General features: G+C 44.3%; 1 protein-coding gene across 2 annotated transcripts; it reads right to left on the bottom strand.

Annotated features, from left to right (window-relative positions):
* Window positions 1-52,511: 52,511 nt before the first annotated feature.
* On the bottom strand, window positions 52,512-124,225 carry JAG2 (jagged canonical Notch ligand 2; the record flags this gene model as incomplete). Of its 2 annotated transcripts, XM_082000726.1 has the most annotated exons (26): window positions 52,512-52,984; window positions 55,935-56,091; window positions 57,094-57,225; window positions 57,659-57,904; window positions 59,615-59,730; window positions 59,914-60,027; window positions 62,277-62,362; window positions 63,398-63,425; window positions 64,449-64,565; window positions 65,502-65,615; window positions 67,284-67,397; window positions 68,735-68,848; window positions 69,442-69,606; window positions 69,902-70,052; window positions 72,343-72,516; window positions 72,771-72,817; window positions 73,315-73,428; window positions 73,996-74,109; window positions 74,939-75,052; window positions 77,388-77,507; window positions 77,892-78,022; window positions 88,889-88,949; window positions 90,012-90,266; window positions 97,566-97,620; window positions 123,313-123,636; window positions 123,896-124,225. In XM_082000726.1, 26 exons carry the CDS (start codon window positions 124,223-124,225, stop codon window positions 52,512-52,514), a joined length of 3,966 nt encoding a protein of 1,321 aa, XP_081856852.1. The 2 variants fall into 2 exon arrangements, with proteins under 2 accessions (XP_081856852.1, XP_081856853.1); XM_082000727.1 differs by lacking the exon at window positions 73,315-73,428 and having other exon boundaries at window positions 123,896-124,080.
* Between the last annotated feature and the right edge of the window lie 19,954 nt (window positions 124,226-144,179).

The raw sequence follows: 144,179 nt of genomic DNA, 5'->3' as shown, positions 1-144,179 counted from the left end.
TACCCTTGTATAGCAACTGCTGGGTAGTGACAGATTTTAAGGGAATTGGTGGTTATCTGATACATAGTTGAGCAGCCATGTTCAAGGCTATAATTGATCCTTGCTCTCTTTTCTTTGCCACAAGCCCACCTGCTAACTGCAGCTCTTTCCATCAGGTTGTCCTCTAAAAAAAAAAGAAAGGATTAATCTTGCAGTGCAGTTCAAATTACACAGCAGTTATTTGACAGAGTAATATCTGTGCACTGAGCTAAAGAACCAACCTGGGAGCAAAAAATCAAACAGGGCTGTTCTCTTAATGTTTAAAGCCTGGAGAATAGGCTCAACTGGTGACACGCTGCCACAGATGACACAGAGGGCAGATTTGCATTTTTTATTTTCATTTTCAAGGGGCTCTGTTGTGCTGTGACATGTGCTCCAGGCTAATGCTGCTTTACGTTAAACTGCTCCCTTTGGGTGAATTTAATAGCTAACAACTTGCATGTTATTCCAGCTGTGGGCAAAACGTGTGGCAGTGTGCTTCTTATTTGAAAAATAAAGTCACATTGGTGCAAGTAAATGAGACTGGAATCACTGATGTTGCAGATTATTTGCAGCTTGGGAAGTACGTAAGGTTGAAAAAATACCTCATTTATGAGCAGGTCGATATGGAGGTTAAGACCTGGAGTAGAGTCATTGGCCATGTCCTATAGCTATGTTTGGTAATGTTTCTTAAATTACTCTTTTGACAGAGATAAAATCACTGTTTTCTTTTCTCCCTTTCTGGTTTTATGATCACAGAATACATTAACATATATTCATTTTTTTGCACTTTTGTAGTTGCCTTCGCATGTTTATGAACGCCAATGAATTTAGCACATCGGCACTTGGAGAAAAAGACATCGATTTAACAGCTTAGAGGTGAGGAAAAAGACCTGAGGGTAGATAGCAGGGAGGGGGAAAGTGGCAGGAGGCAGCTGAGAATACCAAGGAAGTCGTGGAGGATCCAACATGCTTCACCAAACTGCTGCCTGGATCTGCTGGTCACCAGCACGCGATCCTGAACTCCGGCGTCATCGCCAAAGGAAATCCTTTGCAGGAGAAAGGACCACGAAGGCATGGCCTGGGAGTCATAATTACTGTCTGACTGCCAATTCTGGCAAATCCCAACGTCAGGGCAACACAACCAGAGGAAAAATCCCCGTTGGCTCTGGCTTGGGCCACCCCGCAACTCCGTGCCTCTCTTTCCCCATTCGCAGAATTCCGCATTTTAACAGGCTCTGTCTGAGCGGCTCAGCTGGCGCTCACAAGGGGCAGCAAGCCTGCCCGAGTGGTGACCCGGTCCCTCACAAGGATAGTGCTTTCAGAAGAAGAAGAAAGAGCTTCCCTTTGACAGCCTTGCCAACAAATTTACTGACAAAAGACCTGTTTGTTGGACAGGAGCTCGCAAACATTAAAGCCTGACCTCAGCCGTGATTATACAGGACACCAGTGCAGCTGATACTGCCGCAGCTCACAGCAATCAGGAAGGAAATTGAACCTCTGTTTGCAGAAGGGGCTGTGCATTCCTATGCCCCTATAAGCCAGGGACGTACCGATTTTCCAGCCGGGGTGATTTCCAATTGAATGAATTCCTACAAAAAGGAGAAGAGAGAAGGTTGCTCCCGTTCAGCGCAATTGCACGCCAGCGCTGGGGCTCAGCTGGCAAGCCAGCACCTGCGAGGTGGTGTTACACGGAGCACCGCGCCAGGGCACGCTTCTCCGGATTTGGAGGATTATTGCGGGTCAGATCTGATCAGGACAAAGCCGAAGGGTGCGTGGCCTGAAACCCTGGCTTGAACACCCTTATCCAACCACCCACAGCCCACATCTCACGGCCAGGGCAGCGCCTGCAGCAGGATGCGCTGAGCGCAACCAGGTTTTCACCTCCCCGCAAAGGCGTACGCAAGCATCCGTGCAAAGCGGTGATGGAGTCAGGCCCTTGGGAGGGGCAAAGTGACTGGACCGGTGTTAGGTAGCAGAGCATCCCCATGGCATCAAAATGCACGTGGCGTTAGTAGCATTTATTCGTTAGCCAACATTTGTGAATTATTGGGTTTTTTTCTAACATTCCCTTGTTTGTTTGTTTTTTTCCCCAACATTGTTAAGTAATTTATGCATATGTGAAGAGATGGATATTTAATAGGATGTTGGAAAAAGGGAATTAAAAATTTCATGAAGGAAAATCATCTGGAAAATTACATTTGATCTTTTAATTGAGACAAATAAGGACAAATGAAGACATGTCAAGTGATGCTGTGGGGCTGACAGGGAAGTGAAAATAGAGGCACTTAGATATCACATGAAGTTATAGAGATTTTATTTTCTTCGAAAAAAGAAGATATTGGCATTTTCTTCAAGTTTTAGATAACTTTCTGAGAAATTTAATACCTGGTTTGGCTTTATTGTTTTTTATAGCCAATGCACCAAGCTTCCAGATAAAATGTGTTTCTGATTCATGTGTCGGTCTGTCCTCCTGTCTCTCCAGCAGCGCAGCCTGTGACGGTGTATCTGTCACATTACAGAACACATCTGCTCTGTGGTCTACAACAAATTCACTCGTGACTGCTTAGAGGTTGTCCTTGCTTAAAACATTCTCTTACCTTTCATAAAGTATGCAACTACATCCTGGAGAATTTTAGAGAAATAAAGTCTATAATTTTACTAAATCAAATTTGTACTTTTTGCTTAAAATTCCCTTTCTGCCCTAAATTCGGAATTTATGTTAAAAGTTTTACATTTTCTTAAATATAACATTTCTCAGAAAAAAGCTCCTTTTCTGACAAGTGGAGAATTTTTGGGTTTACTTTTATTTTCTTTCGAATTCTAGCTTGTCTTTGTTTTACTCTTCCTTTTGTCCTTTTAAGTCCAGTACTATGCAGTTATTGGAAAGTCACAGATGACAGGACTTGTCACCCTCTTTCTTCGCTGTCTTAGAGTTAGATGTCTAGTGAAAGCTAAGCTAAGCCTTTTGCCCCTTCCTAGAGAGCATGGGATAAACTGCCAGCTGGGTCTCTCTCTGTCCACTGTAAAATGAGCCCAGAAGACCAGCTCAAGTAAGTAGCTAACTCTCAGATGGCTAAAATTGCGTCAGATGATTTGCACCCAGACAAGAAGAGAAATGAGACACGGGCAAACAGTTGATTGTAAGAAAGTTGAAAAGAAAACGCTGCCTCAGATATCATAAAATCTATGTGACATTGAGTGACAAGTCAGGAACAAAGAGAATTGAAATGAAGAGTAAAAGGGGAAAAGTAAGGAAGAAAATTGTAATTTCAGGCATTTTAATAGATCAATATCATTATTTTAAATGATTTTTTTTTTAATACAAAACTCAGTATTTCCCATAGGTCTATCTTTGTAATTTTGGGGCTCATTACTATTTTTTTCCAATCTCTGACACTTATTGCTAAATAAATGAAATCCCTGTACCTAGTAGAATAGATTCTGGCAGCACAGACAGGTTCCTTTTTTCTTTCTCTGCTTCTATTTTCCAGCTTCAGCTGTTATCATCTACCTTGACACACGCTATGTGCTGCTTGTCCTAGTTTCAGATGGCCAGAGAGGAGACAGTCAGCTAACACAGTGCAGGTGCTACATCAGTCTGTAGAAGAGACAATCCATTTTTCCTTTTCTGGAATCATCCTGTTAGATGTTTCCTGACTGTGCAGGAGACAATGGCATGGTGTAGTTGGTACCAGCCCTTATACAAGGGATTATATGGATAAACCTGTCCAACTGTTTATTCCTGCCATCCCCTATGCCCTCCATATGGAGCCTGGCCCCATCAGCTTCCATCTTCCCACGACTTCTTGCCGGGCCATGCAATGCATAACCTCCATTTCAAGCATTCTGACTGGTGACAGCGTGACCCCAGTGCTACTGCAGAAAGTTTGAGTTGAAAAAATAGGTAAAAATATATTAGTGTTGGAGGGTCATCACATGGGGCCCAAAGGAGATCCAGTCCCGAATGCTATGGAGCATGGACACAGTCAATTTGTGTCACTTGGCGTCCCAGAAAGGTTCTCTATTTTGTTTTAAGTATCGGTGCATTTGGGCCAGGCCCAAGCTTCCCCTCAGGAAGGAGCACCTTGTCGCAGTCTCTGCTCATGCATCTATAGCCCAATATACTATTTTTTAAGTCTCCTGAGTGATGGGAGACTCAAGGGAGAAGCGCTAATCCTTGCATGACCTTCCATAACGGGCAGGTATGGACAGTGGTTGTAGCTGGAGGAAGGGCAGCAAAGGCTTTACGTGAAAACTCCTTCTGATCCAAGAAATGAGGGACTATGATAAATGGGGATGGAGCAGCCCTAGTAAGGGTTGCTCTGCAACACGCCACACAAGCAATAGCACTACAGAGAAGTGCCTGTACCACTGGTACTCCATGGTCCATCTGGGCCGCAGTTGCTTACCTAAATCTCCTTTTTTTGAGTAGTCCCTTAGGAGTCCAGGATTTCTCTGTCATGTGAGTAAGCACTTCTATAGAGCCCATCAAGTGAACAAATAGCCTTTCAAGACCAACCTCCATTTTCCAAGGTAACCTTTATGGGGTTTCCATTGTTTCATTGGTTCCCATTGCTTGGTTTTCCTAAGGTTGCAGTAGATGTTTGGGAAGTTGCACCCTTTGAAAGGGTCACTGGACCAAAGGTTCAACTTGTAGAACTATATTCAAGTCTGGAAGACTAAGTAGAAAGCATATGCCTAGGCCCATAGGGAAAATGTTAGCAAGATGGACATGATTTCTTGTTGTGCCATCAAAAAGGAAAATCTCCCATCAGTGTTACAACTTGCCATCCTTCATAGTACAATGAATTTGGAAGCTGAAAGAAAAATAGGGAGCTTTGGAAGCCAGTAATAGCTATTACTGGAAGTGGTATAGCTGTAGTCAAAAAAATGTGTCCCACTTCCAATGTTCTAATGTATTTTGTCATTTTTCTAGAAGAGGCAAGACAAAGTAATGTAGATTAGGTTTTATTTTCCATTGTTCATTTCTAGCAGTTCTAGTAATATCTGCAGAAAACCTTCTAATTCCAGCTACATACCCACACAGAGAGTCACATTGGCAGTATATTTTAAAATATTTCAAGCCAACCCACAGGCTATATTAGCATTATGATACCTCCTACAGATACTAAGATTGGGCGTATTGGGGTAGCCCTTGAACAAGCATATGTCAGAAAGCAGTGGTTGTGCCACACAAGTGGCAGCGCCAGTGCCCAAGAGAGTCTAAAGGTGGGCAAGGATTAAGAAGCAGTGTCCGAACTGGAGTCAGACACTATAAAGAGATAAAAATAAAATCCAGGTCTAAATGCACTTTTCCGCTGGCATACTGGACCAAGCTGCCTACTCTCTTACATTCATAAGTACTGTATGCCAGTCTACCATAAAGTGCTTTATCCACATCTTTCCTTTGAAATGGATTTAAACCCAAATATCAATAGACTCCTGCAAAGGATCTTGAGCCATTTTTGCTGGCTTGGTAACTCCTTCTGATCTACCAATGAGAGCAGCTCATGACTGATTTGATTTGGTGCTGGCACGCAGTGTTGCCATGACTCTTCGTTTTGCAAACTCTTTTCTTCTTTTCCCAAAGTCAAATATGGAAAAGCTGTGACAGCAGCATGAGCAAAAGGATATTGGAAATAATCCTCTTCATTCAGCCTGCATGCAAGATTTAGTGGTGCAGCAGCATTGCAAGGATGATTTCCACGCATCTGATAACACTGTGACACCCTATAATAAAACATATACCTTCTGTTTCATTTTATCCATTTAAGCCCTTTGAGCAACCAGCAGTTGTTGAGTTCCCCAATCCTACTATTAATAGTCGGGGCAGACCATGTCTGCCTACTTAGATTTATTACATTTTAACTAATCTTGATTGAAGTCTTCGTATGTATAGGCTCCAGAGCAGTCAGTCACCAGGGTTACACACAACATACACACACACATACACACACAGTTTTTCCTGAAATTAGCTCAGTAGATCTCACATAAAAATGATTTAATGTGAAAAAACAGGTTTTGATTCTCCTTTTTCCTTATAAAACCTGGACAACTAGACACAAGAATCACTTCTTTCACAATCATGGATGAATTCTGGACTTTTACCCATGTGAAAATCCCACTGAAGTCTATGGGGAGATTTCCCTGAGTAGGGAAACTTGTGCAACCCCACAAGTTTTGCCTTTACCAAGTAGCCATGATTCAGAAGAGATCACAGGCAGAAAGACAGAGAAATTCCTCCCTGATATTCTATATTTTTGCTGAATATTTTTGATAATAGACTTTATGTTGAGGGATTTGTCAGTGACATGTGAAAATCCGCTCAGGGGAAAATTTGTAATGCCGTTTCTCAGCTGCAAGATGAGCTCTAACAGGCCCTGTGCTCCTGTAGCACGGGGATGATGCAAAGGGCAATGCTCTCCCCATGGCTGGGAGAAAGGGGCTTGGAGGCTGCCATGTCCCTCCTTCCTCCCCCAGGACTGCACGAGTGAGCTGGGTGCCTGCCTGAGAAAGGAATTCTGAAGGCACTCTGAACACTCTGCTTTAAATGCAACATTGCAATCCCTGTAAGCCAAAATACTTTATTTAATTTTCATGTTTCAGTTTCTATTACTCCAATAAAAAGTCAGTCACGGTCACTTCCTAAATGACATGCCAACTTCAAACGTTTCACTGAGAAATGTTCAAAACCTAAGAATAAAATAAAATAAAATAAAATAAAATAATAAAATACTTCCCATTCTGGGAAGAAGCAGTGCCATTCTTAAATTCAACCCACCGTGAGTGTTTCCAGGAACTGAATTTGCCGGTGAACAAGCCATACACCAGCGATAGACCCTAACTGCAGGCAACCCTCTCTCGTGAGCTAGGCAACCCTCCTGGAGCTCCTGCTCCAGGAGAAAAGGCTGTCACCTTTTAATAATCCTCAAGATACAGTTTCTTTTGCTTGAAGCTGATTTTCCCTGGATGCCTCCTGCAACCGGTGCTGGGGGCAGGCATAGGTGCAGTGGCTGCCGTGGCGCGGTGTTGGGTGGGAGCAGGGAGGCAATGCCCAGGCCCAGGGAGGCACCCCAGAGCCATCTCCTATTCCCCAGATGTGGGAAAACTCAGCTGGGCAGGACTTCTTGCTGCAGGGATCCAAGGCAAAATTCCCAGCTAGGAGCCTCATGAAGTGCCCAAGCTCAGATGGGTCTCAGCCACCAGCGTGGGCTCCATGGAGAGCCAGGCAAAGCCCCGGTCTCCGAAGTCCCCAGTGGATAGTCAGCAGCTGCACTGGCCTTTCACTCCTCGTGTCCTCAAAGGACAAGGCTGATAACGTTAACAGGCAGGAGCGTTGCTGTGCTTTCCACACAGCGAAGGCATTGGCTCCTGCTGGGCTAGCAAATGCTCCTATTGCAAGGATAGGGTAAATCTCTTGGGTTTTGACAGATTAGCTTCAAAGGTCCCGCAGCTGTGTCTACCGGTGGTCTGCAGCCCAGGCAGGGCGGTGGGTTTCCCCTAGGTGCGAACATGCGGGAGTCTGGGCGAGACACGGTGGGTACGGGCAGAGAAACTGCGCAACGCGGGGCGGGCACAGCCCCGGTGCCGGCTGCGTCGGGCTCGGGCAGCAAGCACCGCACGAGAGATCTGGTGTCTTCAGCACACATGGAGCTTTGTGACCATACACAAATCTCCTCCACCGTTTGTGCACGGCAGGTCCAAGGTGTCCAGGGCGCACGCCACATATTCACCACGTGCTACATATACAGCTTGAAGGTGACCAAGGCCAGCCTGTGGGATCTGGGGGTGCTGTCAGCACGCCGCGGGCCCCTGCGTGAGAGCGCTCGTGGACTGCAAAGCCCTTCTCACCTATTTCTGGAAACCCTGGGAAGAAACCTGGCTATCGCCAAAACCCTGCATTCGGGGAGGGACAGCAGGAGACTGATAAGAAACTGTTTTCTTGCAAGTTCAACAAAAATCCCAGGGTGAATGATAACTAGGGAGGGGCTTGGGCAGTCTGAGGTTTGGCAATGGGATATGTCTCAGCAGGAACATTTCCACCTATTAAAGCCCTCCCATTGTGTGGGCTCAGGACAGAGGTGACAGATTCTTTCCTCTTGCTTCCTTCCTCTGGGACATTGGGGTTTCTGGCCACCCATTTGGAATGCGTTTTGGGTGTTGAGGACAGCCCTGATCCTGCACCGCACGGCTGGGGCATAGAGAGGCAGCGCTGGAAAGCTGAGTGGTGCTCACATGGTTGTGGGGGATGGCTCCACATTGGGATGGCCCCAATGTCTTCCCATCCTGTGTTGGGTCGTGTCTTCTACTTTGAACCACTGCAAGCTGAGGGATGGACATTCGTGCTGCTCTGTTGTGGCAGGTAGAAAATTCACCCTTTTACTGATCTTTCTGTCCCTGATTGTGCAATGTGCTTCTGCCTGCCTGGCCAGACAAGGAACGTTTCATGGACAGCTGGTGGCTGGAGGCATTTGTCCTCAAGAACAAAGTAAAAGGGAGAGATGGGAGTCAGTGTTAAGTGTGGAAAGGTGATGTTCACACTGCTCCAACACTTGCATGGATGCTTTAAAGAGAGCAACTGGGTGGTTCAGCGATTTCTGCCGGGAGTAGAGCAGTGTGTTTGGTTTGTGACAGTGGGGTACACCATATGTAGCTAAAGGGACCTCTGCAAACCTCCTTGAATCATAAAAACATCAGCTGCAGGGGATCTGCATCTAATGTCTGTCTTGGCACAAACAGCACCTCCCCACCCCCAGCAACCAAATCAGCCGTCCCCTCTCTCCTTTTGCCGTGTCTGTAATGCAGATCAACAAGTCATCACCATCAGGGCAAACTAAATACTTCCATAAGCGATTTCATACAAAGATGCTTCTCTGAGCCCACATACAGCAGAAGCTGAAACACGAGACAAAACACAGTGATGAATCCATCCATCACCAGCAACGTGTTTGGGAAATTTCATGTCTTTTTCTGTTTCACATACCTATTGCAAAACTCTGTATCTTATCAGTTGTTCTAAATGGTGTCCAGATTTCCTCTGTAAATATTTTTTCATTCACAGCCATCACTTTAAAACTGTTAATGACATTATTTACAAGACATTTCTACAGCTACAAGCAGCTTGATATATATTACAGTGAAAAAAAAATTGAGCAGCAGACCAAAGCATGGAGATTAAAATGTCATTTTTAGACTACTGAGGCACAGTGGGGAAGGAAGAAAGTCTTGGTGGGAGAAAGAGAGAAACCTCAGCAGATGCTTTGGAGCAAAGGCTCGAGGCCATGGCTGTGGTCCCTGCTGGGGATGCTGGGCAGGGGAACGGGCTTTGGTGTTTTCAGCCAGCTGGGAAACCTTCTCCTTTTCCCTGGGCGTGGATTTTCCTGAAACAAACCTTCATGACTACAATCCATTCTCCCAGGGGGTTGCATCGAAGGCACGAGCCTGTGGAGCGGTGCCGGTGCGGCAGCCCCCGCCGCGGCAGCCCTTCCCTAGCTAATGGGCTGCCCCGGGCTGGGACCCAGCGCTCACCCCTCGCCCCAGCCTGCCGGGACGCGGCCGCAGCGCCGAGCCCCTGGGCCCGCCAGACCTTGCTCGGGGCTGAGCGCCGCGCAAGCCCTCCCTGAGGTACGTTCCCGGGCGAACCTCAGCACGCAGCCGGCCCGGAGCAAGGAGATGTGCGTGGGAGAGCAGCAAGGGGAGGGGAGCCTAGCTGTGAGGGAGGGCAGAGGCTGAGAAGGAAAATCTGGGAGCACCAAGAGCCCCAAGGAAGAGTCCCAGGGGGAAGTGGTGGGAACTGAGGTGCAGAGGCAGGTCCCGATCCTGCAAACACCACCGGGGGAAGGCTGTCGCAATCTGGGAGAAAGTGCATCAAGACCTGGCAGAAGTATTTGTTCGAGACACGCTTCTTTGATGCTGCTGTGGCCAAAGTACATTGAAAAAAAAAAAAAAATCCCCTTTAAAAGAAAATAAAGGGCTTAACAGAGCGTATCAATTCAGTAATAACAACACTTATGAAACCCGTCGCTCTCTGCTGGCCTCCAATGCCTCGCTTAGTTACGAGCAATTACTTTGGGCATTTTGCTTTCTAAATAGCAAGAAGTCCCTGCAGAAAGCAAACTCAGAGCTGCTTCCTGGGAGAAGCCACTATGAAGTGAAGCAATGCCCAGATTGCTGAAAGCCCTGCTGTGAGCCAGCATGTTGGGGAAGGAGAGCATGTTGCTTGGCTTCTCCTCCCAGCAGCCATTTCAGAGGAAGCCTTCATCACGAAGCCAGAGTGTGCCCCCAGCCCGGGCCCACTCTTTTTAAACGTCACCCCTTTCCCCAGGCTTTGCAGCGGGCTTGGGTGGGCCCAGTCAAGCCTGGCGTGACAGGAATTTCTTAAAAAAATGATCTGCATGCCTCCCTTGAGCCTCCTCGTGCTCGCACTCCCCCCACCCCGGGGAGGCAGGAGGACTTTGTGGGGCTGCCGTGGTCCAGACAGACTTGAAGCAGCCCCACGGGCGTGATTGATGGGCACTCTGGTGGTGGGAGCGCCGAAAATAATCCCAACACATGTTTCCCAGTAGCACCTGGCAGCCAACCAGAAGACAGCACTAGCATTTCCTAAATACTGGAAAAATGACTGTCACCGCAGATGCCTCACTAAATATAACCCCAGTGAGGTGGCAGCCTGTGAAAGGCTGGAGAGGGGCAGCGACCCGGGATGTACGTACAACTCGGGTCCCATCTGAGCCCTGGCTGTCATCCCTGGGCCGCGAGATCGCCAGCGCTGCTTGCTGCACAGGCTCCAAAGTCCCATATCTGATGGGGAAGTCTCTCTTCTCAAGGAGTAGCTGCCAATAAAATATTGGACGTTGAAAATAAGGAGCTGTCTGCACAAAGCGGGCTCTTGCTGTCCATGGGCAGGAGATATGATTTTGAGTGTTTCTGCATCTCTGGAGCTCTCTGGGAGGGGGTTTGCCCGCTTTGAGGACAGGCACTTGGACCATGGAGTGCGTGGTCCTCCATGGTGCCTGCTCTCTGCTTCTGCAGGGGACCCAGGCAAGCCCCTTCGGGTGGCACCTAGCTAAGGGCTGGGCAGCTTGCACACCTAAAATTTCCTGGCTTTTGTGAGTGTTTCACAGAGCAAAGTGCAACCCAGTGTTGGAGTGGTGGAACACAGCTTTTAATTTTTAAAGGAGATGGGGATTATCGTTCTCAGTGTGCCCCTCTCCCCTTTGCCCCCTCGCCTCACCTCAAGGATTAGTTTACCATCAGAGTCCAGTGGTTCCTCGGGTGACGGCACTGCAAAACATCAGTCCTAAGAGCTGCTGTGTATTGTGTTACAGGGCGAGTCAAGGGGTAGTGCTGCCAGTGTTTGCTTTAGCAGCTTGCTGGGCCACCATATGCATCCAGATATGTGGTTCTGACTCTGACCCGGGAGTCCTATTTTCCCAAGCTGGCTTTTGTAGGGGGGAGTAGGGTTGAAGGGACCTCTCAGGTCATTCTTGAAATCTGGCCTCTGGAACAAGCCCCTGGCAAGTTGTTTCATGCTTCTGAGTCTCAGCTATATCACTTTAAGAGACAAAAATTTTAAATAACGTGTCTAGATTTGTGCTTCTAAGACAGAAGAGCTTGTCTGCAGAGGTTTCATTTGCTCTTCAGCCTGCTATCAGCCACCTGCATGAAGTACACAAGGTCAGACCTGGGCATAGCTGCTCAGCTGCAGACACAAACCTAAGGAGCTGTGTCATGAATCCTACCAGGGCAGAACCAAAGGGAAGAAATCAGAATTTTAAACAAGTGGTATTTTTCTTTGCCACTTACTCCCACCATGGGACTCGTGAGCCATGGGGAGTGACAAGCAAGGTGCTGAAGGAGAGCCTTCAAATCAGGGAACACAGAAAACCCCCAGTAAGGACGGGTTATTGGCCAAGAGGTGAAAGCCTGGGTGGTTTTCTCTCCATCTCTCTCCTCTCTCCATTCTCTCCAGCTGAAAGTTCTGGAGGCTGCAGAGCATGGTGGACACTGTAATATGCCCACCCAGCCCGTCTTCATCTAACTAGCAGAAGGAACGCGGCAATGAAAACACCATGGCCCTGCTTTTACCGGACTGTTACTGAGGTCCCCAGCAGGTTTGTTCTCCTGTTGCTTGTGCTTGATAAAGCTCGTGTCACGGCATCCTTGCTGGAGATGTGCTAACAGTGTGCTAATGTGTGCAGCAGTTACCCACAGATAAGGCAAAATAAAGGATATTTAAAAAGCCTTTTTCTGGTTTTGTGCTCCAGGAAATTATGGGAATGCCTCTTGGGGAAGTGACAGGAACAACCTTGCTAGACACTAAGCCAAACCTTCTAGCAAGCATTGCCCAAGACCAGTCCTCTTCCAGATAGAGAAGAGCTAAACAGCATGTTTCCAGTCTAGATGCTGTAGTCCAGGTTGGCCTCCTCGGTACAGTCAATGGGCATTTGTCTGTTGGCTGAAGAAGGTTACACCAGTATTAGATGTCGCTGCTGGAGTGTTTGCTGGTACAGTGATCTTTGATTGCTTTTACAGTGTCTGCTGTCGGATGGTTGGCATCTAACACTGCCAGAACTTGAACTTTGTGTTGGACCTCAGTTTAATTTCAGCAATGCAGAAGGAGTGTCTGAGTGGGAGATTTGTTTTTCTGGATTTGGCCTTGCCCTTTGATTCTGAGCTGTATGAAGCTGCAAGTAACCTTTTCCCAGCTCTTATTCATGAGCAGAATAAAAAAACCAATAATGAGCAGGATAGAAGAGAAAGCCCATCCTGTGATGTTACTGTAAACTCTGGGCTATGGCCTTTCTATATATTTGTATAGTGCCTGCTACAGCAAGCCCAGGGGTCCTGGAGACTTGGCATCAGGCAGGTAGTTAACAAAGGAAGGTGACTGCAAACTTCCACTTCAAATCCACCACGTAACATGCTGGCAGAGGGGAATTTTGGAAATCGTTATCTGAAGCTGCCATTTTTTAGATGCAGCTCCCCACATGCAGTTCTAACCGCTCTTTGGAAACTCTTGCTTGTACCCTTTTTAAAATGATTCAGACTTCAGCCCGTCAAGATGAACAATTAACTTCTGAACCAAGGAGCGCGGAGTTTCAGACTTGCAGGTGTTCTCTCTAATAGGAGCTGTCATAGGAACGGTTCCTACAGCAGAGTAGGTAAACAAACAGATATAGAACATAGTCCTCCATAGGACAGCTGGTGAGAAAAGCTGTAAGGGCAGAAGTGTCATTTGAACAAAAATATCTAATTTAGGATCTCCTGTACAGGACACAAGTCCGTATGAATTGCCAGTGTTTGTCCACACTAGAGCGTATGGTTATGGATGATCCATTTTTGTCTCCAGCATTATCTGTACAACCCAGAATGGAGCATGTGAATTTTTTGATGCAATACTTTGCAAGAAATGGGCAAAACCAATCTCAATGAAAGGGATGTGCAGCTTCATCAGCACTGCATGCATTTCTCGGTTTCCTTTTTCGCCATGCTCTTCCCTGCAGCCTGGCCGTCTATGTCCACCTGTTGCCCCTGCTCTTATGTTTCAGTTGTAAGCGCTTTGGGATAGAAAGCGTTATCTTCGTGTGGGGCACTTGTGCAGGGCCGGAGCTGCTGGCCTTAATGCTCTGACATTATGTGTAACGCTCTTCTACAGCACTATGGAAGGACCTAGGAGCTTTCGGTATTCAGAAACCTGTAAAGCTATGTCTGTGTGTACATACGAAAGTGTGCGCTCGCTTGGATGTGCAGACTGCGTGGTGTGGCCCTTGGTGACCCCTGGAAGATGGCGAGTGAGCACATGGGAAGCGTTGGGGTGGGACCAACAGGCATGGGGCTGGATGCAGGGGCTGCTGAACCACCTGCATCCCAGCTGGGGGAAGGGACACATCCTGCCCACAGTAACATCTCCTGGCTATCTCTGGGCTCAGCTGTGTGTTCATCCCTGGAGCATGGTGTGGTGCCCCAAGGCAGGCTCTTGGGAGGTTTGCAGTATGGGGTAGCATGGGCATGCGGTGTATGGAGTCAGCGACTCCTGAGCCAGAGTGAAGAGTGGGGTCTTTGGGAGTGAAGCACTCAGCTGAGGCATGAGTGATAAAATTCAGTCCCCTTCCCAGCATGTCATAGGGTAAATCACGCTCTCAGGGCCTTGCTCCCACCCTCCCATTTGTGTCTTTCCATCCTTCATCTCATCTTCCAGTGTCCACCCTGCAGACCTGGTTGTGTTTCATACCCATGTTTGTGGCATGTGGTGGAGCAACGAGGAGAGAAAGAGGTCCTTCAGCCCACCTTTCTGGTTCCTCCCTGCCTCCTGCACAGCTGTCCTTCAGACAATGGGAGCAAAATCAAGTGGGTCTCTCTCCTGGCAAGTCATCTGAGATGGTTTTGAGATCATTTGAGATCATTTGCCATCTTTGAGACTTCCTTACGCCAAATCTCATTACCTTTAAGAAGATTTCCCAGGGTTCCCACTCACTTCAGCATGCTTGAGGATGCTCTCAGGTGGTTTTGGAAGAGCAGTCCTCCATGGCTTAGACCTTAGAGCTCTGGGTGTCCCCACTTCAGCTGCCTTCCAGTGGGATGCTGGCTCCCAAGAGGCATTAGAGGGCATGAAGTGAAATCAGCTTATCAAAGGCTCCCTTACTCCTCATACTCATCTTTAGGAAGGCGCATTCTGTGTCTTCTGTTCCATTCAGGCATTAGCAGAGTTAACAGGCACCTCAGGAGCCATTAGGATTTTAATATTCCTACACTTTCTTAATTGTTCACTTCCCAGTGCCTTTTCTTCCTGCCAGGAGATGATAATGTTCCTTGCCTAGAGCCAGATTCCTCCAGCTCCCTGACTAATTTTCCTACAAATTTTGCAGCAAAAGCAGTTGTCTAGTAGACCTGTTCAACACTGAAATGGTACCTAGGGAGAAATTCATCTCCCTAGCTCCAGGTACCTCTATCTAGCTGGTTACCATCTAGCCTGCTGTGTCTCTTTAGAGACAATAGCTTCAAGCAGGTTTTATCTCATGCTAACATAGGTGCCCAAAATCAATTACATCCATCCTTCTCTAGAATGTGTTACATGACTGTGAAGGGAGCCCTGATAAGACAGCAGTGTTGTAAATGTCTAAAATGCTGTGAGGTGAATCCCACTCTTGTGCCATGAACATTGTCCTCCAGTAAATAAAGTTGGTTAAAAAGAAGAGCGTTAGGAATTATGAAAAATCCACAGCTGCACTGAAAAAGTTGTCTTCTGACTTCTTTCTAATTGCTCCAGATGAATAGTTCCTATTAGCTCTTCATCCCAAACATCCTCTTGAACCTCCCAATCCCAATGACAGGCCCCAAGAAATTTATACAAGGCTTCTGTATCAGCTTTCTGGGTGTACGCGCACAATTTGTTATCTTACCTGTAATGAAATGTCCCTTTCTGTAGCTGAACCGCGGGTTTAGATGCCAGCAACAGCAGCTCTCCAGTTCTGTATCTGTGGATTTAGGGCAGGCTGATGAGCTGTGCATGTGCTTTGCACACCCATGCCCACACCAAGGCAAACACAGGCAGAGAGAGCCCTCGGTTCTCCTGAAAGCCTCCGGGTGGGGAGGAGAGAAAGTTTCACTTTGGTCATGAATCCTGCGTTTTCACTGTTCTCAGTGTCTATAAAAGCTTGTAGAGTCTTTAATTTAGTGGGACTTTGGCACATGCCAAAAGGCAGCCACCTAGTGAACTTCCCTCCTGAATAAGGAGACACGAACAACAAGGCCCTTTGAACAGAGAATTAATGTTTATTTTAGGTCTTCAGGCAGAAGTTACGGTCTTGCCGTATGGTTGTTCAATGAGCTGGAGACTGTGAGTCTGCAGATACACACATGCACAGACACACAACTGGTTTGCAAACTATCAATTACAGCACTAAAAAAGAAAGTTCGATATCTGTTGAGACACCCAGCTGAGGAGAAAAAAAAATAAAAAGAAAAAAATAAAAGCACAGAACTGGCACGAGAACTGTCCAGAAGTAATAAGCAAAGTTTTTAAGCTAAGTTTGAAGACTAGCTGCAACCTGCCACACAGGAAAAAACAGAAGACAAAAGCACCATTATGCTTTCTTAAAAATATAAGAGTACAACACACACATTCCCTGACAAGGTCATTAAACATCGGTTCAGAGACCCACGGCAGCATATGCCCGGGTACAATGGGTGTTTACTCTTTGATTCAGCGAGGTGCTGGTATGCATAGGGGTTGCTGTCGCCTGAAGAACGTCAGTTTTGGCCCCGTGTGGATCATAACCTCTTGGTTTGGTTAGCGCACAGAAATGCGGCTAAACCCACCCCTTCAGATATCTAATTTGTTTGGAATGACAGGCATGTCCTGACTAAAAATTAATTCTGCCAGGTGATATAACTTGTTTGAATTTGCAGGAATTTGCCATTTAGAAAAAGGAAAAAAGAAAAACAGTTAATTAGGGATGGAGCTAAAACAGCTAATTTGATCCTTCAATGGAAAAAAATAAATTACAGGTTAAAAATGAAGATTATGTGCTCTGGGTGAAGCATGCTCCCTCCTTTCAGGTATGCTTTGATGAGGCTTCTTCCCCTGTGAAGAAATGCAGTGCATGTTTCTTCCGAAGTAATGGCAGCACTAACTTGATCTTGTCGCTTGTTATCCTCCTGCCTCTGTCCCCAGGCAGATGGCCCGGCCATGCCTGGGATTCATCCAGGGAGTTTCGCTCTGCTCTTCCGCTCTTTGCAGCGTGTAGCATGTCACCCACGAGGAGGGGAAAGGCAAAGCCGGCTGCTGTGGCCGTGGAGAGCAAACCTGCCTCTCTAGGGCTTTCCACCCCATGCACCGTCCCCTTTCCTTCCCGGGGAGGAGAGCCCAGGCACCCCTTCCTCTTCCTCAGGGCAGGGCAGTCTCTTACCCACACTGTTTTATCGCACCAAAAACCCATGGCACAACCCCGGCAGCAGAAAGGGTGCGGTGGGGAGCCGGAGTCGGGTGGGCACAGTGCCGCTGGGGTCTGGGCTGGCCCAAGCATGACCCTGAGACCACCGCCCACAGCTTTGCTGTGCTCTAGAGAGCCCCAGGGCAGCCCTGAAGGAGCATCGGGGTTTGCCACCTGCCCAGAGCCACCTTGATCCCTGCCCGGGTGCAAAACGAGCCTCGTAGATGGGTTTGACCTCAAGCCCACAGAAATCCAGGCAAATTTCCCACTGACTCCAGCACTACAGATTTTTAATAGCACCAAGGACATATCCCAGCAGCGATGGCTTTTGGGCTTTCTTCTCACAGGAGAGGTTTGGGACTCCGTCACCCCTGCTGCCTCCCCTGGGACACCCAGCCCAGGAACACGATTCAAGAGAGCTTTGGTGCCCACATCGGAGCAGTTCGAATGCAGACGGGTTCAGACACACCCTTTCTCTGGCCATGAGCAGATGGTCTAGACCACTAAAACCACATTTTCTGGAAGTACGTTCTTAGATGGAGTCACTTCCTGACAGAGCTCTTTGTCTTTTATCAGGAGGAGCATAATCAGAAAAAAAGCTAATTATTTACTGGAGGGATTTTCTTTTTTTTAATCTTTTCTCTTTTCTTATTAGTGTCCTTCCAGTTTATTACTCATCTGTGGCTTTTTTACAGGTTGTCTTTCAGGTGAGGCGCAGTGAAGTGGTGTTACATTCCATACATGTAGGGGCTTAGCTGCAGTTTCATTGTGTATTCAACCCTATAATTAAGGCTCAGATGGAAGACTTTATGCCTTTAAAGCAAAGAAATTCTAGGTTTCTTGGCAAAACATTTGGCTGAGTACATAGAGAGCACCTTAAGTACTTAAATGGTCTCTACGTGAGGAAACCTGATGCCAGAAATGATGTACCTTAAAGGCAGGCTGTTGGGAAAAGGCAAACAAACCAACGCTAAAACGCTTGATGTCTTGAGGTCCATTCTTCCTGCGTATTATTTTTTTCTTGGAAGACGTTCTGTGAGAGGGATTATATTCTCAAAAACGACTTGTTTCTGGCACCCGAGCACTATTAATGTGCACTGCATAACACGTGGGAGTCAGCAAAAACCACCCGGCTGGTCTTCAATAAATGATGAGGGACTCGACCGTTGCCTTTAAGCGAATCAATACAGCGCTGCTGTGGTGTGCCAGCAGCCAGGAAAACTCAACGGGAGGGAGCTGGCGTCTTTCTTAGGGCATTACCATGCACAGCCGCCGTGCCTGGCCCCTTCGAGGGGGAGGACGGCTGGAGTGAGGCCATGGGACCGTGGGATGAGGCACGTGGCAGGTCAGGTTTTCGGGCGAGTGTGTGGCGTTGGCACAGGAGGGCTTTACCCATGAGAAAACCCCTGTGGGGAAGAGGAGCAGAGCGCTCCTTCCAGCCCGTAGCTCTGCAGGGGACACCCAGAGCCTGGGGAAGGGCTGGGGCAGCGGCGGGTGGGAGGAGATGCTCTGCTCTTGCCGGTGGTGTTTTCCCACTTGGGTGTGCGCCGATCACCTTCCCCTGCCTCTCCTCCCCGCGTGCCGCCCTGCAGCCTCGGCTGCACCCTTCGGGGCCTGCTGATCTGTGAACCAGACCTGCTGCTGGAAGAAGGGCTTCGGGAACGGGGGTCCACAGGGCAGCCATGTGACCCACTGCTCCACGGGGAGCATGGACCAGCTGTTTTTTTATTTTTTGTCTCCCGCTGGAAGGCAGTGCAGATCAGTGGAGATTTCGGAGCTGGAAACGGTAAGTAGAAAGAAGAACACAGTCATTCGACGGAGGATAAACAGCACAGGTCACAGATCCCCATGCAAATAGTATCTTCACCCTGCTTTTGCAAAAGGATGTGCTTGTGCTTAGACACCAGGGTGGGACAACATGGGCTAGCAGTGCTAATAGCCACCACAGTGGTAATAAAAGGCAATAAGAATAGTAATGCTAACAATAATGGTGTAGAGTTCAGGCAGCTCTTTTTCCACCAGCCGATCTCAAAATACTCCAAAAAGGGATCAATAACATTTTTTTATAGCTGGAGAAACAGTGGCACAGAGCGGTGACCTTGTCACTGTCATCCAGCTGGCTGGCGGCAGAGCCAGCGGCAGAGCCAGCGGCAGAATTAAGTTCACAACCCGTGCTTTTCTCAGCCCAAACCAAATTCAGCTTTGCCATTTTGACTTTTCACAGTGCCATTCTAAAATCTGGCGGAGAAAGGCGCATGTATCCTCTACTCACCTCCCCCGTGTTTGGGGCCTATCAAATGTTAAATGAAATGGCAGAACCAGAGCAATAAAGATTTTTATCAATGGGGGACCTCCCACTGCACAAGGAATGTATTTAGTTTGACCTTCAAAAGCAAGCAATTTGCCAAAAGTCAGCCCAAGCTTTTTAGGGGTATCTGTGCTTCTTTCGGGGAGATGGTCTGCGTATCAGATGAGCCAGAATCCTTTGGGATGTGAAAATCACAACAGCCTCTTTTTCTTTCTTTTTTTTTTGGGAGGGGGTTTGGTTTTTTTTTTTGTTATTAGGCATCAGAGTAAATAAGTATAAGCCCTACATGGAGCATCTTGTTGGGGCATACATTGTATATGCTCCAGGGCGCAAATATTTTACACACCCTCCCCTTTGATTTTTTTAATGGAATATGCAAATTGTGCATGTTTCAGCTGGGATTGTCTCTCTTTGATCTGACTGTTCTCCATCCTGGAATTTCTCGCAGTGGGGAGAAACCAAACTGAGGCTTGTAGCGAAAGGGAATTTCACCCTGCACTTTCTCCAAACCCGTCAGGGGCCAGCAAACTCGCTACAAAGGCCTTGGATGGCGGCAACGGGTTCGGAATCCGGTCTCCACAAAGGAAGGGCCAGAAAGCACCATCCCAGGCCATCGCAAAGGAGGAGGAAGGGCTTGGGTGCCTCCCTCCATGCGAGGATTCACCTGCCACGGGGACGGTTACGTGAAAGGAAGCCGTGATTTCCTTTGAAGTGCAATGCCTGCCCTCAGCGTGAGACGGCGGAAGCACGGGTAGCCGGGGCCCGCCAGCGCGATGGGCGCAGGCTGGTGTGCAGCGGGGTGGAGAGCCGCAGAGGCTCTCCCGCCCAAGCCACGACCCACACCAGCCAAGTCCTTGGCAGCGCCCGCTCTTACTCTTGTTATCGGCTATCTTCTTGTCAGCTGCCTTTGCCCAGCACCGCTTTGGGTCTTAAAAATAACACAAGGTGCAAAGCGTCCGGTTGGAGGACCTTCGGGTGCCGCGCTAAGCGGGTCACAAGCCGCTTCATCCACAAGCCAGTCACAAGAAAATGGTTTTAAAAAAATGCAGCGGGGGGGAAGGCTGGTGCGAGAGCCTCCTGCGCCCAGCGAGGAGCGCGGGGCAGCCCCGCCAAAGGGGTCAGCTGGAACCACGAGCGGTGCCCAGGCTACGCTGCCAAAACAGCTCACGCCGGGGCTTGAATTACCGCCTTTGTGCAAACACCCCGCGCGGCCGCCGCGACCAGCTCCCTTTCTTTGATGAAGCAGATAGGGCCGAAAGGAAAACAGAACAGGGAGAGAAAGCAGCATATGGCGATACGCGCGGATTTGCTGGGTGAAACGTGCTCCTGCTCCCACTGGAGCCAGGGCAAGCTTCAGCCACAGCAGAAGTGGAGCTCAGGGCAGCGGGGGGGTGTTCGGGCGCGCAGGGAAACGGGCTGTCCATCAGGGACGCGTCCATGGCCACTAAGACCGGTCGCCTCTGTGCCAGGCTACGCTGCAGCAAACCAAGCACGGTCAGGAGTTTACATGCATCCAGAAGGAACGATGTGAGCTGCCTGGGGAAAACTATACCAATAGAGGGGAAAAGAGGGAGGGAGGGTGTCCTTCCTGAATTTGGAAAATATTCTTGTTTATTTCTGCTTGCCTGTGGGGGAGAGGGCAGCATAGTGAGTCATCCCAGCCACATAAAGAGCACAACTAAGATTTTACCTGAGTGAGAAGAAAGCTTTTTCAAGGCTCATAAATGCTTATTGATTTGTCCTTTTCTATTTGTGTGCCTCGGCGTTTCCAGGAGCGCAAATGGAAAGAAAACATCCCTAGAAAAAAAAAGGGTATTAACAGAGGTCTGACCTTCGGCCCCTTGACAGCGGTGGAGCTGCTTGCTTCCAGCGATGGATTTGGTCCATCCTCTGCTGACAAAAGCACACCAGCCCCGCTGTGCAGAGCCCCTGGCCCGCAGCAGTGCCCTCCTGTCTCCCAGCTGCCTCTCACCTGCAGACATTCACCTTTCGGGCGAGCCCAGGACACTGCCAGGGGTCAGCTGGGGGGTAGCCAAGAGTTTGGCCTGCAGTGTCTTGGGGCTTATCAATAGACTGTTGTTCAGCTTGGGATTCCTGAGCTCCTTAGTCACATCTTTGCAGGTAACTATAAATCACCTTCTGCAGAGCCTGGGGTTTTGCAATACTTGGCCCTTTGCAATTTTGCCTCTTCTGCAAATAACAGGAGTGGCCATTTTTGCTCTGCTTGAGACAGGTTTTCAAGTTGCAGGCTCTGGCTTCACGAAGAATTAGTTGGGCTGAGTCTCCTTCCTTGCCAAAGTTATTAAATTTCATTAAAAGCAGCTAGAAACACATCGCGTTCCTCTATGCTCTTGTTTTTCCATATAAGGAATAGTTGCCACTGGGCTGGAAAATTGGCAAAAGCATGCATAAAAGAATCTCCAAACAGGCTCGGGAAAAGACTGGGAAGGGACCTCATACCTGGTCAGGTTTACACCTCTGGTCCAGGACCTCCACTGGTGGGTGGCCCTTCTCCTCGGGTGAGCTCAGTGGTGTTTGCTGGTTGAAACCTTCCTGCCGTTGCTGCGACGGCCATCAGTTGGGCAGAGGCAGGTGACTTCTGGGGTCCCTCTCCCCCCCACCATGAAATCCCGTCCACCTTTATGGGTGATGGAGGCCCACGGGACAAACCCTGCACCCACGCTCTCCCCCTCTATTTCATGCCACGCGGTTTCACAGTGCTGCAGCGGCTTGGCTGGGAGCGCGGCCGCAGGGATGGCCCTGCACAGCTCAGCGTGAGTCCCAGGGTAGTCTCGGCCGATGGCTTAGGAGTGCTTTGCCCATGGCAGAGCCCTGCATGGGGCGGGGGCCCCTGCCGCCACCCCCAAATGTGCTTTGGGACCAAGGAGATGTGCTGCTGGGGAGCCAAAGCTGAGCTGATTTCCACCAGCTGTGGTGTCCCCCAGCACCAGGTGCCAGCAATGCCACCCCAGGAGCACTTGGCCAGGCTCGCAGCCCGTACGTCGCTCTATAGGATTGCACCACGTCCGTGGGGTTTGGCTCTGGGGCAGCTCATGCAGCGGCAAAGTTCCCACTCCCTCAGCCCTGAGCTAATTAGGACAGAAACAAGTGCATTGCAGGCTTGAACATTTACTGCCTCCTTTTTCACACGGGCTCCCTCCCTTTCTAGAAAGTAGCTAAAATCGTGGAAAAACCCCACGCTACTGCAGCAAACCATCAGCATGGCTGTCATGTCTCTGTCTCACGTCCGGTCAGCTCTGCCCGTGAAAGCAGCTGCCGCATCAGCTACTGAGGCTGCTCAAGGTTGGATTGATTTTTTAATTTATTTTTTTTATTACGGTGATAGATTTGTCTTTTCCTCTTTTCAGGTTCACTCACCCTCTCGTCGGTGCCTTTCCCTCTCTCCGAGCTCGCTCAATAATGCATGACAAGGAGCACAGGCTGCTTGCTCTGCCACAGCAGCAATAACGCAGCGCGTACCCGCTCCGTGCGGGGTCGGGTTTCTGCCGCTCGGGAATTCGACAGATGGAAACGCTGGGATTCTTTCCATGGCCCTCCTGCCTCCCAGGCCCCCAGGATAGCAGAAGATTATCAGGGGCATATCCCAGTCGCCGGCATGGGAGAGGGAGGACCTATGGCGAGGGCTGGGGGGAGGGAAAGGTGGTAGAAGTCATTATTTTAATGAAACTGTTGAAGATGTGACCCTTTCCTCTGCCTGGGAAGGCAGGCATTCATGACTGTCTTGCTAATAAAAACAGTTTGGCTTCTTCAAAGTGGTTTTGTTTTCACTGTCATGACCCAACTAATTAAAAAATTCAGAAACAAGGTCCCCTTGCCTCCATCCCCAAACTGATGCTGATGTTTCCTCTCCTGTGTTTTCTCTGCACCAAGTCAGGAGTCTTCTGTGCCAAGGGAGACTGAAGAAGATGCCCAGGCACCGGGATCTGCCCAGACGCCCTCACCCAGCGGGGACGAGGCTGTGGTTACAAGCCCCTGTGCTTCGGAATGAACATTGCCCACTGCCCCCGAGCCACTGCTGCCTCTAGAAACCCCCTTCCAGAGATGTGGGGGCTGGCCCAGACGACCAGGCCCTTCCTCCGTCCGTGCAGGGCGGTTTGCTTTCAGATCGGTCCCATTTGTGCCATGCCCCATAGGTGCCAGCCTGGTACAGCAGAGGAGGAAAGGGAATTTTGGAAGCTGGTCTGGTGGGTAAAGGGATATATATCTTATTCCTCTTATCTCTGTTGTTTGTGAGAGCTTGGGTCTTCAGGTCATAGAAGATGGGACAGAAAAAAATGGATTAGGACGAGCAAAAATGCACATGAGGTCACTGAAAAGAGGAGCGAGCGAGAGGGTGTTGCAGCCAAAGCTAAAAAAGAACAAAAAAAGACAGCTCATTTGAACAGGTTTGTGTTCAGAAAACAAAGCACCAGTGGTGGTCTTCTGTGTCATGTCTCTGTATCTTCTTTATACCGAGAAGCATGGATGGGAGCAGCAGGGTGCACAGGCCAGGGGGTTTGGGGTGTCAGGATCGAGTGTAAGCCCATGCCGCCGTGTACGCAGGCGAGGCCGTCCTGAATGATGGGCCTTCAGCCCCGAGGCTGCCTCCCATCACCCCTCGTGTTCGTCGGCGCGTGGCGTGGTGGGTTCTGACTTCGGCCCCAATCCTTTCTATGCAGGGAAAGACCTGGGCTGCTTTGTCCCCAGGATTCATTTTTTCTTCCCCAAAAAAACCCCGTCCCCCCTACCTTCCGGGTTTCATCCCAGATTGAACGGCTGCTTGTTTCAGCGAGAGCCGTCTGTACTGTAACAAAAATATTCATCTTAATTTTAGCGTAAGGGACACGGCGGAAGTCGAAGCCGGTTATATTTTGCAGTTACGGCCGAGCTGGCTGGAGCAGACTTACAAAAATGGTGTTGCTGTCAGAAATGATTGCTGGAATATGAAAACAGCAGCGTGGCAGATATTGCGGCATTTTGGGGACCGTTCAACTGCCTCTACAGCTGCTTCCAGTGGAGAAAGTGTTGAGCAGGAGCCCCTTCCTTAACCCCCCACCGTATCAGGGTGTAGGCGGGATGCTGGGTTACCGCAGCGTGAGCGCAGCGGCAGCCGGTCGCTGCGCCCGGGCGCGCGGGGCGCGCGCCCTCGGCCGCGCCGGCGGAGCAGGGAGGGGAAGAGGGATGCGTGCCGGGCTTTCGCATCCTCAGCTCCCGCTCGGGGCGGCGGGGAGGAGGTGGTGCGGCGCAGCGGGGCTGCCCGGGGCCTCTTGCCGGCGGTCGGTGACGGACAGCTGGCGGGCAGGGAGATCGCCGCGGGGCACGGCGAGCCTCCCCTGGGCTGCGGGGAGGAGAGGCAGGGTACAAGGCGAAACATCAGGCAGGCGTATCGTTTGACTTTGTCCCTTCATGAGGCCACTTTGTGGTCTCTGTCAATCCCGGCTGACAAGATATGTAGATGGAAGCCAGCATTTGCTCCGTGTCTGTTTGCCCGCTCCAGCCGCGTACGGAGGCTTAAAGCGCCTTGAGAACAGGGACAGAGACAGCTCACGGACCAAAATATGTCACTGCTGGCTGACGCAATCCAGGCAAGAGACAAGGGGACTTAAGACAGCTCATGAAAAAAATGCCATTAGACTCGCCTTTAAACCTTGCCTTCGGGCTTTTGGACTTAAAAATAACACACACCGTTGGCCATTTATGTTTAGCTCACTGGGGGCTTTCTTTCCTGCAGGAATGCAAGGATTAGATGGTCTTCTCCGCTTGTGCGGTGACTCCACCAGCGCCCTGTGAAGCGATCATGTTCTCCTCTCCTAAAGCCTGGGCTGGATTGGCAGCAGCGGTGCAACAGCAGATGCATGAATGAGATTCCAGCGTGCCGCGTCCCCTCCGGGCGGAAAGGAGGGGACCGCTGCGCAGGACAGGCTCCGTGGCGGGCTGGAGCAGGACCTTCAAGCCAAGCAAAGACTGCCAGGAGAACGTGGGTGGCATTCAGCTCCGTTTTATAGGCAATGAAACCTACTGATCGCAGCGCCCTGATTTCTGAGGGTCTGATCCTGCTGCCTGGCTGAATTTGGTGACAAGCCACCAGCAGGTTTCAGCAGAGTAAAGTGGCTACGAATGACAGCAGGAAGCGGCTGCAGAGGTTTGTTAATCAGGAAAGTGTTAGAAAGGCAGGTACTTAGCAGGATGCAGCAAATCCTTGAGAGTAGAGAGGTGTAACACTGCACTGCAGCTGGGCCTACGGCTGGAGCCGTGGCTGGGGATGTTGTGGGCTCAGGGACCCCAGTCTGCTCTCAGCCAGGTCTGAGCTCCCTGCAATACAATCGAAATGGCGTGTGGGGTAAAACAAGCTACGGGTCCCGTGCTGGCTCCCCTCCAGTTCTTCCACAGGACAGCGGAATCTGAAAGACGCAGCCCCCGGCCTCAGTCTAGGCAGCAACTTGCTCTTTGATTGAGTGGAGAATATACGTGTGCAGTCCCGAGGCACAATCCCTCAGCCTGACAAGGCAGAGCAACTGAATGCAACCTCCTCCTGCCCCACGGAGAAGAGGCTGCCCATTCTGGGCAGCTCATTTCTGGGCATCCCGGGCAGGAGCCAGCGCGTTACACAAGGGGCAGAACAAGGTCTCAGACCCCACCGCCAAGTATCTTGGCTGCTGCTAGCACCTCCTGGTGCATCTTGCGGCCTGGAGAGCTGTCACTAGCCAGGACATTTCAAAGAAAGAAAAGTGTTTCCTGAGCTCACTGGCACGTTTCTTTTTTTTTCTTTTTTTTTTCTTTTTTTTTTTTTTTTTTTATTTTAATTAAGCAGCTTTTTGGCCAAGTAACAATTTGGGGATGGTGGGGAAGATAGAAATAAAAGCGGAGGTTTACTAGAAGAGGCCTAGAATTAGCATCTACACAACCTGAGAGCAGGTTTACTTCTGAGAGTAAACCTGAGATGCAGGCTCTGCATCACAGCAGAAGACAACTTTGGCACAGGGAGAGACACTCATGTCTTCGTCTCTCAGGAGACAGATGAGTGATGGAGCAGTGCCCCAAAGGAAGCCTGCTATGTCTGGAGACTGTCTTGCAGATACAGGGAGAAAAATCTTCTTCAGAAGGAATTTCGTTAGCAGGGACAGTGAGGCTGGAGTAGGTGCTGGCTGCCGTGCTGGGTGTTGATGGGCTTCCCCTTGGTGGTACCAGCCCTCTGTCCTCCCGCAGGAGCGGTCCAGCCAGCCAGAGGGATGCGGCAGCAGACACTGCTGAGCTCTGGTCTGTGCACTTCGGGACATGATCCACAGAGGCACTGGGTTTCCCCAGAGCTGGGGAAGTGGTTTCAGCCCACACAATGCAATACCTCCCCATCTGTCACGGCAGCTGAGGACGTCAGTGTTGCCTGTCAGAGGCTGCTGAGATTGTCATAGCTTTCTGCTTCAGATGGTTGCAGGCTTTCCTAGTGCCTCCTTCTTGGGTTGTTTCACCCATTTTGGGGTCTAGCTGAAATACTTCTATGGCTCCCTTGACACTAGTGCATCTTAACACGTTTCACCTTCAGCTGTGAGAAGAGCTGATGCTGTTACCTTTGCTTCACAGAGCCTCCTAAGGTGCACTGCTTTTGGAGGCTCTGTTATAGCATCACTACTGCACATGGGTAATAGCCATCTCCAGGCCACTGGATTGCACTGAGGTAGGTGGTCTTCCTCCAAAGTTGCTTCAGCCTTCTATGATGTTTAACGGAGCGATTTTTTATGTTAAGTGTAGGATGTAGCATAGGAGAGTGGTCCTTAAAATACGCTTGTTAGAGAAGGAACGTTTGCAAAGGTGAAACTGAGGTGAGAGGAACACATATCTCAGATGTCAAATGCCATACTGAAACAGTGTTTGGTGGTGAAATAAAGGTTGGCAAACCCTCTTGTGATGTCTGGTTTAAGAGATCAAATATTGCCTTCGGGCTAACTGTAAAAACGTGGAGCATCTAAAGACACATGGGGGCTGGTGAGAGAGAAAAGTGGTGGATGATCATTCATACCAATCTAATGATGTTGGAAATGATTTGAAACGAATTAGCAGTAGAAAACAGAGAGGGGGGAAAAAAAAGCTAGGAAAGAACAACCTGTAGTTATCGCTAATATTTCTTGTCCTGTGTGAGCGAAAAAATTTCCTTGTGAAAAATTGGACTCTCCAGCCAAATGAGAATGTGTAATTGTAATTCATGTGGAGAAGAAACTGTTGGTTGTCATCATTAGTGATAATATATTAGTACTGGATGTTCTGATGAGGACCTTCTGTGGTCAAGAAAACATGCCTGCAAGGCTTAGCTATAGTTTCTTCCTTTTAGAGAACACCTAATTACATCCAGAGAGACCTATTACACCTTTAATCATGATAAATTATCATTGCTATTCTTCTGACACTAGAATTGCCTATCTGCTGAGCAGTGGTAGAGATCAGGAGACTAGGTAGGTGGTTCCTTAGTAAAGTAGAAATCCCTACCACCATCTGAGTATATCATTAATGTGTTTTATTTCCACACACCTTCCCATCTCCCAGGTCTGAGCTGGCCAGATGACACACACTATTTTCTTTTCTTCTGACCTCCCAGACCATTGCCAAGATGCAGTTCCCAAGAGGCAAAACACCAGGAGATGGTCTACCACAACCATTGACCCAGCTCTCAGGATGAAAGGAAGTAGCTTACCCAGCAGGTCTTCACAGGACTGAGCGCCCCATGGAGATTCATGAAGAAGCTTATGTTCAACCATTGCACCTTAGGACAACTGCAGAGGTATTTACCAGAGCACTTCCTCTGCTTGTGAGGGGAAGAGATTGTCTCTGCCTCATGGGTCCTTTGCAGAAACCAGCCTGAAGAACAGCAAAGCCTCCTGGTGATCCCTCTGTGTTTATGCAAATGAACTCCTAATGGGGAAAAAAAGAACTTCAGAGTAATTTTTATGGTCACTTTTCTGATTTGCAACTATGAAGTTTTATCCAGTGGTACCTATTAAAACATTCCTCGAGAAGCCGTTGGGGTGGCACTGTTCAGGCAGGCCAGGAAGTGTTCAGAGAAGCACACTGGCTCTCTTGATGCAAATGAGACCTCTGAGATAGCTGGAAAGCTCTTTCTTGTGGGCTTTGCTAAATGCCGTGGTCTAACGGGCCGTTATTTGCTCCTTTGTACTGACTCTACACGCTGGATGCACACCCTGGCATGACGTTATGCTGTTTGTCCAGACTGCAGGTTGGGCACTAAAATTAAATGAGCGCAGATGCACTGAGCTTGCGAAAACAAGAGGTTCAGAAACCACTTTCAGCTATACACCAAGCCACACAGGTATGGGCCTTGCTTGGGCTGCATTTGCCCCTCTTTTCCACTGGTGTAGGCCCAATGACTTTGCTGCCATATAAACAGGATAAGAATCACATGGGAAGTGTCTACATGCTTACAGTAGGACTTGAATATACAATAGTGGTGCAGTACGTCTGTTTCTAAAATCAGGGGTGTTTCCTTCAAGCAACTGTATAGAAGAGGCCAGAGAGGCACAGTCCTGAGTGGGTCTGGAGCTCTCTGCTTGGTCTGATGCTTGGGACAGCAAGCCAAGCAAGCTATAAAGCGCCAGAAAGCCCTTAGCTCACTTAAAAGGAAAGCGATAATCTCCCAGTGGCTGGGGAAATCAGGCAGGCAAAACCCTGTGGGTGATGTCCCAATTCAGCAAAGTCTTGCCCCTTGGGTCAGCACATGGTCTACCCCAAAATGCCAGTACCAGTCTGGCAACGATGCACCTAATGTTGAGTATGAGCATTTTCCCAGCTCAGTGCCCATGCGAAGGAACAGTCCCACAAGAAAATGACGCTGAGAGTTCCTCAGCCTTGCTTGTCCTGAGACAGCGGGGACTATACCGACAAGGCTTGAGCCAGTCTGCCAGCCAGGCTCTTCTCTTGCAGCCAAGCCAACAAAGCCCAGACCACACACGCAAAGCTGCAGAGAGCTTCTCCACACACCTCTCTGCTGGACAAGGTGGTCAGGCCATGGTGGTTTGGGGCTAGCTCGGGGCGTGCTGGACCACCACACTGGAGCAGTTGTGGCATCTGTGGTGGAGCTGGGGAAGAGTTGTTGGAGTGAAGAACATTTCCATTGCTGTGAGCCTCAGCTCCCCTATAGCACCCAATTGCAAACTGCAGCTGGGCAAAGGGAGACTGTTTCTATGTACTCTTAGTTGCTTTTTGTCATATTTTCAGCATTGGTTCACATCCTGTTCTCTTTTCACTGTACCTTTGAACTCCCCTCTCCCTGCTCCTCCCAAGCCTGATGCAATGAGGATGCCCTGCCAGGACATTTCCTTGGGAAATCTCCCTGCCCCGAGCCCCTGAGCCAGCCCCCTGCACGGGACGAGGGTACCTAGTGACGTTCATTTGCCACAGGGCAGCAGGGCTTGCAGCTCTGCTTTGCTCCTGCTTGCCTGCACATTCCTGCCAGGGATAACAGTATTGTCTCAAGGAGCGGCAGGCATAGGTAAAGGATCAGGAAACTTGTTTGGTCATGCCATGACCACAGCAGGAGCCCTCTTACCTGTTCTTATCACGCCGTGCTGCCGCGCGGCTTCCCCAGTGCGGCGGTGCCTCTGAGACACGGCCAGCACGAAGGATGCCCGCGTGGGACCAGGACCTCGGGCGCAGCAGCGTTACCCAGGCATTGCCCAGGCTGTCCTCCCTGCGCTGACGGCCATGCTTGGCTTCCTTGGGGATCCCACAAAAGCATGGGGAGAAAAGAGAGAGTGCAGGGGGAAACCTGGGCGCTCGTTGCAGCTTTCTCCCCCGGCCGGCCGCTGCTCCGAGGCTGGGGCCAGCCTCTCCCTTGCAAGCAGCACTGCGTGCAGATGCTGCGCCTGGCCGTGTTGTAATGGTTGGACTTGATGATCTTAAAGGTCCTTTCCAACCTAGTGATTCTGTGATTCTGTGATTCTGTAAACCCCACCGAAGGGGGGTTCGGCTGCCCGTGAGCCTGTACAGGGAGCACCAGGGCCTCCAGGAAGAGTGCCTTGGTATCTGGCACTTCAGAGAGCGCCCGTCGCCCGGGACGTGCCCATGCTGCCCTGTCCCTGCTACAGCCAGCTTTCCTGTGCTCGTGTTATCTGCTTATGGGTGAGCTTTGAGAAGGCTACACCAAGGTTTTGGGCAGCTTGAGGGGTCCAAAACATGATATAAACTTCAGCACAGTGTTTTCCACCCCTCAGAGCCCGGCTGGCACTGCCTGGACGGTTTCTGACCAGGAGTGAAGGCAAGTGCCAGGTCTGCTCTGTGCTGCAGCCCTGCGCACAGAGGGTGGCCTCTTTCAGGCAACAGAAATAAGGAGCAGATAATTAACCCTGGCCTTATTTGAAATAATTGTTATGCAAAACAGATGCATGCCGGGCTGGTTAATGCACGCCCCGCTCTGCAGTTGATCGTCTCCTGGTGCTCCAGGATGGCTGGGGTTCATGGAGGTTCCTCCAGACCTCTCCTCTGGCGGGGTTTCTTCCATATGGAGGAGCTGCGAGGGTGAAAAATCACACCCTGAGAGATGCCCTGTGCCTCCCTGCCGCCCACCCCGTGCACGTGTGTCATGATGGGGCAAGAAAATGAAACAGGAGTGGAGATTTCTGATGGCATTTGAGCAGAAGGAGGGACTGGTCTTTAGAGACTCTGGGTTCAGGCTCGTTTCTGCACTGCTTGTTCAGAGGAAACGTCTTCAGAATTTTCAAGGTCTGTTAAAAAAAAGCTGGTGGGCTTAGCAGCTGTATTTCAGTGTTTTGCCTCAGACCTTGCTCACCGTGAAAGTACTGTGATATCCAAAAATACAGGGGCGAGCAAGCAGTCACAAGCCTTGGGAAGCTTTGGGTTGGGTCCAAGTGTGGGCAGATTGACCCTGGGCTGTTGCTGTCACAGCACCGATTCTCTCTTCCTCACTTTGGTGCCCTGGGGGCTGCTGACAGCATCTTCACCGACCTCTCCCAAATCCAAGAACAAACAGAGCTTTTCCATCATGTAAAGACTGCTGTGATTTATTGCAGAGTAATCTGCTGAAAGGGGGTGGAGGAACTGGGCAGGACAGGGGTTGTCACAGTGTCCTGGGCAGGGGCTGAAAACAAATGGGACAGGAGGCTTTAAGTGCAGAGCCAGGACATTCAGACAGTACAGATGCAAGGTGTAACCCTTAGGTTCAGCAAAGAAAGCTGCTGACTTCAGTTTTGGGCTGCAGAGTTGAACCCAGTTGAACTATTGCAGAGGAACGGGCAAAGACTGTTGTGGGAAGTAAAGCACCATTGCTTGCTTGCTTTTCTCCCAATATACTGCAAGAAGCATTAGCAGCTCAGCAGCACCTCGCGGATTTGTCCTGCATGTGACGCATTGGCAGCATCTACAGGCCCTTCTTGTGTATTATTTTACAATAAATCACAGCAGATCTTCTCCCAGTGGAAACCCTCTGTTTGTTCTTGGATTTAGGGGGAGAGGCGCGCTGGGGGCCAGGATTGAATGTGTTTGCACATTCCCTCCCCTTAGAGGGTTGAATCCCTGTCAGCCCGGTGATGGATGCACTGCTGAGCCAGTATATCTGATAACCAGAATCATTAACTAAATTGTTGGAGGGTCAGGGGTCGGAGGGCCAAACACTGTTCTCGCTCCCGGTTTTACGAGGTTCCTTTGTGGCATTGCGCGCCAGCTCAAGTCGTGTAGGCAGGGAAAGCCATCACAGAGCCCTGCAATCGTGGCCGAGCCACAGGGGAACACGGCGAGCAAGGAACAAGCTGTTTGCACAGGGACGTTCCCATATCTTTGGGAATGAATGCAGAATTTCCCCAGGCTCGCAGCTTCGTTTGAGAATGGCGCTTGCCTTTCCTCTCTGCAGAAGGAGAAAGGGCACGGTGGTTGCACTGGCTTCCCCCACCCACCTTCCTCGCCGCTTTCCCCCCCCTCTTCCTCCTCCTTCTCCTCTGGGAAAGGCCTTTTGTGGGTTGCAGCATCTCTCCCAGTTCCATCAGGGACCTCTCTGCAATTTCTAGCTGTCACACACATGACCAGCAACTTTTCTGGAAAATTGCCCTTCATTTACTTATACCTGATGCACAAACATGTGGGGATCCTGGGGAGGCAGCTGCTTTCCCAGGCAGATGTCTCCAAGCATTAAAAAAAAAAAATCAGCTGCAAGCTGGGATGCTCCTGTTCACCCGGAGGGCAAACTGCAGTGGGAAGAAAGGGATGTGCCCATCCCCTGGCTCTCTATGGAGGTTCTGTTGCTTAAGAGACTGTTGAACCAGATTCAATGCACCACTGAGGCATCTAAGAGGGGATTTAGGGACTTAAAATTTGCCTGCGGGCACCGTTACACACTTTGTGAACAAATGGCTGCGATCCCTGAAGAGGTCATCAGGCTGCCAAAAAAGAGGGAGAAGCGATCGGCTCATGCGGGGTCAGACAAGAGGCAACAGGACAAAATGGCAGCAGGAGGTTCAGATGGGCCCAAGATGGAGAGCAAAACCCCCAGGATGAAATTCCCGAGCAGAGACGTGCGCTGCCCAGCAGCCTTGGGAAATAACTGGGAAAAGTGTAGAGGGAAAATGTGTGACATTAAGTACATCCACTTCAGCGACCAAAAATACTTTTGCTCATTCTTCAGTGTCACAAGAAGACATTTTTGGCATAGCTTATTTAGACAGCTGCCTGCAAATATTCAGGTTGAGTCCTTTTCTGTCAGGGGAAAAAAAAAAGAAAAGAAAAGGAAAGGAAATGAAAAGAAAGTGTCGTTTCTTAAAAAAGTTGAAACTTTCTGTGGGAACATAGAATTTTCCACCAAAAGTGACTTTGCAAGAAGTTACACTGGCACTTTCCTGCCAAGGTCAAGATATTCTCTCGGCCTTTTCCAAGAGTCTCTTTCCTTTTTCTTTTCTTTTCTTTTTTTTTTTTTTTGAAACAACTTTTCATTAATTTTTAATGCATATTCTATTACAAACAGCAGTGCAGTTCAGAAAAGACTGAGCCTGGAATGAGGAGAACTGATTGTATCGATGGAGACCATTTTTCTGACATCTGAAGTCCCACTTGTACCTCTGGAAGGAGATTTCAGAATTTTTTTTTGTTACGCTTTGGTTTGGAACCAATATTACAAACTCAGATTAAGTTTCAAAATCACATACGCTCTCCCCGCAAAGGAACCGCTCATCCTGCGCAGCTTGACTCATTTCCCCCGCAGACCCGCGAAACGTGTCATCGCCAGCGCCGCTGCCGCGCGGAGGGGCGAGGAGCTGCGGAGCTGGCAGAAAGACACTTACGGGCTGTGGGGAATGGGAACGCCAGTGAGAAAAAACCAAAACCCCAAACATCAACCACCTCCAAAGGTGGACGTTCTTAAATCAAAAAGCCACAGGTATCCCACATGGAGCACAGGGGATCTTGTCCCTGGTGCAAATATACCCGTATTCACCCAATCCAAGCGACTGGAGGGAGGGTGGGCTGCAGGTTTTTGTTGCCCCTACTTCTTGCTGACCACGGAAAGGAGACAACCCGGCTGCCGTCCCTGGGGAGGTGCGGGCAGAAAGGGAAACAGGAGGTGGCTGGAGACGGACCCCGGGGGATATCCAGCTTCAGGACACGCTACGGTAAGGAGACAAAAATGTTGAAAAGCAGAATATTCAGAGGTGCAATTTCTTCAGCTCCTCTTGGCATGACTCCACTCACAGGGCTGTCAAAGGGGCATCGGGAAGCCCCACTGCCCAGCACGGTGACAGTGTTGCATGGAAGGAGACTCTCTGCAGAGAGGTAACGGCCGCAGGACCAGTGCGGGCAGGAAGCGGAGATCGGGTTAGAGGGGACCCAAATTCCTGGGCCGTAGAGCACTTGCCAAACAGGTTCTCTCACCTGCACCACCAAAATTTGAGGGCTTCTGTGGACACGGTGGCTGCACACCACAACGTTTGTGGAAAGCGATGCTGTACGGCCACGGCCCATGCCAGGGGCTGGTCCCACACTAGCAGCGCTGAGCTGGGCTGCTGGGCACGCTCTGAGGTCAAAGATTTCGGGCATCCCTCCTGCACAGCTGGCTCCAGACCCAAGCACGAGCCCAGACTGAAGGAGCAAGCCTGGGAGTGTCTCTGTGTATGGGCAGAAACCAAGCAGGTGCTCTCAGAAGTTCTCATTGACTCTCCACCAAGTATCTCAGCTTCTAGACACACGAGAGAGGCAGAAGAAAGAAGCTGCACTAAAAACTGGCCTCACGCAGTAAATTTTTTGCACATATTCCTCCCTCTCGGGTGAGATCCTGCACAAAGAGCTCTTTGGCTGGCTTACTTGACAGGAGATTCACAGCTGGACGGTGTCCCAGTCCCACTGCAGATGTGTGGGCTCCAAACCCTCCGCACTTTACTCCCCATTTCGGAAACCACCTTGAGGTCACTTGGGAAATTTGGCACCTCGAGGTTTCAAAATTGTAGCTGACTCAGAGGTCTGCAGGAGCTCCTGACATGAACTTGGTTTGTGAGACGACCGCACACATCATGTCCGATAAGAGAGCTGATTAATGCCATCGAAGCCATTGCTGGAGCATTTGCTGAATCACTGCACTCCTCTGCCTGAGATGAGTCTTTTTTATTATTTATTAGTCATAAGGAAGACAGGTTTCTTGCGTTGGTAAGCCATGGGCTGCTCTGTGGCATTCAATTAGCTTTGCAGGAGGAGGCTGCTTGGTCTCGTGTCCAGATTAAAAGCAATATTAAAAGCAAAAGAAATATTCAAAGCTCTTTCTTCTGAGGACTGAATGATTTGCAGCAGGGTAGTAGAAAGGTGTGAGTATTCCTGTGCGAAGACTCTATATTTTAAAGGCGAAATGATTTGATAACTACACAGACCCCATGCTGTGAGCCCTTTTAGTGACTTTATTGTGTGGTTGGTGGATGAAATGGTAAATTGCCCACCTCTGGAGTCAGCCAGCTGTGGGCAAATGATTCTTAAATTGTCATCTGAGATGCAACACTGCACAGAGGGCAAGAAAACACTTCCAACCAAGGTAATAATTCCCAGCAAGGAATTTTTTGGTGAGTGTGAGTGAAGTCTCCCTGTGAATTCCTTGGAATTATTGACTACAGACTTGTTTTTTTCTTGGCAGGTGAGGAGTTTTGTTGGGTTGTTTTTTTGCTTGTTGTTGGAATTTCACGTGCATTCTGATGGGAAATGCAGGCTGTGGCACAAGTTTCTGTCCCCTGATGAACCAAATAAAATTCCGCAAAGGATCTGCATTGAGAGAGGGCTTTCTGTAGCGGGAAGGCCAATTCAGTGGGGATCAGTAATTATGCCCAGGGGCTAGAAATGGGGGATGAACTCAGCTGCTTGGGACACATGTGGAAGAATAAAAAGAAAGAAAGAATAAAATAATAATAATAATGCAATGAGCTTAGTTTCTCAGGCAGTCCTGCATGTTTATATGAAGTCATGCTGTGCCAAAACTGACAAGCCGTGAGACTGATGGTCCTCTGGTAAAATAAGTATTACCATGGCTCAGGTGAGGATTTGGCTACAGCTAGCTCCAGGACTGTAGCACGTCATTGCGTCAGGATGTCAGCATGTCATTGCTCTGGGACATTGACACGTCATTGCTCCAGGGCATTAACATGTCACTGTTCCATGAAGCGAGCAAAGCTCAACAGGCTAATATCAAGGGAGTCTTCATGGGGTATGCAGGCTCTGGGGTACGTTTCTCTTCTGCGATGAACTAAAACCAGCTCGGGGAAGGAGCTGCAGCTGGAAAGTGATTCCTGTGGGCAGAAGGACAATTCCAGAAGTGTGGCCCACGGTATTGATCCAGTGTACTGTTTGCCTCGTTTCTTACCTCCAAAACTGGAGGTGAGGCCATGTGTTGCCAAAACCTGGGCCCAGAGTCAGGTCCCAGGAGCCCTTTGACCCCTAATTTTTCTGTCCTAATGGGTACCAGGTGAGGGACTAGCTGGCCAGGGAGAAAGTGGGCTTTTCTCCCTGTCCCTGGTGCAAACCACAGGTGCTCCTGGTCATTCTCCAGCCGGGGCAAAGCCAAAGGCACAGTGAGGTGAGCCCCAAACGTCTTGGGCTTTGCCTTGGGATGGAGGGAAGGATGAAGGTGGCCGTCCGCTGCGCAGGCCACAGGTTGAACGCAGAGGGAAGAGTGCATGGGAGGCTTCCTTTGGGTGCTGAGCTAAAAACACATTGTAGAAAGGAAACCTCTTTCTCCAGAGAGCAGCTCTGGCAGTCAAGATCCTACATCCTGAACTTCCTCACCCCAGCCTTCTCCCTTAGAGCTCCCTCTCTCTTAGAGCTTTGGGGCCTAAAAGCATTGCCATAACCTGGCATGAATAGTCCAGATTTTAGACAGTGACTCATTTTTTCCTCCAAAAAGCACCATTTGGGTGCTCTTGGTGTTTTTCTCCTTTTTCTTTTTAAGGGCATTTGAAAAGCCCCTGTGCTAATGACTTGAGCCTGCTCCTCTTTCAGTATTTAGTAAATACCCCTCCTTGAGCATGTGGTGGACTCAAAACACCACTGATTGCTCCCTACAGCACTATCATCAGACCTGTCCCAGCTGGTGCAGGATCCTGTCTGGGATGCCAGCCCCCATATCCAGTGCAGTACTGGGCCCTGAGTTGTTTCTCTGCCCCCATGTTGTGTTTTCATCACTTTTATCGAGTCGTGCCATCTCTGAACAGCACTTGGGTATTTTGTCAGGCTTCACATCGAGAAGAAGCCATTTTTCTGTCTTTTAAAATCTGTTGGTCTTTATTCACTTCCTTCTGCTGATTCAATCTGCTGCAGAAATGAGCCGTTGCATAGCGGCTCCTCTGAGCTTCTGGAGGAGCTGTGCACTTGGGCAAGGTGCAACCATGTCCCCCCACCCTCCCACGGAAGCCATTAGCTCCTGGTTCAGTGGTTGCCACCTCCCATGGAGGTGCTTTCCCAGGAGCTGCTGCTAGGAGGATCTCAGCCATGGGAGATCTTCAGTTAAACCCATCGCAAAGGACCTGGTTTGGTCATGAGCCCTTTCCAGAGCCTGAGGAAAGATGAAACATCCTCAGTTTTGGAAATTTTTTTGTGGGAGACCAGGTTTCCAGTGCTGAATGCCGGGGATATTTGTTATCCATCATGGACATAAGAGGCACAACAGCAATATAAGGACAGGGGAGAAGGGCAGACCTTAGAAGCAGTCTCTTAAGAAGCTGAGTCTCACCTTAATTTTAGCAAAGGGGACAGAGAGACAGCTTGATATATGTGCTTTGAAGCGGTGAAAATATTCAGTGCTACTGGGATCTGTAGCATTATCAAAGGTATATGTGGTTTGAGAGTTAAGGACAAGCTTATTTGAACCAGAAGGAAAGCACACGACTGAACAACGATGGTGACCACTCATTGGGACAAAGAGAAAGAGGCACTCCACCTCCCGGTGCCTTCAGAGCAATGTGGGCTTTAGTGAAGCAAGCTACTGAGCTCGGGTGATTGAGCTCAGTGATCTGGGTGAATCCAGATTTAGCAATTCCTTCTGGCCATAAAAGCTACATCCCTGCTGGTTCTCACAGTTTACCAGTGGGAAAGGGCTGAATTTGGTAAACTCAGACATAAATGTCGTGCGCTATATTTATACAAACCAGTGCAGTTCTCCCTGAAGGGGAGCAGCCCCATCCCCACGTGGCAGCAGTCACTCATCGAAGGGCCAGCCCCCCATCCACAGCTCTCCTGGGATAATGGTGGTGCTGGCATCCCAAACCAGCTTCTCCACTCCCAAGGAAGCTCAGAGGCAGAGAAGGAGGGCTTTGTGCACCCAGGAAGGCACCTCTAAGAGGTCCAACATCGGCAGCATCCTGCAGCGCTCGGACAGGAGCCGAACACAGAGGGACGTGCTGTTTCCAGAGGTGTCAGATAGAGCGTCCTCATTGCTGTGACCAGATCTGATGATGGTCTGCTCTCCCCACGTTCAGGTAAACACAATTCTGCAACCACCCAGAGACCCCTAAACTTTACCAACTAACCACTAGTCCTAGCCCACCGATCCCCGCAATAACAGAAAAACAAATGGGTTAAAATACTACAAGCTTTAAAATACTATAAGCTTTGTAACCCCAAACCTGGTTTGGTTCCAGCATGTTGCTCTTGCAGGACAGAGGACAATTCCAGCTTTTGCCTGGGAAACAGCTTCCCCTCCTCTGCAGAAACCCCTGGCACCAGCCCTCCGTTCCCCTGCTGGGCACCACGCGGGTAGCCAGGAACACCACCCAAGCCCAAAGCTGAGCTGGGGCACTGGTTTTTTGTAAGAGTCCAGGTATTAACCAGGTCTCCTATGAAAGGATCTCAAGCATGGAGCCTAACACGGGGGCGGCGTGGAACCCATCAGGGAGAGTAACCGGAGCGGCAACATCGCTGTGGTGGTGGAGATAAGGGGCAGCCCTCACACCGCAGTGACGAGTGACATGTTTTCTAGCCCTTTCAGTGCCTCAAAGTGTTTTCCTTCTTGACTCGAACTAGAAGTAGCACAACTTAAAACAATTAATGTCCCCTTAGAGGGAAAAAAAAAAAAAAGCAGCACATTTTCCTTCTATTTTTAAGTCTCACTTCACCACAATAGCTCCAATATTTCACTCCTGACTCAAAGGCGAAGTCCGAGGGAGCAGGATATGCTGTGGGGTATCTCTCTTGCCACACTATTCGTGTTATTTTCAAGTTCCTCTCTCCCGGGTTGATCTTGGCAGCAGATCACAGCGCCGGCGCAGCACAATGTAAACCGGAGCCATTGTTACTCCATCTCCCGCTCCTCATTGCTGCAACAACATTTCCCCACACGCCTCCCAGCAAATTGTCGCCATGTCCCGTCCCACTCCCCCCCCTCCAAATCCATTAGGCTGCTGCAGTTCAGCTATTCATCTAGCCCCCTCGGAGGCACCGAAATAACACGGTTTCCCTTTGTCAGCTGACATTATGCAGAGCTTCGGCGACAGCGGTAAGCAACCGCGCTGCGGGGCTGCCCGATGTCTCACGTCATGTGCGCCGGGCGGGCAGAAAAGGGTAGTAGGGAAGCGGGGAGCTACCAAAACAGCCTTAAATCGCCTCGTCCCCTTCCATTGCCTGGCGAAGGCACAGCGGCGGGTCTGGTGGAGCGCCGGGGAGGTGAGCCCTTTGCCTGGGCTCAGCCCCTTGCGCCATCCCGGGAGCGTGCCAGGGTTCGGACGGACACAGTCGGGGTGGCTTTGGCTGATGGAGGCAGAACTGAGGACAAGTTGTGATACCAATGGAGAGCTGAGGGTCTCAGCCTTCATCAGTGGGGACTGGTCAACAGCAGCAGATGCCGTGTGCTGGGGCTTTTGCTTACAAACTGGTGGCTAACGAGGCCCTGCTGTACATAAATACATATGTGTATGCCTGTGGGCTCACTCCAACAACACCACAAAGCCCAAGGACACTGCACAGCATCGGCACGGTGCTGAACCTCAGCTAACCCGCCTTGCTGCTCCTGGGTGCCCATTACCCTGGCCCCAGCAGCTGCAGCAGAAGGACGGTCAACCAGCAAAGCCAGCCCTATCCCCGCAGAAACCTTCACAGCCACGCTCTGCCCAGGCTGGTGATGGACGACACACAAGACGGGTTAGGAGCAGCGATAAAAGCGACGTCCATGGGAGTTCACCGCCAACTTCAGTGAAACAGGATCACGTCTTCTGTCACTTGGCAACCCGCTTTATCAATATGAACTTGTATCTCTCTCTGCTGCTGTTTTTCCAAGGGCTATTCATGGTTCAAAGCCGTAGGCAATACCGTTTCTTTCTTCACTCACCGCCACCTGGTTATCTCTGGCAGAGTGTGACTCTGGAGAGAAGCAATTTGAGAGAGGAAATACACTGGGGATGGAAATAGCATGGAAGATACAGCAAGGACTCAACTTTCTTGTTTCTATCTTACTCAAGATTATGTTTCCTGACTGCAACCCCAAAGTCATTCGAGTAGTTCTAAAAATTATGAAAGGAACAAAAATTTTTTTCATGCACATGGCAGAAAATCCAGAATGATTCTACTGACTTCCACGGTGTGGAAGTGGGAAATGAGGGTCGACACTTGACCCTTGGCTAAAGCACGAAATATAGGGAAGGTCCAGGGACATGGAAGAAAGAAATGCCATGTCCCAGTCAGATACCTACGTGGGAACATTTCTGTAAGCATCTCAGTTCATAGCCCATTGGAAAACCCATCTTGGTCTCTGCAAACATTCAATGTCATAAAAATTCAGTAGGTGGACAGAAAAATATTAAAATGGAAAATTCTACAAATAAGACTGTGGCAGGACAGGTTTAGGTGGGAGAAATGACTGATGAAACCCAAAGCCAGAGGTGTCAAATCCTGGGTGTGCTCCCCTTCCCTGGAAATCTGCTGGATCAGTTCACCTGTACAGCAAGGAAGTTTGTCTTCTCATCGTGAGCTTATCCCAAGTTTCCTAAGTTTACACTGGAAATTGGCTAAGAAGGTCTCACAAGTTTCATCCATGGAAAGGTGAAATGAAATTAATGCACACAAACACAGGACAATTGTTATAGATAGCTTTGCAATCTCAGCAAAACTTTTCCTGAAAGGCTAAAGTTATCCTCCCATGGATAAACCTGATCTGATTGATTTGATTTGCAAAAAATGTATACATAGGTGATGTTTCTAATGAATTAACAAAAAGGCATAATGAAGAATAAACAGAATAGAAAGAAAATGGCAGGAAAGTTGTAAAAACAATAACCCTGAGAAACAACAAAATACTTCAATCAGATTTTTCCCCACTTAGCTGACCTGCAATAATTAAGGCTAAAAGGTCACCTAAGCGCAGTGGCTCTGCTTGGGGCAGCCCTCTGAGGCTGGAGGGGGCTCGGGGAAGCACCCCACGGAGCAGAGCCCCTGCTGCTGCCCCGCTGCCCGGGACCCTTGCCCCGGCCAGGACACCCGTCTACAAAGCGGCACTGGGACATGAGCTTATCCTCCCCACACTTCTGGGGCCGTGTGTCGGAAAGCCTCGCCAAAGGAGTGGCTCTGAAGAGATCCCAGGATGCCAAAATGCCCAGAATGAAACTTTCTGTCTATTTTGATCAAATCCAGCTTGATCGTAAAGCTTTTTCCTGCCTGATCCCAAATGGATTTGCAGGCAGGGAAATTTATGAGAAATAAACAGCTACAGTTAAATAAACACTTGCAGGCCTCTGGCTATCCTGGCAGAAAAAAAGAAAAAGAAAAAGAAAAAGAAAAAGAAAAAGAAAAAGAAAAAGAAAAAGAAAAAGAAAAAGAAAAAGAAAAAGAAAAAGAAAAAGAAAAAGAAAAAGAAAAAGAAAAAGAAAAAGAAAAAGAGAAAGAAAAAGAAAAGGAAAAAGAAAAAGAAAAAGAAAAAGAAAAAGAAAAAGAGAAAGAAAAAGAAAAGGAAAAAGAAAAAGAAAAAGAAAAAGAAAAAGAAAAAGAAAAAGAAAAAGAAAAAGAAAAAGAAAAAGAAAAAGAGAAAGAAAAAGAAAAGGAAAAAGAAAAAGAAAAAGAAAAAGAAAAAGAAAAAGAGAAAGAAAAAGAAAAGGAAAAAGAAAAAGAAAAAGAAAAAGAAAAAGAAAAAGAAAAAGAGAAAGAAAAAGAAAAGGAAAAAGAGAAAGAAAAAGAAAAGGAAAAAGAAAAAGAGAAAGAGAAAGAAAAAGAAAAAGAGAAAGAAAAAGAAAAGGAAAAAGAGAAAGAAAAAGAAAAGGAAAAAGAAAAAGAGAAAGAGAAAGAGAAAGAGAAAGAAAAAGAAAAAGAAAAAGAAAAAGAAAAAGAAAAAGAAAAAGAAAAAGAAAAAGAAAAAGAAAAAGAGAAAGAAAAAGAAAAAGAAAAAGAAAAAGAAAAAGAAAAAGAAAAAGAAAAAGAAAAAGAGAAAGAAACCTGACAGCAAATATCAGCAACAGATTTTTAACAGGTGGAGGAATTATCGTATGTATCTAGGAAAGAAAGCAAAACAGGCACTCCTAAATCACCAGCGCTGATTTAAACATGAGTTTTTAAATATAGTGTGTGAGCAGCAAATGAGTTCTAATTGAGGAAAGTTTGTAAACAAACAACATCTTTCATCTGCAGCGTCACGCGCAAGACAGGCTTTGTGCTGGGGGCTGGACCGTGCTGCCAAAGCCTGGGCCGGGGAGTGGAGGCAGGACGGGCTCTAATCTGCTTCATGAATGCCAAGGCAGAAGCATCCTGGAGCAACGAGGAAGAGCAAACCTGCAGCCACACTCCTCAGGGTCTGGAGGAGCAAAGGCAGCGGGGTCAGGGTGGTGAACCAGGCACACGCAAGCGTCCCGGGGCTGCTCCACCCCGTCCAGCTGCTGCAGAGCACCGGAGCAATGTCTGCGGGCGGCCCTGGAGCAGCCGGCCCGCGATGGGAGCCCCTTTTTAAAACCAGCTCCGAGAGACGTCGCTGGTCCTGACGGAAGAGAGTTGAGGGCCCTCCCCGGTGTCCCTGCGGGCACCTGCTCCTTGCCACGTTCACTCTTCAGCTCCTGCTCCAGGTAGATACTTGTCTCCACGTCCGGCGTCTATCGAGCACCGTGAAGAAGTATCGGAGGAGCAACCTGGGAAAGTGGGAGTAGCAGAAAGGAGGGAACGTGGCTGGAAGCAAGCCTCTGAAAGATAGCTGGGGCCGTGGTCAAGAGAGAAAGGTCTGTTGCAGCAAAGCCTGCAAAGTCCATGCTCAGCCTGTGATGCAAGAGCAGGGGAGATACAGCACGTCAGGAAATGTCTAAGCAGCGCAGATACAATCAGCCTGAAAACACGGAGACCATGCCAAGGAAGTAACCTTGAATGTCTGCTGGTATTTTTCTCTGGAAAGCAACAACAGGATATTACAAAGGGACAGAAGCATGGACATGGTTGCCAGTGCTTACCTAGATACATAAATTACCTGCCCTGGGAAGGAGCATGAAAGGGAAAAGCATTTATGCCCAATTCCAGACCAGGGCTCCTTAAAAGGCGAGCGCAGGGCGGCCGGCGCGGGGCCGTGGGGCGGCCGGCGCGGGGCCGTGGGGCGGCCGGCGCGGGGCAGTGGGGCAGCTGGTGCGGGGCCATGGGGCGGCCGGCGCGGGGCTGTGGGGTGGCCGGCGCGGGGCAGTGGGGCAGCTGGTGCGGGGCTGTGGGGTGGCCGGCGCGGGGCAGTGGGGCAGCTGGTGCGGGGCTGTGGGGCGGCCGGCGCGGGGCAGTGGGGCAGCTGGTGCGGGGCTGTGGGGCGGCCGGCGCGGGGCAGTGGGGCGGCTGGTGCGGGGCCGTGGGGTGGCTGGCGCGGGGCTGTGGGGCGGCCGGCGCGGGGCTGCGGGGCGCCGGCGCAGCCAGCTGTGGGGATGGCTGCGCTCAGCGTTTCCACCGGCTCTGCGGGCCACAGGCCGTGAAAAGCACTCCCGCCCGCGCGTGTGCCAGGGAAAAGTAGCCCGCCCTAATTCAGTCGTTATTTCCAGAAGTTTTAATCGCTCGCTGCTCCGATAAATGATTAATCGCGCAGATGAGCTGAACCAGAAACTGGCAAATGAAAGCCGCCGTTGTTGTGAAAACACTTTTCCCACAAACCCCAGTTTAGCACCATACCCCACAGCAGGAGAAACACAAACCCCAGCAGAATATAGCACCCGCAGCTCCCAACACAAGTACCCAAATTTAGGCATGTAGATAGAGCAGCTTAACCCTGAGGATTGCTGGGACCCATATAGACCACCAGAGTCAATGGAAGCAGCAGGTGCTTGGAAACACTGCAAATCAAAGCACTCATTTGAGGCACTAAATATAGAGCAAAATTGAAACACCCAGGCTGGAAAATGTTGGCCACGTAGTCCCTCCACTGCATTTCGCTGCGGGTCCCAGGCTGCTGCCGCACGATGCCCGTAGAAGGTGCTGGGTCTCTGCTCCCACCACCGCTGCTCATCAACAGGTTTTTATCCATGGTGACACAGTGCAAAGTAGGTTCTCCTCCTCACTTTTTTAGCGGATATTGCTGCACTTGAGATAACCTCGCTGGTTTATCTGTACTGAAAGCGATGTCAGCGGGCTGTCAGAACACCTCCCCGCCGACCTGCTGCATCCGTGGCACCTCGGGGCCGTGCACGAGGGTTGTCCCTGTGCCGCCATGCCGGGGACCCTTGCCAGGCTGAGGTTTGCACCCAGGCACCCCCAGCAGCCCACCGGGGTCCAGGGAGCCAAGGCAGCACCCTCGCGCTTCCCAGCACACGCTCAAGGACATCACCAGAGAGCAGAGATCTTTGCCACCAATTTTTTTCATGTATTTTTTGTCTGTCATTTTATTTAAAAAAAAGAAAAGGGTGTGGGGAGAGAAATAGAGAGGAGAGTCTGCTGATCCACACTCACCTTTTAATTTACCCAAACGTCCAACTCCAGCAATGCCTTGTCTCCTGTTGAGAAGCTGTTGCACTCATGATCTCCATTTGCTTTGGGGAAGCGAAGGCTAGAAAATGCTGTAGCATTTGAACCTTCAGTGCCCTGCAGAGGGGCCAGCTCTGCCTGGGGGAGTTTCCACCCCACGGAAGGCAGGCCAAGTCAGGGATGTCACCTTGGCCGGACCAAGGGCTGGCTTGCACATCTCCTGCCCAAGCTGACTTGGGGTTCCAGCACTGAACAGTCCTTTCTCACACCCCTTTAAACCTTCTTGTGAGTAATACATGGAGGATTTTGGAGTGTAGCCCAGTCATGTAGACATACATCAGTGAAGGGACCACCAAAGAGGGAAGAACTAGATAAGCCGCATGGCAAAAGGAGAAACAGATAAAACTGTCCCTGAATTTCTAATCCATAGAGAGGTCAAGTCCTTGGACTGCATCTAACAAGGGTTCAAAAGGAGGGACAACCCCCCTCTCCCCAACAGTTATCATATACTATTTTAAAATGATGCAACACTTGCAACTTTATATAAAACTACAGCTCCTAAATATACAAAACTGTAATTTCGAGCCATTTCTGCATGGACTTGTTTATGTTGCTGCTTTTTCCAGCACTGGCAGGTACCAGGACCTAGACAAGCCCTGCCAGGGTATTTCCTCTGCTCCTAAAACAACGAGCTGTCTGCAGCAGTTCTTAGGGCATGCCTTTAACAGCGGGCAGCCAAGTGATGACCAGGAGCTGCCGCGCTTGGCCGGATCATGGTGTGGGGAAGCTGGCCGGGCTGCTCTTCTCCTGGCTTGAGCAACGGCACGGCTGCCCGGGGCTGGGCACCGGACAACGACCACCAGCAACCCAACCCTTCTTCCTTCTGCCCTTCCTTCTCCCTTTTGCCTCTCCAACAGCAAACCACGAGCGCTGGTGGTACAGTGTGAACACGGACATTTTGGCCTCACCTCGGAGGCGCGGGGCTGTGGACCCACCGCTTTTGAGAAAGATTGCGCCAGCTGTGACTTGTTGCACAGCTCTTCAGCAGCAGAGGAATCAAAGCGAGATGAACCTACCTGACTCTCACCTCTGGATTTTACTGATGTCGCATCCCCCAAAACATAGTCCTCTTCCACACTCACTGATGCCCATGTCCTTTTCAGCCTCCTGCCCGCTGGGGAGGCTGCAGGGTTAGCTCTTCTACTAGCCTTGCGTGCACAAGTCCTGGGTGTTGGCATATTCCACCCTCCTCCCCGAAACAAATGGGATTACAATGCTCAGGACTAGAATGGACCCCCTACCCCACCTCCCAGTGCTGCTCCCTGCAGACAGTCATGGGTGGAGTGAGCTTCTCCAGGGACACCAGCACTCAGAGCAGCAGGACTCGGACAGCTTTGCACCCTCGCTCTAACAAGAACCAGGCACATGCAGAGCCAAGGCATGAAACAACCGTCTCTGTTTCCTCATCAGTCTTGAAGCCGACAGGGGCCAAAAAGTCACCAGCCCACCAGGGACTGTCAAGAAAGGATTTGAACTAAGTGGAGAAGAGTGCTGGTCTGTGTGGGGTGCCCACACATCAGATGCTGTTCAGTTTGGTCATCCTGACTCAAAAATGGCAGAGAATAATTTGGAAGGGCATGGAGCTCATACAGGAAAAACAACTGCAGACATGGAACAGCATCTCTGCAAGTGGAGACAGAGCAGACTGGGACTCTGAACCCCAAGACTTAGGGAGAGAGGGGTGTCTGCACTGTAAATCCCAAATGTTGTGGAGACAGAGGAGAGGAGACAACTGCTTGCTGTATTCACGTCATCTTATCAAGGAACAGGTTTACAACAAACAGAAAGCAGCACTTTTCCACCCAATTCATGGTCCAGTTGTGGAACTCATTGCCACAGGCTGTTGTAGAGTCCTACAGCATAGAAGGGAAAATATGATGCCATAAAGAAGAGGAGCCTATCAAACATGTCTGGCTCAGGAAGCCCCTAAACCACTGACTGACAGAAGCTGACTGGGTATGAGAAGGACTTGCTGCAATTTGCTGCTTTCTTGCACTTTATGTAAGTACCTTCCACTGGCCACTACAGGACACAGGACACTAGTCTTAGATGGACTTTTGATCTGCACCAGTACAGCTCTTGGCTGAAATCAACTTCCACCCACAGGTAGGGTTTGTTAATTAATAGGTGGGGTTATGCCCAGAGTTATGCCTCCAAGCAGATGGCCAAGCCTTCAAAGGGCCTTACGTACTCCGCTGCCACAGCAGTTTCCAAACCTGCTCCACAACTCCCTGCTCAACCTTCTTTCATATGTAGCCTATCAGCATGGCAAATCTGCCGCAGGGAGAAATCCCCTCCAACCCAACCCTCCTTCAGATGGGTGGGAGAACAGATAGGATAGCAGCTGAGAAAGATCTACAAGCTAACAAGTCTTCCCCTACCAAACAGGGCTGAAGGATTTGCATTTGGTTGGTTTTGTGGGGTTTTTTTTGACAGAACATTTGAAAGCGATAGTCTCTCTTGGGAGCCCGTAGACCAGAAAACAGTGTGACTCCCTAGTCATGGTCTTGCATCCTTACAGGATTGTCACATCTACACCTGTGAAGTAATCCTTCAGCCTTACCACCACTGAAAAAAAGAAAAAAAAAAAAAATCAATCTTAGTTTGGTTTTCAGAAAAGCACACATTCTTTGTGTCTCTGTGGTTGTAAAGAGTGATATGGATGGAGTATCATTAATATGAATGAAAGCGTATCACCTTCTAAACACTGCCTGTTTTAAGGTTTCTAGGGGTTTTTTGCCCATGTAGAAAAATCTGAAGCAGCTTTGTTGCTAGGGAAAGAAATTAACTGAAGTGCCTCCTCTGAGTTTCTAAAAACCTGGTCATTTTTCACTCAAGGTAGTTGATTTACATACTCCTTTCATAAAGGTATTGCAAAGTACCCTTTGAGAAGGATGTGCTCCATCTGTATAGTTGTAGGAACAGGTTACAGGGATGAGCTATGGGACTTGTTACTGGCTGCAAGAATCATCAAGACAGCATTGTTCAGTCTTCGGGACATGGCATGCCTTGCTGCAAATAACCTGGGTTGCTAACTTTGAGGCAGGAGAGTTGGGTCCCTGTGCAGTTCATTTGTAAGACCAACTTGGTGCTACAAATACAGACATTGCCCTGTACAATCTCTGTTTCTTCTTGCTGCAGAAGTAGTATACACAGTGTAAAAAAGGAAATTCATATAAACCACCCAGAATTTACTGGCTTTTGCAAGGGAAAAGGTGACCCAGTGAACCACAAAACTTAGCGATGCTTGCAAAAAAAAAAAAAAATCCTATTTAAGAATATTACCTATGGCATTCATTCATAAACATTTGATTGCAAGCAGATGTTTACAATCAAGTGTTTGAAGATGAGAGATTTTTTCACTTAGACTAAGTCCCCATCATGCTGAAAGAAATCACTTGTAGACAGAGCAAAAGCAACAAGTTCCACGTACCCGTATAGAAACGTTGCGTGCAGGAGAATGGGTGCTCCAAGAGGGATGAACAGGGGAAAGATTTAGTCATCTCTCATTCCCAGGGGGACCTTTTGTTCCTTTGGTGTTTTATAAGCCTATTCTTTATTCTGCCATCTGTGATGCAATAAGGACAAGAGGCTAGTTAGCGACTGCTTTGCAGCACTCAGAGAAAATCTGAGATTCACGTAATTTTTCCAAAGCAAGATCAAGATTCCAAGAGTGACTCAAACACCTACTTTACTGTTGAGAAAGGAGCAAAAGCGAAGCCAACCTCCACCCTCCTTGCTCACAAAAAGCTCCCCAAAGGTCACAGCTAGACTGCCTAGCAGAAAGGATGCTAACTGCCTACAAAGATTCACAAACTACTTCTTCAGGCTCATCCATCCTCTGTTGCATCCAAAGGCCTATGATAGTGCATCAGCACTTCAGGACAATGAGACAGAGATACCAGAACATGTGACTGGATTGAACCAACCCAAATTCCTGTGCAAGTTAATTTCATGCTACCCTAATCCCTTAGTGCCCAAGCTACCTCACAACTGGCCTTGCATCTAGTGTCCTCTGCAGCTTTCAATGCAGTGACTAAAAAGCCTTTTGACTTTCAGGCTGTTCTTGAAACAGCAGATAGCCAAAAGAATCGAGCTCACCAAGTGTTTCAGGTCAGCATCAGATCTTGGAAAGAGCATCAGAGAAGAAAAATTTAATCTGAAACTCATTACTTAGAAAAATTTCAAAGAGCCCATTTACTAATTTTCCTCATTATGTAGTTCTTGTAACAGAGAATGATTCTGGAAGTAACACAATGCTTAGCACACGTGCACCTCAGCAAGAAGCCGAGATGAACGAGTTCAATATTTCACGTACAAATAAGTCAAAAGGAAACAAAACTACTGAATAAGGTGATGTGGAGCAAGTGGAGAAAACATGCAATTAATTTAAGAACAGTATAGACGTAAAATCTGTATAATACAGATCAAGATTAAACTGTACAAGTCAAAAAGTTTACTTTTTGTTCATCCTCTTTTATTCATCGTGTTTCACATTATCTCAGTCTACATAACGTGCCCTTGGTTATCACATGAAGGTAGCATAAAACAATCCTTGGTTTTGGCAGGCCAACGGCACTGAAGTTGAACACTTGTCCATGCCGGCTTCATGAATCCACAGCGGAACAAGTCCTGGACACGGTATCAGCCATCAGGGAATGCTCTGACCCTTTAGTTTAAGACGGTGGGTAGTGACCACTGTTGTGGCCCCATTACTTTATGTACTACTTCAGTAATATGAAGCAGAACGCGCAGTTCACTGCAGCATGATAGAACAGCAACAGCCTTATTCTGTATGTATTAAAAAAAAAAGTATTCTTTCTCCTTTTGGCTACAGCAGCAACACCCGCTACACTTACTCGTATCCATGTAAAACCTCCAGCAAGGAGTACTCTCTCAGCTATTTTAAGTACATTGTGAGTATCAGTAGGTACGTGCAAATACTGCAGTCTCTGAGAATACCGGGCATCTTACGAAGACATTTTTCTAACCTGGCGCTGTCCTGAATGGTTATAGCATTGCTCCAGTGGGAGCAGTTTCCAGGGAGCTAATGCAGCCGCTAACTTTTCCCAGGGCACCATAGAACCGATTTTAGAAAAAGTCATCATTGAAAAAGTATTGATTCCTTATATCAGCTTTGGATTTCACCACACCAGCCTTTCTTCAAGGGCAGGAGACGGATATTTGGAAAAGGGAAATCAAACATAACAATAGAATTTGATTTTGAGAACTGACTTGGAAACAGCTCTCACTTATCAACGTGAAGACAAGCCAATACTGCAAGGAAACTAATAACAAAGTAACTGTATGATGGCTGGAATAAAAACTGCGCTAGGATCTCGAGTTCCGCTTCAGAGGTTGATAGCTACTAGGAAAATTCAACTTCTATGTTTCCTATTATCTTATGTAAGAGTTCACCTTTCCCTACAGAAAATATTATATACAAAAGCCATTCAAGTCATCATAAACAGGCATAGACCTACTAAACTGAAATTGGAGCATGACAAGTAGATGGTCTGAATGGCTGCAGAATAGAGGAGAAACGTATTCCTTTTATCCAACTCATTTTGGCAAGAATACCACAAGCCCGTGCATGCTCAACAGCCCTCTTATCACACAAGGACGCAAAGCGATACTGCTTAGACAAGCCTCTGCTCAGCAGCTGGGAGAAGAGCCATTTCAAAAAAGGCACACTGTACGCACAGCCAGTAACCGTCAACTAAAACCAGCCTTTGTACTTGGCAAGGAGAGTCCTGGTTTAGGTACTGACAGTGTCTGTGTCTCCAGACTACCTGTGGGGTACCACCTCCCACACAGGCTGTTAGCAGCACAGCAGTGGGCAGAGGACAACGCTGCCAAGTTGGCTGAGGAAGTATCGGCACTTGGACGCAGGCTGTAAGCTCAGGGCACAGGAAGCACCATGCATCACATCAGGACTTTCACCCCTCCTTTGTTCAGCCTCATCACATCAGAGGTCCAAGCACTTTGAAAGCAAACACAATCTGAAGTATCTTACACACAATGAGGGAATCATTTTATTAGATTATGGAAGACAGCAGCATTACAGTACAAAAAGTTACAAGAGTAGCAGAAAAAAAGTGTTTTTGGTTTAAATACTCAGGATTATACTGGGGAACATGAGAAGGATAGTACCCTTTTCTAAACTAACTCCTAACCAGGTTATCAAAATAAGTTTTGAATATTTAGCACAAGTAAAAAAGTTACAACAAACATCATTATAAAATGCTTTAATAAATAGTTTCTTTTCTGAAAGTTTTTTTTTAAGAACATGTCAAACAAAAATACTAAAACAGAAGATCCTGCAAAGCAAATCCTGCATTCCTGTATAAAATAACTGGTTTCAAAACATTCATGTTTACGTTGTTCGTGGGCCAGAGTTTATACTCTCAAACATCCACTCCTCTCACTGGTGGGGTAACTAGGTGTATGTAGTGTTATGCTTCTTCAGTAATTAAAATAAACTTATAGTTTGCCCAGTCAATAGCAATAATAAAGCCTTTAAAAAAAAAATGCGTAAGCCTTCCATTACAAATAACCATTTCTAATGAGGTACTCCCATCTTCTGAGCTTGCCAGCCTTTTTTCTTTAAAGCAAAAGATGAATAAAGCACAACAGAAACAAGACTGAGGAAAATATTGTTCCCTTCATTAGGCCTGTATTTAAACGCAAAAAAGTAATACCACATGTAATTAACATATTCACAAAAGAAAAAAAACAATGCCTCACTATGTTGGTACTGTACAGTAGATGCACCCGTTAGTGTTCTTGAGATGGGCTGAACAGGGGGATAAACAAACATTTCTGGATCTATTTACATGTAAGTGGTTATGTTCCTATGTAAATACAAATGACCAACAGATTCCTAACATTGATTGTATCAACATCATTTTCTAATCTGGACATAATACCAAAAAAAAAAAAAAATCTTATAAACTGCCATAAAACCTCCTTTTCTGCAACATAAATTAAAAGGAATGACATGTAAAAAAAAAAAGACCAAAATATTTAAGTTATTAAATCAAATATACAGAGTGATTCATTTAATATGTACATATTTACAAAAAAGCACTTTCACTATTAGAAAATAAACTGTGTCAGTTGGGGAACCTAGAGTTCTCACAATTTTACTATATTGATATGGCAGTCTTTGACAGTTGCTATAGAAAAAGTTTAATCTCAAGGCACTTGTCACATGCTTCAATACTGCAATTCTAAAGTAATTAAACATAAATAAAAAGGCCACTTTTAAACCACAGTTGAAAGATCTCTATAATTTTTTTTTTGTTCCTATTACAAAGTAAGGCAAATTTGGAAAAAAAAAGATCTTACAGAAGCTACTAACGTAACAAGTGCAGTGAGCTGCCATTAATAGAGATTCAAAGTCAAGAAAGCAGTTTAAAGTTCACAATTTCCTCAACCAGGAGGTTTTAAAGCCACCATTAAATTAGAGTAATAAAAAGAAATACATTCTGTAAACAGTGTACAGTCTTTTGTAATAAACTTTACACATATTGAAAATACAACCTCTCCTCTGCCATACAGCGAGTGTATTATAAGTAAACTTTACAAAAATAGCAACTATCAAAGATTACTCATTTTTTTCATCTGACAGTTATTGAATAATTTATACAAGGCTAAAGAAACAAAATAAATTTTATTTATTATTTTTATTTATTTTTTTTACGCAAAATAAAGAAACTATGAACATTTGACTCCAGATACTTTTAGTCCTTGATGCAAAGTGGAGATGCCAATTTTTCCCCTCCCCAGTAAGCGTAGGCGCAGTCTGCCTACATTCCAAATACAGGTTAGTCTCTACTGCCTTCAAAGTTTGATGCATTCACATTTTTTACAGATCTGTTGTCCATTTTGCTTATTTGATGGGATTTCTTTACCGGACTGCTCTCTGATGTGTCAGATGCCTTTGTCGGCAAAGGCTTTGCGAGTTTGTGAGAGAGGAATTTGTCCATTTCCTCATCTCTTTCCTCCTCTTCATCCTCTTCTTCCTCATACTCTACATACTCCTCTACTGCATCACAAGTTCTTTTTTGAGGAGATATGAAGTTTTTGCATTCATAACGAATGTCTTTGTTACTGTACGATCTGTCTATAGGATTTCTTATAGGATTTAAAGGTGCCCACTGGTTATTGGCACCCTCTTCTCTGGGAGGACGACTTCTCTCTCTCTCTTTTCTTCTCTTCCGAGTCCACCACACGCAGATGATTATACAAGTCAGCCACACAATGCTAAATACAGCACAAAGAATTGGAACCAAATAATCTAGAGGGCAAATGAAAAAAAAGTCTTGAGTTAACAGAACTAGATATATAGCATTGGATACCTGCAACAGAAGTATCCATACATACCCATCCATAGAGGTTAGCCCTAGAAAGATTTTTAGAGGAAAGGAAGTAAGATGTCATCCATCATAGCACAATGATAACTGTCTGAATGCACTAGTCCATCTAGAAATGCTCTTTACTAGTTTAAACCAGGTTAGCGTTCTCCCTGCTTAATGATGAGGGAGGAAATGCTATGTTTGAGAAGTTTTTCCCCTCCAACAGACAAACTGGTTGTTTAAGCAGCTTCTCTTTCTCAAGCACCTAAGCAAAGCTGGCCCAAAAAACCTCTGTAATGACTCTTAAGGAACAAAGTCTATCCTTGTAGGAGGCAGACTATAGAGAGTACTCTGCCTCTAAGTTGCTCTAGAAGTACTGGCACTTGCATGAGAAATATATCCTACATTTACTATCAGAAAGAAGAGTCTTTACCATCAAATCCACAGACATTAATATATCAACTATCTCAAAAAACCATTCAGGTTAGAACTATGTGACAATATCATGTACTGTTTAGGGTGTTCCAGTTTTACTTCAGAGTAAAGCACCATAGTATTGTCACCAGAGATAGAGTCTTCACTGCTCAATGAATAAACAAAAAGGAGTTGAGGCAATTGCTTTTCTCCACATTCCCAATCACAAACCCCACTAGTTCTCTCACAGCCACACAGACTCAGATTATTTCTCTAGGAAACAATTCCTGAGAGTTTATGTATGTTTGAACTTCTCTCCCTCCCTCCAAGGGCTTTACTGATGGGATAGAACAACAACATTTTTCTACTCTTCTTGATAAGAATTCAGAGACGCAATAAGCCTCTCCTTAACCAAGAGGCAGTAAGACATGAGAGGATTTGCTTTTTGTAGACAACAAGATTGCTCAAAAACTCTGCAGACAAATGCTGTCAACCTGCCACTCTAACCTCCTGTCTAAACATAAATTCCCTCTGCAGTTTTAAGACAACTGCTTACAGAATAACCTGCAAATAGCTGTACAAAAACAACCAACTGCTTCAACACCATGGTCATTCATTATAACATTAAAGTGTGTTCTGAACATACTCTTATGTGGAATATGACATACCCCAAACATTTCCTTCTGGTAAAGGGGAATGAATCAACTGCAAACATGGTTGGCCTCAAGGGATCTAAAAATTGTATTTTAGCAGTTTGGGGAAGGACTGTATTCTTAGGAGTAATTGCTATTCTCTCCTCATTTTTCATAAGCAACATCATACTAAACCATGAAGGGGGGGAGGAGGGAAGCAGAACACTTCAAGGAAAAAAGGAGCTCTTCATACCAGCTTCTCCAGGATTAGAATACAAAACTTGCATTCTCACTGCTATCTCATCTATTATTTCACCACATGACTATGGATCCAAGTGTACTTAAAGGATTCTTATACAGAGAACTATCTGTATATAGATTCCAAATTCAGAATATTTTTTCTTAAAGCTAGAGGAAATTAACAAAGTGTCTAAATGATCATCTCCATCTAGACACTTGAGCATCCCAAGTGAGATGGGGTTCTTACCACAGACATATGGCTTTATGCATTTGGTCATAGGTTTCCACCTACCTCACCCAATTAAAGGGTAACAATAAAACAAACCAAAGAACATAAGAGTCCAGGTTACAGTTTATTTAATAAACAAACTCCACTTAAAGAACAAGGGGCCAGTGGTCAATACTGAGCATCCATATTAAAATGAGGAATCTGGAAACCATTCTCTAGCACTAGCTACAAAAGAAGTCAGTCTACCCGCTTTCTTAGAAGAATCTTTGAATCTTATTGAGGTGGGTGGCAAAGTAATCCCCATCTCTTTTGCCCTAGCATTTAACACACACAATCAGATGAAAGAGAGCCTGAGGTATGTCAGAATCTCAGCTCAATTCTTTATCATCTACACAATTTCTGTTCAAGACAAGAACAAAGCTGGTACGCTCCTTCAGGGGAGCTGAGGAAACAGTATATTTGCCAAGGCTTTAACAGATGAAAGGCATTCCCCAGAAAGGAAATGCAAGGGAAGTGGAACCAAGCAATCTTCTAATTGTTTGAACTATGGGTGGAAAATCTTCCAGAAGATTATGCTGGGGACATTTAGGATGGTGGTTCCACCACAGTAAGATTTCCACTTTGGGGCCTAGTTGAACTGGATCCTAGCAGAGGTCTTCCACAAGACTATCTCCTGCCTCCAGGCAGGGACACAGGCATGCAAAATCCTCAACTGCTTATTTTAGCATAGCTCTTGGGAGAGCCAATATTCAGAGACAAAGGTCTCTCCAATCACACCATATCCTCGTTAAGAGGAATGAACTTTACATTTTAAGCCAGCTGTGCACTAGTGAGAAACACATGTTGAAAAAGAGGGCAAAGGTTTACATTATCATGGCCAAGTACTGGAAGATACTAAACATCTTTAACTCTTAAAGTAATATATAAGCACTTCAGAAAAGACATGGTATCACACTATGTGCCTTCCCCCTCTGCTATTTTCATCACCTCACAGCCTCAGTTTGTATAGTGCAGCAGCACCAAGGGCTGAGGCTGGGTTAAGGTTAATGTAAGAGAATTGAAAAGAATTTGAACAGCACATGAGAACTCCTGATCTTGTGAAAGGCATGCTTAGACTGGAGAATGGGGTTTGAAGCTAGAGCCATAACAGTGGCAGGGGTAGGTGGGGTTATTACACTAGGGATGAGGTTAAGTTTAAACCAGCACACAAGCATGGAATCTTGATTTTTAAAGCCACTTTCTCTTCAGTTAGTAATAGCAGTTAAAAAAACAACCTGATCTATCATTTTTCCCAACATGTAAAGAAAGGTAAGAAAAGCCTGACAGTAGGGGAACAGAAAATGCTTACACACAGGATGTACACATTGGGAACCTTACCTGATGATGAATTGCCAACAACGATGGTCTCTACTTTGACTTCAGTTACTGCCAACATAACAGTGCTGTTTTGCCGCTTAGTGATGGAATTTACTATTGTATTAGCAGCATTCTGTATGAGACTATTATCTTGTTCATCTCGATGCGGGATAAAAGACTAAAGGGTGTAAAGGGGAAAAACAAAAAGTTACTGCAATCACCTAACTGTGGAAGTCTAGTTTTTAAACCCAGCTGTATCTTAATTGAGTTCACTAGGTTGAATTTACATGACAATAGTTGCAGAGTACCCTAGAAGTTTACTGTAGCAATAGAACAGCTGGTTCTACCCAAACTGCTGATGCAGTGTCAGACATGGTCGGTAACACGCCCACTTGCTAATCTAGCGTACCTCAAATAAAAGGCAGCTGACTTCCATGTTACTTACACTGCCAAGCTAAAGTTAGTCATAGTTTGGAGCACTTCAAGACATGCAGATGATCTAGATAGAAACTTGGACTAATAACAGTCTGCTCTATTTATACCATACACTCCGCTTCCTGCATCATGGCTCAGCATGTTCTTTACAGTACTGGTAGAGACAAACAGTCCAGCTTCTGCCTGCACGAACAATTTATAATGAAAATTAAGTCTTTCTTGGAAACTAAGCAACATGAAAGCATTGAGTGGGCTGTAAATGCCTCTAAAGCAAGTCTTTAGCTCAGTAGGGCAACAGTTATGTTCATCTACTCAACTTGCACTTCCTTCCACTTCCCACTTACGTATTTAATGAATATCCTGAAGCAGCCATACTCTAAATGCACAGCTGAAACTTCTTCACAAGATCCAATCCAGCCACCTGCAACCATCTCTCTTTACTGAGAAGGTCAACAGCCCAAGATTTCTGACAGAACAGGTAGGCACCTGTTCACTAATTTGGGCTGAATCAATCTTTAGAAGAATTTATCAGGTTTGTGGTAGCCTTCTGTCATTAATGAAACCTGCAGTTTCAGCTATCTAGCATTACAGGAAATTGTGAGATCACAAAATTGCTTTGCAGTCACACCAAGCCACAGATTACAGTACCTGCACTGAAGTGAAACAAGCTTAAACAACCTCTTCCCCAGCTCAAACTAATAAGAAAACGTTTTCCTATATATATTGATACAGGTCTCATACTTACAATAGCAACTTCCACTGCATTCTCTGTGGAGTAAGATAGATCGCATAATATTATCAGAGTTCTGTCCCTAGAAACAGTCCTAGTAGCTGGTAAATACCGGATTTCAGAACAGATATTTTCAGTTGTAGTGCCCTGTTAGAAGCAAGGCAGGTTGTATTACTTTAGTTGGAAGTAAAAAACAGTACATAAAAACAAACATCATCTGAGTTTTTGCAGTTACTGAGATCTGATGAAGGGAGCAAAAGAGGGCAGCAAGAAAGGGCAGAAAAGTGAAGAACAGAGTTTGGGAATGAAGGGTGAGAAACTGAGCTTGCGTGACTTATCCTAGTACAGTCTGAGCCCATCTTGAAATCTAAGAAAGTAGTTCTTTGAGATTTAAAAGAGAAAATAAAATAATCAGCACAAACCCTAATTTTGCCTCGCCCTTCAGACAAAGAGGAGTCTAACAATAAATTTTGCAAGTTTATGACAGCAAGGAGTCATATTAGAAACATTAATTTTCCAAGCTTTGACATGGAATATATCCCTGTACATTGCCATACTTCATTAATAATTCTGTTCTCACCTGGGGGACTTTGTCTCCATTAAAAATTAAAGTAATTCTAGCACAGTCATTGTCCAAGTATCCAGAATTAGGCAGACACTTGATATTGGCAGGCAGAGGTTCAGAGGCGCTGCATTCTCCCCACTCTGTGCATGGTGGCTGAAAACATTTCATATACTTCTCCTGGCATTCTTGACCCATGGGACACTGGTTATTTGAATTATCCCAGTGTTTGTGTAACAGACAAGGTTTTTTCCCACACCACACCTAGAAATTAAAAAGAACAAAGTACTGTTACAGTTAATTGCTTTTATGCATCAAATCAAAATAAGAAATTCACATAAGATGGTCATGATCTACTACTGACTGCAAAAAAAAAAAAAAAAATCTGTATTTCGATACTGCTATAGTCCTAGTAGCAGGATGTTGTAGAAGAATGTTTTGTGGAAGGACATTTTGTGGAAGAACAACTCCATCTACTAGGATGGAGTTTTGTATAGGCATTTTGTATGGACAAAAGAGTAAAAACTGTGCAAAGATTACCCGAGACACCAGTGACTGGGTTTATCTCCTTAGAGGCTTACGGATTTGTCCCACATAACTGAGTTATACAGAAGTTCAAGCATTTATTTTAAACTAGTTATTTAGGCTTCTTATAACCTAGAACGAGAAACACCTCCACAAGGATTAGTTTCTCTTCAATATTTATACTGAGATCCTTGCCACAGACTGATAAAGATGTTAAGAGCTTACACACATTGGTGATAAGCACTGTCACTTCAATCACTCCCAAGAGAAAACAGTATGCTGGTACCCCCTGGTTACTGAGGTGCAGCACGCTTCCAAACACAGCTCCATTTCATGATGTAACCTTTAAGATTGCATATAATACTATGCAGCTATTAAAGTAGGAACTCAGAGGTTTCAAGCACAATTAATCAGCAAGAAAGCATATGGTGTTCCATTACACATGAAAGAACCAAAACACCATATACAGGTAAGCTGCATTTACCGCACCACCGTTTCTGAGATTCTAGTTACCTTCACATACTATTATCTTCTGAAGACATCTCGAACTTGAAATCACACCACCAAAAAGGGTCTAAAATAGTACTTCTAAATGACTAAGTGCAAGATTTAGTTATTTCTTTGCTTATAGAGCATACCTAGCTAAACAAAGTAAGATTAAGGCTGGATAGACTAGTAACACCCAGTGGCTTTTTAACTGGTGCTTCCAGTGAAACGTGGGAGACTGCTGGGAGAGGCGGTGTTGTAAGTGCTGTTAGCGCTCATCTGGAGCCACCCACCTAGCCCTACAACTTGTGAGCTGCACTGATCTTGTCTCTCTCCAGCTGTGATGTAAAGTTGCACAGGTACCACAAATCTATCTCAGGAAGGCTGAAAGGCTTGGAGCACATATACTAACACGTTCAATCTGCATTTAGGCTAGTCTTATTTTTTCTAAGTCACAACCACCAGGATATAGTCCATAGTAAATATACAAAGGTTGCAATTTGTCAATTCATAAGTCTACTGAAGGACAATACAAAAAGGTGATTATTAACCACTGAAGAAACTTTTCTTCCTACATGTCCTTTACCTTGGAACTATTGTTTCACAAAATTAGGAGCTCTAAAACTGTGTTTGCAAAGCTTTAGCAAAGTGATTTATTTATCCTTCAAGAATCATTATTCCATTCCAGTTCCTATCTCCTTTTCTGCAAAAGGCACTTGTCTGCTTCTAGAGATCTTGTTCTAGCAGGTAGACAGCTGGACAGTAGCTTATGATTATAAAGACAATCCCATAAGTATTTTTACAGGAAGTCATTAGATGCTTTTTTTTTTTTTAAACAAAAGGCAGTTTGGGGGAGATCTATGCAAGAGTCTAGATAAAAAACCCAAAGATCAACTGTTCTTCATGCCCAAGTTACGTTTGTTTCAGCCAGAAGGGTTTCAGAAAATAGGTCAAAATGCCTACCTTGGTGCAATCAATACGGCCATCCAAGCAGTGGCAGTTGTTGCATTCTTGATCCCACCTGCTGCCATGGGGAAAGGTCATTCCTTTAAGCCAGCACGGCTTTCCAATTCCAATCACTAATAAAAAAAAAAGCACACTCAGACACTTCACCACTGAGTTACTGAAGCTATACAAATTTAAATAAAAAAGCCCCCTAGCTACTGTTCCTTACACATCAGACTACCATATATAAACTCTATACTGGCTACATTGTACCCTACTGTTTTTTAGGTAAAGGTTGATAGCAGATATAGGAATACCTTCTTGGCACCGAGGACCAATTCTTCCAGGGGGACAAGTGCATCGGTATCCATTTATTTCATCTATACAAGTGGCACCATATCCACAAGGGGAAGACTGGCATTCATCAATATCTAGATAGAAAACAGGTAAAACTCAATGGCAAGGATATAGAACATTGTAATTAAACATTTACTGAGATATAAAGGAAGCAGGTATTGTCAGATTACGAGCAAAGGACACTTTGGCTTTGTAATTAATCTGCTAATTGGATAGTTCTACCATTTCAGCAGTAACCTCTAACAGATTTCTCGTAACTGCACCCTAATTGAAGTTCTGTCTATCAAAGAAGCAGTCATATGCTGACTCATCTCACAGAGCAGAGGTATTGGACAGCTGAAGGTGCTAATGTCTTCTCCACATTCAGCTATAGAACTGAAGTCTGACATCCTGTTCTGGCACTAATCTCGTGCATTTAGGCTTCCTAGAAAAGCTTTCAGGAAGTTATCACAGTGCCAGAGCTGAACAATGAATTGGCTCAACAGTGCTCGAAAAAAGTAATTTACTGCAATGTAATTCACCATAAGGAAGCACGGTAATAGTTTAGTTTGTAACAGACATTAGATGTTACTTTTCTTAATAACCTTGAAATAGTGAGTAGGTTAATTTAGTACATAGCCACTTCGTACAAAAGCCTCTTAAAACCAACCTTCAGAAATTCAGAGGCTTAGCCATAGAAATCTATTGAAAAAGGCAGGGAAGCATAGTCTATTCAGCAGCACAAATGTGTTACTTGTTATCCTGGGGAAGTGACCAATACTAATTTGTGCAACAGTCTACCAAAGGCAACAGAAACCAACCTGTCAAGTTGTGAGCCACAGGCATTAACTGCTTCATTTTCAACCACAAGTTTCCAAAGCATCTTTTGAAAGTTTTCCTTCCACTGAAAAAGAATGCCCACTCCAATCCCTCAGAAAAACTGTTTAAACACCAATTCTTGAGTGATGCTCAGTATTAGCTCATCTTTTGTGTTTAAAGGACTGGACATAAAAAGTGAACATGATAAATGGTAGTAGTGAAACTGTTACCCATGTAGGCAATGAAAAATACCAAATGGATGTGGAAGGGCTTTTAATTCTATTCTAGCTTACTTCAGAAGTGCTCTAAGGTGAAGTTTTATGCAAATGCAGAATTATCTAAAAACTACTCTTTCCTTCCCTCTTCAAGCTATGTTGGTTTAAGATTCTCCAGCCTCTGTATGCTGAAAGAAGTGACTTAACTGTTTCTGTTATCAGCCATAAAAGACATTTTTGTCAGAGCTACTCCTTTTGTCTAGACCAGTTTAAAGGGGGGTGGGGAGGAATCTGCAGTCCCACTACAAATGCACAGTATTTGTCTTTGGCTACAAATAGTCCTCTCTGCCTTTCTTGTCTGGGAAAGGAGAATCCAATATCCCTCGCTGCATGTCTGGATCTAGGTACATCATTATCTGCCATCCCTGGTTCTATATCCAGAGATCACTAAGCTGATGCTACCACAAGTGCTACAGTCACCCTCTGACAAGAGGTATTGACTCACTATCTGGCAGAATGAGGATGAAATCTCAACTTGAAAGCACACCACCATACTGATGGAATGGAAGAACCAAGCCCAAGAGCCTTGAGGCTACAGAAGAGTCAAAATCTGATCTTCCGAAGAGGTAGAAATAAGTAGAAATAAGATATCTATCACATGCAAGTCAAAATGTTAATATTCCATAAAAAAACAAAAAACATATCAAAAAACAACCCCAAAACTTCAAAAGCCAAAATTACTCTTTCCACAACACTTCAATGCAGTTTTAAGGTCATTTGTTTCCCCTTCTTTTCAGTTTCTATCCTTTAAGATAATTGCAGTGTAACAGGTTTGTTTTATAGTTTTGAAAGATCTTTAGCATACTTCTCTATGTTATCCGCGTGCCAGCACTACACTCCTGATATTTTTGTTTTCATTTGCAATGTCTCAGTGGATTTCAGTTTCTAATGTTAAATGGAACACCCAGTGATATATGTCATCTTTTACAACAAGTTGCTTATAAAGAAAAAGACTTAATAAGCTTCTATGAAGACAGCATGCCAGAATTTTCAGAAATGTCTGACAAAACCCAGCAACCCATTCTTTGGGTATAAATTTAAGACAACTCATTTCAGTTCTGTTTAATGAAGAAAGGAACATGAGTTGCCATTAGTTACAAGTTATCAGTACCTGGCTGACTGACAGGTGGCTTCTACTTCATTATTTGGAATTCAGCTAGCCTAATGCAAAAACGGTCACAGGGTGTTCTTTCTGATTTGTGCGTCAGAGTGGTACAATCTCTCAGGTCTTTACCCAAACAGGTACTTACTAATTCTGCAGTCAGGACCAGCAAACCCAGGCGCACATTCACATCGAAACCAATTCACACCATCAACACAGATGCCTCCATTGTAACTGTGAAGATAAACCTATCATTACACCAAGCGTTCTCAGGGTAGATTCACTAGCCTAAAGATGAGTAAAAACCATAGGTCTTATGCAGCGTGTTCAAATGCAAATTTCTATTGTCCCTATTCATAGTACTTTCTCACTATTCAATAATGCAAAATTAAAAAGTCCCTGCTAATTCATAACATCAGTCTACTTAAGTCATCTACATTGTTTCATTGGTCTCTAATTAAAGCGTTGTTAATTAAACCTTCTTCTGCTGTTTAGGGGGATGATCTAGTCCTATCAGAGAAAGCATAATGCTAGATAAACAATATTCCTTAGTAAGTCACCTGTTAAAACAGCAACATCTTACAAAAATGCATGCATGGGGAAGTGTATCAGCAGAACTCAAGTAGATAAAACAGCCCTGTAAAGTGATTACAGAGAAAGCCCGAGCTTTTGCAAGTTTCATTGATTTTTTTTTTTCCTTTTAATACATGAAGTACAGGTTATTGCATCAGAATGGACAGAGAAAGATAAAGGTAGATTGTTTGCTTCATCCATATCAGTATTTTTCCCTTTCAATCATAAATATCAACCCTATATTTAAAATATTCCCATTGCATCTTCCAAACAATTTTGGTTTTAAAACACATTTATACATAGTATTTGATCTAACATGACATTTTTTGTATTATCTAAAAGTATTATTGTGAACTAACAGGTTTTGATTTCTCATTTTTTACTCAAACTCAACTGTAAATGCTTGAAAATGTTATCAAGTCTGATTCATTTCATATCACAGTAATTTACTAGTCAGTTCTGGCACAGAGACTGCACTAATATACTTTTGTTTGTTCATATATGAATCAACTCAGGATTGTTTTGTAGTCCTTGTTGCTGTCAATAAGGCATGACAAAAAAAGGTTTTAAGATTTTTTAGAGAGGCTGGCTTCGATTACATTAGGGTAGAATTAGTTCTAATCTGGAATGGAAATCCATATTATTGTGCTCACTTATTTTCACAATAGGTACAGACACTAGAGTTCACATACTTACCATGGATGAGGGTTGCAGTCATTGGTATCTATAGAAAAAGAATACAGACTAGTGTAACTAGTGGCATATTTATTTTCTGATATGTAATATTGTAGTTCAGGAAACACTATATTTGATAAGGAAAGCAAAGAAAAACAATACAGAATTGAACATTTTCTTCCACACTTGCAAAGAAACTTCAACCAGACCTAACAGACCAATGAAATACCATAAATTTTACGAACAGACTGACAAGTGCAAAATTCTACAACTTCAGTGTATTTTAGCATACCAACAGCACAGACTGATACATAGCACGATGGCAACATAACAGAAATAAAACAGGGTATTGGTTGCATAATTCAACCAGGCTCTAAAAGCTTTCTAAGGGACTACTGCTACTTTGACACTTCGTATGTATACATGCAACTAGCCAGATTTCTTAAAAAAATCTTTCGCATTATAAATGTCTCCAAATTATTTGCTAGCATTTATACTAGTACTGTCAGCTTTAAAACAGCTAATTAGGGCATATATCAATACAACAGTAATTTCCCAGTAGATTTAGAGTAAAAACAGAGCTAAAATTTAGATTCCCCACCCCTGCCATGTTATGCCTTGGGGGCAGGGGGGGAATAAAATAAAATGGAAGTTGCAGGCTTTATACCACCTAACCAATTTAACCAATTCATTGTATTGGTATGTCAAAGTAGTTAAATGCTATGTTCAGAGAGAACGATGGAATATACACTACTGCATGCCCTTCCACATACTTTTCATTATTAAAATTAGTATTTCTGCCAGGATTTTTTTTGCTCTGCACATGTTCCCAAAAATTATATTTCTGTAGAAGGTTGAAAGACTTATTTTGTCAGAGACTAGGTGCAAGAAGCAGCACGACAAGTTCTTAATTCATTACTCAAGCATCATCTTTACCTACCTCACACCCTGAATGATTCAGGTATTTTGGCACATGAACTCTATCAATTTGCTTTGTTTCAGGCAACAGCTCTGTGCCAGACACTCTTAATATCCCAGGGGACTGCAGGGGAAGAAAGGAGAAAAGCCTTACTCTGTGTGCATGTACGTCCTTCCCATCCTTCTTTGCAGATACAAGAAAAGGAATCTCCACTGCCAACGCATGTTCCACCATTCAAGCAAGGGTTTGGAATACAGCTGCTGTTTTTAGCTTTGAAAACAGAAAAGGTCTCTATTTAGCACAGAAAACAAAGTATCTATCATCTGGATATGTCAATATTATAATCCTGAATAGCATTTAAGTAAACAGTGCGAGACTTAGAAGAAGGTCAAACCACTCCAAAAACAGTCACAGTGCATGATAATCTTTCACCTACCTTCACCATCATCCCAATTCAATTGTTTGATTGAACCATGAAGTTTTATTAAAAAAAGATAATATTTTTTTTTCTCCCCGTCCGTGTAAACTTCCTTCAAGTATTGCTAAATTCCTGCTTTGGCAGTGAGTTACCCAAGTCATGACATGTGCTACTTAATAAAATACTAGTATTTAAAGTTCAAAGTTTGATCAAGTGCCACAATTGTATCTAAAAAAGTAGAAAAACTATGCTAAATTACTTTCATACAATTTCTTGGTCCTAATGGAAGTTTCATAATCAGAAAAATGCATCATGGAGACTACATTCAATCCCTCAAAAGATCAAGAGTAGTCCCCTACAGCAGGCAGTAGCCCTGCAAATCACCTAGGAAGAACCACTTCATTTCATTCTTCCCCAAGTATGTCTGCTCGTACACCTCTTCATCACAAACTTATTCACGTTATGAACCTTCAAGCAAAATGGGGGACTAAGCTCCCAAGAATACCTTTACACAGGGTCTCTAAAGACTAATAGATAGGTCAAGACACAAGTCCAAGTGTTCCAAATGTGCTTAGGAAGAGCTATGTAAAGGACCATGTAAGCAGCCTGCAAAGAACAGCTTCCTAAAAATTGGTATCATGTGAGATGAATGGAAGAAATTACTCTGTCATCAGCCAACTGGAACAGCTTTGAACTAGTGAGCTAGTAAATAGGCACACTATTCTAACAGTTAAGTATTATTTAAACACTTCTCCTGGCTTTATCTGTAGATGATTTAAAAATCTTACCAGTGTTGCAAGTACTTCCTGTCCATTCTGGAGGACATGAACAGCGGAATGTATCTCCATCATCATAGCATGTTCCACCATTGCTACAAGTATTCGCATCACATTGGTATTCACCTATACATCACAATAAAAGAGTTTTAATTTAGAATCATAGAATCATTAAGGTTGGAAAAGACCTTTAAGATCATCAAGCCCAACCTTCAACCCAACACCACCATGCCCACTAAACCATGTCCCAAAATGCCACATCCACATGTTTTTTGAATACTTCCAGAGATGGTGACTCCACCACCTCCCTGGGCAGCCCGTTCCAATACTTGACCACCCTCTTGGTGAAGAAATTTTTCCTAATACTCAGTCTAAACCTCCCCTGGCGCAACTCGAGGCCATTTCCTCATCCTATCACTAGTTACTTGGGAAGAGAGACCTACAACCCCCTCACCACAACCTCCTTTCAGGTAATTGTAGAGTGTGGTAAGGTCTCCCCTCAGCCTCCTCTTCTCCAGACTGAACAACCCCAGATCCCTCAGCCATTCCTCATAAGACTTGTGCTCCAGACTCCTCACCAGCTTCGTTGCCCTTCTCTGGACACATTCCAGCAACTCAATGTCCTTCTTGTAGTGAGGGGCCCAAAACTGAACACAGGATTCGAGGTGTGGCCTCACCAGTGCCAAATACAGGGGCAGAATCACTTCCCTACTCCTGCTGGCCACACTATTTCTGATACAGGCCAGGACACTGTTGGCCTGCTTGGCCATCTGGGCCTACTGCTGGCTCATGTTCAGCTGGCTGTCAACCAGCACCCCCAGGTCCTTTTCTACCCAGCAGCTCTCCAGCCGCTCCTCCCCAAGCCTGTACTGTTGCATGGGGTTGTTGTGACTGAAGTGCAGGACCCAGCACTTGGTCCTGTTGAACCTCATACAACTGACCTCAGCCCATCAATCCAGTCTGTCCAGATCCCTCTGCAGAGCTTTCCTACCCTTGAGCAGCTCAACACTCCTGCCCAACTTGGTGTCATCTGCAAACTTACTGAGGGAGCACTCGATCCCCTCATCCAGATCATCAATAAAATATATTGAACAAGATTGGCCCCAAAACTGAGCCCTGGGGAACACTGCTTGCAACCAGCTGCCAACTGGATTTAACTCCATTCACCACAACTCTCTGGGCTTGGCCATCCAGCCATTATTTTTACCCAGCAAAGAGTACACCTGTCTAAGCCATGAGCCACCAGTTTCTCCAGGAGAATGCTGTGGGAGATAGTGTCAAAGTCCTTACTAAAGTGCAGGTAGACAACATCCACAGCCTTTCCCTCATCCACTAGGCGGGTCACCTGGTCATAGAAGGAGATCAGGTTGTCCAGGCAGGATGTGCCCTTCATGAACATATGACTTCAGGCTGATTTCCATTGGTCTTGCTGGATTTTAAGACCAGGTACTTTTTAATCACAAAATTAGCTCTCTAAGACTTAGACTTAATTAGTCTCTAAGACTTCATATTTAAATACAACAGTTCTAGAAATGCATAGTTCCCCTTGCTGTATTACAGTAAACAACCAAAAGAGCAGAATCTAAGGGCATCTCTTACAACACTATTTCACTACATGAAGGGATATGTTTTTTAAATGTTCCATTTTGTTGCTGGGAAACTGGAAGAGGTAATGAAAATACGCCTATTATTTCACTGCAATTGTTTCATTTTAAATTTCAGGAACTCTAGTCTCATGAGAAGAAAGAAAACAAATGTTTGGGTAAACTAAAGATCAAAGTAAAGAACACGTACGTGAATGGCAAGTTTTGCCTTTCCAGTCATTCTTACACTCACAATAGAAGTCATTTACCAAATCAATGCATCGGCCACCGTTGTGACATGGGTTAGGAGAACAGTCATTGAAATCTAGAAAAAGAGTTATTCAAATTAGATTATCTAGCCTACCCAAGGACACAACAAAGTGTAAAATACTTCTTTATAAAGTAAATAAATTGTGTACTATTTAGGAAGACAGCGTTCCTAGTAGTTATGGGGTTGTCTTTATTTAAGCAATGGAAAAAGCTGATTGAATAGAGAACAACATGAATTATGAAAGATTTTCTGGCAGCTTAAGAGAAAAAATATCATGCAGTATGGCTTCTAAGTAGAGCACTGAAGTAGTTTCATTTTTCCAAAGAGAAAAATTTCTAGTAGGGACCACAATGTCCTGAAAAGGAGCCCCAATTAAGGCTCCCTCTTCTGCTTTATGTCTCAAAATACAGGGAGCTAAAGCCATTAGATGGCTTAACCATATATATATACACACACGTATATGTGTGTGTGTACACACATTAAACATACATACACAAATTTTAGAGGAAATTCTTTTCACTTGAGACAAACGTTTTAATAGATAGAACATAATTATTCCAGACCAAACTTCATCTAGACCACACAAAAAGCTCTTGACAGTGACAGCTGCCAAAAGCTTCTCAGTCTTTATTTCACATCTCAATTGGCACATGTCCTATACTAAGTCTCAGCAAGTCCTTGCTGTCATGTTTTAGAAGGGCCTTCACTGAGAATAGAAAAAGAACCAACTGCAGTTTTGTCCAAGGTAACTTAACCATGAATTGGCCTAGTATACTTCTTTGTCAACTAAGGCCCAATACATCTCAAGTCAGGGCAGCAAGAATAAAGGCCTGCTCCCACTAAACCCAGAATACAAAACACTGACTCATGATATTCATTGAGTAAAAATTCAGGCTTCAGCAGTTCTTTTCTTACTAAAGGAATAGATATTAAATGTCTAAATTCCTTCAGTAAGGTGGAAGCACATTATAGCTTACACTGGTTTAAAGCTAAAAAGCTTTTCACATTTGGAAACTATTGTGTATGAGTAGATTGGGTAAGGGACAAACTTATATATAGGAAGTACTAAGAAGTACATATGCTTATAGCAATAAAAGCAATACAGTGAGTAGACGCCCTAACAGTATATATTCATTTTTGCCTGTCCTCAGAAGAAAAAGAAGTTCTCTCCTCCTGAGATATATCCCGTACTATACCAAAGAATCAGATTACAGTCCCATTAAAAGATCTGAGCCTTTCTTAGCTGCTACCCAAAAATCTTCTTGAAAATACTTTTGCAAACAACACAGGGTGGATTGTATTTATAGAACAGAGAAACAGCCCCATAATTATTAAACATGTACCAACCATCACTAACTGTTACAAAGCAGTAATAGCTTAGCAGTACTCACTTGTGTCACACAATTCTCCTTCCCAGCCACTTGAGCAGAAACATCTAAATGAATCAACTTCATCAATGCATGTCCCACCATTCTTGCAAGGTTTCCCAAGACAATCATTGATATCTATGACAAAAAGTCAACAATTATTGCTCAAGGCTGTCTTCACCTACCTAGAAGAGTGATCTACACTTGTGTCTCTAGGAAAAGCAGCACAGAGTTATACTCCATTTGCACATACATAAGAAGGGCTCAAACATCTGTGTTCAAGCCTGGTAAGGTTTCTAGATGTATTGTCTCATGCAGCAAGTCAAACCAGAGCATTAAGTTTACCTGGCAAAAATATCCAGGTGTTCAAAAAAAATACCTGGAACAGCAATACACATGCTCCTAAGTTGTGCTGTCAATGTGTCTGTCCCTTCTTTATCATCCCTGCTTTGGAGAAATCCATGGCTGCTTCTGAGACTGTACATAAAGGTAGTGGGTACAGACACACTCACATTGAAGCTGGACTAAAACCAGTTTTCTTTCACAGAGGAAGCGTGAACTACAACAGAGACAACTCTTACCAGAAGAAACTAGATTTCAAGCAGTAAACCTGAAACAATGCTCTATGTAACTTCAGTAAAATCTCCACGTTTTATGTTTTAAAGCTTCATAACAAAAACTTTAAAGAAGTTTTAGAGCAACAAAATAATTCAGAAGAAACTACTACTTACTTTCATGACAGTATATTCCAGTAAAACCTCTTTCACAGGCACAAGTAAAATTCCCTCCTGGCTGACTAATACACTGTCCATGAGGCCCACAAACATTAGATGAAATGAAACGGATTCCTTCTTGGGTAGCATTAGTGAAGACTTCTATTGTACAGCTGTCTATTACTGAGAATGAGAAGTTTATCATCAGACTAATAATCTGCATCACTAGTCAGTTTTTAGTTTTTAAAGAGTTATCAAAAATGATGACTAATCACAATTTAAAAGTTATGTTAACTGTAAGTTACCCTCTACCTCTTTATACATAAGGAGGTTACAAGCATTTCTTGTCACTGCCTCACTATTTCACAAAGTCCAAGTGAGTACAATAATAATGCTTCTGCATTTACACTATTTCCAGAAATACTACTTTTTTTTAATGTACCACCATTAAGACAAGTTTCTGGACAACAGCAGGTACCTTTACAAGAATTGTTCTTGCAGTGGTCCTTGAGATGAGAACAGTTCTTTCCGTCATAGTCATCAGGGCAGGCACAGTAATAATCTCCTCCCAGATCATAGCATTTAGCCCCATTCTGGCAAGGGTTAGGTTCACAGAAATCAATATCCATCTGTAAGAGATACCATAGTTAGCATAGCAGCAGCTGCTTCATTTCCCAGGAGTAAGCAGCATTATCTGTGTTGCCAAAGACACAGATGAAGCTAATTTACAAGGAACCTCAAGTTTTAGAATCATATAAATTGCATTCCATCATGCAACACAGAGAGAAACTTCAGGTTATTTCAGTCAATCCTAACACAAAGCACTTCTGACACTGCTAAAAAGATATTCCTTTGCAGAAGGTTGAATAAGCAAATTTGCAATAACTTAGCAAAGAACAAGCCATTAAGAGACATCTTACGGTGACTATTCTGCATCATAAGCCACTTCTCTGTCCTTTACAACCACATAGTAGAGTGCTATAAAGCAAGTTAAATAACAGTGCACTTGTCAACTTTGTGTCTGCAAGACACTTAAAATACATAGAACCTTAAAAAAAAAATTCTATTATTCTATTCTCTAGAGCAACTTCTATTCCCATCTCAATCAACCCATAGAATTTATTATAGAACCACATTGCTTGGAAGGGACCTCTAGAGGTCAGCTGCTCCCACCTCCTGCTCAAAGTTGGTCTAGTTAGACCAAGCTGCTCTGGGCCTTATTCTTAAAAATTCTATCACCATGCCAATTCACACAGAAATACTAGGTATATTTTGAACACTTCTATCATCTGATTCAAAAAAGCAGAGTTTAAACTTAGCTTTCACAATATAGCCCTTAACACAGACAGATATCTGTAGCAAAGCAATTCTGCTTCTTCTACATCTTAGATCGACATACAAGATCACTGATAGGTGATGCCCTAAATTGGCCTCAAAATACACAAAGCATCCCCAAAAGGGATATTGTTACATCACAGTGTCTTTCCTCCACATTGTTATTCTCAAGGATTGCTTTCCTCCCTTCAAGTGAATTTTTCCCTCTTCACATCTCTCTTGTGAGAAAGACATCTTTCTCAACCTTATGAAATTAAGTCCAATAATGGATTTGGTCACTATTTTTAGTAGTTCTGTAGTTGAATAGGAGAAAAATTCAAATTTAACCAAAACAGAAGGAACGCAAATGGTATTACGTACTTAATTCAGAGGAGCATGTACAATTCCAGCTGCAATAGAGAGCTTTTCAGCAAGCTATTTCGTGCTCTCATATGGAACATTCAAAGCAAACTACAGAAAAATAGCTAAGGTCTGAGAAAGATTCTCAGATCTCCTCTATCAGATGTCTCCATTTGTTTCCTTCCATTAGTGTAAATTTCCCCTTCCCAATGCAAGTGCAGTAGCTCGTACTTTAGCATCTGGAATCAATGGTAGATATTTCCTGCAACACACAAGGCAAGCAGCCAACTCCCCCCTATTATTCAAACAGATTTGCAAAACTAATTACACAGTATGGTATGAATCAGCCAGGAGTAGAGCAATCAAGCTACAATACTTGTGTAGAAATGGTACATGAGCTATTAGGTACTGCACCAGTTTTATTAAACTGGTCGCTGTCTGCAAACCTTTTAAATTTTGAATAAAAGGAGTGCATTGTTTCTTTAATGATGCAAATGCAGAATAAAATTACTTCAGCATTTAAAGGAGCTCACTTTGATGTCCTCCATGAAAAATTCTGGAGCAAATCCAACCAAATTCTAATCCAATGCCTCCAGTTGACCCTGCCTTGCTAACCATAACTCTTACATGAATTTGACTATCAGCGAAAGCCAGAAAATACATACTTAGGGCAATATAATTGTAAATGGCAAGTCCAAGGTCCTCCCTAGAAAGAGGTAGATCTTCAATATCCTGAAGTACTTCATAAATTATCGCTAGCATTTCAGTATTTCAGATCTGAATCCTTATTTAAGCACTAGAACTACACGTTCCCAAAACTATCTCAAAGGCGTATCTGCCTGCCTTTAATTATACAGATACTGCTACTAACAACAGTAGAATTACATGAAATGTATCTCAATTATGTACTTCAGAGTTATTAAGATGAAGTCCTAAAACATTCTAGCATAGAAGGACATGGGTCTTGAAAATTGCAAAGGAAAATGTTTCAAGCTTAAGGAATACTTGCAGTCTTAAAACATTCAGGAGAGCCAACACCTGTGTGCAATGCCTTGCCACAAATTCAAGTGTTATAGCTACTGTGACAGCACTGCACAAGAAATTTGCTTATTAACAGTGCCAAGTAACTGCTACGTTAGTCAGTAATGCTTTAGCCTTGGGTTACTCTCATTTAAACCTGGAGATATGTTTGTTTCAAGAATTCAGTCCATGAAAAGATTGCAGTAATGTCACCACTGCCCTCACCTCACAGAAGACTCCTGAGAAGCCCTGTGAACACAGACAACTGAATCCATTCACCAGGTCTTTGCAACGGCCTCCATTTTGGCACGGATTGCTTTCACACTCATTTGTTTCTGTCTCACAGTTTTTTCCTGTGAAACCCCGAGGGCATAAGCAATGGTAACCATTCACTTCATCCTTCACAGAGGGGAGGAGAGAAAAAAAAAAAAAAAAAAAAATCAATAAACAAATCTTTCTACTTTTGCTAAAACTTGCACACAGAAATCAAGTTTGGAACAGCAATAGCACCACATAAAATCTCATGAAATGATGCCAGAGCCTGCAAGTGCAACACTATAACATTTAACCAACCTGTAATTGCAAACTATACAATTCATAACTAGCCATAACAAGATTTATTTTCAACATGACATGTAATAAACAAGAGTTACCTTACAAGTCCCTCCATGTTGACATTGTCCATGACAGTCATTAATATCTATGGATAAAATATGCAAAGCATTAGAATTTATACTGGAAGACTAAGCCGTAAAATATATGTCTAGCATAAAAATGCAGAACAAAGGTTTTTTAGAAAGAATTTTTCTAGACGTTTCAATGGAAAGCATGTTTTACAAGTATTACAGTGCAATAGAAACTAAATCAAATGCCATCAGCTAATTTCGTATCTAACAGTTTAGCTATGAAGTATATTAAATTGAATCAGTACATGATATCATTCAGAATCAGGGATGAGTGAGTAGGGAGAGATTTATTAGTTATGTAGGTGTGTATCTAAGCTCATTTTAATACCAATTGCACGTCTAAATAAATTTAAAATAAACAGTATTTTCAATTTACATCACTGAAGTTAGGAAAATCCTGAAAACAGCTATATTTTCTTGTACAAGTATGTATACTATCAGTCATCATAAAACCTTTTTTAAGAAATAAAGCATCCTATAGTCAATATATATACACTAAAGAAATACTAACTGATATGACAATTTACTCCTGTCCATCCTGGAATGCAGTCACAGTAATATCCACCAATGAGATTTTTGCAAGAGTAAGCATTAACACAGGGTTTCCCCTCACACTCATTAGCATCTGTGAAAGAAGAGAATAAAGAATAAACCCAGAAACAGATTACCACAGCACCAAGCAAAGTTTCCATGCAATCCAAGCATCAGAAGCTCATATTATACATTGGTAGGGCACTAGAGCCATTTATATACCACAGATTTTTAGCTTTTTAATGCACGCTTGTCTATAGTAGCACATGCATGTTATCTTACTCTTCCCTTTGCCAAAACTCAAAAAGGTAATGTTAGTCAGGGCAAATCCCTTCCTCGCCTCCATAAGCTTATAGTCACTGTTCTGCCACCATGAAGAAGGAGCTACCATCACCAATGCCATATTTTGAAACAGAAAAGTTATTGGGCATTCTAGAAGAACTATTACAAGTAAGCTTAAGTTGGGGCTTAAAAAGTTACAGGTTCACTTGGAATCTCTGGCTTTAAGATCTACTAAAAAAGAGCTAAGATACCAATGGCAACACACATCTTCCATGTTTTCTTCAATAAATATCGTATAAGAAACACACTTAAACAGAGTTATTCATTAGTTAGGAATAATCTCCAGTGGTCTTGAAAATTTTACAAGATAACTACTTACCAAGCTGACATGTTGCTCCAATCCACTGTTGTGGACATATACACTCAAATGCATTAACACCATCAATACAGGTCCCTCCTTGAGCACAAGGGTTAGATGCACATTCATCAATATCTGGAAAGTCAAAGTGTGCCTTCCATTATATGGTTTAAAATTTGGCTTAACCTCAGGGTTTTTTTTTTTAAGTTACTTTGAGATGAAGGGGGAGAATGTATGAACAAATAAGCTTAGGAACAGACTAACATTAACCTAATTTTTACTTAGGCTCTTCTCACATCTTTGATAGGGGAGAGAGGAACTCTGAAATTTTCTAACTGCAAATAGCAAGATGATTCAGTTAATCTGCCGATGATTAACACATTTCACTGAAAGTCCTATGTTCCTAGATCATTACACAAGTTTAGCCAGTGTTGGCTTTTTTTTGGGGGGAGGATAATTGTTGTTGAAAAATGGATAAAAATCCTGTGTTCCAAATCACAGGCAATATGCAAACCAATTGCACAGGTTCATAATACATTTCAACCACTTCCCTGTCTTCCAAACCAGATACTTGAGCATTTAAGTGAGTATTGAACTCTTCCACTACTTTAAGAGGGGAGAACCTTTCACGTTCACACTTATAGCTCTTAAAACAAATCCATTCTCTATTTTGCTTTGGACCAGCTAGAGTGAGAAGTTGTCCTACAGGCTTTGGTAACAGGACATTTCTTTGTATATGGTCCAGTTATGCTTTTGATAACCTGTACATCTCAACTGCATCAAATAGATACTGCTGGCTGCACAGTACCATTAATTTTTTCAGAGGCTACCAATGCACAGATGTTAAAAGACAGGGGAGGTAAAAGACTATCATCAAATTCCACACCCACAGAGCATGATTATCAAGTAAGCTGTACCAACCCTTCCAATCCAACAGGTCAGTCATCAGTAAATGCATACCCACCAATAGCACATGTTGGTCCGCTCCATCCTGATGGGCAGTGACACTTGAAGCCTGATGAAATTTCGTGACAAATTCCACCATTAGCACAGGGATTAGACACGCAAGCATGCTCCGCTGGGAAGAAAGAGGGAAAGAAATTCTTGCTAAATACTTTTCCAATATCACTTAAGGAGAACTTACATAGTTTGCAGTTGCATTCTGATTAAAGTGACCAAGAGCATGAGCAGTAGCGGTGCCTGTATAGAAGTTTGAAGCCTCCCTCTCTCAGCTACAAAGAGTAAGATTCCCAGTCAGAGACCGAAGCAGAATTTTACTGAAGGTGTACCATCCTTCATATCTACTGACTAGAAAGCCTGAAGGCAGACAAGTCACTCATATCTCAATATCCCAAGAGCTATAGAAGTTCCCCATTAATCTACTGCTTCCAGCCACACACTTCCACCTCCAGGGTGCTCCAGCACTTTTTTTTCCCCTTCAGTGAGACAAAACAGATATGCTCTATGCAGAATTCTGAACAGTAGTAGTAGTTTATCAAAGATCTGGTTAGCTTCATTCTAACACTGTACCTTGGAAACAGCAAATTATAGAGCTACTTGCAATTGTAAGCAGCACTGCTTGTTGTCACTCCATGTAGGGCTGTAACACTTGCAGAAGCTGCACTAAGCAACAATTAAGTTGAAGAGGGACAAGTTGTATGCCATCATTTTTGATATTTTCCCCTCTCAGAAGCCAAGGAAGCTTTTGGAATGTAGAAAATCATCTCACTAGGCAAGACTTTCTGATTGTTGCTACCATTTATATTTTGTAATCTTTCTTTCAGGGATGTTATCTAGTTCACAAATTGAATTTACATTGTCTAGGATGTTAGGTACTAGTACCTAAAGCAGCTCATATACTACTCCACGGCTAATAATCAGTATAGAACTCAGCAAATGTATGCCTCCCTTTATCACTGCCTCCTCATCTGGAGAGCTAAAGTGCTTCCCCACAACTTCTGGGGCAAGCTAAGACAAGATTTCATCCATTGTAACCAAAACTTTGCATCACATTCTACCAACTGAAGCAAAATTCAAGTTTTGACAGTATCATTAATACCACTTAGCACTTTATAGAAGTTCAAAGAAGATCTACCTCCCGAGAAATGTGACAATCTTCTGCTAATAATAGTTTAGTGAACTTAAGGCCAAACAGTTAAGTTAAAGAAAAAAAAAATGGGTTCTTTCCATCTACACTTGTAACTATATCAAGGAATAGCAAAATTCAAAGTGAGAAGACTGGGATTATCACATTTTAAAAAAGGATTTAACAATCCATCACTGCAAAAAAAGTTACTGAAGAACACCCAACTGAATACCACAGGTGAAAAAGTTGAACTGAAAGTTTTCATTTTTCCCCAAACATCAAATCTTTAAAGCCAAATAGGAAAGAAAAATTGCACACCTGCTCCTTTATCTCTAGAGACAGAACAGTCAGGAAAAGTCTCTAAATACCGTAATAGTCTCCAGTACATGAAAATTTTGGTCTTTGTGTATCACATACACAGATACACATGAGAAAAACAATACACTATCTTAAGATAGAAAGCAGTTTTCACATTGGCTAGGTACAGATCTGTTACACTCTTGTCAAGAAGGCATACTTCATCAGAAATATGGATTAAATGCTTTCCTCCCTTTTGCCAATGGGAGCAGGGAATACACTTAACTTTCCATTTAGACTGCTCAAGGTGACTCTGCAGCAGGGCTTGAACACATTTCCACAGTAGTTAACATCTGTACCACTAATCCAAATGTACTAGGAGTCCCATATTAAAAGATAATTTCAAAAATCAAGTTTCACAAAATCAAAAAGGGTAGTCACCACATTCAGGCAGCTAAAAATTGGGCCAAAACCCCACACCACAGTTAAAACTGAAGTGTCCATTGCTACTACCTTCCTTAGTCACCAGTTTGTATAAGATGCACATTTGCAAGCAAGCCAGAAGAAAATGGGTAGGAGGGAGAAAGCTAACAGGGAAAAGTGCACCTGTAAGCCATTTCCATGAGGCTATAGCCCAGTTGCATGCTTGGATTAAGGAAATGAAGAAGCCAAAAGGAAGAAATAGTCTCAGTCTTATGTAAATCCAAGGGAATGTTGCAGCATTTCTGTTGTCTTCAGTAGTTTTTTGAATAGCCAGCCTAAGGCACTAGACAGGAGAAATAGAGCTGGCATATCCCCAGCGTCACACAAAGTAACAATCAAGTTGACAGGACAAGTTGAATGCCACCCTTTTCCCCCACTTCCCCTCTCAGAAACCACGCTAGCTTTTGGAAAGGAGAAAACAGTTCCTCCACTCTACAAAAAAAAAATGCAACAATGAGCATACAAAAGTGACACCTGGCTAACTAGAACGTAGCCATGCCTAAATCAGTTTCAGATTTCTGAGGATACATGCAATATCCAGAAGTACCAATTTCGCAGTTCTTTCCAGAGTAGCCATCTGGGCAAGCACAGCGATATTCATCTGGTTCAGTATTCATACAGGTTCCACCATTCAGGCAGGGATGGTGATTTCCACAGTAATTCAGATCTGGACAGAGAAAAGTGTCAATCAACAGGGAACACAAATCTCACCATTTTAATCACTAGTCAGACACACAGATGCCTTTCTGGCTTGAACATCATTCACCCATGTCATCCCCATATTCCGTTAGCTAGCCTGCCATCTTGTTACTATCCACAGAACAGGGAAGGATGAGCAAGAGACAGCTGCGTGAGTTAGAAGAGTCGGGACCATTCCAAGCCTTTTCTCTTAAACTTCCTATACTTACGATGTTTAGGCACTATCTGCCATAGAAGAATTAGGCACAGAAATACTCAGGTAGTTGCACACTAGCAGGAAAAAAAGAGGTTAATGAGTTATCAGTTAATCATGCAACTTTACTTATTTTTCCTGTACATTAATGTTAAGTACCTTTGTTACAGAGCAGGCCACCCCAGTTGGTTTCACAATTACACTGCCATGGTTCATTACAGCTCCCATGAGCACAGCCTGGGTAGCGGACACACTCATCACAGAACTGTCCTTGCCAACCATAATGACACCTAAGATGTAAGTTCACATGTTAAAAGTTAGCAACATGATGCTTAATTATCAGCGTTACAGGTATTTAGAACACTACACTTACCATTCTCAAGAACAAGGTCAACTGTTCAATGTGCAACAGATAACAAAACTTTATTTTTCCTGTTTAGGACATACTAGTCCTGTTGAATATCCTTACTGGAACTCATCTTGCTCAACTGTATTACACACCATGGCAACAAACACCACCAAGCACTATGCATTATGAGACCTGTATATAAATTAGTTGTTCTTTCACAAGAAGTCCCATCTTCACATAATCATCTCACACTAGGATAAAAATTGTGATTGGTATTAAAAAGTTGAAGTTACTTTTCAAAAGGACACTGCTGGCTTACTGCATCAAGCACTGTAGCTTTTTCTTTCTATGAAGATACCTTTCAAGATATTATCTAGTTTGTTCTGGAGTGCTACAGTCTTAAAAGACCAGGGCAGCCAGAGATGCAGCTGCCTTGTCAATTTTCTCAGAACTTAGTTTCTCAAGAGAACACTTTTTACAGATTTATCCTATTATATCATCAGTGTTCTCTAGTGACATTATGAAAAGGGTGCTCTTTGGAGAAAGGAGGAGAGAGAACAGAAACAAAAGCCATTAATAATTCATTTGTTTTAAATGGAGTTGAAATTTTGTCACAAGATTTCTTCAGAGACCAATATCTTTATGTTACCTGTCACAGAATTCTGCTAAGAAAAGCAACTGTTTATGCTACAAGAAAAGTGTTAAAATCTGAACTTTAAAAAAAAGAAAAATAAAAGGTCATAGGCTAATGCTTTTTTTCTTTTTTTAATCATCTATGTCACACACATTTTAATCAAAAAGAAACAGTAAGGTTGCTCTTTTAGGCCAACAAAAAAAAACACTCTGTCTGTTATTTCAAGAGTATTTCTTATAAAAATTTAAGAGTCGTACTAGCAACAAAGAGATGTATAAAAACACACTGAAAGTGAGCTGGGCACATGCATGCCAGTGGAGTCCTAATGCCTAGGGGCTTTCTAGCTTTAGAAAGGAAACTACTTTTTTCAATTTAACACCACTATTCTATTATCAACGTGCTTTGAATACCATCAAAAGAACATAAAATAAATTCTTGAGTCTTTGGGGTGTGGTAAGAGAAGACCAGGAAACGTAGTATAAACAAGGAGTCTTGGTTCCTTGTCAATCAGTCCTCTTCCACCATTTCAGTAAGCTGTATCAATCCCCAGAGGAATAGAATAGGTTATGCTGGCAGCATATTATTTAAATTTCTACTATTTACATAGGTAGAAAGAATCTTTATGTAGATCTTTGCAAGACTATTTTTTATATGAAGTTCTAGAACTACTTTGAGTTCTTAGTCACAGTACCTGTTCCTCATTCAAAACCTCACAGCTGCAGGATCCCTAAGGAGAGCCTCAGCTGTGTACCTAAGTCCAGAGGCCTCCACTCACTCATCTAAGCAAGGCTATCATAAGCCTGGCAAATGTATGTATTTCAGAAGCAGCTTTCTTTTGCTGTATTAGCAGTAAGAGGAAACAAATACTGCTCCTGCTAAATTTTATCTCTTCCTTCCTCCTCAAGGACAGAAAAGTCTTTTCAGGGGCTGGTAAAAAAAACAATAAATAAAGCACTGTAACTCACTTCACTGGCCCCAGCCCAAATCTCCATCCATGCCAAACCTGGCACTATTGCCAGTGATTCACCATGACTGATCTAGCTAGAGCCAACTCCCCACACACATAAAACAAGCATTTTCAAGGGCCTAAAGTCTGCATCACAAAGCAAATAATCACAATAACTCAGTTTCTTTTCTATACCCAATGGATAACAAGTTTCTTTGTTTAACACTGCATTAAGAGAAATAAAGCCACCCTCTTAGAACTTGAAGGCATCTTAAGCACCTACTTGAGTTTGTAGGTATGCTTGACTACATTAAAATCAGTACAGCAGAAAAAGGTTGCTGCTTTTTCAAGATATTCACAGTCAAATTTTACTGCTAAAGTTACCACCAAACCCGAGGGAAATAATTTGTAGAGACTAAAAGCAGTCCAAAGGAACACAGTGTTTACAAGTCAAAAGGTTACTATGTGGTAAGCTGATCAGCCTTCGGTTTACAAGGAAGAGTAAATTAGGATTTCCTCTTGAACAGGAAGTCTGGTTGCATCCTACATTAGCAGGTGCTAGAGCAGCTTTAATTCCACTTCCTTCTAAAAAAGATAAATGTTTACATGGATCTCAGCTCACCCCTAGAGCAAGATGTGCTCAATAAAGTGAAATTGAATCAGAAATGGACATGTCATTTATGAGAAAAATATCAAGCCATAACACAAGGATGAAAAAAGGTTAATGATCCACTATGAGAAGCCCAAAAGGTACAGATACAAAAGCAACATCACCTATAAAAACAAACAAAAAAAACCACCACAACACCCCCCCCCCCCCCAAATTCCTTTAAGTAACAACCACTTGTGTAAAAGCCAAAAGAAAATTGCTAGCGCAGTTTAATGGTGAGCTAAAGTTAATTCTTCCCTGCTCCCCCCTCCCCCCAGTTGAGAATAATTTGTTGGAAGTCTCTGCAATCCTACATTTTTCACATCTGAATAAATAAAAAAAAGCCAAATTTAGAGAATTCATAAGGATTCCCATTGTTCAAAAGACAAAGAAAATTCTTATTGGAATCAAGATTCTGCTTCCTTTGTCCTTCCCCTCTGCTGACTTCATCAGCTCTAACTTGTCTTTACAACCAAACACACGCAAAACAAAAATCAGGGCTGGCTTAATCTTAGCCCTTGCTGGGTTATTAGCAGTACAAAAGAAGCTACCATAAATAGATTGTTACAGTTTAGTAACTTCCTGATGGAAGGTTGAAGTACAGGCATCTGCTCCCAGACCAAGGCGTCCCTTCAGGTCAGGATTAACAGAGAGACTGCAATTGGTAGTTATCTTGAAACCAAGAACTTGCAGAAAAGATCTTGATAAGTCTACAGACATGCTTCACAGCCTCCATTTTCCTTAGGTGAGAATCTGGTAGCAATAGAAAATGAGAATTTAAATACAAGGCTGGAGGAAGGGGAGGTGGCAGGAGTTAACATTAGCAAAGTTTCTAGATAACATTTCAGTCTTGAGATTATAGAAACTGCAACTGCACAGGAAAACTACTGTTATCACTGACAAGTAGATAAAGCCACAATAATTCAACTCATAGTGTATACTTAGTTATAATAACTAAGTGGGGCTTCAAACAGTTAAATTCCATATCAAGGAAGAAAGACTTTCTACTGTAAATCTCAATGTGTTTAAAGCTTCCATTTAGTATCAAGGAACCCTACAGAAGTACCCATCATTATGCACAGTTTGAAGATACCTATGTACTCAGAGGCAGGAGACAGAGTGGCAAGGGGTGGGGAGGAGTGGGGAAAGGAAAAAGAAATAGAAAATCTGGTGTGTTTGCTTTTCCTGGGGCTATTAAAAAAAAGCTAAACTGTTCAAGTTCAAACAAGTAGAGATTTTTCTACAGAACTATGCTTTCCCTATGTTCTTCTGAAACAATTATAATTAAGGAAAAAGCTGAAACTAGTCTTTGCCTTCCTCTGAGGATGTTTGTTTTATAATTCCTTAGTGAAAGCTAGGTTTAAATAGAGCATTTCCGAATCAGATGGCACAAGGTGTTCAAAAGATCCCATGTCACTGTATGTAAACAGATACATTATTTATGAGGACAAGGTCCACAGCAATTTGGTCTAACTAGATCTCCTCTGGGCAGTCTGTGGCACTTTCTAAACTCCGTGATTTTATGATAAAACCTACTATGGCAGTTACAGAAGTGATGTAGAAAGACAAAGACAGGTACCCAGATCCTGATGGTCTGTAAACCACGATCTCTCAGCAACTTGCATGATTAACTCCTCCTTATCCAAAAGGAAGACACCTGTTACATACCAAAAAGCTAGGGTGCTCTCAAGCAGTCAGTATCAACCCAGCTGTTTTGTACTATCCTCACACATGTTTATTCTCCTGGTTCAATCACTTCTGGTTATTTGAGAATCCTGAACTTTCTGTGTGGGAAGTTCATCTGAAAAACTTCATATTGCAGGTCTCATCCAATCACTAATCTACTCTGGTTAACCTTATGAAAAGGCTCATAACATACGAGAATGAAAGGATACCTAAATAAATTATGTTCTACACCTAGCTACAGAGCTTTGTCAGCAATTAATGCACAAGTACACCTAAATCACCAATGTGAAAGACATCAAAACCAACCTACTTCTCAAGTCTAGGTCAAAATACGGGGCCTAAAAATAAACTAAAAATCCTAGGGAGGATATAGGCAATGTGGTGTGAGCCTTTAATTACAAGTTTACACCTTACTGGTATTTTGCACATACTACAAAGCTGAAGTGAAGATCACTGTGCCATATTTATGCATCATTTTTTAAGCAGGCTTTTTAGAGGGAGTTTCTCCCACTCATATTTCAGTTGGAAGCTGTGGCCAAAACACTCAACACAGGAAAACGAAGCAAAACAGTGACATTAAGAGCAGAAGCAAAATGCATCATTCAGGGGTGGGGGAGAAATAACCCTCTTAAATGGAAAACCACTAAATTTGTAATGACATGAACAGGATGGCATTGCATAGGCCAGAACAATAGCTTTATATTAGTTATTTACTTAAAATAACTATAAGAAAGTCTGTTTAATCTTTTAAGAGATTAATTGTTGCATAGCAGGCAGCAATATGGTCTAGCTGTTAGGCAATCCTACGATTCTGAGCATCCGGATTCAGTGTTATAGGTGGTATGGTACTCACTCGCTGAGATTTGTCACAGAAGTGCTTTTGCCACCTTCCTACCTTTGAAATAGGCATGATGATTTTGTGAATAGGGAAGGAAAAGATGCTCATTAATGAACTCAAATAATTCAATTACCTGAAAACTCGTCATCTTTTCCTCTCATTCCCAGCATTCTTATTAGACCAAAAGATGCAAACCTTTACAAACTTTTTTCTCCTCTAATAAAGGAAGTCATTGAAAGTTAACCTTCTCACTCCAGTATTTTATTTAGAGCTTTGTGAAGGAGTTGATAGAGGGGATGGTTCAAAATTGTTTACCCAGAACATAGGGGGAAATGTTGCTCAGTTAACTTGCAGTAAGTGTCTCTAAGGGTGTGTCTATATTTGCATTAGTTCACACCAGGAACATGCTTTTTGAGTGCACTGCCTGATCATTCCTGTTTATGTGTTGGTTCACATCACAGAGCTGTTTTGGAACAAAGGAATTGGATTCCTTTTAGGTTAAACTAAGGTTAATGTAAGACAATGTATACCAGGAGCATACCTAATGTGTTCCATCTGCAAACAGGCATTCTGTCCACAAGAACAGACTAGAGCTAGTCTAAAATTTAAAAAAAAAAAGTGTTTTTAGTATGGATATTGGCTTCTCAATGCTGCTTTGATCTACTGTTCCAATTTGTCTGCACTACTTACTGTTGTAGACACAGGTTAAAGTACTACATGTTTTTACTTCCTGTACATCTGCTCACATTCTTCTGGAATCAGCATCCACCTTTAGGATATATTCTGTGCCTTTCTACCCACTAACCATCCAAGGAAGTGAATGCAGAGTATGCCTCAGTTCCTTGACCAATAGGGAAACAAAACATGGCATTTTTTTTTCCTAATTTAGTATGTCTACTTGTGAAACACTTGCCAACAATCCCAGGCGGCTTACCACTAGGACATAAAACAAATGTAATAAAAGCATACTGGTTATGATAACAGGGAAGAGAACTTATATGGAGAGACATACAGCAATTGTAATAATTTTGCAAGTTCTTTGAAACTTGAAGCCATGATACAATACCTTGCATCAAAGAGGAAGCAGGAGAAGATGTCCAGGTACTGGTACCAAGAGCATTCCTGCTGGGCCAAACAATAGCCCTATGCTCTTTAGGGACCATAACTAGTTGAAATGGTCAGATGTTGCAGCAGCCAGCACACTGCTCAAACAAGACTTTCTAGTTTACTGTTCAGAGCAGCTTATGAGATTTATCATAACACCATTCTGGAACAACTGTGTGGAAGGAAGCCATATCACTTAGATCTGCTCTTGACAAGTCCTGGTTAGCCAGGAACTCATCTGTAAATATTTTCTGGATGTTTAGAAGTGGTATACCTGTTTCAATGTTCTTTTGAGATTTCCTTCATACAGGAACTTCTGAACTGTATGGAAGTTCCCCATCTCTTACCCTCTCCCCATTTGTAGAAGCAGGCATTGCATTTCCGTCTTTCTTCAGTCCTCTACGATCTTATTCTAGTCCTCCACGATCTTTCAATAACAACCTGCTTTGAGATACCTTACCAGATCTCCTTGTACCCAAGAACGAGTTTACAAGAATCCACCTGCCTTTTTTTTTCTTTTCAAGTTTAGGCAGACATCCCAAATGTTGATGTTAACTATGTTATCCATCCAACCATCATGAAAACATAAGCAAGAGATTAGTGATAGTGGTAGGTCTCCTAACTGAAAAGGATAGGGAGACTATGCAAGCCTTTAACATTTAAGAAAGGATCTCTAGAATACTATTACACACCCAACACTCCAGGTAGTTGTATCTCATTTTGCAACTCAGGCTTTTGTTCCTGCATCTCTATAAAGAAAGTATTGAATAATAGTTGAGCAGGTTCTGGCCCTTATAGTGACAGATAAAGGGAGCAAAACCACTTGGGAGAGGCATACAGCACCCACAGGCACTGCTGAACACAAGAAATCAGCCTTGCAAGCAGGGATGAAGTGGAATACAAGAACTACAAAAGGCATGGCACTGAACAGGAAGTTTGAGAAGTCTGTTTCAACAGGACAAACATAAGATACGTGATAAAATAAAGACAGTCATCAACATCGTAAAGCCAAAATTTTGTCACATGTAGTTCAAAAGTAATTCTAGAGTAAGACAGTCCAAAGCACACAGATTAAACAATTCATATAAAGTTTTAAAAACTGCACGCTTGCTTTGTTCACCTTGCACGAATTCACATTAAAGTACTAGTAACAATCCCATTTCTAATTCGTTTCAGTTAGTCTACACATTCTAAAGAAATCTTTGCGTCACAGTTGTGTGAAGTAAGACTTGCATTTCCCAGGACTTAACCTAGGTCCTACCATAGCTCCAGAAGCTGAACACAAGCTAAGCAGTGTTAGGGATTTGACCCCTTTTGACTTGCTTTGAACGATAAATTCAAACATTCAAAGGCAACAGGAAAAGCCTACTGACAGTTTATGAGTGGTACCAAACATACTCAAGCCAGCGGTTTTTAATCAAGGAAGGAGATTGTGGTTTCTCTATATTCACTTTGATAGCTTCATAAGGTGATTGAGCCTAAGCCAGTTATAAGCCATTAGAACAAACTTCATTCTTCTCTAGACAGTTTAATAGAATTTAACAAAGTACTTCAAATGATGCAAAAACATACAAAAACCACCAATTGTGGCTTGCACTGCTGCTTCTTTGACAGTCCTTCCTTTGACTTTGGGCTGGTGAAGTCAATCAGTAAGACCATTTGGTCTACCACTGCAGGCTAATCAAAAAAAAAAAAAAAAGACATTACAGTGGCCAAATACTTTGAGCCTAGATATGGATAAAAGTTGCTTTGTTTTTTTTAAGATGACTGCAGTATCCCATCTTTGCGAGATCCTGCTACATTGCTTTTGCTTTCCTCAAGGACATAATTTTGCTTATTATTCAGTAAGTTATTACTTTTTCTGAACTGCCTCCACAATGACAAAAAAAACCTATCACCTAGGCCCAGCCATACCACAAAGTCTTTTCCCACATCAGGTCATTTTGAGACATTAGGATATCCCCTACTTATTTTCCATTTCTTTGATGAAAGCTCAACAAAAAAAATGGCAAACTAACTTCCTCAAAAAAAGGGGTACATGAACTTGCCCAACAGATAATGTACAGTTATCACTAATGGCATATCCTTTATTAACAGTCTGCAGTCGTTTAGCTACCTTTAAGACCTGTTTTTAGTATAACATTTAATCCAAGAACAGCTCTAAATGACTTTGGAACATCAAAGCATGGAGATCCTTGCTATGAGGGTTAGGCTGAAGCCTTCAGAGCCATTGCCTAAGTTATCTGCATGTTCATACAAGTTGAAGATGGAAACCATTTTCCAAGTTTTCTATTTATAAAAGCCACTGCAGATTTTGGCAACCAAGTAGCTATTGGCACCCGTAGATTTCCATACATCTCACACCCATGTTTTTCTCACATTTTCATTTTCCTTCTGAATTAAAATAAGGACATTGTTTTCACCTGTTAAATGACAGTGGCAACTGTCCAAAAACCAGGACGAAGGAATCTAGATTATAATTCAATAGCACCAAACATAGTAGTTTCTTTTAAATAACAGCTTCCTTTGTACTGCTGAAGATAAAGGTCATGTCTGTAAGACTTGCTTATTTTTAGTTCAGCACCATTTTTCTACAGAAAGTATTATCCATCTGGGTTAAAAGCAACATTTCTAATGTAGGCTAATAACTATTACACAAGCTGAAGATATCTGTGTGAACAAGCTCAAGCTAACAAATCACATTTAAAGAGGTACCCGAGAACCTTCTGCAATACTCAAGATAGAGTAGCTATACACAGAAAAGCCATTGTTTTCCTTCAACCTGCTGATCCGAGATCTACCACTTCAGACAGACATTAAGAAACAAGGCAAATGGCATATAACCCATCTGAAACATTACATCCCTTATTCCTTCTCCCAGTGCTTTCTTTCAGATGAGAGAATCCATCCAACAAAATAGTAATATTTCTGGTCAGAGTCCTTCAATAGACTCAGTGCTACTTTTGTGAGCTTTATTTAGCTGGGCACGTTAGAAGGAGGACACCTACACTTATAACACTCGATGCTTCTTCACATCAGTAACATGCTGTAAGGAAAGGCTTTGCTTGTATAAGACTACCTATTGACACACACCTTAAAAAAGGTACCTCAGTCTTCAAAGGTTTTGTATTCCCTTTAAACCTTCACTTCTCTCCAACTTGTGTCTTCCCAGATATAGCTGATATCACAGAGAAATGAAAGCTAAGAAGGCAACTGCACCACGCCCTCTCACCCCCCAAAAGAGGGTACTGTTTTGCATTTGCTTAAGCCTGTTGCTTTTTCACCTTTATTCAAAGGCTCCTTGCACTTGAAAAGCAAACATTCACAGGATCCTAGGACGCTCCTTTGATACCTACAGGACTACAGAAACCCTTATATGAATCAAAATTCATTAGAATAGGTTCACAAGAGGAAAAATGTGTTCTTGGAAGGCTCAAGGGAAGGAGTACTCCTTACTCAGGCAGAAGTGATAGTGGCCCAGCTCTCAACCACGATCTCTACTCGTAACTCAAAAAAAAAAAAGAATCACTAACAGCAGTAGGGGCACACAATACTTGGAAATGACAAGCAAAATATTTAATGATATGAAAAGATCCCAAATAACATTAAATAGAAATATTCTTTCTTAAAAAGGGAAGCCATGGTTCAAACATTTACCTTGAAAAAAATCTTTTAAGGGAGGTTTTATAGCTCTTCAGAAGTGAAACTGCACATGCACTGAAACACCACACTTACACCAAGTCAACAGCATCTGATGGAAATTTCAGGGTGGTAAGAGACCACTCTGTGGTGCAGTGATTTAGGACTTTGTTACCTTCCATACTCCACTGTCAGAAACTTCAGGCTCTCTAGCAGGATAGGACTTGTTTGCATGTCAGCTGCCACAGCTCACAAACTGGCACTTCAACCCCAGCTTAGCTCTAAGCCCAGCAGAGCTAAGCAACCTACCTCTTTCTGCCACTTCCACGATGGCTGTAGTAGTTACTAATAGGAGGATGAAGCAGAATTGCCTTAAACTATCACAGCTTGCCACAAATAGTATTTGTCAGCTCTCGTGTCCTGGCAGCCAGTTCAGATTCACATCATCCCAAGCAAGCAGATTCAATACAGCTTACAAAGGAACCACTGCACAAATCTACTCTTACAACAATGCATAAAACTCTGACCACAATTAAACTCCAGAACTTACAGAGGAGAGGATCCCAACCTTGCAAGCAGACCTGTCCCATTTCATCAACAGCCAGTGTAAAAATAACACCCATTTCCTCTTGACCTCCTGCATTGGCTGCCTGAACTTTTAGAAGGAAACAATCAACTCTTCTTTCTACCACAGAGGCTACAAAGTTAAGGGAACATTTCGGACTGTTCTCTTGGATTTAGGGACCAAAAAACATTCACTTGGGGTTGAATGTTTAGGTTGGGGTGACTACTGTTGTCTCCACTACCACAAAAAAAAAAACACAACAAAACAAAACCAAAAAAACTCACACAACTTTCTTCTTGGAAAAGCTAAGTTTACTATTCTTTGGTGATCAAATACACATATTGAGTGTTCTAGCACAGTGAGCATTTCCTAGTCATACAGTCCAATGAGCAAGTTCCCCTTTTTATTTGAGGGGAACAAGTAGTACATAGATACCAGAGCTCCTAAGGATTTTAAAAAGAAAAAAAAAGAAAAAACATATTATTCTCATCTGATAAAGGCATAGTTTTGGATTACATGAAGCAAATCTGTACAGTCCTATACATGCAAAAAATAGAATGATTGCAAAACAGTATGAAGTACATGCAGTTCTTACACATGTGAAATCTACTTCAGATTTATTTCCATCCCTGTTTTTGCATAGAATTTTTTCCATTTGAAAGTAGACTTTTTAAAAGTAGCAACATACACAGAAAATACTAGAAAGATCAGTACTCAAAAAAAGATACTCAAGCATGCAGACTTACTTGCATTCCCCAGGTGTACTGCAACCCCCATGGAGCAAGTTACATCCTTGTTTACATACAGCTGCAAATAGAAAAAGGTTTAGGCATCAGTCTGGGCAGCTAGGTATCCATTAGTACAGCAGCAATATGGAAGTGTTCCCCTAGGGTTCTGTCATTTAGCCTATTTGTTGCTTGTATAAAGTAGACTGTCTTTTGCCACATTCCAATAGTGAATTGCCATATTCCAATTCAGTAGCAACAATTCCAATTGTTGCTTCCAGCAAGCTATTTCACAAGACACAACCCCATTACAACTGGTTATGAAAAAATAACTTAAGGTAACTCCTTGAAAAAGTTGCTACCAAATAGGTTTGCAGCAAGAGCATCAGCACTGAAACATTTATCAAATACAGTTATTTTTTAAACCTGGTATTAGACTGGAAATCCCAAGCTTCAAAAGATACACATGACCTTGAGTAAGCCCTGAAAATGGTCTCTCCTCTCATTAACAGGCCTCTTACTGAAAAGGAATAGAAAACAAAACCAAAAAGCCCTTAACAGAAAGAAGAGTATGTCAAGTAATTTTAGCACTAATTACTCACTTAGACTGAAGGCAAAATGCAAAGAGATTTGATTGAGTGGTACATTAAAAAGGATGACTACACTTGAATTTCCATTCACATTAAGAGCTATCAAAAAGCTTTTACCTTTGCATACATTACACTTCGAACTTTTTCATTTGCAAAAATAGTGTTACGAGGGCATTTTTACAGGATTAAAATCTACAGTATTACCAATATCATCACTGTTCAAAAAAAATCTTACATTAACATATGTAATACATCATTTTGCTTTGAAGTAACACCACCACTGAATACAATCAGTTAGTAAAAAGATGTTTCACTATTTTGAATCCTAAATTTGTGGTGTAGCCCCCATAGCACACATCGCAAGCAACACCATGCCGTGCCCTGGCCTCCACTCTTCACAGAGGATGTTTTTTCAAAGATTTGTATTCAAAGGACAAAGTCTGTATGTGTTGTAATTAATAAGCTACAGGACCAACACTACAGAAATACATACTGCAGTTTATACCTGTTATATATACCTTAGAGCTAATCTAAAATGAAGCAAACAATACTACCTTGTTTACATTCTTCTCCCATCCAACCTTCCATGCAGGCTTTGTTTCCGTTTTGATCACATGTGTAGTGACCAACAAAATCATCTCGAGGGCCACAAAATTTATTGCACAGAGCACTGTAGTAATTTTCATCACACTTCACTCTTATTTGTACTTCAAAATGGGCAACAGGACCATTAAATTGTAGTGTCTTCCATCGATCTTCCGGGTTGATCATGCCAGCATGTGCCACTCGTTCTATTAACAAATCTTCACCTTTTAAAAAAAGGTAAATTCAACAGGTGATAAGTTTGATAGCACACAAGAGCATATAAATTCAAATCGAAAGTATTCAACTGGTTAAGAGAAAAACCTAGTAAAGAAAATGTTAAGATGATAAAGCATCTACGCTATAACTGAATTTTTCTTTGCCTTGCAAAGTTCATTACAGGAAGGCCAATTTAAAAAAGTGTCCCAAAGGAAATATTAAAAAACCCTGGAACATAATCCATAGGAAATAGCTTATTTTTCAAGGCAGCCAAACATACCACACCCACATGCTGACAACCAGCAGCTTTATCTTGATCTGAAGTTCTTTTTGCCTCCTTTTTATTCTTACAAAATTGCAAAATCTGCATGACCTAGTAGCTGAAGTATTGAAGTTCACTGGTGAGTTTAATTTTAAAAATAAAGCAAAACACATACTCAATTTGCTGCAAAATTACTAAGCAATAGTAAATGCTCTGGTAGGCTTGCATTATGTACATTAACTAGCTTTTTTCCATTTTATCATTCTCTCTACAGTAAAGACAAAACATCTTTAACAAGCATTTCATAGAACACTTTGTGCAGCTAGCATTTGACATTTTGAGAAGAAACGTGCAAGTGATCCCAGGATTGTTAAGGGACCATTCTCAATTCTGTATCCTGCTTATCCTTACCCCCAGTGGAACTAGCGATAGCTATGAACACTGTTGTAATACAGTCTATAAGCATCCTCCCTTGCCCTCACAGAAAGCAGCAGCACTGCTACTACCACGCTCCATTAACGGAGACCAAGTGTGCACAAAATATCAGCTGTAACATGGGACAAGAGGATTCTAGGATACAAGATTATGGAAATACCAAAGTATTTTCATTTTTATAAACAACCATTTTGTATTTATCCATTTTATTCTTGGTTTAGATGCTTCAGTACTAGGAGATGAGACACAATTACAGTCAGTACAATGAAATTATACAATTGCTTCAGTAAATGTTAAGAATAAGCAAAGCACAGTAAAGGTAAGTAATTACACAGTAATCCCAGTAATAAGAGCTTTCAAATGTTTTCACTGTTCAAATTTGGTAACATCCTACTGCAAGAGTTTTTCTAAGTGACTCTGCAAGCTGCAGCTAGAACTTCAAGCACGATTTAAAGACAAGAAAAAGGTACAGAATCTCCACTTGTATACTCAAGTTTTATAGCCATTTATGAAACAGCTATAATACTACCAGCTCAGAGCTTCCAGGTACATTTTGTTTAAGTAATAAAGATTCTTTAAAATGCATGTTAAAAGAAATGAAGAACCAAAAACTTGCACACAGCAAGAAGCTGTAACGGTAGTGAGATAAAGTCTGAACTTCAGATTATTAATAATACAAAACACACCAAGGTGGTAGAAAGGAATACTAAACTATCATTTTCACAAAAAGTGTTTTAACTACTTACTTTCTAGAACACATTAACCTAATCAGTTTAGAAAATAAAACCAAAGGAGTGACTGCTTCTCACCTAGGAAGTTACTGACAGCATAGAGGTACCCTGTGCATCTGTTGCCAAAAGCTGCACTTCGCTCTCAGCATATAAAAGGACTCAAGCAACAATTTTCAGTCACTCCAACATTAAAGGAAAAGGAAAGCTATGAAGTAGTGGGCTCTGCAATGCATTTTGTTATCTTAACATCTTTTTTCAAGCTTGCTTCTACCATAAAAATACTTCCTCTTAAAATTAAGGAATATTGAACTAAAAAAACCCGCCTGTTTTAATTAAGCATTGAAAGGTTCTTCAATTATTAAGAACTCAAAGTACCTCCAATATTAAAAGTAGTATTGCCATGCTTGCTTGGAGTAGTCTGCATGAAACATTTTATGGCTAGACAAGACACACTGAAGTCCATCCCTGTTATTTAACTCTCAAATTCCTATACGTTAACTCCTCTGTCATCCAGCAGCACATGGTCAGTGTAAGAGTAGACAAGAAACCTGCAACCTAGAAAACGATGCCTGCTTTTTATTTTTGACTGAACAGGGTATGCATCATACCAACAGTCATTATTAAAAGCTTCATAATTAGATTAAACATCCTTTCATAATCTTATTCTTCTCTACTGACTATTGAGCTGAAAACCTTAATGAAAAACTAAAGGGAAAATGCTGAATCATTGGACAGTCAAGGAATTTGAACAAATAGCAAACACGCATTATAGAGCTATTTTCCAGCAATAAGCAACACAGGCTCATTAAAAACTGCTGCAACAGCCACTGCTATAAAAGTGTTTCCTCAAAGTGCATCAGATGAAGAACAGGTCCTGAGATTAAAGGAGTAGCTTATATAATCAAAATCTTATCAAGCATCTTCAGGCTAATGCAGATTCAGACACAGTTAAACAACTGGAAGAAGCATTACAGCTATTGCAAATATACCTATGCAGAACAGTCCTCTTAATATCTGGGGTCAAGAACAGGGGAAATAACCCAATAGTGCCTTTTTTTTTTTTTAAACAAACTTTATCTTCATAAACTCCTCTGAAAAAGAATGTGTTCTGAGTCTTAAGAGCTTTTCCTCTAGCTTGTATCAGTAAAAGTAGGGCTTAACAGCCTAAATAAGCAAACCAGATAATTTGCCCTGAACCACAAAAGGTATCAGGAAATCAGCTCCTAGTCATTTAATTTTTAATACTAAATTCTTAAGTACTAAAACATGAGAATTCTTGTGCTGGGTGTGGCTGGGATAGAGTTAATGTTCTTCATAGTAGCTAGTATGGGGCTATGTTTAGGATTTGTGCTGGAAACAGTGTTGATAACACAGGGATGTTTTCATGACTGCTGAGCAGTACTCACACAGAGTCAAGGCCTTTTCTGCTTCTCACCCCACCCGGGAGTGGGAGGGGACAGAGCTGGGACAGCTGGCCAAAAGGATATTCCATACCATATGACGTCATGCTCAGCATAGAAAGCTGGGGGAAGGAGAAAGGGGGGAGCATTCGGTGTGATGGCATTTGTCTTCCCAGGTAACCGTTACACATGATGGAGCCCTGCTTTCCTGGAGATGGCTGAACCCCTGCCTGCCCATGGGAAGTAGTGAATGAATTCCTTGTTTTACTTTGCTTGTGTGCGCAGCTTTTGATTTCCCCATTAAAACTGTCTTTATCTCAGCCCACGCGTTTTCTCACTTTTACCCTTCTAATTCTCTCCCCTACCCCACTGGGGGTAGCGAGTAGCTGTGTAGTGCTTAGTTGCCAACTGGGGTTAAACCACAACAATTCTACTTTACTTCAAATTTAAAACTGATCCCAAAAAGAAGATGCATCTTCCAAAGAGATCTGTAATTGCTGGGAGAAACATGTTTGTCAACGTTCCTCCTTCTTCCCCCACAATGCCAAAGAGTTTCTGAAGATACTCAGTCTCTCACCTTTAACTGTTTTGACACGACAATTTGCTCCCCGCATCTGGTTTACCATTAAAATTCACATTAGGAACTCACGCACATTACTTTTAGCCCCCAGCCAAAGCAGTGAGCTGCATAACTGAATTTTTTCTGGTTATTGCTCAAAAAAGCAGAATACACTACTTTAACCTCCTCCCATACACACCTCAGAAGCAACAGGGCTTCTTGATTACTAAGCACTTTTCTACAAGTCTCTCTAGAAAAGCAGATAGTGGCACAGATGTTCACATAAAAGGAGATGATGGCTAAAAAGTTGTTCTTTAATTAAGCATCTGATTTTTGGAAGAGAAATCCTTATCTTAAGAATATTTAACTGCAACTGTGCGATGAGAAGCCACAATCATTACACGTAAATAAGAACACTGCTCATCAAAACGCTATCTTTTAGCACAGGTCAGACATTCCCAACAAGCCACTTACAGGGCAATGCAAAAGGTGATGCTGGTAGCTGTTTGCAAGAAAACATAGGCATGGTAGCGTAAGAACTTCATGCCCAAAGGAACAGGAGGTACCCTTCTCAGGTAGTACATAGTCTTCAGCCTTTTTCAAGCAACCATTTCAAAAAGCCATTAAGGACAGATTAGACTCCCACAGATTAACATGAAAGAGGAAGGCAACCACTGCATCCCCACAGTAGGCATGTAGTGAAATGGAAAGTTACTTCACATGTGAAGATGCCAGCTTGCTTCATAATGGCAGCGCTGGGTTAGGTGTTGCCAAGACTTCTGCTATACTTGGCTCTGTATGTGTGCCAAGTCTAATGACTTACCTGGAAAGCAGCACAAACTGCTGTGACAGCCGATAGAGAACAGGCCCTTTACAGTCACTTTGTATCTAAGGAAGTTTCCTCTCCCCTCCCTGCACCCTCACAAAGCAAACAAGTAGTAACACTATACTGCCACAAGCTTCCCTCCGAGTTAGCCCTGCTGCACAGAGGAGGAAAAAAATTGCAGGAGTAGTTCAGGAATCATGGTTTGAAAGTCCCTCTTAGAGTTTGTAGTTTGAGGTAAGTACTGGGGAAACATTTGCCCTGGAAGACTTGTTCTTGAGATGGTACTTCACAGATCTGCTCTAAGCATCCTCGCTTTCAATGGGTGCAAGAAAGAATACAGGATGCTAGGACAACAGAGGGAGGGAAGAATGACAACTGTTCTAAAACATTCAAGTTGTTCACTGAAAACCACTCATTGCAGTTTGTTTCAGTTTGTTTTTGTTTTTAATAAACACCCACTGGAAAGTCCAAGCAGGAACACAGGACCTTACATTAAACTTTCAGCCTTACTCATCCCCATTAAAGGAAAGCAAAACTTGACTTTGGAACTAATTAATCAGCTTATAAACAGATTCTGGCAATTACTTCGATTAATCTTTCTTACAGTAGCAACAGAAGACACGTGTAACCTGATCCAGAGATCAGATCCATGTTTAGGATATGATTGGGAGTTCAGCTTTTCACAGATATTCTCTTTACCCCTCCAGGATGCAGTCTTTTCTCTGGAGGACTTGCCATATTCCCTTTCCTATGCTCTTACATAAGATTTTTTTACTGATCTGTCCCTGTTTAGCAGTTCAGCAGTCCTTACAGAAATACAAAGGAAGCGTCTTTGTATCTTGACACATTCACAACACAAAACCTACTGTAGGACTCTCTGTCAAGACCACTCAAAAAAGGAAAAAAAAAAAATTTTCAGCACTAAGTAATTCTTCCTAGAAATCCAATATGCAAATCTAAATTGCAGCATGGCAAAGCAACAGGTCACTATCATGGAATCAGCAAACAGACTACAGAAACATTTAACCAAAACAAGCATGCCACATTATAAGCCAAGAAAGCCTTCCTAAATTCACATGACAAGCCTTCTAAGTTTCAAACACAACACAACAGCACCTCTCTAGCAGCCTGTATTAAAGCTACCTTAACCTTCCATTAGCAGTTTCTTATGAGAGCTAAACTAATCTGACACTTAGACTCCCGTAGTCCATGGAAAATGTTAAATTAAGGAGATGGCCCACAGGGCCTCCAAAAGACACTGTATATCCTGTTGTCCTGAAGTTCGGGGCGGGGGGGGGGGAAGACAACATCAATGAAAGTATAAAGATTTTTAGAGCATGTTTAAAAAGCCGTAAGAAAGACCTAACACAAGTCTAGAGTGATTGTTCCCTTATCAAGCGTCTTTTAAAAAAACATGGATTTTAAAGCTGTGAAGCTATTTTGAAGCTAAGACATAAGCACAGCAAGTTATATGAACATTACTTATGAAGTAGCTTATTAAAAAATAAAATTAGCACTTAAAAGCATACAGATCTGTTTTGCAGGATAGGCTTTTCATGTCCACGCCCATCTACACCATCTCATGAGTTGATCTGCAACCTAGAAGTAGGGCATGAATATTCCAGTATCCACTGTACTAGCTGCCCCTAGGTAAATTATTCCCAAGCTGGAAATTATATAAAGGAATTAACTTCACGTAGCACTTTTTGAACAAAGCATTCAAGATGACACCTCCAATCTGTTGCTGTGTAGGCTATCTAAACTTATTCAAGATTCAGGCTTACTCTGCTCAGCGCACAAGAATTCATTTTGAATACCACATCCAGCTTTGGGAAGTGCCATTCAAGGAGGCTGTGGACCAACTGAAGGGTTGCAGCAATAAGATTTACCAGAGATCTAAAGAAAACATACCTATTGGAAACGGTTGAAAGAGCTCTGTTAAACAAGACAAAAGAAGCTTAATTCTAAACAGAAGGAGGGCTAAGGAACAAATTACAAACTCATCATTACTTTGTCTATCATTGGAGACAGAGTATGTTAAGAAAGTCTTTAAGTTAGGAAAATCTTTAAGTTGGGAAACTCTGTCATGAGAATGCAAGTGAGACTGATCCAAATTTTCAAGGAAGAGGACCTTGAAACTCTAACATAGCCTTAACATCAATTGAGTTTTGCCAATTTTTTTTATGCTCAATATATCTTGATAAGGATTGTCAGTGAAGCAGCAAAGACTAGAACCTGTAATTAGAAACTGATGATCATTTGGGAAATAAACCTTTGCTATCATAATGTCCAAATACTTATCTTCCTCTATATTGATCCCAGACAACACTAAATAGTCCATCATTAACCACGGTGAAAGTCTGAAGTTCACTTAACACTTGTGGCCAAAAGCATTGTTTATTTTAAGACAGGTTTGTAAACCATTAACAAAGAGCTGGTTCAAGTTGGAGTCCTACTTTAGCAACAACATGGCAATGAGTACCTTCATATGATTTTGAAGTACTTATATAATAATCTTGCTTTTCCTTCAGATCAATAGCCCTGTTCTGATGCTGAGCATTAGCATTTACAGACCAGAAATGCAAGGTAACTTTTCAGTACTTGAGGAGAAACAGACAGAGGAGGAATCATACCATGATTTAGAATGCTCTCATCAAAAACATCAAGCTTTGTTTCTTTATGGGGAGCAAGAATACTTATTAGTTTACCTGATCATGGCAAGTATTGTACAATGTGGTTACGGGTAAACTGAGGAGAATTTTAAGTGCAACTCCACAGCCCAGACAATTTTCCTTTTAAGAAAAAAAGGGCCTACCATGATTTTTAATCATTTTTTAAAGCTAATTATTAATAGTCATGTATTACCACCTTTACTTACTATTGTCCATTCTTTTTCCCATCAGTAATAATTTTTCACAGTTCCTAACCCAATATTCACTGCTTGGATTTCTACATGCCCTTTACTTCGATAGCAGACTTACATTCAGACTGATTTGGAGGGATGGCTAATTGCAGCAGCATACCATTTTACTCCTCCTCAATCTGTGTACATACAGTGCAAAGTGAAAACTGGAGCTTTTATGTAAGTACTCACCAGCCTTTGTATCATTATCCCAATCCCATGCTTCTATTATTAACGTGAACGATCTCTGAAAAGAAACAAGACACCAGTCAGATAGTAATAAAAAACTACTGTTACACACCAGACACACAGTGATTTAGAATAAGCAGATACTGCTGCTACAAGAAAGCCAGCTGAAACCAGTTGAAAATTTCACTTTCACTCTGCTGTCATGTGAAAGTCCTTGAAGGCATCTTCTCAAAAGCATGAAATATAACAGCATTAAAAATTGTGGGGCAAAGCATGCTAACAGCAAAACAAAAACATTCCCCCCCCACACACGAAGGGCTGAATTACTATTCTTCTCCTCCCACTGCATCTAATTCTCAGCTTTGCTTAGCCACAGAAATCCTTTTCAGAAGTAGTCCTAAATGGTTTGAATGAAGTGAGTGGTTCTGAATGTTGGGAAACAGCGAAGATATTTAAGACTTAAGCAACTGAAGATCAAAAAAAAAAAAGAATAAAATCAGAGCCCTCCTTTAGGAGGCACAGGGAAGATCAATGTATACAACAGGTATGTTTGCTCTTTTCTAGAAAAACATTATCTAAAGAAACACACAAAAATCCACCCTGCATCTATCAAGAATTTAGACGTCTCTCTCATGAAAGGGGTAGCGTGCAAAAGGGACCTGCAAAAGACAAGGCAGAAACATAAATTGTTAAAGGAAGCACACTTGGTAGTATACTTCCCCTGAGGAAAGAGGAAAAACATGATTTTGAACAGTTTTAAAATGTTTTGAAAAAACATGAAGGCTTTGCTTCACTAAAACAAGGCTTCAGGCATTTTTCTCGGTTTTATGAGCAAGTATGTAGGACAGATGTCGATATTCAAATACTAAACTTATTAGGAAAAAGTTACCTTCTGCATACATGTCAGGTTAACTGTTTTGAGTTTAACAAGAGTAGATCTCAAACTGCTTCAGCTTTGATAGTTTCCAACTTGTCCAAGTTCACACTGAGATTCCCACATACATTTAAAACCAAGGAAAAAAACCTCCAAGAACAGAAGGTGTTATTGCACCACTATCCTAAAACCCTCATGTATACATCTTTGTGCTTAGAGGTAAGCCACACCAAAACCCAAAGGTTGTTAAATACAGCACAGCCAAGCCTTAGTGTGCACAGAATTCACAGGCTAATGACCTATGAATTCACATGGACCTGGGGACATTCAGCCAAGAATTTCAAGCACCATCTTAGGAAGAAAATTAAGTAAAAATTCAGCTATCTTTCATAGGGTGCTTAGGATTATTTTACTGTTATATCAAGAGATGTACATTTTTACTTTGAGAGAGCTTGTAAGTGCTTCATACGCCACTCACTTCCCCACCAAGAAGGGTCAATCATAACACTGAAGTCTCCCTATTTTAGAACAGCAGCAGCAAGGAGAAAGATCAGTGCAGCACCCTAAGGAGAAGGGCTCTGCCCGAGGTCCTTCATGATTACAGCAAGGGATCAGCCAATTCATAAATGCACTTAACTGAGCATGCATTTTTCTATTGCTTAGTTACATTAACATATAAACCCACAAGCTATGCCTTTGAAAAATGTTTCTTCTGTAGCTTCAGCCTTCCAACATATACCAAGGAAGATTTTCCATCATTGAAACAGATAAAGGTTTAGTGGTAAGTAATTAGATTACACCCAAGGAAAGAGGGGAAAAAGGAAGCTCAGCAGTGACTACAATGGACAGAGACATACTGGGGCCTGAACTGCCTTTGGGAAAGAACAACTGATGGAGACCAGCTGAGAAATTAAAGGCCTCTGCTTCTGAGGTATGACAATATAGCACAACTCCACAATTTTTTTTAAAACAAATATTAGTGGAACATTCCAGTAGCATTACCCTCCAACGTCCTACTCTCCCTGTCCCCCAATCTCAGCATTTAGGGAAGCAGGATACAATCCTACTGTATTCTGAAAACACTACCTGCCACCATTCTCCTGAAAAATAAATGTAAAGTGAATAGTGTCAGAAAATAAGTACTATATAGTATTGCCCTAACGTTATCTTCCGACAGTTGCAAGTCTCCTTATTTTGGGTCAAAATTAAAAGCGTTAACCTAAGCACCATTCTGCAAATCAGTACATGATCCAAAGCTCTGTTATTTACCTCCCCTGCTTTTAACAACTGATCTCCTTACATATCTCTCGGTTTTCCTGTGTTCCATTGATTTGTATTAGAAGTACAAAATAGTGCTCAAGTGCTTCCAGATGTCCACTTACTCATCTTATGTAAGTGCTGGTCTTCCCTACTGCAAATCGGCTGTTGCATCTGACTGCCCACACAGGCTAAGGCAGGAAAAAAAAAAAGTTGGCCTTGCTGTCTTAGGAAACAGATCAGTCAACTATGCCTTCCCGTCATTCCACTTGAAAGAAGATTTGTATCTTTGCCTAGGATACTAGGGAATTTTTGTGGATAAGGAGAGCTCCATGCAATGCACTGTTCCAGCATGCACATGCTGGAAGCCGTGAATGGGCATAAGAAGGCATTCTACCAACTTTAAGATGCTTAAAATAAGGAGTCCCATAGCTCTGGTGGCAAATTTCACCATCTAAGCTGGCGTAAGGCTCTGGAGTTGAAAATATTAATCTACTACTTTATAGAAACTTAACAGTACATTACAAGCAACTATGACTGGTGCACAGTTCTTCTTCCAAGATGCAGAACGACCAAGTTTCTGGCCAAATATCTGAGCTCTGCAGCCCACACACCTTGTGCTGCCTCCCGGTGGCAGGCTCGTGGCAGGCAAGGATGTGGCTCTGCAAGCCCCAGGTTGCACAGGCGTGGTTTCAAGCATTTGCTTTTACCCTCCTCCCACTGGTGGCCATTAAGAACTATAAGCCCATCTATAAGAAGCATACACAACAAAGACAAGACCCACATTATTAAATCATTTCACTTGCTGCCATTACATAGCCTCAGTTTCCTCATGTCTACTTCTGGGCTAACAGGCAAGCACTTGGCTATTCACACCTGGGCAAGCATATGGAATGTAACATTTTAGCAAGGTTTGTAGATCAGAGATGTTATTCAAATGGCAGTAAATGGTACTGATAGACAAACACACATTTACTGGAAAATCATTTTCAGCTGAGACAGTTCTCAGTTGTGCAACTTCCTGCTTTCTACTGACAGTTACACAGCCACCCTTCAAAAACCCCTAACAGAGATAGTAAGACTGTAACCAGAAGAGAAACTGATTTTTGTGGCTATTCTACCTCTAGAGAAGACAGAGAAGATTACCAACCCAATTTGTCATCTCTTCCTCACCTACAGCTAGTCAATAACTTTAAAGAGGAGTTCCTCTCCGTGGTAGCATGATGGATCATCATATTACAATTACTACATCTAAAACCAGGAAGCGGATCCTTAATCTACTGGTTCAAAAAAACAACCTTCTCCCTCTCCCCCCACCACAAGTATCAAGTCTTGCACTAGAGCTGCTTAAATTCTTTTGAATTTTGCACTTCACTTTAAAACAACAGCTCAAAGCTTACAAAGAAACATCCACATTACCGAACATGTTCATGGTATGCTGCACTGAGAGCTCTCCAGTTACTGTCCAGCTATCAGAAACACGTTTGACTATTGAAAACATGTATTAGTGGAAATTTTAATATCCATACACTCACCCATACTGTAACCCTGCCCAACAACCAGAGTAAGAGCTATAGGCTGAATAACATTAATGGATATAAATTCTGAAGAATACTTTTAGCTTACATCATGGACATACTCAGTTTAAAAGCTCCACTGTTGGCTTGCATTAGTCCTGTCTGCTCTTCAACAGAAAGTCTGACACAGGCTACCCAGCAAGCCTTCTGCTAGCAACTCTTCTGTAGCACAGATACATATACCACATATCTTGCTTACATTGTGCTTCCAGAAAATAATTACAGAACTTGCATTAATTTAACTCGTCCAGAATCTAAGGTCTATCCATACTGTAAATTTGTAAACCCTTCACATCATCCAGTAGTATGCTGACTCTAATAAAAACAGGCTAGCTTAAAAGCTATTTAAGGTAACAAGTCCTCCACAGAGGCTATTGATGTGTGTTCAAGTTCCTGCAAAAATTTAACAGAAAACTCTGTAGTTTTCTAACAAGTGTCCTAAGAATGTCCCAAATTCATGAGTCTCTTATGCATAATACACAAACACCACCACACCTGTTTCTCTTCTAACTTGCACAGACCTCTTGTTGTAGACTGATACAACCAGCACCTCAAAACAGCAGGACGTACACATTCCAGTCTGTTCTTATATACAAGAAAAGCTTTGTAAAGTAGTACCTGTTGTTCAACTAGTACTAACAAAATATTTAGAGTATGTTTTAAAAGTGACCATGACACAGATTGGAGGGGAAGAGAATGGGGGTGAAGATACAGTACTGAAAATACACTTGTTTCTACTGACTTTGGTGTCTAGGTTTATCTCCAAGAAAGAATGACACAAGACAACATTTGTGCTCATCAAATAAAAAAAAAGATAACGTTGAAGGCTATGAGTCAGAAGAGGAGCATCAGCACACTTCTTCAGAAGAGGAAAGCTTTATGGAACAACCATTTTGTAGGACTTAACTAAATAGATATGCCAAGCAGTTTGGTAAGATGCAAATTAAGCCTGTTTATCCTGGTAATGGTGATGCTGCTTCAGTGTGTTTTTCTCAGGATTGGTGTTGACAAAAGCAACTTCAAAGCATTATTCCACTGTTTACACTAAACAAAACACTCCCCATACTATCCCAGCGACCTCCTTTCTGGGGAGGGGGGAAACAAGACCTGCAATATTGGTTCAGCATTATCTTTTCATGAACTATTACCTTGATATTCACAAATCAACATTCAAAAGGGTTGGGGTGTTTTTTTTGCAAACCAGACATGCCAGACTTTTTATCCCAAGAAAGATGATCACTCTGCTGACAGCATTTTCAATCAGATATGGAGCTTATATTCTCCAACTCAAAGTGTGAAAAATGCAGGAAGCTAAGGTTGAGCTGAAATCAATACTTGATGGTTTTTACATCAATAAAAAGCTATTGTGTATTAAAATACTTCTACTCTAACAGACAAAGAATTATCCATTTCATTTGACTAAAAGGACTCACTAGAGTTTCTACAGGGGAAAACCTCAGAAGAAATCAGGAATCAGCTATGAAGTAGAAATAAGTGTGGCTCCTAAACAAATGCAGAGTCTTCATTATCTTTCTATTCCATCATCACACAGTAAACACAGGGTCTCATCACCAGCAAGTACCATTCCCTTTCAATCCTCAAGCAAGGTCAGACATTTGTATTTGAACATCTCAACCATGAAAACAGGTCAAACAACTGCAGCATATTGCTATTTTTATTATTAGTCTAATTCTTGTAACTTCTGGAGTAAGTCATCACCAATATTTCTTGCAACCAAGTCCACTAAGTCTTGATCAGCATGGTTGACTCTCAGATTTGCTTTCCTAAGAAACTTCCAGGCAAGCAAAGGTCTGGGGTGCAAGCAAAGGTCTGGGGGCTCCCCCTGGCCCTTTTTTTTTTTCCAGCACTTCTCCCCCTCCCCCAAACAGCCTGTTTGCCATGGAAAAAGCTGACTTAAAGGCAAGCATATTCCATTTCCTTCCCCAGGAGCTCTGCAGCTAGGCAAGTTCTTACAACTTCCTCATGAATAAGCCAGAAGTGCAAAGGGTGTAAGGAAGAAACAAAAGAAAGATTCTGAGAAGGTCCAGGACTCATCTTCAACACAGGTTCAAGGGCAGATAGATGTAACAAGCCTGCAGGTTGATCTTTTAGAAGGAGACATTATAAAGACATAATGGAGACCTTTACTGAAGGAATAACTGCTCCCCATTCTGGGGGTGTGGAGGCGTGTGTGTATATATATGTGTGCACACACTATTTTTTGAAACTTGAAGGATATTTCAGACACACTGGCATGCAAGAACTTATCTGCTGAACACAGAGGCCATTCCACCACACAAAATCATGAAGATGCCCATCCTCTAAACCCTCATTTTTTATTTGAGAAGCAAGCACCACTGGCATAGCAAGTCCTACACAAAAGCCTTCCCTTTGGAAACCAGGGCCAAACAACCCAATTTTTTTAGAAGCACTGTGGAAGGCTGGGTTAGAGTGCTGCAAACATCGGCAGCAGATAGCAGAAAGCAGCTGAGCAAGTTGAAGCCTTCTATTTGAAAGCAATTACTGCAGTTATACTCCTCTTCATCCAGTCACAAAAGAAGGATGATGTTTACAAACTTTGGAACCCTACTGTTGTGTGAGAGGAACTCTTTATGAATTAGCCCCACCTGACAATCTTTAGGAAGTCTGCAAAACCGGGGGGGGGGGAGGGTGGTATTTTTTGCCATGGTTAACAGCCAACAGGCTGATATCTCCACCTACGTGAGTTTGAACACTTCATTCCGCTCCTCCCCCAAACTAAGCATAAGTCAAAACTAGAGGGGTGTGTAAGTGTGTACGCATATGGGGGTGGCAGGGGGAAATCTTGATGTCTAGACTATTAAGACTCATTTCATTGCAAAAGGAGCACAAATAAAAACAACAGGGGAATAAGTTACAGTCAGTCTTGGAGTTAATATATCAAATTTAACACCCAGGTAGAGACTCACCTCCAGTTAAAGAAAATTACCCAGTGACTAGGCGGAAGAATCCTACCAACAACGGGCTGCATGCATCTAAAAGATAAAACAACTTCAAGGAGGAACTTAAAGGGGTGTTACAACATCTATTTGGCAGTGCCCAGCACGTTGTGAAACAGAAGCATAGTGTGCTTCTCTCCAAGGTGATCAAAATACTAGATCATGACATACCATACTAGATTGTATATCTGTAAGAAGATCTTCAAGTCAATGTTTGAAGATACTCTGATCCTGCTGCAATGGCAGAATGCAACAGGAGTTTCCCGATATGAGGGGATCTTGATATATCATGGGACAGCAAACATTTTAGCTTTAGCTAATGTCTGTAAAAACAATGACCAGTTTTCAGGTAGCTCACAAGAGGCTAAAGTGCCATGTCTCTGATTAGAGGTCCTCTAGGGAGAACATTAATGCAGTCACCTCGGACCACATACAGAGCAAAGAGAAAGCTCTCTGGAGATCCATCTACATATGAGAAGCTAAACCAATGGAAGAAAGACTCCACACGCTTCTCTTAACTTAGTACCCTAGACAGACACTTAAAGCAAATCTCAGCTGACAGAGTATTTGTTCCCAGTATCTCAGTACTGGCCCTGACCTTTGATAGCACCATCTGTCAGACAGCTGCTGCAGACAGAGCTGCAGCATCCTTGAGTAAATGGGAAGCATGCACCTCACTAACAGTTCTCACAGTGCCAGAAGGAAGTCATTACCTTCTTGTTCAGAAAAACTGCAGGAGATCTGACCCAGCAGTTAGCCAAATCAGGATTTATCTGAAGAACAACTAATCTGCTAGCTACCCTCAGCTCACAGGACATTAAAGCTTCCACAAGAGCCTGCCCCTATTTTAAAGTAGTGCCTTTCATCATTACATGCATAGCAGCAATGCTACTCCTGTGGAATAGAAGTAATTCCTGCCTCTGCTTTTTATAGCTATCTGCTATTCATCCACACCCTAACTCCATCACCCCTCCCCCGATTCCAGCATATACACATCTCTGCTGTACTCAGGGAGATTAAGTTCCAACTCTGAAATCCAAGCTGTCAACTGTGGTCATTTAAGTTTGAACAAACACCATAGGATTGGCTTCCGAATCATTTCTTTTCCTTAGACTTCCAGAACTAAACAATAGAAAAAGCATCCATGAAAACTTAGCCACTCAGGTACAAAGGCTCCTGTGATAATTTGCCTTTGCTATGTTTTGCTGGAAAAATCTCAAGAGTGTCGATGGTTGACAGCAATCCAAGCTATCTGCTACCACATTTACCAGTTTTGTTGAAACATTTCTATTTTACTGCAAATGCCTTCTGCCTATGCCACCTCTAGGCACCTCTTGTGTGCCACAAGTCTCAACAAAAGCATTGGTTTATACAACTAATCAATACATCACAAGTGACAGATTTTTTTTTTTGCAAACCAGCTGAGCAAGCATAATGCTCATGAAAAAAATAATCCACCTATTCTTAGGCGAATGATCAGTAACTACAATTTTATGCTAGTGACTAGATCAGTGGCATTCTAGGAGGTCTTGAAACCAGTTCTTAGACTAACATATACTTAGTTTAATCTTACCAACCATTTCTTTCACTTTCCACAATATCTTTAAGAATTCTTTGTACCAATTCTCATAATGGGAGTACAAATCTTGTCATCTGAACTTCCAACTTTGCTGAATGTAAACACATTTTCAGAGAGCCTCATAATCCCAAGTTAATGATACTTGTGACTTCGTTCTTCTGTGCAAATTTGTATTGATAAGCAAGGCTTCACAAAATACATCTTGTGACTTGCCAATTCCATAAACAGCTACTCCTTCAATCCACCAAAGCCAGCTTGTTTCTAGCTAAGTGAGTTCCCTTCACAAGCTCAACGCAAGTTCTTTGATCAAGAGGTTTGCTTCCCACTCTCATCCATGTCTTCACGTCTTAATAGTCAGAAGTCAGTTGGAAAGTGCACCCTGACTAGAAGGGGAGGCTAGAGAACAAGGGGAAACAAGGAAAAAAAACATTCGGTGTTATGCCACTGTGTGATTCTGAAAGTGAAGGTGGAGGGAAGCAGTGTGGTTCTCCCTCTCCCAAGAGATGGGATGAATAGCATCCTCCAAGAGGGGGATGTTAGAAATCAAAGGTCCAGAGAAAGGTAACAAGGAGGAATAAAGAACCAAATGATTTCCATGAGGGGAATTAAAGAGCTGGTCAAAACCCCTCAGCCTGGAGGAGCAACAACTAGAGTATGTGATAGAAGTCTACAAAGCTACAAAAAGCCCTGGGGATTGTTATGAATAGGTCATCCATTTTTTGTTCTTGAACAAGAACTAAAGGGCATCAAATTAAGCTAACAAGAGCCATGGTCAGAAAAAAAGTAGTAAAATGGCACTTTATGCAAAGCTTGGCAAAATGTTACACAGGTTGCCCAAGTGCAAAGTGGTTTTAAGAGCTTTGTGGGTCCAAGGGCAGAGTAGCACAAATACTTAGGAGAGATCAATCACAAGTAGTACAGGAAGTTCCCAGATTGAAAACAAAGCTTGAAAGAATGAAATTTTCCATATTCTTGCCCTTAGAATTCCATGAACATTTGCCTATGTTCCCTGAACTCTGATTTCAGTATGGGTGCTGTTCTGAAGCAAGTATTCCACTTCTTCTGATGTCTGACATTAAAACAAGAGATTACTAAAAAAAATAAATTTACACTGTTGAATCTTGCATCCCTGTCCAAGCCACTAGTATCTATCCCAGGGTAATCAAAATCGTGACCAAGGAATGTTAGAGGAAGAAAAAAGGGAAGCTAGGAAAAACAAAAAACAGTTCTGAATTAGATTTAGAATCATACCTCAAAACTCCTCTTTGAAAGCAGAGACAGAAGAAGTCATAATTGAAAAATCTAATCAGGATTCTCCTTTCTGCAATACCGAAGTGTCACATGAAATAAAATAATTGCAAAAATCGCCAAACCATGTAATGCAATGCATGCATAGCAAACCTGTTGCAGTAGATGCAACAAACGCTATTCAGAAAAAAGTCAAGCTGAGATAGAGCTACTAACCAGGAGATCTTACTATTTAGAATAAAGGTTTAGAGGACTATAGGCTTCTGAAACTTCCCCTGAGGAAGATGTAATCCAGACAGTGTTTTAAGAGTGATTAAGTCGGGTGACATAAAGCAGAACATACTGTCATCCAAGGCAAGATAGGAGAAATGCAGAAATACAGCAAGCATTTATCATTTATTAACTTGCTGAAGATTGACAAGTGCCAAGTGAAATACTAAGCTTACTGATTTTATAGCAATTTTTCCACACAAGAATTTGCCACCACATTTGTGATTAAGATCCTGGTTTAACTATAAGAAAACCAGTATTTGCCTTGGGAAAGACTAAATTGAGGCTTACACAGAAAAGTAACTGAAAGAATTAGGCAATTCATCTCCAAACTTTAGCTATTCTATTTACAGTAGTCAAAACCAATCCTTACTGGCATCTAACACAGATGAAGGCTGGCGCTATTCCTAGTTACTCTTCCTCCTCTAAAGTGATTCTGCACTGTCTATATATGTCACTGAGCCAAGTATCACAGCTCCAGACAGACATATTCTTCCACACTAGCTGAAGCACAAGCAAGAAATACCTCCCCCATTAAAAGCTGTACCCCTCAGTCACTCAGGAACCAGTCAGCCTCTCAAAGAAGGAACAAAACAGTTTTCAAAACACCACCTATATTCTCCAGTGGGAATTTGGGGGAGAATAGAATAAGAAGGGTGAAGATTAGGTTAGCATGACTAGCACAAAAGCTGTGAAAGCAAGAACATCTGTGACATTCTGGAAATACCAGCTAACAAGAAAGAAGTATTAGAACTTTAAAGCTGGAAGGGGGGAGGGGGAAGAGTCACAAACTTACTACAGAAGTTTCCCTAACTTCACTGAACTACCTCAAATGCAACACTGTTATCCATAAAACCTATCTTCAAGTATTATAAGGAATCCTTGTCATTACTCAAGATCCCAGACACAAACTACAGGAATAAGATCCAGTCTCTTCAGAGCAAGCAAGACTGATTGCCTAAATTTCTAACAGATGCTCCTAGATACTCTGCATGGATACTTGGAGTACTCCTGATAAAGGGAAACAGTAGATATATCAGCTTAGCCCTTTGGATCTGCCTCAGTAGCTATGTACCCAACAGACATTACAGGTTCAGTCCAGGGCTCAGACAACACAGACTCAGAATTTGAGCTGAGATCAGAATCCTTAGTGACCTCAGGAAACACGTTTTAGACCAAAAGGAACAGGGGTGGGAAAACAGGAATTAAGCTTTCACAGGCCTTTTAGAGCCGTACCTATTGAGGTAAACTATTGCACGTAACCATCTCAATTTGATTTTTTTGTACATTGTCCGATAGGGCAAAAATGCCTTAAACATTTTTGTCAGTACCCACAGAAGAGCTTCTCCTTCAGGTCTCTAACCAGTAACAGAAAAAGAGTTCCAGAAACTTGGTATCATTCAACAACTCAGTACAACTTCTATTACATAAAGGAAGCTCATCCTACCACACGCATTCCAGCCTGCAAAAAGCATGGCAGATTTTGTCTGCATCTTGTGGAGGTGATCCTTAGATCTGCTAGACAGCAGCCGAACATCCCACAAAAACCATTAGGCCTCGAAAAGTACAGCTTCTCCCAACTGCCAGCTCTTCCACAGATGCCTGAGCAGTGCAATGCTCTGTTCATACATGACTGCTGTGGAAGAACAACTGACACCATAAAGAAGGATGATACCTACACAAAGTAAAACCCACCTGGTAACAAGAGTGTTAAGAAACCATCCTGCTCATCACTTAGCTTTGCTTCAATAGCTGATCAGAGCTAATGACGAGCACCAAACACAAGAGCTAATGCAACCAGCTGACACCAGTGCTCAGAAGCATTAGTCATTCTCTCTACTGCCCCAGCCCCCCTCTGCTGGTTAATTTACCTAACACATACATACACACTAAACCTTTATATGATCTGATTAAAAGTTAACTGATCTTTAAATATCTTTTGTTATAGGTGTTAATGTGCTTGTTACAATGAAGTTTTCTAGAAAGCAACCTGGGACATAAAATAGCATCAGCAAGCTTTCCTTCTATACCTTAGAAGAAATTAGATAGAGAAATTAGATAGTAAGACAGAAATAGATCGAAAAGCCAGTCAATTACCAAAACAAAACTATTTTAAATATACCAGCTACCATACAAAAAGAAGAGACAACATCCTACTACTTTAGCTGAGGGTAGTCAAAGAAGTGCCACAGTTTCTACTGGATCCCATCTCTCACATGGGAGAACCTAGCGTAACCTCCCCAGATTTCATCTCTCTTTTTGACAATTCCTGCTGCTTCTGCAGGAAAATGAAATCAACCCCACATGCATCAACGCCACAAACCTGCTAGAACCTCAAGTAATAGCCTTCCCTTCCATCCTATTTAGGGAGAACACGGGGTGTTGATTTTTAATTGAGATTAAATCAGAAGTCATGCAAAAGAGAAAAGCATAGCAATTCCAGCAGATGTTTCTCTGCTAGTATCTGATTTTAGGGGACAAAAAGAAGAGTCGGAAACCCACTAGAAAACACTGTTTTAGACAGAGGGTCAGAAGACTAAGTTTCCACGGACATTTTGCCTGATCATTACATAAAAGGAAATAAACAAGCTATTTACATCTGAGATCCTTCCATGACTTCACAGATATTAAGATGCAGTCCTCTCCACCACAGCTGAAGCTAGCACTAGCAGTTTGCAGAAATCCACGGAGTTAATTCAATAGCAAAGAACAGAAGAAAGTATTGATGAAATTAGAGAACAAAGGGAAAAAAGCTTTTTAGCAAGAGACATGTACAAGTACAATACCATGCAGACAGCTGGGTACCATCTTAACATCATTTTATCAGATTTTAAAGCCAAAGCTTTTAGCATTGCTACCACCTTTGAACTGTTTCAGACAAACTCGATATTAACCAAGTAGCCACGTCCTACTCCTTTCCTAAAGTTTTGGAAGAAGTCCAAGACAAATTAAGACCATTATATGTACACCTTCTTGTTGCATTAATGAAAATGTAGCTAGATTTTCTCTTTTGAAGTGTATGTAACAACCATGAAGACCCATTAACGGTTAGTGCAAGACTTGTTTTATGCTAATATTTAGAACTCAAAGATGAACTAGTAATTAATACTACTCTTCCCCTCCCCCCCATGCGGCATGGATATTAGTGTCCTCTGGGCACTTTAAGCCATGCCTCATTATAATTTCAACTTGAAGTCAAGAGAGAATTAAACTAACTGTGTAATAACATACTTTAATTATTGTTCTAAACACAGAACACCTGCATGCACTCTTTTGTGTGGAAAATATGCATGCTAAGAAGGTGGGGGCATATCTATTTTTTCTATATTTGCCTAAGTTCTACGTATGCAAATTTCCCAGGAAGAAAGAGTAGTATTTTAATCTTAACCCTTTTAAATAATGTTAGCTGTTGATAGCACTGCAGTCTTTCCCTTTGTTTTTGAAAAAGCAAATGCCCACAAAACCATTTCAAACTAATGAGCCTAGATGTCTTGCCCGAGGAAGAAGAGAGGCCCATACCCAACTTCTGTTCCCAAGGGAGGACAGAGATTAGGGCACTCTTTTTTTAAGTCCTCTTCAACTCTCTCATCAATCCTACCCAACCAAGTCAATCCTAGAGCTAGGTGGGCAGCATCAGTCACGTTTGAAAGAGGACACACAAGGCAAAGGCTTCACTGGCCCACAGTGATGGCAACAGCTGACTGATCAAACATTTGTATAGCTCCAAACAAGATGCTAATTTTTCACCAATGGCATTGGCTACAGGTACTGCCATAGGCCTTTTCACCCCAAGGAACAAAAATGTCTGAGTTTTATTGCTACATGAGTTGCTCGACAGTTTCAGTCAATTTGAACTTTACATTTGCACAGAAGACTTACCAAACAGATTACAGATTTACTCACAGCTAGTAACAGAAGTGTCATTAATTGAGAAAAAGGGGATAATGCACTTGAACTGTCCATTTCAGCCCCAAACTGAACACCAGCTCAGTTCTGAATTTCTGCACACGCTAAAGAGGCTGGCAGAGAAACAAACAGAAATAAAACACTTTATTGCAACTTCACAGATAGCTGCTCACCTTCCCTTACAACCTCCTCAGCTCTTTGAACCAGGACACTGCAGACACAACCAAAGCTATATCCATATCTTGCTGTTCTCCATAAATTTTAGGAATAAGCTGAACAGAAAAAATAAGTTGCCACTGTAAGAGATGATGCAAATTCCTTCATGTAGATCAACACACGCAAGGAACTTGAACAAAGGATTAAACAAAGGATTCTGCACACAGACATGCACCCTTAGTTAAATATACATGGCAGCACCAGAGTTCAGTCATGAAAAAACTTTATAAATGTGTTCCTGAAACAAATGCTTGTATCATATTCCAGCAGCAGAACTGAATCTTCTGAACAGTACTTTGTGGCTACAGTAAAACTTTATCATGTTTTTCGCTCAGCACCAGCTATTACACTGTATTTAATTACTATTAAAAATGAACTGCTTACAGCAGCACATAAACACAGCATACAACAGTATATGTAGCTTATAATTCCAAGGTACTTATTTGAATATATGACAACCAAGACTTGATCGATCCCACCATAACAAAACATCAAATCATATCTTTCAGGTTAATGTAAGCCAGAGGGGATCTGATATAGCTTTGTATTATTACAAATCAGACAAATCATGCCCTACAAATTGGCATGCCTCTTGAAGGAAAGCTTTATAATAAGTGTAGCAAGTACATGGAACAACCTTTGAAAGCAGACACTTGGTCTGTAAATTTACTCTGAGTGAATTAAGAGTGCTTCTTTATTTTTTTCCCCTTCTCCTCCTATTGACATGGATTTAGAAGCTACAAACAGAGATTATCTCAGCTTGTCTTCAAGTTCATTTCATTGTTGACCCCTAGTTATTTTTCTGGTGGGTACCAACGTTACAACTTTCCTCATGAGTATCAATGGAGAACAGAATGAAGCCACATAAAGCAAGGTAACAAAAAAACCCACCCTGGAGACTAATTTTGCTAGTCCAAAGCTAGACTTATAACTCAAGAATGTGTACTAGTGAATGAATACTTTTCAGTTTCTTTAGTACTTCATTTGCCACTGACTCTTACATTGTTCTGTCTCCTCCAGATTCCTTGGCAAGCTGAAGTTTCACAGACCACCAAATCTTGAAAACCCATCCCAAGGGCTTAGGGACAAACAAATTATCACTAATAGCAAGCTGACATAAGTCAAGACTATCTTTTCCCACCAGCTGAAGCTTATTTTATTTACCTTGCATTTGCAGTGATCTAAGAGTAGATACAAACAGCTTGAGAAGATCTGTCGATATGCCACAGTTTGTTCTTCTGTCTAAGCCCTGCGACAATTACATTCTGACAGTCCACAGTTTAAGCCCTGGACATGCAGTGTTAGCAAAAAGGGATTTGAATTCTGGAAACTAACCTTTAAAGAATTGTCACCAGCTAGGTTTAAGCAACCATCTTACTCTCCACCTCTTACAGAGCAAGAGAAGATGTGGAGGGACTACAAGCTGTAAACCATACAATCCTGAAGTTATCACAGCTTAACAGCAAACATCAGAAGGCACTGCAGGAGCACTAAATATTTGACAACCAACATCTTAAGTGTGCATGCAAGTCTAAACGTATCACTTTCTCTGCCTCCTTCCCTTCCTCACTTTCTGATAGAAGAAAGCACTGATCTGTGTGGATGAATCATGGAAACAATACTCTGTTCTACAAAGGTGTCCAACAGCCAAATACAACACTAAAACATTTTGGGCCTATATATAAACATGTGGTTTAAAGAACAGTTTACAAACAACACAGGAGGTGCTATCAGCTCATTGTTGTGTACAAAAACCAGTGACTAGTGAGGGGCAGCAGATGGTTATACTGGCTCTTAATAGTCCAAGTAAACATGGTCTGACTTCCAGACTTTGCTGAGTACATGCAGCCAATTATAGTAAAAACTCCATGTTGTGATATAAGGAAAACCTTGTTATCCTAACGTTATCCTAACATGAAAGAACTAGAACTATCAAAAGGACTCCAAAATTTTTTTTGTTTGTAAAAGAACAAACAAAAGAAAAGAATTTGGTGTAAGAGAAAAGAATTGCCTCTAAAAATCTATTAAGCAGCAGTGCAGGTTACCAAGCCCGTGCTATTAAAATTGTCCTCAATGAATAGGAAGAACAGTAAATGGTACCAAAACCTGCACACCCTAAAAAACTTCTACTTCAGTCTTGATTGGAGTAGACCAGTAAGTAAGCTATTTATGTACTTCTCTGCTTACTGCTTAAAGCACATATCAGTCAAGCCCTCCAACTATGAAAAAGCTTCCTCATTAGAACTTAAGTTCTCCAGCTGGAATCCCAGACCTTTAGCATTAGAAGCTTAGACTGTGTTTCAAGCTAGATGTTTCAACTTTTCAATTTAATATAAACAGAACTATATATATATTTCAGAAAAAAAAAAAAAAGACTGAAAGAATCCTATTTGATGTTTTAGGTTAACTGGAGCTCATACAAAATTTCACTACAATTTGCATTGTGAAAGTGTAGAAGGAACAAAGTTAGCTCTGCCTGAAAGTAGCATTTTCTAACAGCTGTAGGATACTGCATCAATATTAATATTGCCTACTCACTGAAAGTCCAGAAATGTAAAATTTATCCAATTCAGACATTAGACGCTTAAAGTTACTTAAGCTGGTATGTTCAGAGTACTAGAAAGCATAGGAGTGGACTATCTAGTAGTAGAAGAGGCATTGCAAGAAAAATTTAAGTGTAACAATAATAAAATAGTAATGTGCTGAACAAAAAAACCACCAGAACACATCCTGCTGGGAACAAGATATATATATATACACACACATATATAAAAAAATCAGGACTTTCAAGCCCAAAGCAGGATGTAAACAGATTGCAGTTTATGTACTAATACTCCAGCCTTATCTCAAATTTAAAAAAAAAAAAACCACACACCACAAAAAACTTCAGAGAATGAGCACCTGTGCATCTGTCCAAGGCACATATAATTGGTTACTCAAGGACTATTAGGCTGTTTCTTAGCAACTGCTGCTAGCTCTAATCAAGTACAACTAAGATTGTCATTTAGCCTTGAAATGCCTTGCCCCTTCCATCTAATACAGCATTCTAACTGCCACTGAGGAGCAAACAGTCATTGCAGCCACAGAAAAATCCACGCTTACTATGTGTTTCAGCTGTGCGTTCCTCTTCGCACTTGCTATCAGATCTTCATGTCAAATATGCTTTTTACACTTTATTTAGTATCTGAAACAGTAATTAATAAGATAAACCTTTACATTTTCTCCTTTTTATACAAAGGCTAACTACAACTCAAAAAAAATGAACTTGGGAATAAAGTTTAATAAATAAGCATAAGCTAGAGCCCAACTCTTAAACAAGATTTCATAAGAGTAAAACATTATCCAAATGTAATTACAAGAAAAATTCTTGATATCAAAAGCAGTAGTAGAGACATTTCAGGGAAATAGCAACCATTTATCTCAAAGAACTGGATGATATGTACATCTTTGGTGATGTTGAAATGCATCTACTATGTTGCACACACCGGATTTCTAAAACCAAGTCTCGTTCGGCAAAACTCTAGCCATCAGACCAGAAAAAGACAAAGGAATCAGAGTAACTGAAAAATAAACTTGTTCAGTCCTAGTCTAGCTTCATTGCTCATCTATAATATCAATGGACATATGATAGTCTCCACCTAAGACAGCAGTCTTAAAGATTAAGTTTTATATAGAGTATTTTTCCTTATACAGTAAAGGCACCGAAAGTCTATGGTTAAATCAGGGATGGCCACTCCTCTCTGACTCAAGATGATCTACACAAAAGCCATCACACAGCTCTTCAGCTATCTCCCTCCTGACTCATGTCCCTGGGTGTACTGCAGGGGAAGGCAGCAGCTCTGAGAGGGTCCTACTGCCCCACAGGAGGCAGAAGTTCAGCAGGTACCCAACAAGACCTAGCACAGATGGTCTTAACATTCCACCAGAAGCAATGCCAGTATACCCTTATTCCTCACTCCTTGAAGTAGCCTATCTCCTTCCAAATTGCTGCTCTCAAGCTTCTTCCAGATCAGAGAATTACTAGCAGCTAGAATTGGAGAGGACCAAGGGAAAGTAAATTGATGTGCTAGCAGGAAGGTGCCCTCCCTTTTTAGTCTCTTCAGTAGGCTGAGAAGCTGTGAACAAGAGCAAGCAATGCAAACAGGACCCACACAGAGTTGACAAAACACTGGCCTTGTTTTCAGAAGAGGAGGGAGGGAAGCTTTCAGGCACACAGTAATTTAAAGCTTCTGCAGATGACTAAGTATACAATGCGATCATAGCTGCTTTATGAACTTAATAAAGTAGTTTCTAAAGTATGTTCATGTCATGTATTTCAGAGCCAACACTCACACAAAGCAACACCTACAGGAAAGACAATTGAACGAGTCAGACTACACAGAAAAGATTAATTCCACTCATCTCACCTACACACAGCAACTTGATGGCGTTGCTCAAAAGAGGGGCCAGACAGCCCCCAACCCACAGGCATAGGACAAAAGTAATTTTAAAATAAGTTTAAAAAAAATAAAACCATTCACCTTGCACATCTGTCTCAAAATCCTTCCCATACAAGAAAAACTTTCTGGCAAGTGATTAATGACAAACAGATTAAAAATGCACTAAACCATTTTTGGCATTTTTCACATCCAGAAAACACAGTTGTTTCACATAATTTATTGTTTGACAGAAGCTCAATTTGTTTGCAGTTTTTGTGCTGACAAACAGTGAACTCTAATAGTAACTCAAAGCGAGCTGGACTTGAGCAAGGAATACAAGCAGTAGCATCAAACACAGAAGGTAGCTTACAACATGAAGCTTCTCAACATCTACGCCAACAGATTTCCTGGAACTTCACAGGCTCTCTCAGAAAGTCTACAACACAGCAGGAAGGTCACCCAATTAGGCTAAACATCACAAGTCTGACATAAACACCATCAATTGTGGTTTTACCCCAACCAACTATGTTAAAGACATACTGATTGCTTAAGATTAAAGCTACAAGTAGTCACGTCTTTAGCAGACATTTCATATGCAGACTTTTTTTTTTTTTGAGAAAACAGTGTGTGAAACCTGTTCAAACAGCCCAGAGTGCTACAAAGCCTTCACCATGCTGCAGTGAACCGAACATGCTCTGTTTCTACCTCGCCCTCTTCTCCAGCTCACACCCTCTAGTGTAAGAGTAATCCTGACTACTTCAACACCTAGTCCATTTTCAGCCAAAGATTTAACACCCACACCAGCTGTGTGGCTAAGAGTGTAGCATTTCACTGATAGGCTGGCTGGAGTACCTTCTGGAATAAAGATTAGAAAGTTGACAAGAGGTGTCTAAGCATACCACTCTCAGTGTCTGGAAGGTAAGGTTATTTGTTGGCAAGTTTCGAGTTCAGCCTCAGTGTTTCTAATAAATACGCAAGTGTTTATTTAAGGAAGCTTTCAAGGTGTATAAATAGAAGTGTTCTTTACTATCTGATCACCTCTGTGACATTCAAAAAACCCCCAGAACTTTAAGGCATAAAAGCTTAAATAGCTAGCAGAATACTGTCCTCTGAGGCAGATTTATTTCAAAGACATAAGAAATTCTAGATTTAGTGACATCAATGTATGAAAGATTATGAGTGCAAAGAACATTTCTGCTTAAAATTAGAAGACAGATTTTCTATAGTTACATGAAACTTAAGTCTTTAGGCTTTCTATTCTGGGCAGGCTGCAAATAGTTGCTGGCACACACAGCATGCCAATAATAAATCCCTTTTTCAAAGAGTGGTTCTGAAGTGTTGACCATTAAGGCCTTGATTCTTTTTTAGAGGTGACACCTGCAGCTGCTATTGAAATCAACTGGAGTTGTCACTACCCAGCACTGCAAAGTCAGTCTCTACAACATCACCCAACTGTCTTCTTTTAGGAAAGACTATAACAAAACCTGCAAGCTACTCTTTGCATTTGTGTAACTTGAAACTAAAGGGATATATTTTATATAATAAGCCACTGCCCAAATCTCAGCCTTTCTTTTCTGATCAAAAAAGTTTGAAGGCAAATACAATACTGAGCAGGTGAAGGTATACAATTCCTTGATCTACTTCCCCAAGACTGAAGAAACATGGATCCGTGTTTTCTGATCCACATCTGTCCATGAATTGCAACAGGCAGGGGAAGGCTTTATGAACACAAGGACTGCAGGCATTTTGTCAAAATAAGAAACAGTTTGGTATGACAGTTACCACAGCAGTCCTAAAGTCTACTGCGAAGCCAACTGGGCAGAGTCAGTAAGCAAGCAGCGAGCTTGGGGCAGGGTGGGGAGAGGTCAGGCATTAAAAAGGAAGAGTTGTGCTATCCGCAGAGCCTTCCACCTGGGGAAAAAAAAGTTATGCTGCTGGCAAATAAGACATTAAACATTCATGTAGTTCATCAATATATGGCTATCAATGACATTATTTTTTCCATGCTGACTTCCTCTGCTAACAAGGTGTGATGCATGTACATTGTAACCCATTGCTATACCAGGTGAATTTTACATTTTGGCATAAGGTCTTGCTCTCATTTCTAATTCCCCACCCTCAGGTCTTGCCTGGGACTGTGTCTTTGCATGCAGTTTGTTGGGTTTTTTTTTCAAAATGGAGTTTCAATGAAGCAAAGAACAACTATTTAGAGGTCAAGCTTGCTGTGTATCACTTGAGGATGCTTCATTTGTGAAATTCTAATCTTTTTTGAGACACAAGTGTACACACCGTTCCTTGGGTACAACTGTGTACAAGCACCTCTTTCAGTGCTAAATGGCCTAACTTTAACCTGCTTAAATTAAGCCTATCTGTTGCAATGGGTTGTCATTCAAGCTGACAGGATGCATGTTTACTCCATCAGGGAGCAGAGAGTAATCTAATCCAGGATGTTTTCATTGCAAAGCCTCAAGATCCTGATCAGAGAGTAGTGATGGCTGTGTTAAGACAGAATGTAGACCAACTGTAGATCTACCAGCCAAACAAAAATAGACAAGAACATTTCCTATAGTCAGGCTATCTAGTTCCCTACAGGCACCAAGGATACCAGATAACACGCTTCAAGGCTCGATGCCTTCCAGGGCCTAACCACCTTTGTTTTTCAACTTAGAAGGATTGAGAGAGCTTGATGCAGAAGCTTATACTGAAGTAAACAACATCTGAAAGTGCCAAACAGAACACCGTACCCATTAAGTAACAAACGCTATAAGGTCAACTATTCCTGCTCAGATTTTGGCAGGGGAGGTGTTGCTTTCTAATAAATTCAACATTTACTGCTACAGCCAAGTTATCGTCTCAACAGTTTCACATATTTGATGGTTCATCATCCTGTGTATGTTTTAGATCAAGACTGAACTCTTCCAGGTATTTGGAGGAGACTCACATGTGGACTGCACGTGGATGAAACGCACACAGAGCCTGGGTATTAAATATATATCTTTTCACACATTTTTATCTACCTGAGAGTTAACAGTACTTCAGTTTAGAGAGAGGTGCTACAATCATACTCTAAATAGAAAAAAACTTAAGATTAGTACTTACAAAAATAACAAATTAGTTGGCCACATTCTAGTGGGGAAGGTACCCTCTACCCAAGCAAGTTGTGAGGGCTGCCTAAACCTCTACTACCCCTTGTTCAGATAGCTGAATGAGAGAACTGAAATTTTTTGTTCCTGCTACTTATCTCAAAGGCCCTGAACTCTGAAGTTCATCTGTGGAGTTCCAAGTATACGGTACTCATACATACACCACACCAACTGTCAGTCAAGACTAGAATCTCAAAAACAGAAGGGCTGAGGGGAGGTAATAACGCATACTGTAATACACAATTTCAACATCCACAACTAGTCAGAACAATTCCTCTATATGACTAATTAACTGAAGTAATGGATGCCATACCAATATTTATGCTGCAGGAAAAGCTGTGAATTCCCTGAGGGAAGGAACAGGGTGGAAGAAAAAAACCACACACACACCCCTCCATTTCATGCTATCTTAACAAAGGAGTATGAAAAATGGTTCCACATAACCCATCCAGCAGAACTCCTATACCTTTAAAACATCATCTTCAGAAGCATCTTTCAATTAAATCCAAAACTAAAATTTTTCCAATAACCTAATTGTTATTGATAAATATTGCTGTGCAAGGTATTTCTGAAGCTACAGTGTTTGAACAGCTTTGTGCTAAAAAAGAAAATGCTCAAGAATAACGAACATGAACCTAAACTAAGTGATCAGAATCAATTATTCAAAGCTACTTGAATTCTTACATCTTAGGTTTTAAAGTTGCAAATAAATGTTAACAAACAAATTATGCCATTAAAAGTCTCAAACAAGTATTAAGCTTCAACTTTTACAGCAGGAGGCAAAGAAAAAAATGTGAGGTAGGTGGGTGAAGAAGACAGCTGTATTGTTCTAGCTGTTCCTCAGCCTCTCCCACTGCCAGATTTCTGTGGATGATGTATCCCAAGGTAGCAATTTTAAGAACTTTTTGGCAATATCCCAAGCTCCTCTTGCAAATCAGAGATCAGACTAATGATATTAAAAAAAGACAACAGGAAATAGGAATAAACAGGATAACTGACACTGTATCAAACAGTGGCAGTCACTGAACTCTGATACTGAAGCTTTACAGTAGAGACACTTGTCCAAATTTCAGAGTAAAATATTATCATGTAAAATTAAAAAAAAAAATCAGTATAACAAAACCAAGGCAGAAAACCACCTTTCAAGATACTACTTGCCTTACAGCTACTGCCAGCTCAGGACACTGCAATATCAAACAGACATCAAGAAAACCTCCCTCGAGCAACTTATATATTAATACAGTAGTCTCCTTAAGTGAGCGAGTTACCATTCAGATGAGGTTCAGCAGGAAGTCCACATATACCAATGCTGGCTTTCATTAGGGTTGGATTTCTCAGCCGTAAAAATCCAATGTAGAACTACTGAAGTAAGTCCTTCGCTCACTGCCAGCACCATGGCAAATTTGTTTCATAAGTGAAGGACACAATTTCGCATTTTCTTTCGTCTTGTCCCTTCCCAGCATATTCAATAAGGGAACATTAATTTCATTACTGTTGTATAGCAAAAAAAAATTCATATGAAAATACTATGCCTGTATTGTTGTTTCTTGTTTGCAAACTTGAGTTGAGAGAGAACAATTTTGAAATTATCCCAGGGAGCTGAAATCTAACCCAGGAACACAATCGACTTCAAAAACCCCTTGCATTAAATTATCGTTATAATTAAGCCTCTCCTTGCAGAGTCTATATGGCTTATGTACAGTTGTGACAAAGATGTCGCGTTCCCCATCAACAGGCTGAACGTCCAGAGTTCAAGATGTAACTACAACATACAGGAGGGGCTTCTTTCCATAAGCACATCCACAGACTACAATACAGACTCTGTTTTTAAAAGCACAGCTACTCTACAACTTGTTTTTAGAATTGAGGGTAGGCAGGGAGAGTATTCAGTAAACCTTCCAAAAATCAGCCAGCCACCCACTAAACTGCAGTGGCACTGTTTAAATAAATTACAGGCTGCTTTGCAACAGCTGGGGAAAAAAAAAAGAAAAAAAAAAAAGAAGAGACAGTGGAAAGAAAGACCAAGTATTTAAAGTCCTTTAAAATGCTGGAGGCAGTGATAAAAAAAAATCCCAGCAGACACCGTATTGTATGCTAGAGACACTGGTAATTTACCTGCAAGAGGTAGGTCAAACAGGCCTTTCTTAGGACTTGATGAGCATAGAACAATATCCGACAGCTGCAAGGTAGGAATGTACTTATTCCAACAGAGAAAAAACAAAGAAGGCTGGGCTTAGGGACCTGCATTGTAAGGATTATCAAACCCTCCTCTTGTTTCAAGTAGCAATACTAGAAACTGGCAAAATAAAAGTGTGAGTTAAGTTACCTTTACTTCCTCATGCAGATAACATATAATGTTTGAGATGCTAATGTTACCAAAATCTCGTACTGAAGAGTTTATGATTTCATCAAGCCTGTATTAAATGGTAAAGAAAAAGGAGAAGTCATCTTAATTTTACCTTTGATCTTATAATTTAAGAGCAGAGTTCCAAATACCCTGTTTTTACAGTATTGGCTATACCTGCTAACAGGAAACTTTCTAGTTTCAACAGGCCACAGCACCAACAAATGCAATCAAAACACCCCAACCTGGTATTCAGAATGTAAGCACCTCTGTGCAGAGCAATTTATCGGGTTTACTTGTTTGTTTTTTTAAACCATCTAACTCGAGCAAAACCCCTACCTTCAAATAGCAGTCAGTTCTTAATCTGAGGGGCATGAGCATCAGGTTAGAGGGTCCCTGGTAGCGCAGAAAGTTATGTGATCTATGGGGACTGGTTTCCTTTAGCACGAAATAAAAGTGAGCAGTTTTGTCCCCGACCATTCCTAGCAGCAGTTCGCCAAGTAACAAAGATCCCCACGGGCGATACATCTCGATACATCTTGCCCTGTCGGCAAGGGCAGTATCATCTGTTAGTCACCAGGTGCCAAACGCAATTCGCGGGTACCGGGGCTTCCGATACTCATCTCCCTCCCGAGCTAGGGCATTGCACCATCCCCATTCCTCAGCGCCTCGCAACTTGCCAGCTTCCACCCCGTGGCCCACTTGGAAGGGCCAGGAGCAACAGCTGTGAGACTCCTTGCAGGATCCTACCTGCCTGCGGCCGGGCTGGCAGCCCGGCCTTTCCTCCCGCCCGCCCCAGCATGGGTCCCTCTCCGCACCCAGCACACCCGTCCTCCACGGAGGGGGGAGAGCGTTGGTCTGCAGCCCCCGCGGGTGTGCCCCCTCGGTCAGGCGGCGCGTGGGGAGGTAGGGAGCCGAGGTAACGCACGGGGGAGGGGGGGGGCGAGTCACGGAAACCCCCGAGATCCTGAGGGGAGAGAACGGCTGAGAGCGACGGGGGCAGCACCAGCGTGTCGCACGCCCACAGCTCCCGCCCCCAGGCAGCCGATGCACGACCCGGTTCCCGACAGGAGCAGAGCTCCGCTTCGGGCGCTCCCTCCCGGCTCGTGCGCCTGGAGGCGGGCAGCTCCAGCCTCTCTTCGCCACCCGGGGGGCGGAGAGCGCCGCGCTCAACCCCGCGCAGGTGTGGGGTGTGCGCTGGGGACGCAGGAGGCCGTGGCGGCGGCCGCCGCCCGAGCCCTCACGCCCACCGCCGGCGGCGGCTCCCGCCCCTCCAGCCCCCGCGCCAACGGTCGCCGCGCGCGCCGCCGCCGCCGAGCGGCCCCGCCCGCACCCCAGGAGAGGCGGCAGCTCGCGCCCTTCGCGAGCCGCGGCACGCGCCCCGCGCCGCGCCCCCACCTGCGCCGCGCGCCGCCCGGCGGCGCCCCCTACCGGGGGCAGCCCGGCACTGCACGGAGCCGCGGGGGCTCCGCAGCCCCGGGGTGCGCGGCCGCCGTCGGGCTTCGGTTTTCGGGGCCGGTTGTTCGCTATTATTATCTTTTTAGGGGTTTGTTTTGTTTTGGATTTTTTTTTAATTTTTCGTGCACAAGCCGCTGCGAACCGCACCTGCAGTCTGGGCGGGAGCCCGTCACGCGGCCGGTCCGCAGCCGCTCCACAAGCGCCGGCACCCCCGGGACTCCGCCACCCAGCACCCCGCCGCCGCCGGCAGCCCCTGGCCAGGCTGTCGCGGCCCCGCACCCCGCCGCCGAGCGAGGGCGGCGCCCACCCCTCGCAGCCCCCCCACCCCCCACCCCCGGCCCCGCCCGGGCAGCACACCGGCGGCTCGCCCGGCGGTAACGGGGGCGCGGGCAGGCGCCGCAGCCCCGACGCAGGGGTGGGGGGTAGGAGGCTGGTGCGCAAGGAAGAAAAAGGCGATAACAACAGCCCGCTCGTCAACCTACCGGCCACGCAAACTGAAAGGGAATAACAATCCTGCCCGTCTCGGGGGTTCTGCCGTGATGGGAGTATTTGTTGCTGTTCAAATAGAAAATATTTCCACCGAGAACGGGGGTAGATCCGAATCCGTAGTTGCAGGGTCCGACCGGCGTGATCTTGGCCTGGTATTCCTTGAGGCAGACTTTCACGTAAGTGTCGCACTCGTCCCGGGTACAGTCCAGGTTCTGGGGGCTTTTCATGCCATCGCAGCATTCCCCATTGAGCAACTCGCCGTTTACATTCCGCACCGAGTTAAGCTGCAGCTCGAAATAGCCCGTGGACCGGGACACCTAAAAATAAAAATCAAAGGGGAGACAGCCTCGTTACTACCGCGGCCGGCGGCAGCGCGGGGCTGCGGCGAGTCGCTCCGCGGTTCCCCCCTCCAACTTTCGCCGGCTGCGGGTTTCAGACCCCGCCGCGGCGGCGTAGGCATAACTACAAAAATATATATATATTAGATAAGCGCAAGGTGGCAACGGAGCGGGAGGAGGGAGACGCGCGGCCGGCGGCGCCCCGCGTCCGGGAGCGGAGCCCCCCGCGCCCCCCTACCTGCACGCAGGCGGCGAGGAGCAGCGCCAGGCCGAGCGCGGCGGCGCGGGGGGCCCGGCTCCGCCGGCCGGCGCCCCGCATGCCTGCTGCTCCGCGCGGCCGCCTCAGAGGAGCCCGCCGAGCCCACCGGCCACGGACCGGCGGCCGCTCGCGGCATGGGCGGCGGATGAGCCGCCCGCAGCGCGCCGGAGGGCGCAGGGCATGGGCTGCCGGCGGGGCCGCCCGGAGCGCTCCGCCGCTCCCCTCCCGCGGGCTCCGCTCGCCCTCTGTGCGCCTCGGCTCCGCGGACACCCAACAAGTAGGTGCCGGAGTGACAGCTTCATTACCCATTCGCCGCTGCTGCCGCCGCCTTCATATTAATGAGGGGGACGGCCCGGCCCCGCGGCCGGCGGGTGGGGCCAGCGCCGCTCCCGCCGCGGCTCTTAAAGGGCGGCGGGCGGTGGCAGCAGCCCCCGCCCTGCCCTGCCTTGCTTTGCTTTGCTTTGCTTGGCCCGGCCTCGCTCTGCCTTGCCCTGCCCTGCCCCGCCGGCAGCGGGGGCTCTGCCAGCCCCAGGTGGTGGGGGACGGGGGAGCGCCCGCGGGCGTGGGGGAGCGTGAGTGAGGTACGTGCACCCACGCGCGGTGGGAGCGCCTGCAGCCGCGGAGGGTGTGCGCGCGCGCGCGCCCCCCACGCTCGCGTGTGAGTGGGTGGGGTGCGTGCACGCGCTGCCACAGGGCTGGAGGAACAACCCTGAGAGATGTGCACCCACGGCTGAGGAGGAGTGCTTGGGGTGGGTGCGCCCCTGGCCGGGGAGGAGCGCGGGGGTGCGTGCATCCACGGGAGAGCGCATGTGGTGCAAGCACGTGCAGTCGAGAAGTGCTTGGGGAGCACCCTAGCAGCGGCTGAGCATGCACGGTTCACGCAGCCACGGCTGTGGAGGAGTGCCCAGGGTGGAATTGCCCACGGCTGTGGAGGAGTGCACAGGGTGGAATTGCCCACAGCTGTGGAGGAGTGCCCAGGGTGGAATTGCCCACAGCTGTGGAGGAGTGCACAGGGTGGAATTGCCCACAGCTGTGGAGGAGGACATATGCTGTATGCAGTCACAGTCATGGAGGATTGAACTGGTTGGGAGTCCCTGCAGCCATGTAGGAGCACACATGGTGCATGCAAATGTAGCTGTCCAGGAGAACATGCGGTGGGATCATCCACAGCTGTAGAAGAGCATACAGGGTGCATGCACCCACAGCTGCGGTGGAGTGTATGGGGTGGGTGCACCTCTGGCTGTAGAGGAATGCAGAGGCTGGGAGCACTCACAGCCTCGGGGGAGCGTGTGGGGTCCATGCACCCACAGCTGTGGAGGAGCACACGTGCTGCATGCACCCATGGCTGTGGAGGAGTGTGTGGGGTGTGTGCACCCATGCTCGTGTAGAAGCGCGAAGGGTGCGCACACCCACAGCCACGCAGGGGTTCGCACAGGATCGCCTATAGAGTGCTCTTGGTGACGTGTGCGGTACACGGAGCAGATGGCCAAGTGGTGGGATCATGTCCTTCTCCAGTGGTGGCTCAAGCAACTATGAGAGTAACTGAGCAGAGATTTCTCCTTTAGTTTAAGCACCCTGTGATTTTGATCCCTGCTGACAACTATGAAAGCTATACATCCAGACAACTGCGTGCTACGGATACGCTATCAAAGCCTAGATTTGCGCATAGGACCTAAGCTTTCCTTCTGTTTCTCTCCCTCCCCCCTCTCCCCATTTTAACTCTTTAGCACTGATCATGCACAGGAGTGGACAATTGGAGAACAAACAGCTCAGAAATCAAAGGGCTGTCATGTTCCCCAGCGCGGACAACCTTCCACAGAGCCTCCCCCTGCCTTTTCAGCGCCCGGCTGCCTCCCGTCCCTCCAGCAGCCAGCCGGCACGCTGCTCCTCTGCTATTCATGGCCAGAGTGCAGCTGCAGCTACTCTCCTAGGCTGACACAGCAGCAGCTGCTCTATGTGTGCCAGCTGGCTAGCTGCTCTCCGAAATCCTCTTGTCCACCCTGCTCCCCTCGCTTTCCCGCTTCCTCACCTACAGACCTGCTTCTCCTTCCCCACCCATGTCTCCCACTCACCACAATCTGCTCCAGTTTCCTACCTCCTCACTGTCCTGAGCCTACCCCTCCGCTGTCCTGATTCACCTCGCTTGCTCTCCGGGAAGCATCCCTTGCTTTCCCTCTCATCCCTCCTGAGCTCAAACAGGAGCTCTCTGAAGTGGAGCGGTGAATACTGCTTTTAATTATTTTATGTGTCCTCTCTTTGAAACTCTGCCTCCCAACATAACTGCATTCAAGCATTTTTTTGGTTAAGATAACCTCTGGTATAACCACCTTTAGAAGGCAGCAAAGGGAAAGCGGTGCGGGGGGAGCTGAGGGAGGGCCAGGACCTTGGTTTGAGGTGTTACTTTAAAGTCACTACGTTTTGCTCATCAGAAACTTTGCTGGGCCCCTACCCGTGCCGAGCTGCGCTGCTTGCTGGCTTCCAAATAGGCAAATGCTCTTTAGTTTTTAACTATTTTTCCTGGTGGCTGAAGGGAAGGAGTTTAATCTTAGACTCGCTTTCTGCCTAACGATTATTTTGTGGTGGATAGCAGCCAAAATATTTTGCAAGACAGGTATTTTGTTTGCACATATCATCATAAACAAACATAAAACCTCATAATCCACGTTCAGTATTATGTGGTCAATACGCCTGTGGAGGAAGACATACATTTTTATCACCAAGCTAAGCAAATGCAATACAGAAGAAAGATGATCCAGTAGTTACAGCATATGCTCAGTCACTACAGAGCCAAGCTCGGTTACCTGCTGTATCACAGAATTTCTTTGTTACCTTGAGAGCACTGCATGCTCTCTTTGTGCTTTGGTTTCGCCTTTGTAGGTATTCCACAGTAGTCAAAAACTCTAGTGCTAGTTAAAAATGCCTTCTCTCACTGTAACCTGACTTCACAGGAGCAGAGTGGGGAGATGCAGCTATTTCCAGGCCTTCTCTCTGCTCAAGGAAATCTTCATTTTTTTTTTATTCTTAGTGCTGCAGCCCCATTTACAGCCTGAACTCCTTAGTTCACTCACTGTGGTTATTATTATTTCTCAAGTGCCATGGACATTCACTCTTTTCTTCTGTAGGTATGCAAAATTGGTTCATTGTAGTTATGCACAGATAGTGACAGTTTTCAGGAAACACAGCAAAAATATTTCTTAACATATGAACTTTGAGTTTTTAAAAAAGCCTGGAGGTAAATTTACCAGCTGTGGAGGTAAATGGTGAGCAAGGCCAAGAGGAGCCATCCCTTGCAGCTTGGACAACCCACGTCAGACCATCCCTGCAGGGGGGTCCCACAGGGGGGTCCCCCCGTGGGGGGACAGTCCAGCCTGCTGTGTAGTCCCTGCCTTCCCATGGGGGCTGCCTCCCACTTGCATTTTGGGGGAGATAAAGTTAGATAAGGTGAAAAGCAAAAGGTCCTGTGCAGCCCTTGGGGTGTCTTGGACACTTCCAGCAGGCCAGCAAACTCTTCTGCATCCAGGGGTGCGGTGGCAGGATTTGACCGCCTCTTGCTCCAGCATTTCCCAGACTCCGGACCCCTGCTGCGGGACAGCTCCCGGGACCGGGCTTTCCCCTCTGAGCAAGCACACCGGAGGCGGCCGGCTCCATAATTCATTCCCAATCAGCTGTGCTATCCAAGGCCCGCTCCAGGCCCTGGCTGCCAAGTGTAACGTGTCTCCTCTTACACCCACACCTGCAGCCCAGCCTGCTGTCACCCAACCCGCCGTCCTGCATCTGGCTGCGCCCTGCACCAGCAGCCGTCCTTTTCCCGGTGAGCAAGGCCGGGACCTTTCCTTCGCCGCTGCGGAGTCATCCTCCCCTCGCCTTCCCCAGAGAAGGGTCCCTGTGCCTTGGCGTCGAGTCGCGGGGCCATCTGTGCAGTCCCATGCCGGCAGGCACCTGCCTGCTGCTCAGGGGAAGTCGATACGAATTTCTCTACCCAGGCACAAGCTTTGAGGTGCTTTTCTTTCACTTCCTCCCCACCAAAACAAGGGCTGTCGAGATCCAGATAAAAAACCATAAATATCCTCCCATTGCTGCTCCCTCGCTTCCTCCTGCTGCTGCTCCTTCTCCTTTCTCCAGCAAGCTCCGCTGAGGGAAGCAAGTGGGAATCGGGGCTGCGCATGAGGCAGGGCTGGAAATGGGGCTGAGAAAACTCATGCTTGACTTCAACCGGAGTTTTGAGCTTGCAGTCAGCAGTCACTCACCCCGCAGCAGGACGCGACGGGAGAACATCAGTCCTGCTGGCAGGGGAGGGACGCGCTCGCCGCCAGTCGCAGGCAGGGTGGAGTGCCGGCATCCCACAGCTCCTCGTTCCCAGCCCTCTGGGCCAGGATTTTTTGCTTTTGTGCTCTGGCTGTGTGCTTGTGCTAAGTTTATGACTCTATGCAAATCCTTTGCAAGTATGCTTATAAAATCATTTGCATAAAATACCCCTGGAGGATCGTAGCAGCTAGGAAGGGGCAGGGTTTATCCACTTGCCTTAGAGACAGCAGAGGGATGTCATTTGTTAGTATGCGTGTAGATGTGGCTATGGACATACATCTCATTTACCCAGGCCAGAATGTGTCCGCTTGGGAAAGTTAAAGGCAAGAAGATAATTTTGGATGTTGTCCATCTGAAACTTGGCAGGGTAGGAGTTAACACTCCCTTTCTGTCCAGAAAGGCTACAGCTGCCTGTCCTGAGAGCAAGGCATTGCAGGACAGAATTAGCTGTGAAGAATTAAATTCTCTCCTTCCTTCTCCATGAGAAGCTTTGTGGGCCGGGGTTAAGAATATGAATGGAGAGGACTGCTCAGGAAGAGAGTTAGAGAGTAACTAGAGGAGAAGGATTTTTCTTTCCCTCTTCTTCTTTGTGGAACTTGGCTGGAGCAAGCAAGGTATTTTGGGCTTTACTGTGGAGTTGGCAGAGTAAAGACATGTCTTCTCCCTTGACTTTAACTGAAGATCCCTGTTGGATTTGTATGGCTCATGTAATGTCTTTAACGAGTGTATACATGCATATGCGTGCTTTTCATGGAAGCAAAGCAGACTTGAACTGCAAGGATGTTGTTTTCAATTATCTTCCAGTATAAGACCTGGGAGTGGTTTCTCTGTGCTAGGACTGAACTGCTAGTACAGCCCAAGGGAAGACCAAGTGGAGAAGGCATAAGGTAGTCCTCATATCTGTCTTCCTTCCCAACTACTACTATGAAAGTAAAGTTATGCTTGATGGAAGTTGTGCCAGGAAAGGAGCTGAGATCTTGGCACAACCCTTTCCTATTTCGGTGGTTGCTCAGCTCTGAGCTGGCGCTGGTCTCTGCAGGCTCCAGAGCAGAAAGAAGGTGGTTTCCTATCATTTCAACTTTGCTGCCTGGCATGCTTCCTGCTTTTGGAGCCTGGTCTTCTGCCAGCAGAAGCATATGCTGAGTCTGGCCCAAGAAGTCAGCTGGTCTCAGTTTGTACAGCTCCTGTAAAAAGGCCAGCAATATTAATAAAATCGTAGAATAGTTTGGTTTGGAAGGGACCTTAAAAGGTGATCTAGTCCAACCCCCCTACAATGAGCCGGGACATCTTCAGCTACATCAGGTTGCTCAGAGCCCCATCCAACCTGGCCTGGAATGTTTGCAGGGATGGGGCATCTGCCATCTCTCTGGGAAACGTGTTCCACTGTTTCACCACCCTTGTTGCACAAAATTTCTTCCTTATATCTAAATCTACCCTCTTTTAGCTTAAAATCATTACCCCTTGACCTATTGCAACCCTGCTAAAAAGTCTGTCCCCATCTTTCCTGTAGGCTGCCTTTAAGTACTGGCAGGCTGCAATAAGGTCTCCCTGGAGCCTTCTCTTCTCCAGGCTGAACAACCCCAACTCTCTCAGCCTGTCCTCACAGCAGAGCTGTTCCATCCCCCTGATCATTTCTGTGGCCTCCTCTGGACCCTCTCCAATAGGTCCATGTCTTTCCTGTGCTGAGGGCTCCAGAGCTGGATGCAGGACTCCAGGTGGGGTCTCCCCAGAGCAGAATAGAGGGGCAGAATCACCTCCCTCAACCTGCTGGCCACACTGCTTTGGATGCGGCCCAGGATACGGTTGGCTTTCTGGGCTGTGAGCACACATTGCCAGCTCATGTCCAGCTTTTCATCTACCAGTACCCCCAAATCCTTCTTGGCAGGGCTACTCTCCATCCCGTCATCCCCCAGCCTGTATTGATATTGGGCGTTGCCCCGACCCAGGTGCAGGACCTTGCACTTGGAGAATGAAGGAGTTATACTGATCACAGTCTTTAAGAGTTCCTCCTAGCTGATCACCTCCCATGTTTCAAAGCCCTGCCTAAAACGTTAACACTTGGGGTGAGGGTGGAGGTGTTAACTGGACACTTGGGGAAAAAAAATTAGAAAGTCAGCTGATCTGACTTCTGAGACTCAATCCACTCCCTTAAAAGTGAAGTTCTTGCTCTCCTAATAGCTTTGGGGATTTTCAGAAGACAACCTATCTAAGATGCCTTCTCAAAAGTGACTGAACCGTTATCCACTATCCACAATTGGCCTTTGCTCTTAAGGTTCATTACAGTCATCCTGAAAGAAACCTCTACCTATGACATACCTTGTGCATGAATCACAGAAAATAATCCTTCTGACTGAAGGGATATCCAGAGATTATCTAGTTTATCCCATTCCACAAGGAAGGACAAATGGTGCCTGCTTCTTGCATAACAGATGGGTATCCTTCCTCTTCTTAAAAACATCCCCAGATAGAAATTGAATAGCTGCAATAACCTGTTTTAGTGGTTAACCATCAAAAAATGTATACTATTGCATTACTGCACTTTGATCCCACTTCTTGACCTATTTGCAATGGACGTGCAGCAGAGGATAGTCCCTTCCTCTCTGCTGCTACCCTTTATGTAGTTGAAGACTAGTGTTGTGCCTCCCTCTGATGTTGCTTCTTTACAATGGACAAAAAAAATTCTGGTCTTATATGATTGTAGACCATATTTTCCAGACTCTTGATCATTCCTGCGGTCCTGCTATAGTCTCTCTGCCCTTGTTCCTCAGTTTTCTTAAAATCCAGTGGCCCATATTGGACACAGAGTTCCAGGGAGATCTTAGCAGCACTGGATGAGGTGGGAGGAGTACATTACAGATCAGGCAGAATTCACTCTTGGCTGTATGTGCAAATATGATGCTTGCTGTAATGTTCCTTTTTTTTCTTTCTTTCTTGCAGCAGCATGATATTGTTGACTTCAGTTTGGTTCGCTATCCACCGAGCAGCTTTTTACGCCATTGGAGCTTTAAATCATGTTTTCTAGTTATGAGAATGCCATGAGAGTGTCTAAATCCCTAAAAAAGGATAGATATGTTGCATATACTACTTCTCGTGTACCCTGCTGCCCCAATCATAGGAAGAATATCTGGGTGATTTAACAAATTTGTGTTAGCTGTTCCTCACTTCCATGTTATTTTCCAGATGTTTATAGAACATTTCTTTATTTGTTCAGTTCTCTCTGGGAATTCAAATAAGGTTGGCTTGTGCTTTATTCTTCAGTTCCTCCCTTTTCCAAAAAGGTGTTATGTCTCCCTTCTCCAATCTTCTGACACCTTGCTGGTTCTCTGGGGGATCTCAGCTGCTAACAGCTATGAAATTGCTTCAACAAGCAGTCTAAGCACATAATATTTAATCCAGCAAAGTATTCTTCACTTACTCTTATTTCTAGGCTGAGATCTTTCTCTGTCATCTGTGGCACTAATTGTGTTAACCATTTGGGTGCGATTGGTCTTTTTACTGAAAGCTGAAGTAAAAAAGGCAAGTTCTTGCACTGTCTTCACATCATGCATTGCTAGCTTTCCTTCCTTGTTGGGTAGTTCTTCCATGGCCTTCATGTCCCTGCTAATGTATTTTATATTTTCTTGATGTTCTGTTGATCCTCTTGGTTGTGTTTGTTTCTACATCTTGACTTTTCTGGTTTAATTCCTACATCTTCAGCCTATGCATTTGCATTCACCTGCAAGTGAATCTCTTTTCTAATTTCAGAATGCACTCATTCTTTTTAAAGGTCAATGAAGTGGTCATGTTTTAAGCAAATCGTCTGTCTCTTACAACAGTTGCTTTCCCTTCTCTGCTGGGATTGTTTGAATTGATGTCCTTACCATTGTTTCTTCAAGGTGCTGCCAACTTTCCTGAATTCTCTTTTCTCTGAGACTTGTTTCTCATGATTATCAGTTCTATGAGGTTTTTGAAATATGGTTTCTGGAAGTCCATTGTATTTATTTTGCTGTTCTCCTTCCTTCCCTTCCTACGACTCGTGAACTCTGTTGTTTCATGGTCATTCTCACCCAAGCTGCATTCCTCTTGCATGTTATAAGCAGTTCCTTCTCTTTGGTTAGAGTCAAATTCAGTTCCCATTTTGATTATGTGTCAAGGTTTTAATCTCTTCTTATTTATTCCTTATGTTGTTTGCATTATTTCATCAGGTGATCCACTATCCTCTTCAGCATCCCTCCAATGATTTTCTTATGAGTAATGGTATTTCCCCTAGTTTATATGCCTCTGCCCAAGTACTTGATGCTTGTATTTACCTGTTCACTTTTGAAACCAGTCCTTGTGGATCCTAGTTGCATTAATTCAGCAGGTTAGGGCACAGAGACACTCTTCCTGCTTTGTGAGTTGAATGCTAGCTCTGATCACCGGTTCTTTTTCTTGGAACATCCATCCAAGTTCAAGCAAGTCAAAACCTTCCTGGTGATACCACCTGCACAGCCATGCTTTCATTTCCAGGAAAAGAGTTATAAGTAGCTGATGCCACTTATGACCAAAATAGCTAGTGCTTTATTCCCAGAAGGAATTTTTCCTTCGTCCTTTCGTACGTGAACTGGTCTGACCAATGCTAAGAAAACCCACTCTGGATATGTTGGTTCTAGCCATCTGCCAACACATCAGATCTCTAATTCCCATGGAAAATTCATAGGGAATTTATCCAAGATGCATTTAGAAGTTTATCTAATTGAACCAAATCTGGATTCAGACTAAGCCACTGACATCTTCAATAATCTGCTGTCAGAGGAGGGAGGCCTGACATCCCTCTCCTGCATCTGGACCACTTGGCAGAGCAGGAGCTGTTGTTGATCAGGAGGTACTCTTGTCCTGCCAAGAGGAGGTGGCAGAATTCAGGAAAATGCAATAAAATATCCACATCTGTGGAAGGGACATATTCAATGAGTAGGGAGGAAAGCGGACATGTATCTATGCAATGAATTGTTAAGGTGCAATGGATTGAGGTATCAGATGTGTGTACATAGATATAATGGTACATTTTTCTTCATACAAAGACATTCCTTTCACATTAGACATGTGGTTGGCCTTGACCAGCTCACAGTTTGTTAAACTTAAATGTGAGTAAGGTGGAGAGTACGATAGATGACAGAAGAAAAAATATGAGGTGTTTAAAGCTGTTATTCCATCTTCTTTGTTTGAGAGGATCCTACTCACCATGACTGGAGTAGGGTTCAGGCATTCCTCATTGATACTAGTCTCTAGCATGCACGGCCGCATCCTCAGCTGGTACTGTTCACTGTTTCTGGTCACCTGGAAAACCTACCCAATGCTGGAGGAGGAGGGATTGCTTTTTATTAGGGTCCTCTGTCACATAGGGACCACTGTAACATAATGTGCTTAGACGTAAAGCTATCAGACCTAAGGAAATGTAGATCTGTATGTGGCACTGCTGAACACCATGCTGGTGATGTCCCCGTGTGAGCATCATGCCAGTCCAGCCTCAGCACTGGAGATGCACAAGACAAGCTCTTACAGTGCAAAGGTCCCATGATGCGCTTACACAGTGACACGGATTTAAAAAAAAGAAAAAGATGACCAATAGCTATGACATTCCTATAGATTTTTTCCAGTTACTAATGCATCTATTTGAATTACTGCTTGATGCATAATGTTCATGTTCATGCAGTCTTTCTTCTTCCTCACTGGCACCTCCATCCCCTTATATTTTGATAAATAAAATCGTAAGTCTTCCTAAAATTGTCTCTCTCTGGGCTTCTGTATAGCTGAGGTTGTTGGAGAAGTCATCATCCACATCAGAGCACTTGAACCAAAATACTTGTGTCCCCTGGCTCCATTAACACTCGGACCTCAGTCAGTCTTTGACCCTTCTTTCAGCCAGTGCCTTCCAGCGCTTTCTGTAAGAAGGTGATGTGCAGGAGCAGACCTCTAGCTTGCAGAAGACAGCTCAATTCATTTGAGATAAGTGACCCAGGGCCAGGACCATGCCATCCACTGCGCGGGATCAGAGTCACATTCACAATTCATCTGTTCATGCCCTGATTAACCATTCAAATAAAATTTTTATCACTCCTAGTTAAATGCAGACATAAATGAGAGCTTCCTCTTGTGAACAAGAGACCTTGCTCTGAAACAGAATTCCTTCTTCCTGGAGCCAGGCAAAATAACCAAGAGAGGCAACAGATGATTCATCTACCAGTGCTCTCCCATCAAAAACTGTAGCTAAAACAAGATTACTAAGAAGAGGAGTGCTATTAAAGGAGGAAAATTCTGCAGTAATTTTGTTAAGGAACATGAGATTATTTAAAAGCCTTTTTAAATGTGTGTTTGTTCCAAGAGGGGAGGGATGAGAGAGGGAGATTATTAGTCTTTCTCGTCTATAAAGGCTCATGCTGCTTGCTTTGCCCTAGCCAGCAAGGGTAGTGATTTCAGGAACCATTGTAAGTCATTACTCCAGCCCTAATGAATAGGACACAACCTGCGCCGTAGCTTTGCAGAGGCTGAAAGCATGGGAAAAAATAGATTGTGGGGCGTAGAGGATTTGGTGCACTATACTGCACATAATTGCAGGTTAAGATTTTTTCCAGCCTGCCTTTTTGTTCCTGGCCATGATGATCTTTAGCATATTCGCACAGCAGCAATCTCTCATTGTTCAGTATTGCTTTATAAACTCTCAAAGGCATGAACAAGCAAGCCTCAAAGCGTGTGCCTCACTTCGCTCGCCAGCAGCTAGTTTTGCTCCTAGCTGCTTAGCACACGAAGCAGCAATGAGGCATGTAGTGAAACAGGCTGCCGCTGCTTTCAGCAGGCTTCGCTGTACCGTGTTCGCAGCGAGCTACCCAGCAAATGCCTGTTAGTGCAGTGACCCCGCAGGAAGCGATGCCGGGACCTATGGGGCAGAATCCCAGAGCCGGGAGGAGTGGGGATTTGGGTGAGTCTGGCGGGGCGGATCCGGCGCTGGCTGCAGACTCCAGCCAGGGGCTGCTGCCGATTTGGTCTGTCTCCGGCGTGCCGGGTCCCCCGCGGAGCCGGGCCAGCACGGCCGTGCCTGGGACGAAGGGCAGAGCCTTGGGCTGGAAAGGTGGAGATCCCATTCTGCTTCTGAAAGTGGCTTCTTCACTTCCCAGCTGGATGAACTGTAGGTGTTACTGAGAGAGGGAGCAAGAGGATCTGTGCCCTGCAGACGCAGATCATTGGCCAGGAGTTAGACGTAGCCGCTCCAAATGTGATTCCGCGTAGAAAAAGCTAAGGGGCTGAAGGGATCCATTAAACCAGATGCTTCAGTTGTGCAAAAAGCATTTTGTGTACAGTGTCAACTCACAGCCAGAGCTCTGCATTTTTATCAGATTTTTCAAGGTCAGATGGAAACTTGATGGTGATCTGGTCTGACCTCAACTGGTTTTCAGGCTTTCACTCAGTTTGCAGTTATTAAGAGAGGCTCTGCAGCCGGGCTCCCTGAGTTCGGTTTGGGAAGGGCCACTCACTGGGCAGGAGCTGGCCCGGGGGCTGCATGGCAAACCGAGGGAAGACGGCTGAGCGGCGGAGAGAAGGCTCCGGGACCCGGCATAGGTTGTGTCTGTGCATTTTTCCCGGACAAGGGAAGAGTGCACTGGAATGGACCTGATACCTGTTCATTAACTGTGTTGAAGTTGCACTGCTGTCGTAAACGAATGCAGTGTTTTGAATGCAGAGCTCCGCTGAGCAGCGTGTTGTAAAACTTTGGCTTTGTAATGTGGCGGGGTGGGGGTTTCGGGGAACTGCGGCAGTTCTGGACTTCAAAAAAAGAAATGTTACATGAAGCAACTTGGAAGTTGAGAGAGGTTCCAGTAATGAACTACTTTGAATAAAAAGATTGAATTCAAGCTGGAAAAAATGCTCAGGATGTGGCTTGTTTTCTGTAGTTAATCCCTTCTAAATATTTAAGAAAAAAAAAGAGAGGGAATGAAAATGGGGCTTTGTTTAAAAATAGGATCAGAGGTTCTACTAAACACATGAAGAAATCCTGCAGTTTACTGTACCCTGGGATCCCTCCCCTCAAACAGGCTCACCCTACTTGATGCAGTCCTGGAAGAGCCAAAAATTAGTTTGTATTTTAAAAACGTACATCTAGGATTTGGTAGCCTCCAAATTTGGTTTTAGGCCTCCAAGTGTGTGTCCACAGCGTACGTCGCACGCAAGCCGTGATGTATGGGCGTGAGGAAACAGGGAACTGGACCTGCCTTTAATGTGCAAACGGACCCCCATCTGGCGAGAGACCCCCAGCTCCTGTCTCAGACCCACCGTACGGCTGGTGCAGCCTCCCCTCGCTGCCATGCCGTCTCTCCGCAGGCCAGCAACGTGTCTGGGGCCTCCGAAAACCCTGGATCCATCCAGCATGGACCAAAACACGAGGAGCTGGCTGCAAGCCCAAACGCAGGGTTTTGTGGGTGTATTGTGTCCTTGCATACATTTCCAGGCAAAACATACTACACCTAGCTTCGGATGCCAAGCTTTTCCAATTATGGGGGAACAGTAATTCACCAAGGAGTAAGTATTCCTTCCAGTTCCTTTGCTTGGAAATGATACTGAGAATCTGTTCTGAATGGAGGCAGATGAAAAATGCTACATGTTAATGCATATTCTGGGTTAGCTGTCTTTGTTAAATTAGAACGAATGCTGCTCATTTCCCATCTGGTCCTCTTTGACATTACTTCCAGAATATATTCACAGCTCTTATTTGTACAGTACAAATGGCTGGCTGTAGTACCAACTTTACCTTTTATAGGCTGCTAAAATGTTGGTGCCAGATCGCAAAATAACGTTCTACTTCTAGGAAGCATCTGTGGACATTACTTGCTCCAACAGCTTGCTTTTTTTCCTCCTCTTATTTTCTTTAAATGTAACCATATACGTGAAGTGAGTTTGTTGTCAAACCAAGTGAAAGTTGATGGCTTGACAAACCTGGAGCCTGCGATCTTCCTCGCGAAGCGCGGATGCAGCAGGCAGATCAAGCAACGTGCTATCAGCCTTCCCATCTCTTCTGCGCAGCCTTTCCCGAGGGCTGAGAGCAGATATTTCTCCATCCGCAGCTGCTCGGTGGTGCTTTTGCTGGCTGCTGCACCGAGAGGTTTTGTGCTCTGGGTCCCTGCACACTCGGGATTGCCCTGAAAAATACCAATGCACCAGAAACCGACCAGCTCTCCGCCAGCGCTGAATCCAGTGCTGCCCACCTGAGCTGGTTTCCTGATTATTCCTGAATCTTCCTATCTGCACGTGTTTGTTTCTGGCGGTTTCCTTAGCAGGCTCCCTGTTCCAGCAACCTCCACCCCTGCCCTCCGGTGCGTTTCGGACCTACCTTGGTAAACAGAGCGTTGTGATCCGAAACGCCCACGTTTGTCTGCCTGGAGTGACCAAGGGCTGCAGCACCGCGCCGGGAATTCTCACCATAGCAACTGCCGGCATTGACAGAATTTGGTACCTATTAAACAGGCTGTTTGTTTACCTCCGGGGTTGTGAGAGGAGACCACGACCTGCGGTGAAACACTGCGAGCTGAACAACGCCGGGCTTCATGCGTAAAACAGATAATTACTGCGTTCTGTAAATGAAACGGATATGGAAAGCCTGCGTGGGGTAGGAGTGTTGAAGATGTAGGGTGACACGCTATTATTATCAGAAGATCAGCAAGCATGCTCAGCAGACGCTGCTAGGCGGTCGTGATGGATCCAGCAGAAAGTGGGTTCTGCCAGTCACATCTTCTTGACAGATTATCTAAGTGACCGTGTTCATGGAGGTCAGTTCATGGGTTTAGCAAGCAGCAAATGCATAGGAAAAAAAAAAAAAGAAGCTATTGGTACCCCAGCAGTAAGTAAGCAACCTTGCAGATAGAAGCTCAGTGCTCACCCTCTCAGGGATCAAATGCATGGAAGTAGTTTTTAAGGTGTTTTTCAATGCCCAAAATGCAGAATTCCGTAACAGTGCAAAAGTGATTTTGACAAAACACCTCCTGTCAACTGTTTCAGTTCCAGCAATGTGGCATCTGCCAGCTTCTGTGCAACCCCAGGTTTCCAGTGGGCCATAACCTGGTGTGGGGCTGCTGTAAACAGCAAAGGATATACGTGATAAAAATGGGAAGAAGCACCCAAGCTCAAACCTCTTCTGCCCACCCCAGAGCTGCCCAACTTCCTTAGCAGTGCCTCTGTGAGGGTGATGGCTTTCAAGACCTACACAGGGTGCTGCAGGGCACCCAGCACTGCTCAGGCAGGAGCAGGTCGATGCTCAGCCTCGGCACAAGCTCTCCGAGCTGTGGTGTCCCATGGGTGCTGCACACTGGGTGCAAACTGCCCATGCGTGCTCCCTGGCAGCGAAGCCTCAGGGCAGCCCTATAAAATCGGCTAATGACTCCCCAGCACAGCCGAAGCCCTGGAGAAGGGGCACGTATAGGCATGGCCAGAGCTCCAACTGGGAGCGTCAAGCATTGAGCATCAGGCACGCCGCGGCACACAGCTGCAGTTTCTGTCCCGCACCACAATGTGTTGCCCACTCCCACACGTCCCCTAGACGTCTGGGTGGGAATTCCTGCTTGCTTTTGCTACCGCCGGCAGCCCCTGCCTACCTGCTGCCTGAGCCCCCCTGAGCTTTAGGGTGTTGTCAGCAACGAGGGGCCCAACCCAGGCAGCAGTCGCAGCGCGTGGCTGTAAGATGCTGCAGAAGGAAAGAGAAGCCATACTGCGTAAGCCCCATCTGGCATCCCCATTAAAAGGGGCCAGGGCCGCTGCTCAGCTCCCTAACCTAGGCAGGGAGGGGAAGGGAGGTGGGCTGGAGACCATCACCTAATTAGAGCATTTCTGTAAGAGAGGACAGGTCCAAGCCTCGTCCCCTCCACCTTTTAGGGGAGCACAATAGCTGTCCTGTCACGGATGGGATGCTTAGGACTTTGTGCAGGTAGGTGCTTGTAGGAAGGGAGGGCAAAGGGAAGAAATACCTCTGTGAAAGGTCAGCCTGAAACCAGCCTCCATAGCTCTGCTGACTGCAAAAAGCCAAGGAAACCACAGGCTTTTATTAACACTTTTCCTCAGGTCTTACCTTGAACTAACCCCTCTCCTTTCCTGAGGCAGTAATTTTTGCTCTTTTTTTTTCCTAACCTTATCACTTTGCTAATAGTCCTCTTTCCTGTGCAGGTGCTAACCCTTCTTTTCACTTACCTTAAGTAATTAACAAAATTAAACTCAAGAAATTCTGCTCAGATATCCCCAGACTGGAACTGCTGCTTCTCTTTCAAACCCAAAGAAGGGCTTTTAGACCTGGAAACCTGCCTGTTTTCTCTAGCCCTGTGAGTTTGTCTGATGAGGGTCATTATATCTCCATACAACCCTGGCCTTGCCTAATGGCAGGGAGAGGAAAGCCCTGTGCTCTTGTCCCTGTTCCCCCAATGCTTTCAGCATCTGTTTAATTTTAAATGCAGAGTGCTTTCCTTAGGGGTGCCCTGAGCATGAGGCTGGGGAGCTGTTTCCGCTCCTCATCTCCTGCCTAAAGAGAACCTCGGTTATTTTTGCTTCAGCATCAGCAGGAGGAGGGATGGAGAATGCCTCTGTATCCCAGCCTGGCACGGGTGCCCTCTTGGGGGACTTCCAGTGGGTTTGGCTCCTCCTCTGAATGTGCCCATGGTGGGAACCAGGGGGTCTGGTCCCCACAGCTGGGGTCCTCCCTGCTGACAGCAGCAAGGAGATACTCCAGAAGGCAGCAGGGAATGAACTGCTACAGCAGCAATGGTTTCAGCTACCAGGATCCTGGGAGGGCTTGTGCAGGCTGGGCCACCGCGGCTTTGCAGCCACCTCCCAGGGCACAGCTCCGAGCACAGCTGATCTCACCCAGCCCCACGCCTTGATGTATGGGGTAGCATTGCAATCCGCTTGGACGGTCACAGCCCCTCACGACTTCAGCATCCTGCGGTTCTGGATGCTTGCCTTTAGATGGCAAAGATTTCATTTTCTGAGGTGCTGGGCTCTCCTTGCTCTTGCTGCAATCAGGGCAGAGCACAGCAGCGTCGAATTAGAGCCTCCAGTTCGGTTCGAGAAAGGGGACAGCAGCAGCAGCATAGCCGGAGGGGAGAGATTATTGCTCTCCCTTTGAAAGGACAAGGATGGCGTTCAGTGAAGGCATGAGGGTTAAGCAAATGCTAATGGTGAGCACGCAAACGGGTGATCAGATTAGAGGGAGAGCTGCAGGCCGGTACATGTGGGGACACGCAGAGTTATGGGGCAGCTACCAGCCTCGGGGCTCTTGCTTGGGCTGGTCCTGCCTCTCGGAGAGGTGCTGCTGTGCCTCCTTTCCAGGTTGGCATGTTCCTCTTGTTCCAGCCTTGCCACTTATTATGACCAGGCACATTGCACATTTGAAAGTATTTTTTTACTGGCTGTTGTATGAGCTGAAGCATGACCCAAAATGTGGCCTTGAGTGTTTCAGGGTGATCAAATGAAAGACCTTCAACAAGCTAAAATTTCTTCAGTGTCAGACATTTGATGGCACTTGAAGATACAGAGGTGTTGAAAGATGGTTTCCTGACATTCAGTTCTGCAAGGAGAGGGGCAATGGCATATGTCGGGCTCTGACGGGTTGGTAATTCCCCACTCACGCAGAGGACCTTTCAGTCAGCCTTGTGTGGGACTTCCTCAGTACAGGACAAATTCATGGTCCCTTGGAAATGCACCATGAGTTCCCATGGACACTTGGAAAGCGTTATCTTTGCTCCAGAAGTACACTATGAGCAGAATTAATTGCATAAAACAGAAAAAAAATATTTATATGTTAATTTTGTATATGAGTGAGCTAGGTAAGAGGAAATACGTTTTTTTCACTGGAGTATTTCTTTCTGCTTTCCTACTTCCACAATTTCTGATGAACTGCAGTTCCCCAACTGTGCTTCAAAACATTAAGGAAAGCAGTTGCAGAAAGCTTGGAGTTGAACACCGGAAGAAAACTGCCGCATTTTCTCAGTTTGTAAGGGGGTCCCAACCAGAGTCTTTTGCTGGACTCAAACCATCCCTGAACATCATCAGTCGTTTCTGGTTACTGCCTTAGAATAACACTGGTGGCTTTCCTGGGGACCTGTTCACAGTAGGGACCTCTCTGCATTTGTACGTGCAGGGTTACCCTGGGGGGGGGACCCCAGTTAGTGCATATTAACCCTGGTCTCTCCCGGCTGTACCCCTCCTCCCGTGCCGCGGTGCCGGGCTGTGAGGGGGACGGATGTCAGGAGCTCAGCCTCCCCCCTCCCAAGCCCTGAGCTATGGGGCTGCCTGCACATCCCCCTGCCCACTTTAAATAAGCTCCTTCCCACTGTGAAGCCACACATCCATGATTTGGGGTTGAGCTGAAACTGGGCTTCAGGGGCAGCTGAGTTCAAACCAGACCCGATCCCCCAAATTTACCCTAGTTCAAATACCTGGGAGATGACTGCTACAAATTGGACAGTACGTCTCTTTGTTTCCCGTTTCTGACCCGTCCTCTTTTACTGCCTCACGTTTCCAGCAATGAACGAGTCCAACTGCCAGTTCGGAGAATTATTTCTGTGGCAGAGCGTGCCTGATGGAAGAGATACCCATTGCTATCCATTTCCATTAGCAGCCTGTCAATAGAAATTAAATTACATGAATAAGGCGCTATCAATGCCAACATCACTGCAGGAAAACATTAATTAATCCTCATTTACATTAGTCAGTGCTACCATCAAATAGACTCTTCTGTTGCTACAAAAGACATTTCCACAAATGATTGTTGCTGTCTGATAAACAGATTCACAGAGGCTCACTGACTCACTTGTTGGGCACTCGCCATCGTATTCGGGGTCTGAACGAAGCAAATGCTTTGTGGGATCCGATTCAAAGCCCCGGTTGGACGCTGGGCCTCCAAGTCCTGTTCAAACGAACCTAGACACTGAAGAGGTGGGGCTTCGGGCTTTAAAGAAAATTAATCCCCAATTAACTTACAACAGTCAAAGAAAATTTATTTTTCTAAGTAGTTCTGATGTGCCCATCACCATTCTATCTAAACATCACGAAGGGTCTAATGATCTTTCAGAGGGTGCTATACAATAGGAGGAAAACAGAGGGGACTGATCCTTCCCTTCTGGCTCGAGAAGGATTAAGAGCTAAACTCTTTCCCAAATGAACATTTAAGACAGACATGCCCTGTTTAAATCACAGGATGTCTTTACTTGGGGATTTTTGAGTCCTGCTGAAATTCAGATTTGCAAACAAGCTCTGCCTTCACCACAGACCAGACGAAGCTCCTACATCCAAACACCGCTGCCCTCTGAGGAGCTCCAAGCCCCAGCTCTGCAGCGTGGCTCACCTCAAGGGATTCGATCCCCGGCTGCCTGCCCTCCCGCTGGGAGAGGGAGAGCAAGGAGCAGTGCTGCTGCCTCAGGAGACTTCTTTTGCACCCAGCTTTTGGGGAGTAAAGAAAACATGGTGTATGGCTGGACAGCGGGGGCTTGTCCGGTGCAGTGGAAGTGACAACAATGTCACTATAAAGAGTCCTCATGACCCCAGAGGCTTCCCTGATGCTCCCGAGCCCTCCCCATCCCGTCCATCCGTTGAGCTGGTGCTCACCAGGCTGATGACTTCACTGCCATCACGGTCCATGTGGACGCGGATCAGCAGCGTGGGCCAAGGCAACCCTGTTGCCAGCAGGCCCCAGTCTCCCTTCAGGGCACCTCCTGGGAAGGGAGGGTCTGCAAACCGGGACGGGTCGGAAAGCAGTTTGGAGAAGTCAAGTGCCTGCTTTGGGATTGTAAGCCTTATTCCTGGACCTGGATACAGGCCGCAGCAACATTTATGCTATTTCCAAGTCCTCCTCTGGTGTGAGGGGAGCACTGTGACCCCTCAGTCCCAGTCGGGGCACGTTGTTGTGGGTACCAGCTCAGGCTGAGCAACACGCCAGGCAGAGCTGGCCACCACGGGCATCTCTGCCTATGGTGGAAGCCAGAAATGAAGACAGCTGTCCTGGTAGCAGAAAACAACGGGATGAAGAAGTAGCGAGGAAAAAGCAAAGAGGAAGAAGCAAAAAAAAAAAAAAGAAAACACCAGAATGTCTCTAAATCATGGCAATGACTTTCTAAGTAAGTTGAGTTGCGGGGCTGGCTTTGCTGTCTGCCAAGGTGACCGTGTGTACCAGTGCCGCAAATATTTTTTTCTTCTACTTTACTGCAGGAGAGAAACTGGTCTAATGGGAGGTGGGAATGGATAGAAATGGAAATCGCAATCACCAGCGGCTTTTGCCAAGAGATATGAAATGCCATTAGCCGTTCTCCTCCACGGCAGACTGCAGGGTCACGGGGGCTGTTCCTGCTCCCTGAGCATTCAGGAGACTGCTTCATCCAGCCGCTGCCCGCCCGGCACCGGGCGGCTGCTTGGGTGCACGGAGCTGCAAGGTCTTATCTCAGCTGGAGACCTGTGTGCTTGTGCTCGGGGTCTTCCTTTTACCCATGTGGAAAAGTGGCACTGGTACGGGTCCATATGCTGAAAAGTGCTGTTTTGAGCCAGTAATGGGGGGTAGAGAAATCGCAGAAAAATCAGCCTAAAATCTCTGGATTTTGTGAGGCTTTGAAATCCTGGTCAATGCTTTGGCTGTATAGGGTCTGGCACGACTGTTATAAGTCTCTAAATCTACTGGAAGTGCCCTTCCACTTCTTTCCTTCCTTTCACAAGGCATGTGTTCAGCTGCCAAATGACTATATGGGGATGTATTAAGCAATAAACAGCAGAGTCCAGATAAAAAAGCTTAGCTGGGATAAAGATAAGGCAGTATCCGCACAACCAGCGCATGGACGGGCAAAACTGAGAGCAGGAAACGTGGGATGCGCCTCATGAACACTGCGCACAAAAGCAAAACATACCCCCAAACCCTCCTGACATTTAGAGTGAGGAAGTGGAGATGTAAACAGCATCTATTTCTTGGCCTTGCCCCAGCATGAAC

Source organism: Phaethon aethereus, assembly GCF_964289735.1.
Source record: "Phaethon aethereus genome assembly, chromosome: 5".
In the NCBI taxonomy this organism is placed as follows: Eukaryota; Metazoa; Chordata; class Aves; order Phaethontiformes; family Phaethontidae; genus Phaethon; species Phaethon aethereus.
This window is presented reverse-complemented; position numbering and strand designations above follow the sequence as displayed.